The 130,750-nt window shown below is 42.2% G+C and overlaps 6 protein-coding genes across 7 annotated transcripts; 2 read left to right on the top strand and 4 right to left on the bottom strand.

The window, feature by feature from the left end:
* Window positions 1–11,109: 11,109 nt before the first annotated feature.
* ARPC3 (actin related protein 2/3 complex subunit 3) lies at window positions 11,110–24,585 on the bottom strand. Its single transcript, XM_066370941.1, has 7 exons — window positions 24,394–24,585; window positions 21,194–21,293; window positions 16,910–16,986; window positions 13,371–13,439; window positions 12,246–12,372; window positions 11,870–11,964; window positions 11,110–11,416 (listed from the first exon to the last, which is right to left on the bottom strand). Exons 1-7 carry the CDS (start codon window positions 24,397–24,399, stop codon window positions 11,354–11,356), a joined length of 537 nt encoding a protein of 178 aa, XP_066227038.1. The 5' UTR covers window positions 24,400–24,585; the 3' UTR covers window positions 11,110–11,353.
* A 487-nt stretch (window positions 24,586–25,072) lies between these two features.
* Window positions 25,073–35,066, bottom strand: GPN3 (GPN-loop GTPase 3). 2 transcript variants are annotated; one of them, XM_066370938.1, is made up of 8 exons: window positions 34,927–35,066; window positions 32,820–32,928; window positions 30,954–31,121; window positions 29,479–29,603; window positions 28,811–28,926; window positions 28,557–28,653; window positions 27,570–27,698; window positions 25,073–25,199 (listed from the first exon to the last, which is right to left on the bottom strand). In XM_066370938.1, exons 1-8 carry the CDS (start codon window positions 34,972–34,974, stop codon window positions 25,173–25,175), a joined length of 819 nt encoding a protein of 272 aa, XP_066227035.1. In that variant the 5' UTR covers window positions 34,975–35,066; the 3' UTR covers window positions 25,073–25,172. The 2 variants fall into 2 exon arrangements, with proteins under 2 accessions (XP_066227035.1, XP_066227034.1); XM_066370937.1 differs by lacking the exon at window positions 25,073–25,199 and adding an exon at window positions 25,273–26,969.
* A 169-nt stretch (window positions 35,067–35,235) lies between these two features.
* Window positions 35,236–47,762, top strand: FAM216A (family with sequence similarity 216 member A). The gene is given in 7 exon segments (XM_066370939.1): window positions 35,236–35,801; window positions 40,318–40,336; window positions 40,555–40,676; window positions 43,585–43,714; window positions 43,788–43,971; window positions 44,517–44,599; window positions 46,522–47,762. Coding segments are annotated over 7 exon segments (768 nt in total). The 5' UTR covers window positions 35,236–35,687; the 3' UTR covers window positions 46,638–47,762.
* Window positions 47,763–47,895: 133 nt separating this feature from the next.
* Window positions 47,896–57,661, bottom strand: VPS29 (VPS29 retromer complex component). The gene is made up of 4 exons (XM_066370940.1): window positions 57,588–57,661; window positions 51,086–51,277; window positions 48,648–48,883; window positions 47,896–48,396 (listed from the first exon to the last, which is right to left on the bottom strand). The coding sequence occupies exons 1-4, from the start codon at window positions 57,588–57,590 to the stop codon at window positions 48,279–48,281; spliced, it is 549 nt and encodes a 182-aa protein (XP_066227037.1). The 5' UTR covers window positions 57,591–57,661; the 3' UTR covers window positions 47,896–48,278.
* Window positions 57,662–57,788: 127 nt separating this feature from the next.
* RAD9B (RAD9 checkpoint clamp component B) lies at window positions 57,789–77,639 on the top strand. The gene is made up of 10 exons (XM_066365987.1): window positions 57,789–57,921; window positions 59,654–59,724; window positions 61,362–61,511; window positions 62,102–62,216; window positions 64,637–64,736; window positions 70,839–70,945; window positions 74,660–74,766; window positions 74,853–74,917; window positions 75,813–75,935; window positions 77,261–77,639. The coding sequence occupies exons 1-10, from the start codon at window positions 57,885–57,887 to the stop codon at window positions 77,514–77,516; spliced, it is 1,131 nt and encodes a 376-aa protein (XP_066222084.1). The 5' UTR covers window positions 57,789–57,884; the 3' UTR covers window positions 77,517–77,639.
* A 7,247-nt stretch (window positions 77,640–84,886) lies between these two features.
* Window positions 84,887–129,293, bottom strand: PPTC7 (protein phosphatase targeting COQ7). Its single transcript, XM_066370945.1, has 6 exons — window positions 128,722–129,293; window positions 103,158–103,337; window positions 95,900–96,098; window positions 91,988–92,111; window positions 89,818–89,947; window positions 84,887–88,646 (listed from the first exon to the last, which is right to left on the bottom strand). Exons 1-6 carry the CDS (start codon window positions 128,942–128,944, stop codon window positions 88,588–88,590), a joined length of 915 nt encoding a protein of 304 aa, XP_066227042.1. The 5' UTR covers window positions 128,945–129,293; the 3' UTR covers window positions 84,887–88,587.
* Window positions 129,294–130,750: the final 1,457 nt, after the last annotated feature.

The following is a 130,750-nucleotide window of genomic DNA, read 5'->3' as shown; positions in this document are numbered from 1 at the left end:
CTGCGCCACTGTTGATCAGGCAACATTTTTAATTGAAATTGTCATACCTTCTTGTAAAGTGATTCCTTTCTCCTTTAATCCCTCAAATCTCTTGACTGGGAATTACAGTTTGGTCAATTCGTTTGATAACTAACAACCTTACTGCCTTGTACATCTCCCCATCATATTTAAATCTGTGATTAACTTTTCTCATCTCTGTAAAGCTTGTCTCACAAGAGTGAATATAGAGTAAGTGGGATGCTTCTTCACATTCCTAACAGTTTTACACCCACCTGGTTGATGGGAAACTCGTGAAAGCAGGTGTCCTATCAGTCTTGCTAACTACTCTGTGTTCTATGCCCAGTAAATATTTTTGATAGTGGATGAATGAGAAGCATGAGTTAATGACTTCACACATAGCTCATTTAATTAAAAAGTTTAAGATATTATATGTAAAAATGCTTTAATAAATCATGAAATATCATACAAACATAAAAAAAAATCATTATGAACCTGACCAGGTGGTTGCGCAGTGGATAGAGCATCGGACTGGGACGCAGAGGACCCAGGTTGGAAACTCCAAGGTCGCCAGCTTGAACATGGACTCATCTGGTTTGGACAAGGCTCAACAGCTTGAGCCCAGGGTCATTGGCTTGAGCAAGGGATCACTCCATCTACTGTAGCCCTCTGGTCAAGGCACATATTAGAAAGCAATCAATGAGAAACTACGGACCTGTGGTGGCACAGTGGATAAAGCGTCAACCTGGAAACACTGAGGTTGCCGGTTCGAAACCCTGGGCTTGCCTGGTCAAGGCGCATATGGGAGTTGATGCTTCCTGCTCCTCCCCCCTTCTCTCTCTCTCTCTCTCTCTCCTCTCTCTCCTCTCTCTCCTCTCTATAATGAATAAATAAAATCTAAAAAAAAAAAAAAGAGAGAGAGAGAGAAACTACGGTGCTGGCCCTGGCCGGTTGGCTCAGTGGTAGAGCGTCGGCCTGGTGTACGGGAGTCCCAGGTTCGATTCCCGGCCAGGGCACAAAGGAGAAGCGCCCATCTGCTTCTCCACCCCTCCCCCTCTCCTTCCTCTCTGTCTCTCTCTTGCCCTCCCGCAGCCAAGGCTCCATTGGAGCAAAGTTTGCCTGGGCACTGAGGATGGCTCTATGGCCTCTGCCTCAGGCGCTAGAATGGCTCTGATTGCGGCAGAGCGATGCCCCAAGATGGGCAGAGCATCGCCCCCTGGTGGGCATGTCGGGTGGATCCCGGTCGGGCACATGCGGAAGTCTGTCTGACTGCCTCCCCGTTTCCAACTTCAGAAAAAGAAAAAGAAAAAAAAAAGAGAGAGAGAGAGAAAAGAAACTAAGGTGCTGCAACAAAGAATTGATGCTTCTCATTTCTGGTCTGTCTGTCCCTATCTGTCTCTGTCACACAAAAAAAATCATTATGAAACATTCATCACTAGCTGGTTTCTTCTCCTCTCCTTCCAGCTTATTCACAGGACATTTATTCAACATATATTTAATATGCACCTGCTGTGTGCCTCAAACTGTTCTAGACCACAGGGATATAGCAGAGAACAGAACAAAAATCCATGCTGCAGAGGACAGCCCCCCCCCCAAAAAAAAACAATAAAGTGGAAATTTCAGTTTATAAAGTTAAATATCAAGTTCAAAACATCAAAGGTTGTGAAGCCCTGTCTCACGGGGAAGGAGGAAATGAGTGGTATCAGGTAGTGGAAGTAGAGCGAGGATTTTTTTTTTCTAAGATGGGAGAAATAACATGCTGGTGGGAATAAAGAACACATCACTGGCTACCTGGCAGGAGAAAAGTTGATACTCTTTATAAAGAAATGATGCTAAAACACACCTGCGTGGGGTTGATAAACACCCACAAAGAATGCACAAAGCAAAATACTTATAGAGAAAGAATAAAGGGGCAAAGGAAAATTCACCTTCTCCAGAGGTTTTTTTTTTTTTACAATCACTTTAAAATCAATGACTCCAAAGGAGAATGGGTCCCAAGGTTAAGTTCCATTAACCTAATGTGAGTGAGATCATACTGGTTTTAATGTTATTCAAAGGACTTGGGACACACAGAGATATATCCAGGGGGACAAGGCCTCCTCTTTCTCATGGAATCATCTTCTAAAATGATCATTTTGGAACTGGAGGGGACTTTAGAAGTTATCTCAGTTTCATTTTTCCTTTTATGGATGAGGAAACAGAGGCCCATAACTGACATGAGTAGACACTGAGCTGGCTGTGAACCTTATGTCAGCAAGCCACTTACCAGATGCAGAATGACATGGATACTGCGGGGTTGTTGAATAAAATACATTAGAGGAGCAATTTATTCATGTAAATGTTCCGCTCCACTTAAGTTCATTTCTAAACGTCCAGCAGCCTCCTAAGAATGAAAATCTTTCCCAGCTGCATTAGACATTTTTCTTAGATCTGTCTTTTGTACCAGGGGGAAAACACAACACTTGTAAATTGCTCTAAGGGAAACATTACTTAACATCCCTTAAGTGTCTCCTGGCAGTGAGAGCCTTCCTTTCGTTGGAAAGGAACTTCAGGACAGAGAATTTGACAGAACAACCGGAGGAAATACATACGGCCATCTTTCTAAATGATTTTCCCTCTTTTCAGCAAAAGTGGCTGCCAAGGGCCTGACCTGTGGTGGCGCAGTGGATAAAGCGTCAACCTGGAAATGCTGAGGTTGCCGGTTCGAAACCCTGGGCTTGCCTGGTCAAGGCACATATGGGAGTTGATGCTTCCAGCTCCTCCCCCCTCCTCTCTCTGTCTCTCTCTCCTCTGTCTCTCTCTCTCTCCTTCTCTCTCTCCTCTCTAAAAATGAATAAATAAAAAGAAATTAAAAAGTGGCTGCCAAGGCAACATATTTTGGAGTTCTAAGATGTCTGGCTTGGCAATTTGTATATGAGATGGTCAGAGAAGTAAGGCTAGGGCAGCTAACTCACTCACACACAAATGCAAAACCAAGAGGGCTTGCCCAGTCAGAGTTCAGCTGTCATCAAATAAAGTTTTCTGGAGGTTTTAATACTATTAACATCTCCAAGAAATTCCTTTCTCTAAGCCTCGTGTTTTACCAATCAACCTCTTATTCTGATTAGCCTCTTAGATAATTCCTTGCAGATTCCTTCCTTTTTTGTGATTCCTTCCCTTTTTTGTGATTTTTTTTTTTTTTTTTCTGAAGTGAGAAGCGGGGAGGCAGTCAGACAAGACTCCCATATGTGCCCGACCGGGATCCACCCAGCATGCCCACCAGGGGGCGATGCTCGATCTGGAGCTCTGCTCACTGCAGTCAGAGCCATTCTAGCACCTGAGGCAGAGGCCATGGAGCCATCCTCAGCACCCAGGCCAACTTTGCTCCCATGGAGTCTTGGCTGCGGGAGGGGAAGAGAGAGAGAAAGGAGAGGGAGAAAGGTGGAGAATCAGACGGGCATCTCTCCTGTATGCCCTGGCCGGGAATCGAACCCAGGGCTTCCACACGCCAGGCCGACGCTCTATCACTGAGCAAACCAGCCAGGGCCCCTTTTTTGTAATTCTTAACTGTCTCAGGGGTCACAGTCTATCTCCTAATTCCACTAGAACCTTCTGTCTCAAGTGTCTTTTATTCTTTATAGTTCATGTATATTTCAATTTGCCTGATGGGTATCATGTCAGCAATCAGCTGCCCCCTCAAACTTAGTGCACTTCAGAATTAAACTCCCTTCCCACTCACCTCCCAAAGGACCCCAAGCCTGACCAATTATCTCCAGCAGTTTGCCCAGGACAATCCTGTTTATGTATGCTGTCCCAGAATTAATCATAGCATATTCTTTTATGCTCAAGAACTTGGATGGCAAATTAAATTGTCACCAAAGCTATTACCATCAAAGGCATTGAAATTTCCATTCCAAGTCGGCTAGACTCAAAACCTCTAAACCTGACTCAGCTGCTAAATTCAATGCAGTGGAATCTTCTTTTAGAATGTCTCTCAAATCTCCCCTTATTTTTACATTCCCAATAACACTTACTAAGCCCTTACATTGAGACCACTAATAAAGCTTCTTAATCCCTGTGATCTCTCCCTCCGATCTCTCCACCCTCCAAAACATCTAGTGCACTGTAACTAATGCAACCTTATTAAAATCCTGATTTTATCCTCTTGCCCCTTGGCTTCAAAATTTAAATGTAGTAAGTCAATGAACATTTATTAGGTATTTACTGTTTTGAGAGGCAGTCTGTGTTGGCTTTCAAAATCTTCATTCATTCAATATATACTTGTATGTATCTCACTGTCCCAAGGATTGGGGCTACAATGATGCATGGCCCATGACCAGGCAGAAAAACAAATGGCAATATAAGACAGCCAGACGGTCAGTCAGGGAGCAGTCTTAAGATAAAATGGCAAATGACTTTTGTAAAACACCACGAGAAGCAGGAACTGGAACAGATACTTGTACACCAAAGTTCATTAGTGTATTATGCACTATGGCCAAAAGGCAGAACCAACCCATCAACAGATGGATAAACCAAATTAGTATATCCATATAATGGAGTATTATTCAACCATAAAAAGGAATGAAGGCCCTGGCCGGTTGGCTCAGTGGTAGAGCATTGGCCTGGCATGCAGAAGTCCCGGGTTCGATTCCCGGCCAGGGCACACAGGAGAAGCGCCCATCTGCTTCTCCACCCCTCCCCCTCTCCTTCCTCTCTGTCTCTCTCTTCCCCTCCCGCAGCCGAGGCTCCATTGGAACAAAGATGGCCCGGGCACTGGGGATGGCTCCTTTGCCTCTACCCCAGGCGCTGGAGTGGCTCTGGTCGCAACAGAGTGACGCCCCGGAGGGGCAGAGCATCGCCCCCTGGTGGGCAGAGCGTCGCCCCCTGGTGGGCATGCCGGGTGGATCCCGGTCGGGCGCATGCAGGAGTCTGACTGTCTCTCCCCGTTTCTAGGATACATAGTACAACATGGACGAACCCTTAAAACATTTAGCTAAGCGAAAGAAGTCAGACATAAGAGGACAAGTAACTGTATAATTCTTATATGGCGAGATACTGTTTTTTGGGGGGTTTTTTTGTTTTTGTTTTTGTTTTTTGTATTTTTCTGAAGTTAGAAACGGGGAGGCAGTCAGACAGACTCCCGCATGTGCCTGACCGGGATCCACCCGGCATGCCCACCGGGGGGCGATGCTCTGCCCATCTGGGGCGTTGCTCTGCTGTGACCAGAGCCATTCTAGCACCTGAGGCAGAGGCCATGGAGCAAAAAGCTCGCCAGCTTGGACCCAAGGTTGCTGGCTTGAGCAAGGGGTTACTTGGTCTGCTGAAGGCCCGTGGTCAAGGCACATATGAGAAAGCAATCAATGAACAACTAAGGTGTCGCAATGAAAAACTGATGATTGATGCTTCTCATCTCTCTCTGTTCCGTCTGTCCCTGTCTCTCTGTCTCTCTCTGTCCCTGTAAAAAAAAAAAAGTTCTATGCCTGACCCTGGCTCACGAATGTCCAGGGCATTACCCCCTGTTAGGGCAGCTTCTTTGCTCTCAGAGCCTTGGCCATAAGGTTTCCTTCGTGCCAGGCTTGGTCATGGCATGCATCTGGCCCAATCTACTCCTTTCCCATGCAGCCTGCCTAATTTGGCTCACTTGTTCTGATGAGCTTAGTTCTTCACTAAATCTTCTCTAATCGACCTCAGCAGTAACAGCCTGCCCCTTCCACGGGCCTCTGCAGCGCTGGGCAGTCATGTCATTGTTTCTGTGTTCCTTGGTTTCTATCTTGATGTGCACATTTATCAGACGGTAAAGTCCTGGACAGCAGAGTTCATATTTACATTTCTTTTTTTTTTTTAGTTTGTTTTTGTTTTGAGAGAAGCAGAAAGCACCAACTCCCATATGTGCCTTGATCAGGCAAGCCCAGGGTTTCGAACCGGTGACCTCAGCATCCCAAGGTCAATGCTTTACTTACTGTGCCACCACAGGTCAGGCAATATTTACATTTTTTGAACTTCCTTTCAACAGCTGACGGAGCACAAGGAACAGAACAAGCTCCTGATCTTGTTGCCTGAATGTTACTAAAAATAGTAACATAGCAAAGTGACCATCTTATAATGGCTAAGAGGGCCAGCCCTGGATTCAGAAAAGACTTGGCTTAAATTGCCATTTCTGCCAGTTTCCAGGTGTGTGATAGTTTTATTTATATTAAATACATTATATTACAGCAAGTTATTTCTGTAGGCCTCAGCTTCTTCACCTGGAAAAGATAGTACTTGTATCTGCCACAAAGGTTCTTGCAAGGGTTAAACAGGATTAAAAATGTGAAGTGCTTCATCCACTGCCAGATCACCTATAAATCAGAGCTGCAGTGTTAAAGCAAAGTGGAAAATCATGATTGATGTTTTATCTGAGTATCAACACAAAACAGATGTGGCCCTAACGTTACACTCTCCTAATGGAATGGTCTCCCAAACTTCTATAAACAAAATGAAGGGGAAACAAACCAAATGGCTTCTGGTGTCATAGCAGTGCATCCCTTCCTGGACACAGCGCCAAAGTTTCTTATTCAATCCTCGGTCCCCGTAACTGTGGAATAAAGGAAAATGCAGAATAAAACCATTCTCATAAATCTTGTCTGAGTATTTCCATGTACTGCCTGTCATCTTTCAACACGTGACAGTAATTCGTGGCTTATTAAAATGGTAAGTATAAACAGGAAGCTTAAGAAAAAAGAACAAGGTGACTTGTCCTCAGCCTGTTTCTGGATAATAAAATTTGATTTTCTATCTCTTTTGTATATTAAAAAAAAGTTTTTCCCCCTGATTATGAAGGTAACACATCTTTTTTATTTTTATTTATTCATTTTAGAGAGGAGAGGGAGAGACAGAGAGAGAGAGAGAGAGAGAGAGAGAGAGAGAGAGAGAGAGAGAGAGGCGAGACAGAGAGAAGGGGGGGAGGAGCCGGAAGCATCAACTCCCATATGTGCCTTGACCAGGCAAACCCAGGGTTTCGAACCGTTGACCTCAGCATTTCCAGGTCGATGCTTTATCCACTGTGCCACCACAGGACAGGCGGTAACACATATCTTATTGAATTATAGTATGACTTAGAACATACAAGTCTTTGTAATGTTCCTGCCCCGAGAAAATCACTGTTAACAGTTTGTTGTATATGTTCCCATAGTTTTTCCTGGAGTACATACAATACACAAGGATAAAATTATATTAAATACTGTCCTCAACTTTTTTTTTTTGTATTTTTCTGAAGCTGGAAATGGGGAGAGACAGTCAGACAGACTCCCGCATGCGCCCGACCGGGATCCACCCGGCACGCCCACCAGGGGGCGATGCTCTGCCCCTCCGGGGCGTTGCTCTGCTGCAACCAGAGCCACTCTAGCACCTGGGGCAGAGGCCAAGGAGCCATCCCCAGCGCCCGAGCCATCTTTGCTCCAATGGAGCCTTGGCTGCGGGAGGGGAAGGGAGAGACAGAGAGGAAGGAGGGGGGGGGTGGAGAAGCAAATGGGCGCTTCTCCTATGTGCCCTGGCCGGGAATCGAACCCGGGTCCCCCGCACGCCAAGCCGACGCTCTACCGCTGAGCCAACCGGCCAGGGCCCTCAACTTTTTTTTATGGCATCTTTTTACATCAGGACATATAGTGCCCCTTATTTCTTTTAATGGCTGCATATTTCATTCTATGCATGTGCCATAACTTATTATCCAATTCTTTATTTAAAAATGACTAAAGTGCTCTGGCCTGCTAGTTCAGTTGCTTAGAGCATTGTCCCAATAAGCCAAATTGCTGGTTCAATCCACAGTCAGGGCACATACAGAAACAGATCAATGTTTCTCTTTTTTCTCTCTCCCTTCCTCTCTATAAAAATGTGGAAAAAATCGATGTCTCTCTCTCTCTAAAAAATAAAAAACCAATCAATAAAAACTTAAAAATGATTAAACAAACAAGATACAAGAAAAAATAAACAAACAAAAAAACACTAAATTATTTCCAGGTGTGTGTTTCAGCATTCAACAATACTTGAACTGTAACTGCTGGATCAAAAGAAATAAGCATTTTAAAATGTGACACAACTTTAATTTATTCATTTTTATAGAGAGAGGAAAGAGAGAATGAGAGAAAGAAAAAGAGAGAGAAAAGGGGAGGAGCAGGAAGCATCAACTCCCATATGCACCTTGACTAGGCAAGCCTAGGGTTTTGAACTGGTGACCTCCGAGTTCCAGGTCGAGGCTCTATCCACTGCACCACCACAGGTCAGGCAGAACAATCTTCTTTCAATGTCAGCATTACATGTTGATTAAAGCTGTACTTTTAAGTCCATTACATTATACTTCCTGTATAATTTAATCCTTTGGAAACTGTTCTCAGGTACATTAAAAAGCAAACAAAACACCTTCATTATACAGCACCAATGGGAAATGTTCTAGGAGCCAGCCTTTTGGCTCTTATTGTCTGTGATCCCCTTGCTGGCACTAACGGAACAGGAACACATAGAGTCGGTTTGTATCACAAAGGTTCCACAATTAAAAAAAAAAATGTTAGAAACAAACCTTTAATCTTTATGGGTCACTGTGGCTCTCATTCCTCCTTTCTGACAAGTCTCAGAGTCTGTAACAGAAGTTCCAACCCAGGATCCCAGAATCTGATCTTAGATAAGAATTTAAATTTAAAACAAAGACAACCCAACAAACACTCTTTTGGTTTCAAGTCTGTTTTTTTGTACGTACGTCCCAGTATGTTTTGACATACACATACTATTCACTATGTGAATGTGGTACTTGGCTCGTAATTCAGATCTTCAGAGTATTTAACTCACATCAAAATTATACTCTAGTTGACCAATTATCAGGGTCAAGCTCCAGTTTTAATATAATTTTAAGAAAATCAGAGTCATAACATGTTCAGTTAAAAGTTTCCTTTTCCTAGCCTGACCAGGCAGTGGTGCAGTGGAGAGAGCATCGGACTGGAATGTGGAGGACCCAGGTTCAAAACCCTGAAGTCACCAACTTGAGCATGGGATCATAAACATGACCCCATAGTCACCAGCTTGAGCCCAAGGTCGCTGGCTCGAGCAAGGGGGTTACTTACTCTGCTGTAGCCCCCCCCCCCCCCACCATCAAGGTGCATATGAGAAAGCAATCAATGAACAACTTAGGTGCTGCAATGAATTGATGCTTCTCATCTCTCTCCCTTCCTGCCTGTCTGTCACAAAAACAAGTTTCCTTTTTCCAGACTCCCTTGTAACTAGAGGCCAAGGAGACACAAGGGCAAATCTCTAGACAAGGTTTCTGGGAAGGGTGTGAAAGGTGGTGCACAGCTGGTGTGCTCCTTCCTGCCAAGCACAAAGATGCAGCAGCATCTAGTCAGGGGTCTCAAACTCGCGGCCCATGGGCCGCATGCGGTCCGCCAAACAATTTTGTGCGGCCCGCAGACTAATCCACGAAGTTCAAAATATTTTGGATAAAATTAAGTAAGCCTAGGGGATTAGTCTGCGGGCCGCACAAAATTGTTCGGTGGGCCGCGAGTTTGAGACCCCTGATAGATACTATGAGGATGAGAACCACATGCAAAAGGTGAGGCAGGAAAACAGAAGGAGCCTATTAGGGGTCCTCGATGATACCCTTATATTCAGAGACTACTTCCAGATTCAAAAGAAAACTTTCAAGGCACTTTGTGCTGTGGCCAAATACAAGCTCAACATTGATCCTGAAACAACTGCCTGTTACAATAAAAGCCAAACACAAGAAGGTGTAGTAAAGACAGCAGTTGGTAACTTTATGTCCAAAGGACTCAAGGTACTTCCTGAGATATCTTAAAACATATAAGAAAATAAATGGTTTCATGTTTTTTAAAGAACCCACATAATAGCTGCTAATGTCAGCCAAATAACAAAAACCTCTTAAATGCTAACACTTGACAAATATAAAAATGTCACATAAGGATAGACAATGTATAGTCTAGAAATCTCATACATTTATAGCCAACTTTTTTTTTAAGAGAGAAAAGAGAGATGGGGATGTGGGGAGGTGAGAGATGAGAAGCATCAACTCATAGTTGAGGCTCCTTAGTTGTTCATTGATTGCTTCTCATATGTGCCTTGACCAGGGGGCTCCATCTGAGCCAGTGACTCCTTGCTCAAGCCAGCGACCTTGGGCTTCAAGACAACAAACTTTGGGCTCAAGCCAGTGACCATGGGATCATGTCTATGGTCCCACACTCAAGCCTGTGACTCCACACTCAATTTGGTAAGTCTGTGCTCAAGCTGGTGACCTCGGGGTTTCAAAACTGGGACCTCAGCATTCCAGGCCAACGCTCTAGCCACTGCACCACCACCTAACAGATTATAGTCAACAGATTTTTGACAAGGAGGCCAAGCTAATTCAAAAGGGAAAGAGTCTTCTCAAAAATGGTCCTGGGACAAATGGTTAGCCACATGCAAAATAAAGCTGGACTCCTATTTTACTTCACATATAAAAATTAACTCAAAATGCCTGACCAGGCGGTATAGCAGTGGATAGAGTCAACCTGGAATACTGAGGTTGCCAGTTTGAAACCCTGGGCTTGCCCAGTCAAGGCACATACAAGCAAGCAATGAACAACTAAAGTGAAGGCAACTATGAGTTGCTACTTCTTGCTCTGCCACCTTCTCTCTCTCTAAAATCAATAGAAAAAAATTTATTTTATTTTTTTTGTATTTTTCTGAAGCTGGAAACAGGGAGGCAGTCAGACAGACTCCTGCAGGCGTCCGACCTGGATCCACCCGGCACACCCACCAGGGGGCGGTGCTCTGCCCATCTGGGGCATTGTTCTGTTGCAACCAGAGCCATTCCAGCGCCTGAGGCAGAGGCCATGGAGCCATCCCCAGCGCCCAGGCCATCTTTGCTCCAATGGAGCCTCAGCTGCAGGAGGGGAAGAGAGAGACAGAGAGGAAGGAGAGGGGGAGGGGTGGAGAAGCAGATGGGCGCCTCTCCTGTGTGCCCTGGCCAGGAATCGAACCCGGGACTTCTGCACGCCAGGCCGACACTCCAGCACTGAGCCAATCGGCCAGGGCCGAAAAAAAATTTTTTTAAACGGTGAATATTAGCTCACAAAAAATTTAAGTGAATGCCAAAGGAATAACGTTTTCCACATAAAATGTTAGAAATTTTATTATTACTTATTAAGCACCAGCTTAATAGTGCAGAAAATTTCAAACCACCCTTTAACAATTCATTCTTCCTTCCCCCCCCAAATTCTTGATAATGAATTTTTCAAGTAAAGAAATGGTCTCTTCTTTCTTCTTTATAAAACTTTATCAAATAAAGGCAAAGAACTGTGTACATCTTGCAGTAAAATGCTGCCCACGGCTGGGGAAACAGTGTCTGCTCAAGCTCCCCCTACTGTCCAGGTCCGGAAAGACTCTTGTTCATGAACTGTCTCTTCACAAAGCAAGTCCACCACTAACAAAAGGGGACAAAACAGAATGAATAACGGCAATCAAATCACAATACAAATTCAAGGTAAGGCCAGAATATGACTTTATTTAATAACAAAATTTAATATTAGCCTGGCAGCCCTTATGTTAATACTCCTTAAAAGCACCTATAAAATTTTCTTTTTTTTAAAGTGACTTACAGGTTATTCAGAATTAGGTGTAATATAATCAAGATATCTCATGCTTGGGGGTTTATAATGCCCTGACAAGAACAACCAACCAAAATGTTTTATTATTTGCAATTATTATTCATTGGGATTCAGTGAACTCCTACTGTGTACAAGGCACACACTCCATGTTTAGCAACACTGTACTGTGGAAACTGAAAGCAGTCTCGCAATGAAATGTGTTTCATTTAATGAAGGCTATAGGATAAAAGGTGATTTATCAATTTAAAAAGCAAAGAAGAGGGTCTTACCTTGCTAGGTTTATCATTCTGCGGGTCAAAAACTTTCTCACAAAGTCTCAGTCCAGTCTCTTGCCTTAACTGCTGTAAATAGGCCCTCATCACTTCTAAAAAAGAAGCAGACAGAACAATACAAAATACTGCATTGGAGAATGCACTGCAAATGTGCTTGGTACTGATCTGAACACTGACCCCTGCAATATATTTCTATACATTCAAACAGGATAGGAAACATAAATGACAGTCCAAAATGTTTTATAACTACATTCATTTTAATCCAAAAGATTCTCTACATGTCATACTTGTTACCAATCAAGGCAAGAAGAGGGGTAAAAAATCAAATGGAAAAAACCTCGTGCCATACAGAGAATAGAGACCCTGTTCTTACCGTCTTCCTGTTTGTTTGCAGGTTTGGCATAAATTGCATTAAGTGGAAAACCAGGCTCTCCAGGAATGGGAAAATTGGTGATTCCCAGTGTATACATTTCTTTCTCACCTTGGCTTTTAGAATTGCACTAAAAAAAAAAAAGTATATACATATATACACACACATATTTTATGGAGAAATGGGTAATAATATCCACTTTGCAATTTTTTAAAAATTCTATTTATTGATTTTAGCCAGAGAGAAAGGGAGAGAAAAAGAAAGATACAGGAACATCAATCTGTTCCTGTATGTGCCCTGACTGGGGATCAAACTGGCAACCTCTGTGCTTCAGCCAGATGCTCTAATCAACTGAGCTATCCAACCAGGGCCACTTGCAATATTTTAGTTTAAGTAATTATGGCTGAGGTTAATGTCTTTGGTGACTTTTTGCAATCTAGTAAAAAGCCTGTGGGCTCCTTCTCAGAATAATGCTTTAAGTGAAGAAAATAAAATACACAGAATTACAAAAGAAACCAATTATGTATAGTAAAATAAAATAATTATAATATTAAAAAACCCAATATATGATATAGTCATACACATGCTTCTTTATTCATGCACTAAATACCAGATCTTGCTGTGGCTCTAACAACTAAATTCTGAAGTAGTAAGGAGTGTAAACAAAATTGCAAAAAATCTTCCATTCTAAATGCAATATGAAATGCTGTGATTTCCATTGGAGAAAAAGGTCACAGATATTGCTAATATAACTGTAGGTTGTTGTCCACGTTAATAATAGAAGTGCTAAATTTCAGGTACAGGCCAGTGAAAAGAAAGAGGGAATCTTTCCCACTCAAGTTCACGGACTCCTAATTCTATCATTGGACTCCCAGTTAAAGATCTCTGGGCCAAAGGCTTATGAGGAATTTTTTTGCTCAAGATTTCTGTCTTGAAATAGTACAGGCAAAGCCTCATCCTCTGATTAGTCAACGACACTGTAAGTTTAGAGCTCTACATTGAGGTTTTTCTCTTAAGTCCATGCCCTAAGTCAGAGGAAATACTTTCTACTTCCCTTAAAGTCTCACCAAATCCAAATACATATTAGTAATTTGTTTTCCTGACAGATGATCATCCAAGTTTAATTACCTTTTGGAGTTTCTTTAAACACTCAGAAATGTAGAGAGTTATGTATATTAAAGTTCTATCAGCTTCATTCTACAGGAAAGAAAAACAAAACTTAAAAAATAGCCCTGAACAAAACATAACAATTATGTGCAATAAATGAATTCACTCTTTGTCTCTTATTATCAACTGAAAACTGCAAAAGCATAGTTAACATAGCATCAAAAGTCCCCTGGCCTCAAGCCCCCTTGCTGTCCGTTCCGAACTCCTGCTGTCAATGCTCCTCCTGCCCCAGGGTCCATGCCCACGCGCCTCACTCTGTGTCAGCAGCACAGTTCACAAAGCTGCTGGGGAAACCCAAGGTGCACCAGCTGGCTGGCTAAGTTTTTAAAACCCTTCCACTTCAGGATCTCTTCTGAGAACAGAAACATTCATGACTCTAAAAAGAGGAAGCAATTCTTTCACATGTGACTTGTTCTTGAAGAGCTCCGTAAGTCCAACTCAAAATCTAACAAAAAAGGAAAATATTTGAGTAGGTGATCAATTAATGTTGAATAAAAAAAAAAGAAACAGATAATAAATACTTCAGGCTTTGCCCACTGCAGAGTTTTTATCACAACTACTAAACTTGGCCATTGTGGTGTGAAAACAGCCACAGATAACACTAAGGAACAAATTTTTTTTCATTTTCTGTTGCATGAGGTTTTAGAACTGTTTCTATATATTTCTGCATCACTGATTCCAAATCTGAAATCCGTTTTTGGTGCATGCTCTAGTTTTTATGCAATTTTAATTTCTTTTTGTTACAGTTAATGGCATGCATTGGTTTTTAAATTGGAGTTAAAGGGCAGCAACTCTTGGATTGAACATAACCACAAAGCAATTAATGTTTTACAAACATCACTTTTACATAATTGTAGTTGTCTTTTTTTTTTTTTTTTTTTTTTTTCCTGAAGCTGGAAATGGGGAGAGACAGTCAGACAGACTCCCGCATGCGCCCGACCGGGATCCACCCGGCACGCCCACCATGGGGTGACGCTCTGCCCACCAGGGGGCGATGCTTTGCCCATCCTGGGAGTCCCTATATTGCAACCAGAGCCGCGCTAGCGCCTGAGGCAGAGGCCACAGAGCCATCCCCAGCGCCCGGGCCATCTTTGCTCCAATGGAGCCTTGGCTGCGGGAGGGGAAGAGAGAGACAGAGAGGAAAGCGCGGCGGAGGGATGGAGAAGCAAATGGGCGCTTCTCCTGTGTGCCCTGGCCGGGAATCGAACTCGGGTCCTCCGCACACTAGGCCGACGCTCTACCGCTGAGCCAACCGGCCAGGGCCAGTAGTTGTCTTTAAATGTAAAAAATTATTATCTGATAAAAACACCCTCTTATTTTAAGATTGAATCATGGCTTCAAGTAGGCGTAAATGTAAGAATAGTCCTGACACCTTCTGTTATATATGTTGCTGTTACACACTTCAATGTCAAAGGCACAATATTTCATCATTTGTGACACATGCATATATTGCCTATTTTCAAGTTCCCCTTGGCGATCAAAACAAGAATTGGGCTCCTCATATTGTGTGTCATAATTGTAAGGAAATGCTTCGTAACTGGACAAAAGAAAAATGCAAAGGAATGCCTTTTGGTATTCCGACAGTTTGGCGTGAACCTAAGGACCACAGCAGTGACTGTTATTTCTGTCTGATCCATACAAAGGGCATCGGCAAGAAAAATCGGCATATGATCGCATATCCTAATATTCCTTCAGCAATATGACCTATCCCACACTCTGAGACACTCCGGTTCCAGTTTTCAATGGTTTTATTTCTTCTAAGGACGAAGAAAGTGAACATGATGATCAAGTGTATTTTTACAAGATGCATGAGGAAATAGTTGTAGAATCTGAAGGGTCTTCTTCTGATGCCAAGCAGTCATTAACCCCTCAGCAGTTTAGCCAACCCGAATTGAATGACTTAGTAAGAATGACATAAAAATTGTCCTCAACTTTCTGAAGCAAAACTGGATCATTTGTGTGGATCTTAAAATGGTAAATTTCCTGCTAGGACAACAGAGAGGTTTCACGAAGTATCCTTGCTTTCTGTGTTTGTGGGACAGCCGAGCTCGAGAAAAACACTGGACACAGAAGGAGTGGCTGAAATATGAAGCTCTGGAAGTAGGAATGCAAAATATTGTGAATGAGCCTGTAGTTAATTGAGACAGGATCATTTTTCCCCCACTTCACATCAAACTTGGCTTAATGAAGCAGTTTGTTCAGGCTTTGAATAGAGAAAGTGAATGCTTTCAACATATTATTTCTGCTTTTCCTGGCTTCTTTTTTTTTTTTTTAAAGGGTTTTATTTATTTTTTAAGGTTTTATTTATTCATTTGAGAGAGGAGAGAGAGAGAGAGAGAGAGAGAGAGAGACAAGGGGGGAGGAGCAGGAAGTATCAACTCCCATATGCGCCTTGACCAGGTAAGCCCAAGGTTTTGAACCGGTGATCTCAGCTTTCCAAGTCGATGCTTTATCCACTGCGCCACCACAGGTCAGGCTCCTGGCTTGTCTTTTGAGAAGATAAAAGCAGTTGTATTTGATGGACCTCTAATTTGAACCCTCATATGTGATGAAGAATTTGCCAGAAAGATGAATGAGGAGGAGAAAGCAGCATGGCAGTCTTTTGTGGCAGTTACAAAGAACTTCCTTGGCAACAAAAAAGCAGAAAACTATGAACTTCTGGTTCAAAGGATGCTGTTGGCTTTCCACGACATTGGATGTAACATAAGCGTTAAGATTCACTTCCTAAACAGTCACCTTGATAAATTTCCCGAAAATCTTGGAGCTGTTAGTGATGAGCAGACTACTGCTGGAGTATCAAACGAGATTGTCCTCAACAAGTACACAAACGCAAGAGCTACAAACGCAAGTTTTTGCCTGAATAGAATTCAAATAAGTTTTGCACAAATTTTGTGGTTAAAATAAGTGTTTTAATATGTTCTATTTTGAAATAGTAGACAAATTCTGATGCAATCATATCTTTTAGTGTATTAGTGTATTTACTGCATTATATAAATTATATTTTCACAAAGATGATGCCCAAGAAGATATTCTACTTCATTATGTTAAACTAAATGTTGAAAATTTTACAATAAGATGAAAACCTAAAACCTTTAATTGCAAAAAAAAACTGTAGCTTACAGAGAAAAACTAATGTCAGATTTGAGATCAGCATACTCAAATTAGGTAAGAACAAGTGTTTTTGTGGATGCAACAAAAATTTTGTTCCCCAGTGTAATATATAAACAAAAGTGCAGGGCTGGGTTCCAATAAAACTTTATTTACAAAAAATGGTGGTGGGCCAGATCTGGTCCTCTGGATGTCATCTGCTAACCCCGGATGCCCCACGTGCAGACTTTGGAAGAAAAATGAGAATCAAATATTCATATAGAGTCTAAAACTAAATACTGTTCTGGATTTATAAAAGCATACAATCTCATTTTATTTACTCCTCAGAGAAACATTGACTGCCAGCTAGTCTTCCCATTAGAAAATTAAATATTAAAAACTCTGTACTTTACCTTAATTTCATAGTTTTTGAAGAAGACATTGGCCTTGAAGTAATAGATGGCTTCATCTACAATATCTGTATCTTTTGCTAAACAAGATACAAGAGAGAACATTAGCTTAATGCGAAATATATCTAAAAAAGCTATAAAGAAAAAATACCCAAGCTCAATGGTCAAGTTTTGAAATTGAATAAAATAAAATGAGGCTACTGAAATACAAAGTCTAGAAACAATTTCTAGAAAAATACATACATGACTTATTCTTTTTCTTTTTTTAATTTTTTATTTTAGTGAGAGGAGAGGAAGCAGAGACAGACTCCCACATATGCCCCAGCAGGGATTCACCGGCAAGCCCACTAGGGGCCAATGCTCTGCCCCCCTGGGGCCCTTGCTCAATTGCAACTGGAACCATTTTTTAGTGCTTGAGGTGGAGGTTATAGAGCCATTCTCAGCACTCGATGCCAACTCAGTCCAACTGAACCATGGCCGCAGGAGGAGAGAAGGAGAGGAGGAGAGAGGGGGGAGGGAGGTATGGAGAAGCAGATGGGCATTTCTCCTGTGTGCCCTAACCAGTAATCGAACCCAAGACATGCACACACCAGGCTGATGCTCTACCACTGAGCCAACTGGCCATGGCCTGCATGATTTATTTTTATAGCTTTGTTTTTATAAAATTTATACATGCTCATTAGAAGAATTAATTGATATAAACAAATTCTAATTGTCACTCTAATTTCACATCCCAGAAATAACTACTATTAAATAGTGAACACCATTACAGACAGCTCTCAAATGCATTTATAAAAACAGACTGAGACACAGACAAATAAAATGATTTTAAAAAATATTCAATATAATTTCATTTGAATTTACATACTATGGTGTAAGAGAAAAAAAATTGTCATTTATGAACCCAATGGAGTTCTTATACATATTTTTCTGTTTATAAAAACTATGACTTCAGGCCCTGGCCGGTTGGCTCAGCGGTGGAGCATCGGCCTGGTGTGCGGGGGACCCGGGTTCGATTCCCGGCCAGGGCACATGGGAGAGGCGCCCATTTGCTTCTCCACAGCCCCCCTCCTTCCTCTCTGTCTCTCTCTTCCCCTCCCGCAGCCAGGGCTCCACTGGAACGGAGATGGCCTGGGCGCTGGGGATGGCTCCTTGGCCACTGCCCCAGGCGTTAGGGTGGCTCTGGTCGTGGCAGAGCGACGCTCTAGAGGGGCAGAGCATCGCCCCCTGGTGGGCAGAGAGTCGCCCCTGGTGGGCGTGCCGGGTGGATCCCGGTCGGGCGCATGCGGGAGTCTGTCTGACTGTCTCTCCCCGTTTCCAGCTTCGGAAAAATACAGAAAAAAACACAAAAAAACAAAAAAAACCCCTATGATTTCAAATATATTTGTACAGTCTGACCAAGCGGTGGCGCAGTGGATAGAGCGTCGGACTGGGATGTGGAGGACCCAGGTTTGAGACCCCGAGGTTGCCAGCTTGAATGCGGGCTCATCTGGTTTGAGCAAAGCTCATCAGCGTGGACCCAAGGTCGCTGGCTCAAGCAAGGGGTTACTCGGCCTGCCGAAGGCCTACGGTCAAGGCGCATATGAGAAAACAATCAATGAACTAAGGTGTTGCAACGAAAAACTGATGATTGATGCTTCTCATCTCTCTCCGTTCCTATGTGTCTGTCCTATCTATCCCTCTCTCTGACTCTGTCTCTGTAAAAAAACAAAACAAACAAAAAAAAAAAAACCCAAAAATGTATTTGTACAAGCTGTTCTGGGGGCTAGACTGAAGAAAGCCAGAAATACTGTTGTGACAAAGACAGATCTCATTACACAATTTCTTTGGCAATTTTTTGTTTTCCTTTCTTTATTTTAGAAAGGTCACATCCCAGGGTCTTGGTATCCGGCAGCTGGTTTCAGCTACACAGGGACAGTTATTTATACTTCTTGTCCATGACTGCTATGCCTTTCATACAGCAGAAAAGCAGAGTAATCCTGATGTTCTACTACTCTGTAATTCAGTTTTCTTTATCCCCATTCATTCCTCTGCTAAAGATTTTTAACAGAATTTGAACTCAAGATGTGTTCCTTATAATCTGCTTGCTTTCTTCTCTTTTTTTGTTTTGACATTTAAAAAAAAAAATTTTTTTTTTAATTTAATCATTTTGGGGTGGGGGGGGGAGCAGGAAGCATCAACTCCCATATGTGCCTTGACCAGACAAGTGCAGGGTTTTGAACCGGCGACCTCAGTGTTCCAGGTCGACACTTTATCCACTGCGCCACCCTGGGTCAGGCTTGACATGTTTTCTTATCTGCAAAAAGGAAACCTCCTCAAAAGATTCAACAGTGTTTACCAAATCCAGCTCATTCTTTTAAATGTCACTATAGGTGTGTATGTGGTGAAGAGGCTACAGGATTCAGAACCTAGAAGGATGTTTGGCACATAAAAGATGTTCAAAAAATATTTGAGGGGCCCTGGCCGGTTGGCTCAGCGGTAGAGCGTCGGCCTGGCGTGCGGGGGACCCGGGTTTGATTTCCGGCCAGGGCACATAGGAGAAGCGCCCATTTGCTTCTCCAACCCCCCCCCCCTTCCTCTCTGTCTCTCTCTTCCCCTCCCGCAGCCAAGACTCCATTGGAACAAAGATGGCCCGGGCGCTGGGGATGGCTCCTTGGCCTCTGCCCCAGGCGCTAGAGTGGCTCTGGTTGCGGCAGAGCAACGTCCCGGAGGAGCAGAGCATCGCCCCCTGGTGGGCAGAGCTTCGCCCCTGGTGGGCGTGCCGGGTGGATCCCGGTCGGGCGCATGCGGGAGTCTGTCTGACTGTCTCTTCCTGTTTCCAGCTTCAGAAAAATACAAAAAAAAAAAAAAAAAAAAAAAAAAAGAATTATGTTCAAATATTGAATTATTATTCAATAATTGGAATAATGCTAAAAGTTATTAAGAGCCCAGCATAGGCTTACACTCCTCCATAATTCCAATTTGGTTCTAACTCAATCCCCTGGGGAAGAGTAACAGGCCATTCCTTGTTTGTAAAAACCTTCAAAGAATTGTAAAGGTGGTAATTAGATTTACTCCTTCCTTGGTCAAACGCATCTTCTGATACACCATATGGTTTTTTGCAATGATCTGAAAAGGGTTCATCTCAAGGAATCTGAGTCAACATTGACTCATTTTTTCTTTGCACTATAATTTCTTTATATAATTTTTCTTCCCTTTGATCTGTTTTTTCCCCCATCTGTTCCTTTTTCTTCATTTCAGACTCAAGTAAAGACTGTAGTGACTCACCAGATTTATTAAGTTTATTGAGCTTTCCACTGTGTTGAAACAAAATCAAATTAAAATAGGTCAAGTCAAATAGTTTGGCAGAGGGATGGAGATGGCCTCAGTACAAAACTGGTTAATTAAAACTGTGGCCTTGGAAACCATGAATGGAACTCAGTGCAGGCCCTTTCTGAGTGCAGGAAAATCACATCTATTATAATACAAAGTACACTATTGGCAGAGTATCTAAAATGTGTCAGAAGAGTCTCAGATAGTGTATGAAAATGGGTCTTTCTGAACAATAAAAAATGGTTTCATCCCTCACCCCCAAAAAAGTGAGTACCAAGAAAGAAAGCAAAGATATAAAATTCAGATTTAGTAACATTATATAGGATGGTTAAGATTTAAGAGTGAGGCCCTAACCGGGTAGTTCAGTGGGTTAGAGCATCATTCTGATACACCACGATTTCAGGTTCGATCCCTGGTCAGGTCACATACAAGAATCAACCAATGAATGCATAAATAAGTAGAATAACAAATTGATGTTTCTTTTCTTTCTCTCCTCCCTTTAAAAAAATTAAAAAAAAAAAAGATTTAAGATTGAGGTATTGCTAAAAATGAAGCCTAAAGAATGGATAAAGGAAGGAGATTTAGATGGGGAAGAGGTTGAAATGTTTTTGTTTTTCCTAGCTGGATAAGAGAAAGGGATGAGGATATGGCATTCTATAGAAGTAGCAGCATTAGATTAGTTTGTAAGAACTGACAGTGATGATAGAAACAGTGTCAAGATTTAAGAAAGTTTTCTCTTTTTCCTCAACAAAATATCCTGGAGAAACTAATAGCAATGATACAGTTTCCTATCCAATGCAACATACATCCTTGATCTTGAAAAGTCTAAAAAGCATTATCAACCCAAGCAAATAGAAGATACAACAGCCAGAAACAGAAAACCGAGATAAGAATTTCCCTGACTTGATAATGTCAGGGTGATGCCAGCTATTTCATACTATAATCTGAAAGTAATGGAAAGGGGTTTTGACTTACTCTCTCTAGGGGCGGGTCCTTTGAACTGACTTCTGATGGGCAACAGTGCCATGTTTCCAATGAGTTTGGTGTCAGGGTCCATGAGAGAAGAGTGGTAAGCCTGTTATGGCAAGCCAGGTAAGGATACAGAAGCAGAAAGAGAACAAATGTCAGTGAGGAAGACAAGTACATTTCTCCAAAGGAAAAAAAGAGTAACCCACCCAAGATAAACTAGGGCATGTGGCAGAAGGGATGGTGGCAGCAATATGCAGAGCTAGCTCTTAATAGATCATGAAAACCAACTGTTAAATTTCTACAAATTTTGAAAAAATTGGAATCAAGCCGGTTGTTGAACACAGCCATTACTAAAAATTAAATTATATAAATTTGCAATCAATTATATTAAAAACAAAGGTAATAAAGATTCAAAATTCATTACTTTCTATTTTTTAAAATTATTTTACTATGGTCTATAATCATAAGGTCATTTATGTTTTTTTATCTTTTTTTTTTTAATTTTTTTTTTCCTAAGAATTTTTTTAAAAGTTTTTTTAAATTTATTCATTTTAGATAGGAGAGAGAATAAGAGAGAGAGAGAGAGAGAGAGAGAGAGAGAGAAGGGGGGAGGAGCAGGAAGCATCAACTCCCATATGTGCCTTGACCAGACAAGTACAGGGTTTCAAACCGGCGACCTCAGCGTTCCAGGTCAATGCTTTATCCACTGCACCACCACAAATCAGGCGTTTTTTTTGTTACCTTTATGGTGGAAATACTATATAATGGGGTGCTACTGTGCATCTTCCAATTCAATGTTCAGTGACATAAAACTGGTTAACTGGTAGGAGTATTTACACTACAGAAATAGGCAAGCACTATATAAACCAGGGGTACCCACCCCTCAGCTGTTTTTTTAGTTCTGCTACTTCCTGGCTTTATGTCTTTGACCAAGACATCACTTATCTTAGCCTGTTTTCAAATTTGTAAAATGAGAGGACATATACTGCCTTCAGTAGTTAGGTGTGAGTTAAAGAATGGGGGGGGATCATATTTATGAAAGCAATGTGTATATGATTCATAGTTCTGCCTTTTACAAAATGTCTGGCTTTTTCTAAGACAACATGGGCCCCATTCATATATTCATTCATTCACCAAATGATCACTAAGCACCTTTTAAGTACAAGACATGATGATCTACATGTATGCAAGACTAGTATGGTTCCATTCTTGAAGAACTTTTGGGCAAATGGAGAAGAAAGATTTTAAATAAACAATCACAGGGAAGCCCAGGGTGCTTTATGTCCAGCTAGAATGAGCACAGGGCTATAGAGTAGGCTTAAAACCTGGTTTTACCAAAGATTTTGCACTCGTGTGCAACCTTGAGTGTTTACTTAACTCCTCTCAGCCTGTTTCCTCTTGTAAAAATAACATTCCTACTTCATAGGGTCACTGTGAGAATTAAATGGGATAATTTATGTAAAGTGTGTAGCTCAGGGTCTGCTTAGTACACATCAGGAGTCAAATGGCAGCTATGGGATTCATAATATATGTATTGATAACCATGGCTTGTGCCTTTTTATCAACGGAATGCTTCATCTAAAGCATTCTCCGCCCTCCCCTTTACCAGCTACTGTCTTGTTCCCCAGCTATTTCCTTCATAGCATTTGTCACTATCAGAAAGCTCCCCTTTATTTACATTTACATGTTTATTGCCTGCCTCATTAGAATGTAAACTCCTTAAGAGTGGGGATTTGCTGGCCTTACTCACTGCTTAGCATACAGTAGGTGCTCAGCAATGCTTGTTGTTTTAATAATCACAAGTTGTTGAGCCTCCTTTTCCCTATTCTGCAAAATGGAGACCAATCATAATGGCAATAAATCTACCCCAAAGATGTCATAAATGAAGAGAAACCAAACCATCACCTATTTTACTCATACTCTGATGCACAATAATACAGAAACATTTGGAAACCAGGCGAGGCCCTTGAGTCTGCCCTGGGCACTCTAAAACTAGCGACTCAGGGGTGGCAGCCACTGCAAGAGTGACAGGGGAGGAAGTGGGGTTTCATAAAAGAGAAGCAGCCTGACCAGGTGGTGGCGCAGTGGATAGAGCGTCAGACTGGGATGCAGAGGACCCAAGTTCGAGACCCTAAGGTCGCCAGCTTGAACGCGGGCTCATCTGGTTTGAGCAAAAGCCCACCAGCTTGAACCCAAGATCACTGGCTCCAGCAAGGGGTTACTCGGTCTGCTGAAGGCCCGCGGTCAAGGCACATATGAGAAAGCAATCAATGAACTAAGGTGTTGCAACGTGCAATGAAAAACTAATGATTGATGCTTCTCATCTCTCTCCGTTCCTGACTGTCCCTGTCTATCCCTCCCTCTGACTCACCCCCTGTCTCTGTAAAATAAATAAATAAATAAATTTAAAAATCTGTATTTAAAATTAAAAAAAGAGAGAGAAAAGCGGAAGAGACCCACTTCCTGGGACAGAGAAGGAAGTGGAACTTAAGAAAAATGGAGAAGCTTGCCTGACCAGGCGGTGGAGCAGTGGACAGAGCGTCGGACTGGGATGTGGAGGACCCAGGTTCCAGACCCCAAGGTCGCCAGTTTGAGCGCGGGTTCATCTGTTTTGAGCAGAGCTCACCAGCTTGGGCCCAAGGTCACTGGCTCGAGCAACGGGTTACTCGGTCTGCTGTAGCCCCCCAGTCAAGGCACATATGAGAAAGCAATCAATGAACTACTAAGGTGTCGCAACGAAAAGCTAATGATTGATGCTTCTCATCTCTCTCCCTTCCTGTCTGGCTGTCCCTATCTGTCCCTCTCTCTGACTCTGACTCTGCCAAAAAAAAAAAGAAAAAGAAAAATGGAGAAGCCAGACCCTAGACTTGAAAAATGAAAAAAAGCTCAACCCTTTGGCTGCACGGCTCCATAGAGGCTTTGGTCACCCTGCGGGAATCGGGGGGGGGGGGGTGCAGAAAGCACAAAGACGGGCTCGGCACTGGAGAGAAGCGGCCAGAAGGGCTCAGGCAATTTCTTCTGCACGCCTACTCGGCCGCCGCCCCGCCCCCCATGGCCGACATCCCCAGGCCGCTCCAATTCTGCAAGAACCGGCCCATTCCCCTAACCCTTTTTCTGGACCCCGCCTCCTCTGGCCCGCTTCTCGCAGCGTACGAACGACTTTTCGCCGCTTTTCCCAATTCTCGCCGTCACCCTACACCCCTTACCGGCATCTTGGTCCCCGGAGCCCGAGCTTCAACCAGATGACGAGGACCAGCTATGACTTTGGCGCTTCCGGTCTGGAGGCTCGGGCGGGGTAGGCGGAAGTAAACCGGAAGAGGAGGGCGAGAGGACGCGAGCTTCCGGTTATTTGGCTGCTGGGGCTGCTGCTGTGCGGATCCGAAGGGGCGCCAGGTGGCGCGCCAGCACTAGGTAGGAGCTAATTGTCGCGCATGCGTGAGGAGTGGAGCAGAAATAGATTTTGAGATTACAAATCCCCGTGAAGCATTCCCTGGGTCACATAATTTTTTTTCTATTTCCATTTCTTTGCTCCACTTAGTTATTTCATTTAGTTGTGTGCACTTCATTGGTTGCTTCTGGCATGCGCCCTGACCTGGGATCTTTGCACTGAGCAACCCGGCCTGGGTCACTATTTTAACTTCAACCCCACTCTACCCCCAAGCCTCATTCCTTCCCTCTTATGACTTTTTAAATTATTTTCCATGTAGTTTATTTCCCCATCCATATGAACGTCAAACGGCAGGGAATTTAGTCCGTTTTACTCACTGCTGTGTCCTCACCCCTCTCTAAAGCAGTGCTGGTACATAATGACCGTCGGTATTTGATAACTGAATGAAAGAAACCAATCCACTGGTCTTAAAGTTGGGGAAAGGAGAGCAAAGTGAGAAGGGATTTGTGCATTACTCTGTATTGCAATTTTTTAAGAAAATGGACTCTGGATTTGAATTCCAGCTCCAACACTTATGGCTTCGTAATTTTGGGCGAATTAACCTCCCTGTGTCAGTTTCCTCACCTGAAAATGGAGATAACAGTATTTCAGTTTTCTGAGGATGAATTGCATGTTAAATGCTTAGAACTTACATATGAAAGGCTCAGAAATTTTATTTTTTATTTTTTTTACAAGACAGAGTCAGAGAGGATAGACAGGGACAGACAGACAGGAATGGAGAGATGAGAAGCATCAATCATTAGTTTTTCATTGCGTATTGCAACACCTTAGTTGTTCGTTGATTGCTTTCTCATATGTGCCTTGACCGCGGGCCTTCAGCAGACCGAGTAACCCTTTGCTGGAGCCAGCGACTTTGGGTTCAAGCTGGTGAGCTTTTGTTCAAACCAGATGAGCCCGCGTTCAAGCTAGCGACCTTGGGGTCTCGAACCTGGGTCCTCTGTATCCCAGTCCGACGCTCTATCCACTGCGCCACCGCCTGGTCAGGCGGCTCAGGAATTTTTAAACTATTACTAGAAAAGCACCCCAATGTTAAAAGCTAAGCTCATTGCTGCTTTGGGCCATTTCTTCTGCCAGTCCCTCAGAAATGGGAATACTTTGTCCCATGTTCCCACAACTGATTTCTAATTTATCGTAGGTCTCTAGCCAAATAGCACCTTTAAAAAGGGGCCTTCTTTGACTATAAACCCAAAGTAGCCTGTTTCTTCTTCCCATTCCTTATCAGAGGTTTCCTTGTTTAAGGTTAGTCTCAAGGGCCCAGCATGTCAGCTCCATGAGAACAAGGTTTTGTCTGTCCTGGGTGCTCCAATTTTATCCCCAGTGCCTGGCACCCACGAGTAAATTGTCAGGCTCTCCTACTTGGGAAAATTTACCTATTCAAAACTTAGTCCTGGCTGAGTATTTAAATTCTGAAAGGAGAACAAGAGTGTAATGAAAGGTTAGTGCTGTTTCTTTTATTTGTATATACATATATATCTTAAAAGTCACTTTTCATTTTTTAATTATAGAAATGATACATTTTCAATGTAGGAAAATTGGAAGACAGATAAACCGTGGTTTTATCCATATCCTTATGGATTTTTACCTTTGAATACACACTTATATATTTTGTTACAATAATTCCTGCCTCTCCAAAAACCCTGCAGAAATAACAAAACTAGACAGAAAAAGTAAAGGTAGACTGGTCCTAACTGTACCACAGGTGCTAATTTATAGTATATACAGATCTATGTGCGTTCATTTCAACTTCAACTTTTAAAATCTAAACTGATGCTGTAAAAATATCACACTGAAAGATTCTACTTTGAACAGCAACAGTTTCGAAATAACCGAAAGCTTGATTCAGATATGCTGCTGATAAAAAGCCAAGTATTTTTTCATTAAAATAAGCAACTTTCACCTGACCGGTGGTGGTGCAGTAAATAGAGCATCAACCCGAAACACTAAGGTCACCAGGTTCGAAGCCCAAGGTCGCCAGCTTGAGTGTGGAGTCAACAGCTTGGCTGGAGCCCAGGGTTGCCAATCCAATCTCCGGTCAGAATACATACAAGAAGCAATCAATGCACAACTGAGTGGAGCAATGAGTTGATGCTTCTCTTTCTCTCTCCCCCTCCACCTCTTTCCCTCCCCCCCCCCCACTCTCTCTCTTACACACGTGCGTGCACACGCACATACACAAAAGCAACTTTCTAGTATTGCATCCTTTGAGAAAAATGTTTAGCTGGTTCAGCCACAAGCTCTTCACATATATACAGTTACTTTTTAATAAACTCTTTATTAATTCTGATGGTCTTGAAAATATTCATCAAACATAGAGGTGGACTCATCTTCATGTTCCTGACAGAGGAAACACAAAATAGAAAACATATTGATTTCCCCTCAATATGATTGAACTAGTGTGTGTTTACATATTTTTCAGGTAATGCTCTACAAGGAGCCACGCCCAGCAAGAGCTCCGGATATTGCTCATGAGTAATAGCTAATAGTACCAGAAGAATGACTGATAGAATACTTCCAGATACAGTATGTGATAAAGTGCTTATATCTCATTAGAGACATTTCTTACCTGACTTTACACTCACACCGATTCTCAACTAATTTGCTGTGATAGTGCCCTTTTGATAACTATTGCCAGTCTTTCCACTGACACATGAGGACAGGCCAAGTTCAATTGGATTTCACCTCCTCTTTGCATCTACCCCAAGCTCTGAGTACAAAGAAACATACCTCAATAACACTGCCTCAATAAAAAGCAGACTAAAACTGATATTGCTCTTTGAGCTCAGGTGTCAATTTCAGAGATCACCCAGAAAATCCCAGGCTACTGCCACCACTAAGTCAAATATTAATTTGAGTTTCTGGGATTATGCAGGAGACCAAGGAGTGCTGGCAAACATTTTTACTGAAAGTCAATAAACACCCTAAACCAGAAATTACCTTTGGTTCTTTAAATTCCAAGTCTTCTCCATACTGAATGGCAAAATCAATATGCTGTAATACAATGTTCATGCTTTCTTCATCTGACTGATCGTAAGGCAAAAATCGAACCATGCTGTAGTCATCAATCTGTAAGTTGGGGATTTCAGAAAAGGTCATTCCGAAATTGTGCAAAATACTTAATTTTCAGCTTATATTTGAATTTTATAACCATTTATACTGATTAAACCATTTGTGTGTGGGGGGGGTAAGGATAGACAGAACAGAACATCAATAATAATTTTTCTGATCTACCTTACTAGAACACTCAACTTACTACTTAACAAATCCTGTTTCATAGGCATTTGTCTCAATTCAAAAACCACTGGAAATTTCAACAGGGCACAGACAGTTCTGAACTACCAAAATGGCTTGGAATACAGTTAATCTACTATCACCAATAAATGCTTCTAAATTTAACTGCTGACTGGCCAGCCCACAACCTCTCACCACCACCTCCCCTTTGCAAGGAAATAGTGTTGCACTGTGCTTTCCACAACAGTGGCCACTGACCGGATGTCGGTGAACACCTGACAACATTAAAACAAACAAACAGCGTGCGGAGGACCCAGGTTCGATTCCCGGCCAGGGCACACAGGAGAAGCGCCCATTTGCTTCTCCACCCCTCCGCCGCGCCTTCCTCTCTGTCTCTCTCTTCCCCTCCCGCAGCCAAGGCTCCATTGGAGCAAAGATGGCCCGGGCGCTGGGGATGGCTCTGTGGCCTCTGCCCCAGGCGCTAGAGTGGCTCTGGTCGCAACATGGCGACGCCCAGGATGGGCAGAGCATCGCCCCCTGGTGGGCAGAGCATTGCCCCATGGTGGGCGTGCCGGGTAGATCCCGGTCGGGCGCATGCGGGAGCCTGTCTGACTATCTCTCCCTGTTTCCAGCTTCAGAAAAAAATAAAAACAAACAAACAAACAAACAAACAAAACACAAACACAAGCTTACCAGCCCACATATAGCTTTAGTCAATTTCTTGAATTTTTTGCTTCTTAAGTCACTTGTAGAATCATCTAATAAAGAATACATGTCAGGATCTAGAAACCTTTAAAAATAAGCAAGAGACTAATGAGTAAAAGGAAGAATAAACCAAGAAATTAGATTTATAGACGGACAGAACCTTAGAACCTCACATGTAAATAAAGCTTAGAAGGTTCATCTCTGTGATTAAGACCTGATGATAATGTAAGATGTGAACTCACTTTTCAATTTCCTTTTTAGCTTTCTTACTCAGCAGGTCCATTTTCGTCATGATGTTAACTTGTGGGATTTCTAGAGAGATCATAGCGCTCAGGGCTGCCAAGATGCCAGAAATAAACTGGAGGAGGAAACAGGAAAGGGGAGATGAATCAACGGGTGCCAATCAAGTTCCCTGGTCTCTGCATGAAAGAGGCGTCTGCTCCTCCCTGGAGCAAAACTGGCCTTAGTCAAAAAAACACTAATCCTAAAGAAAAAACAGTCCACTAATCAGATAGTTGACCCTTGATTTCCAAAGGTTAGAAGAAAAATAACATGTAGATTTAATCTATGGTGATCACAAATTAATCTTTCCCACTGAGATTCCTTAAAAGCTATCAATGGGAAATAAAGTTTTAAATAGTTAATACACTAGACAAATGGACCTTAGAAAATGAAAAACATACATATTTAATATGCATCTGCCTCATTTTTCTTGGTAAGGATTTCTCTAAAATCTATATAATATCATAATTTATCATCTGAATTAAAAATACATTATAATAATTTAACAATAAGGGATACTAAATAACTCTACAGTTTGTGAAATGTCCAGAATTGCACAATGATTAACAAAGACTATCATCTGTTTGTACCCATGACTGAAATATCGACAATAGATTTATCCTCAAACCTTGAATGACTCCACCATAAACTGGGAATCAACCAGAAACACTCCACAGACTCGGAACTCCCACTGTTCCAGCTGCTGGACTAGTTGTTTCATCACGGGCAGGTGCGTATACAACTCAATCTGACCTACATGAAGAATATTACAAGACTATTACAATCAGGAAATGTGTTAAATCATCAAAATACAGGCCCTGGCTAGTTGGCTCAGTGGTACAGCATTGGCCTGGTGTGTGTAAGTCCCGGGTTCAATTCCCAGCCAGGGCCCACAGGAGAAGCACCCATCTGCTTCTCCACCCTTCCCCCTCTCCTTCCTCTCTGTTTCTCTCTTCCCCTCTAGCAGTAAGGCTCCATTGGAGCAAAGTTGACCTGGGCGCTGAGTATGGATGGCTCCATGGCCTCTGCCTCAGATGCTGGAATGGCTCCAATTGCAGCGGCACAACACCCCAGATGGGCAGAGCATCGCCCCCTGGCAGGCATGCCAGGTAGATCCTGGTCGGGTACATGCGGGAGTCTGTCTGTCTGCCTCCACCCTCCACCCCTCTACCCCCGCTTCTCATTTCAGAAAAATAACAAAAAAATCTTTTCTAAATTATATATAAAAAAAAAAATCATCAATATACAGGAAAAAATTTCCCCCTATAATAGTAAAAAAAAAAAAAAAAATCAACCCCTGATAATAATATACTCAATTTTAAGGAGTCTTAGAGACTCTTGAAGCAATCACAAAATCATGAAGTTCATCACATTTTAGTTTTTGCCCATCAAAAGCGAGTGCTATAAAGGTGTGTGCAGTTTGAGAATATTCATCAAGTATACTTATGATGTCTAAATTTTTCTGTGTGTGTGTGTGTGTGCTTAATTAAAAGCAAGGGGGAAAAGTTAGAGCCACAAATGATCAAAGCTAGGTTAAGCTCAAGTCTGAAATTCACAATTTGGCTTAAGAAGTCAAGTGCAACTACCTGTCCCCTACCAGCCTCACTTCATGACATTTCCTTTTCTGCACTGTGTGCTTCAGCCACACTGGCCTTTTTGGTGCCTCAAACCCAGCTCGTTCCTTCCTGTCCCGAGGCCTGCAGCACGCTGTGACTTCTGCCTAGACCACGGTCTCCCTCACCTTCTCCTGAAGGCCCAGCTTACAAGCCACTGCGTGATGGCCTGTGCTACTCCAGTGGGGCACCTGTCACAAATGAATATTAAATAATCATTTGTGTGATTTTTTGTTTATGCTGTCTAGCACTGCCACTGGACTGAGCCCCACAGGGGCAGAGAACATGACTGCCTGGCTCTTTACGGTATTCCCAGTGTACAAAGTTAAGCATTGAGTAAACTCAATTAATGAATTAGAGCCAACAAATAAGAGTTTTGTACCTCAATGCAGTCTGTATAGTTTAGAACTACAAACGCTCACTCCACTTTCTCCCACCGAGGACAGAACCAGTGTGAATTCAAGGAAAATGACTCAAATTTGTGACCAACCTGGACAGTCAAAAAGGATATAGTCGTCCTCTACATGGCCAAGGCAGCTCTCTAGCCAGTCAAAATTATTGGCAAAGTACTCCATGCAAAACACCAATCCTCCATTGGGACCGAACCTCAAAGAATCGTCCTCCATCACATCATCCACCTCAATCAGTTCCCGGATGTCTGAAAAGGATAGGCAGGGCCCAGAACAGAATAGAGTCTGTTTGCAATTTGTTATCCTCACTAGTGATAATTAACAATTATATAAAAACTCACGCATATGAGATTATTTCAGTATAGTAAACCAGATTCACCACAGCAACACTAAACATGAAAGGGACAGAAGGGACTGACCAGGCAGTGGTGCAGTGGATAGAGCATCAGACTGGGACGCAGAGGACCCAGGTTCGAAACCCCAAGGTTGCCAGCTTGAGCGTGGGCTTATCCAACTTGAGCACAGGGTTGCTGGCTTGAGTATGAGATCATAGACATGACCCCATAGTCGCTGGCTTGAGTAAGGGGTCACTTGCTCTGCTGTAGCCCTCCTACCCCGAAGTCAAGGCACATATGAGAAAGCAATCAATGAACAACTGAGGTGCTGCCAACGAAGAATTGATGCTTCTCATCTCTCTCCGTTCCTATCTGTCTGTCCCTATCTGTCCCTCTCTCTCTGTCATCCAAAAAAAAAAAAAAAAAAGGAAAAGAGAAGGGTGGAGAGGAAGGCATCTACTCACTTTTATTTTGTACATAAGAGGCTGAGAAAGGATACTGTCACACATACCAATGAAAGTGAATGTTGCCTGACCAGGCGATGGCGCAGTGGATAGAGCGACGGACTGGGATATGGAGACCCAGGTTCGAGACCCTGAGGTCTCCAGCTTGAGTGCGGGCTCATCTGGTTTGAGCAAAGCTCACCAGCTTGGACCCAAGGTCGCTGGCTCGAGCAAGGGGTTACTCAATCTGCTGAAGGCCCCGGTCAAGGCACATATGAGAAAGCAATCAATGAACACTAAGGTGTCACAAGAAAAACTAATGATTGATGCTTCTCGTCTCTCTCCATTCCTGTCTGTCCCAGCTATTTCTCTCTCTGACTCTCTGTCTCTGTAAAAATAAAAATAAATAAATAAATAAATAAATAAAAAATTTTAAAAAATCATTTAAAAGAAAAGAAAGTGAATGTCATCAAATGACATTCAGCCTCATGCTGTTCACCACGAACCAGGGGACCAAACTGTATTACAAATATTGATTGACTTACGACCTATGCAACTTACGACCATTCGACTTTAAGACCACAGTCGCTAGCCACGACTGCTCCGCGTCTGGCAAGTGCTGCCAGCTGGGCATACGACAGTGCAGACCAGCTTCTGGTAGCACTACCATCTCCGCATGCACCATTTCAACTGTTATCCCAGACTCGGTACAGCAATTTGTGTTTTGTGTCTTGGATATTTTTCATCAAACCCCTCCCAAGATGTCTACCAAGAGGAAATTGTCTTTGCAAATATTAAACCAGTTGTACTGGTAATGCAGTGTTTTACTTAAACCTGATAAATGTAAAAATAAGAAACAAAATGGTGTAGAGATGATACAAATGGCATAAAATGAACAAAGAAAATTATGATATATAATAATGAAAGAAAATTATGATAAAATATGACTTAAAGATTTTTATAACATCATTTCACAGTACTGTACATATAGCCTACTCAACTTATGACCAAATTGTGTTACGACCAGTCTGTTGAAACCAATCGTGGTCATAAGTTGAGCACTAGCTGTACTTAATTTTTCAGCTTCTGTGCTGAGCAGCCAGCTTTCCCTGCCTCCTCCCCCCCTTACTTTTCCTGCAGGAGGGGGAAGGCTCTGCTTGAGACTCACCAGCCATTACAGAGTAGTTGAAGTGTTCTGCTGCAGGATCAAGGTTCACAACTTGGACAGACCGATTGAGGGCTTCACAGTGCTGGACCATAGTGGCGCAGTAGGTGCTCTGTAATATCAGAAGGCACAAGGGGTTGGAGTAACAGTAATATTGCACACCCTGAAGAACTCTCTACACCCTTCAGCAGTGTTTACTAAGGACAAAACTAGTCCTTCACTGACCAAGAAGCTAACTGAAAATGGAAAAGGCATTGGGCTGACCAGGATGCAGATCCAGACCTGGCTGTGCCTTATGGGTAACTGTAGGGAAGCTGCTTCTCTGCTCTGCCCCCCAATTTTCTCATCTCTTACTAGGCTGACCTCTAACACCAATAAGGCTCCTTACTGCTCTACTGGGCAACAAGCAGAATTTAGTGCAGAACCTAACACATGGAGTCTCCACAAGAACATGCACTGTGCAACGAAACTGTAGGCAGGTTGGTCAGAGATAGATGATGTCTCTGAGGAGGGGGTACTTGAGCAGAGGGATGGGAATGTGCTTGCCAAGCCAGGAGAGGAGCATTCCAAGAGGAGAGAACACTGAGGTCAATAAACAGCATGGAAGTAGGCTGTGAGTTTGCAACTTCTGGTTTAGAGAATTCTTTATCCTTCATGTAGTTGTGACCACATTATGTTAAAATCTCTAGGCTACCTGTCTTCTCTCCCACCCTCTATTTAAAGGCAGGGATGTGTTGTATTCAGTTTTACAAGCCTAGGAACTAGGATGGTACCTGGTTATGAAATAAAAACTTGGTCATTATTTCTGACCATTATTAATGTTTGAATATAAACTTAATGTTTGTTCAATAGCACACCCCTCAGGGACCAGAATAGTGCCTGGCACAAAGGTCAGGCTCAATGAGATTTTCTTATAGTAGGCATCAAAATTTATAGAAAAATACTTTCTATTACAGTCTGAAAAGCAATCTGGAATATACAAATAACTTCTACTGTACTTTCTCATCAGTTATGTTTATCCTAACATGAAGGTAACTATTTTATAAAATTGAAAACTTTATAACTTTTCCCCTTCTAGTTAAATATAATTGCCTGTCAAAAGCTCTGAGTTTAAGATCTGCAAAGACTTGGGGATGTAAATGTGCTGAAGATACACTAGCATCAAACTGACAATTTCACTTCAATGCAAACTGAAAAAGAATTAAAAAGGGAGCAACTTTCCCAATATGTGATTCAATGTACACTAATGTCAGGCCCGTACCTCCTAATATGGCCTCAAATACCAGAAATATATGCTTCAAGCTCTGAGAAACAGTGATTAACGAGACCCCTGGGAGCTAGCCAGGGCCGGGTTCCGTAATTACAAGAAACTGCATTCCAGCCGCCACTTACTAGCTGTGATCCTTGGGCAAAGAACCTGTGTTTGCCTCCTTTTCCTTATTTGTAAAATGGGAGTAATAGGGCTTATTTTAGAGGGTGGTGGAAACAAAAAAGGCGTTCAGCGCAGTATCTGGGGTACAAGCATTCGACAAATGTAAACGATTAGCATCACTCTCCTTTCTTTCTTTTTTTTTTTTTTTTTTTGGTATTTTTCTGAAGCTGGAAACCAGGAGAGACAGACAGACTCCCACATGCGCCCGACCGGGATCCACCCGGCACGCCCACCAGAGGGCGACGCTCTGCCCCTCCAGGGCGTCTCTCTGTTGCGACCAGAGCCACTCTAGCGCCTGGGGCAGTGGCCAAGGAGCCATCCCCAGCGCCCGGGCCATCTTTGCTCCAATGGAGCCTCGGCTGCGGGAGGGGAAGAGAGAGACAGAGAGGAAGGAGAAGGGAAGGGGTGGAGAAGCAGATGGGTGCTTCTCCTGTATGCCCTGGCCGGGAATCGAACCCGGGACCTCTGCACGCCAGGCCGACGCTCTACCACTGAGCCAACCGGCCAGGGCCACTCTCCTTTCAAAACAACAACAAACAGGACACTGAAGCCCGGACTGCAGAAGCGAGCTGCCCAAGGTCTCCGGATCCCCAATACAAACACCCGCCGGTCCCCTCCTCAGAGTCCGAAGCTCCGAGCTGCTTCTGACTTTTCCCTCCTTTCTCTGCCAATTCTCACCTTCCCGCTGCCTGCTGGGCCCATGACCAGCTGCGCATACCGAGGCATGCCGGCTTCCCGGGTTCCTAGGGCCGCCCTCCGATCTGCCTCTACTCAGTCTGACAGCCTCGCTCCCTTCAGCCTTTGCGCGACGCCCAGGGTTCCCGGAACACGAGGTGAGAACCAATCACAATCCAAATTCCGTTTACACGTTCTCTTCTGCCACACCTCTAACTACGGAGAATCCCGCAGGTCAAATCCCATGTGAAACGCGTCTTGAGAAAACCTCGCGAATTGTTTGCGCATGCGCAAAAGTGGTTGGTGGAAGTCCGCGGTTGCGAGACGGTCGAAGCCTGGTTGCCTTGGTGATAATGTTAACGGATCAACGGATGAACGGCTTATCGTTCAGCGTTCCTGCGCGGGATGCTTGGTCCTTGGTTTGCGTACTGATGTTTGACCTCTCCGGTGACACTCAAGATTTCCAAATTTGCCGAGGGTCTGGAAACCTGAGGTGAAAGTCACCTCCTGTTTTAGAGAGCGTGTGTATATTACCTTTCCGTGACGCATCCGTCCACCAAAAAATGCAAACGTGCAAACGCGCTGTCAGCTAGAGAACCCCTGCCCCTCTCCCGAAGCCATTCGGGCAGTGACCGGAGCGCACCAGCGGGGGCTACAAGCCGGCGTTCCGCCCCTTCGCCCCCAATATCGCCCGGCTGTCCCGAAAGGGAAAGAGGGGCGAGCTTTACCCGCCCGCAGCTCGCGGTCCGGGTCCCCGGGACGAGATGCCCGGCCAGGGTCCGGTGTCCGCCTGGCCGGACGGCAGCTCTTCCGCAGAGCCGCCTGCGGGGGCCATGAGCGAGGGCGGCGGCGGCGGCTGAGGCGGCGGAGCCCTGAGGGCCGAGGGAGGACGGCGACCGGCCCCCGGGTCGGGATCCCCCTGGAGAGGAAGGGTTGGAGGCTGGCCGCTCTGGTGGACTGGTCCCTGTGCACTGAAGTGGGAGGCGGGGGGGGGGGGGGGACCTTGGTGGTGGACAGGATGAGAGATGTGGAAGCCCACCGCCTCACTGTTTAGAAGGGCCTTCTAAACAGGGTTGGGGGCAAAGACACCGCGGCGACTGCGACAGCCGCTGAACTGCATCTTTCTGCCCTGAGAGGGCGCTGCGAAACCTGCTGGAAAAATTGCGGTCTGGCCATCCAGACCCCTACCTACACCGGGTGAGGGACAGGGGACGCTGCGGGAGCAGAGCCCTCGGCCCTGCAGAGGGCTTTCAAGTCAATAAATCACTTCCCTGAGCCTGGCCGGTTGCTCAGTGGATAGAGCCTCCGCCTAGTCTATGGATGTGCCGGGTTCCATCCCGGGTTAGGGCACACAGAAGCGACCATCTGCTTCTTCCCTTCTCCCGCGTCCCTCTCCCCACTTTCTCCCTCTTCCTTTCCAGCTGAGGGATAGCTCCTAGCTCCGTTGGAGCCCATCAGCCTCAGGCGCTAAAAATAGCTGGGTACTCAGCATCGGCCCTAGATGAGGTTGCCGGGTGAATCCAGTCCCACCAGTCCCATGAAGGAGTCTGCCTCACTATCTTCCCTCCTCTCACCTAAAAAAAAAAAAACGTAAATAAATAAATCACTTCCCTGTGGGTGACATTAGTCACCTTTATGTCAAATGGGTATTCATACTCGTCAATGAAACATAACTCTGAATATTAGAGGCACTTGATCTTGACATTTTCTTCAGACAGAAGTTCCTTTCTTCATAAATCTATTTCATTTTCAGCAGTCTTTTACTATTATTTTCTGGACAATTAGTTGCTGCAGTCACTGCTGAAGGCAGTACGTCTTTATCCCTTTCATCAATTATTCCCTGAAAAAGGAGAGCTGTTGGCAGGTCCTCCCTAATTTGGCTCACAGCCATGGCTCCTGCACCACCCATAGCCTTTTAAGATGAATGAATTCTTGCTCATTGAATAAATTAAAGGAGGAAGGAAGGAAGAGTGTTTTAATTTGAGAAAAGAAAAATAAGAACTTGTACAAAATTAGAAACATTCCAAACGACTTAGTTCTAGTACACCTTAATTACAGAGCCCTGGCAGAAAGGTCAGTTGGTTGGAGTTTAGTCCCAATGCTCAGGGGTCGCGGGTTTGGTCCAGTAGGGGCACACGCGGGAATGTATGGATGTTTCTGTTTCTTCCTTCCTCTCTCTCTCTAAAATCAGTAAAATTTTTAAATGTATATTTTATTGACTTTAGAGAGAGGATGAGGAGGAGGAGGAGAGAGAGGAGCATCTGTTCCCATATGTCAATGCTGCTATTTTCCTTGCAGTTGAAGGAAAGGATAGAGCTGCTGCAGTTAGGAGAGTAAAACAAGCCCCCAAAGGTGTCTCACTAATTTTTGGGAGGGAGCAATTTCAATTCAACATTATCTAAAACTGGATTCACTTTGCTTTTTCTTGGAAATGTTATAGTCCTGACAGTTACTTAGGGAAAGCACACATATCTATATATACACAGATATAAAAATGTACACACACACATATAAATATATAAATAATGTGGTTTTCAAGTGGAATTGCTGAATCATATGGCCATGTATGTTTGATATTTTGAGAAACTGCCACACTGTTTCTGTAGCATCTACACCATTTTACATTCCCATTAGGAATATGTAGGTTCCATTTCTCCACATCATAGCTAATACTTGTTTCTTGTGTGTGTTTTTTGTTTTGTTTTTTTTGTTTGTTTTGTTTTAGCAAGCAAAAGAGAGAGAGACACACACACACACACAGACAGGAAGGAAGCGAGATGAGAAGCATCAACTGTTGTGGCGCTTTAGTTGTTCATTGATTGCTTTCTCATATGTGCCTTGACTGGGGGATAGGGGGCGCCAACCATGCCAGTGACCCCTTACTCAAGCCAGCGACCTTGGGCTCAAGCTGGCGACCTCAGGGTTTCAAAGCTCCATCTTCAGCCTCCCAGGTCAATGCTCTAGCCATTGCACCACTGCCCCTGTTTTCTGTTTTTAGATGACAGGTATTCTTATGGATGTCTCATTGTGATTTTGATTTGCATTTCCCTAATGATTAGTGATAGTGAGCATCTTTTCGTGCACTTATTGATAATTTGAGTATCTTCTTTGGAGACATCCAAAGTCTATCCAAGTCCTTTGCCCATATTTTGGTTGGGTTGTTTGTTGTTGAGTTTAACTGTTATTTTTACTATTTTTAAAAAAATATTCCATTTTTCATAAAGAAATGCTGTCAGGCTTTAGAGAAATTAAATTTTATGCCAGGTTATTATATGCGTCTCAGAAATATTTATTAGCAGGGCCACAAACGATATATTCTTAGATAATTTACTCACATTTTTCCATTTATATCAAACTCAAGAGAATGGAAACATGGTTGCCTAGGGTGTGTGGAGAGAAAGAAAGTGTTACAAAGAGTTATTTCCTGCCTGACCTTTGGTGGCGCAGTGGATAAAGCGTCGACCTGGAATGCTGACGTTGCCGGTTCAAAACCTGCACTTGTCGGGTCAAGGCACATATGGGAGTTGATGCTTCCTGCTCCTCCCGTCTTTCTCTCTCTCTCTCTCTCTCTCTCTCTCTCTCTCTCTCTCTCTCTCCTCTCTAAAATGAATAAATAAAAAATAAAAATAGTTATTTCCTGATTAAATTTTGCCAGATACGGCTTTTCCCCTAATTGCTAGAAGTTTATATGCTAAATTAAGTTACTGGTCTTGCCTGACCAGGCGGTGGCGCAGTGGATAGAGCATCGGACTGGGATGCAGAGGACTCAGGTTCGAGATCTCGAGGTCGCCAGCTTGAGCAAGGGCTCATCTGGTTTGAGCAAAAGCTCACCAGCTTGGACCCAAGGTTGCTGGCTTGAGCAAGGGGTTACTTGGTCTGCTGAAGGCCCATGGTCAAGGCACATATGAGAAAGCAATCAATGAACAACTAAGGTGTTGCAACGTGCAATGAAAACTAATGATTGATGCTTCTCATCTCTGTCCCTACCTGTCCCTCTCTCTGACTCTCTCTGTCTCTGTAAAAAAAAAAGAAAAAAAAAAGTTACTGGTCTTAATATGTCTAAAACAGAACTAGTTTCCATTCTTCTGGGAATATGTCTCCAACTTTTATTTTTATTAAAAGATTATTTTTTTTTAAAGAATTTATTTTTATTTTATTTTAGAGAGGTGGGAGGGAGAGGAAGAGAGAGAGAGAGAGAGACAGAGAGAGAGAGAGAGAAAGGGGGGAGGAGCAGGAAGCATAAACTCCCATATATGCCTTGACCAGACAAGTGGAGGGTTTTGAACCGGCAACCTCAATGTTCCCAGGTCAACGCTTTATCCACTGCACCACCAGAGGTCAGGCTAAAGATTATTTTTTTAATCTACCTATATCAGTATTTAAGACAATGAGATAGCCCTGGCCGGTTGGCTCAGTGGTAGAGTGTCGGCCTGGCGTGCAGGAGTCCCGGGCTCGATTCCCGGCCAGGGCACACAGGAGATGCGTCCATCTGCTTCTCCACCCCTCCCCCTCTCCTTCCTCTCTGTCTCTCTCTTCCCCTCCTGCAGCCAAGGCTCCATTGGAGCAAAGATGGCCCGGGTGCTGAGGATGACTCCATGGCCTCTGCCTCAAGTGCTAGACTGGCTCTAGATGCAACAGAGCGACACCCCAGAGGGACAGAGCATCGCCCCCTGGTGGGCATGCCGGGTGGATCCCGGTCGGGCGCATGCAGGAGTCTGTCTGACTGCCTCCCCATTTCCAGCTTCAGAAAAATGAAAAAAAAAAAAAGGCAATGAGATAACTGAAATTATATAATAGAGTTTTGATAAATTTCTGCTAAGCTCTTTATTTTGACATTGCCTTATTGAAGGGATTAAATTTGTGTTATTCTATCTTGAGTCTAATATGGAACAGAATTTTGAAACTATAGACTAAAGTCAAATGAATGATAAAATTTTGTTGTAACTCTTTAAAGTACAGATCCTGCATCTATATTCCTGGTTAGTATGATCTGACATACAATTAATGAAAAAAGTATGAGTTTGCATCTCAGCCTGAGTTCAAAATAATGTAGTCCATATATAGTGATATATATAGTAAATATATTTAGAAACATCTTACATTTTTGTGCTCTAAAACCAAATGGCATATCAGAAAGTCTCTTCAAATTTAACTGTTTGCTCATGCTACTAACTCCAGAATAATCATTGACACACACAGCTCTTAATAATTTGTTGAACTTGTCTGACCAGGTGGTGGCGCAGTGGATAGAGCGTCAGACTGGGATGCCGAGGACCCAGGTTCAAAACCCCGAGGTCGCCAGCTTGAGCGCAGGCTCATCTGGTTTGAGCAAAGGCTCACCAGCTTGGACCCAAGGTTGTTGGCTCGAGCAAGGGGTTATTCCGTCTGCTGAAGGCCCGCAGTCAAGGCACATGTGAGAAAGCAATCAATGAACAACTAAGGTGTCACAATGCGCAACGAAAAACTAATGATTGATGCTTCTCATCTCTCTGTTCCTGTCTGTCTGTCCCTGTCTATCCCTCTCTCTGATTCTCTCTCTCTGTCTCTGTAAAATAAATAAGTAAATAAATAAAATAATTTGTTGAACTGATCTTTCTCCTGAAATTCACATAATTGTGTCTTTGCCTTCAGATGGAATTAAAGATGGACACAAAATGAACTCCAACATTGCCAAGCTACAAGAGTTATGGAAGACTCCTCAAAATCAAACAGTCCATATCCCTAAACCAATGACAGATGTGTCCTTTCTAAAGGCATGCTAACTACCTACCAAAGCTTTATTTAAATACCAGTACTCTTTGCATTCAGAGCTGAACTGCTTATTGAAAGTAAGCTACTATTTTTAAAAAATATTTTATTTATTCATTTTAGAGGGGGGAAAGAAGGGAGGGCGGAGCAGGAAGCATCAACTCCCACATGCGCCTTGACCTGGCAAGCCCAGGGTTTCGAACCAGTGACCTCAGCGTTCCAGGTCGACGCTAATTATCCACTCTGCCACCACAGGTTAGGAGAAGGTAAGCTACATAGAGCAGCGATTTTGAACCTTTTCCATCTCACAGCCCACATGAACTAATTACTAAAATTCTGTGGCACACCAAAAAATATATATAGCCCTGGCCGGTTTGCTCAGTGGTAGAGCGTCGGTCTGGCGTGCAGAAGTCCCAGGTTCAATTCCCGGCCAGGGCACACAGGAAAAGCACCCATCTGCTTCTTCACCCCTCCCCCTCTCCTTCCTCTCTGTCTCTCTCTTCCCCTCCCGCAGCCAAGGCTCCATTGGAGCAAAGATGGCCCGGGCGCTGGAGATGGCTCCTTGGCCTCTGCCCCAGGCGCTAGAGTGGCTCTGGTCTCAACAGAGCGATGCCCCAGAGGGACAGAGCATCGCCCCCTGGTGGGCAAATCGTCGCATCCTGGTGGGCGTGCCGGGTGGATCCTGGTCGAGCGCATGCGGGAGTCTGTCTGTCTCTTCCCGTTTCCAGCTTCAGAGAAATACCAAAAAATATATATATATATAAAATTTTTTTTTTTGCTGATCTGACAAACAATAGGTATAATTTTGATTCATTCACACTGGATGGCTATTGTGTTAGCTGTTGCCATTTTTTTTTTAATTTGACAATCTAAGGGAAAAGAGATCAGTGCCTCTGACTGAACAATCAAGTATTGTCATGTTTTAAAATTCTTGTGGCACACCATATGAAAATAGCTGACTTCGAGGGGAAGGCCCTGCAGAAAATAAAGTACACCCAGCATCTTGTGCAGGAGTCTATATATGTCTATCGGGTAAATTTACGAATAAATGCAAGAATTTTATCAGTACAGATTTCTTATCATAAGAGTTCTTTCAGCCTGGCCAGGCGGTGGTGCAGTGGATAGAGCGTCTGACTGGGATGCAGAGGACCCAGGTTCGAGACCTCGAGGTCGCCAGCTTGAGCGCAGTCTCATCTGGTTTGAGCAAAAGCTCACCAGCTTGGACCCAAGGTCGCTGGCTCCAGCAAGGGGTTACTCAGTCTGCTGAAGGCGCGTGGTCAAGGCACATATGAAAAAGTAATCAGTGAACAATTAAGATGTTGCAACGCGCAATGAAAAACTAATGATTGATGCTTCTTATCTCTGTCTGTCCCTGTCTATCCCTCTCTCTAACTCACTCTCTGTCTCTGAAAAAAAAAAAAAAAAATTAGAAAAAAAAGACCCTGGCCGGTTGGCTCAGCAGTAGAGCGTCGGCCTGGCGTGCGGGGGACCAGGGTTTGATTCCCGGCCAGGGCACATAGGAGAAGCGCCCATCTGCTTCTCCACCCCTACCCCCTCCTTCCTCTCTGTCTCTCTCTTCCCCTCCCGCAGCCGAGGCTCCATTGGAACAAGGATGGCCCGGGCGCTGGGGATGGCTCCTTGGCCTCTGCCCCAGGCGCTAGAGTGGCTCTGGTAGCGGCAGAGCGACGCCCCGGAGGGGCAGAGCATCGCCCCCTGGTGGGCAGAGCGTCGCCCCTGGTGGGCGTGCCGGGTGGATCCCGGTCGGGCGCATGCGGGAATCTGTCTGACTGTCTCTCCCCATTTCCAGCTTCAGAAAAATACAAAAAGAAAAAAAAAAAAAGAGTTCTTTCAGGGCTTTATGATACTTTGTCCTGTATTACCCATTAAAGATCACAGCTGCCAGAGTATCCTCTCCAGAGCAGCACATATTAGTCTTATTAAAGATTTGTGCCAACTGGTTAAGTTTTCCTGACTAACAGTTAAATTTTTTTTCTGATTACCTGTACAGTTCAGTAAATCCTGTATGTGTGTGTGTGTGTGTGTGTGTGCGCACACACACAGAGATATATATACATGCATCAGTGGAGTCCTGCATAAAATTACTTATATCTGAGATCTTCAGACTATCAGCCTGTCCAACACTGTTACTCTTCTGCTGCTGAAAAAGACTGTTTCTTTGGTTAAACTTAGAATAATTAGGTTGCTTTTAGATACTACGTTATATAGAAGGTGAGATGCCCACATTCACTGAGAGGCACGTGAGAATTGAGACTCACTGACATTAACAGCAGATTCTGTTTTCCTTAGTCTTCTAGGGCAGCGGTTCTCAAACCTCACTAGGCATCTGAATCTCTTGAATGGAAATGGCAAGCAGATTGTTACTTGTACTGTTTAACTGGCCATTTCTTTTTCTCCCTTCTTGGCCAAATTAACGTAGTTGAATTTGCTTAAGCAAAATGTACAGGTGGGGCCCTGGCCGGTTGGCTCAGCCGTAGAGCGTTGGCCTCGCTTGTGGAATTCCTGGGTTCAATTCCTGGCACAGGGCACACAGGAGAAGCGCCCATTTACTTTTCCACTCTTCCACCTCTCCTCCTTTTCTATCTCTCTCTTCCCCTCCTGCAGCCAAGGCTCCATTGGAGCAAAGTTGGCCTGGGCGCTGAGGACGGCTCCATGGCCTCTGCCTCAGGCGCTAGAATGGCTCCAATTGCAGCTGAGCAAGGCCCAGATGGGCAGAGCATCGCCCCCTGGTGGGCATGCCGGGTGGATCCCAGTTGGGCACATGTGGGAGTCTGTCTGTCGTCCCCCCCCCCACACACACACACTCCTCACTTTGGAAAAAAAATGTACAGATGGTACAACTCTGATGAACATTTATCCTTTTGGATAAAATCCTATACACCTTCTGTCTGTTAGCATCCAGACCACAGCACAGGCTGGGAGTGTTACCTGTGCCGCATTGCTAAGATCTGTGATGCGAACTATCTGAGGGTGATGCTGAAGAGGCAGTACATGCATATGATCCAGCGCAGCTCTCAAACACCAGGCAGGTGCATCTATAGTTACTTACGAATTGTCACAAGAAACGAGAGGGTCTTCTAACTGAGGTGGTATGACAGGTGTCCTCATTCATCACAGGGGCCGCCTCAGTCCTCGTCACTCTCAGAAGCAGCATTACCCCTGCACTGTGTGGCGACACCAACTGGAGAGAGAGAACTCTGGGCCTTTCAGCACGGCAGCTGCGTCTGCACCTGAAATTATCATCCAGTGTTCCCTTTGGAGACCAGTGAGAACCAAAGGAGGGTCTGTCTCTTCTTGTCTAAAAGGAGGAAAGTGTGCCCCAACTTTATCTGAAGGGTAGTTAACTGGTATGAAAGCTTGTGTTTCCTAATCTATTTACTTTGCTAAGTTCAGACTAGGCTCGACAAAAAGCACAAATGGATGTTATCTTACAGTATCTTTACTGAGCTGACTGGGATATGCCACATCTTTTAGAACTTATATTGTGGAATTGTAAACATTTCTTGATCAGCTAGAGATATAGAAGACTTCCCTTTTCAGCAATTCCCACTCGAATTCAAAATAATACAAACACTTCCAAAAGTAGAAGTATATGGTTGCTTCTGCACAGGGGAATACTATAAACAAAAAAGGAGGAAAAAAGAGGTAAGAAGCCTAATTATTCAACCTGAACAATAGTTAGCTTTGCAGTTTAGGGTTAATTAAGTCACAGAATTCAGGTTCTTTGGCGATGCTGGTAGCTTACTGAGAATTTGTGTAGTCTTCCACATGCATTAAGCAGCTGTTCACTTTGCTGGTTCCAATTAATATGCTTCTCTTTCTTATAGTCTAAAAACTGGCTATGTGTCTAAAACAAGATATAAGTGGCTGAAGATTTTTAGAAAACCAGACAGACTGTTCATGCAATCAGGTAAATGTGGAATTTTAAAAATATTCATTTTTAAAGATCTTATGCTTAAAAAAGAATTAAAGCCAATATAGATTCATTTCTATTACAGAAGACATTGAAAACTTAGAATGTGATTTGCTTTTATAGCTTCAAATAAAACTAAACATGAAATATATTTTTGGTTTTATTTAAAACAACACACTGCTCAGAGGAGTAAGAGTCAAGGTATTTCTAATTCTAAATAAAGATATATCAAGGTCAGAGATTTAACAGAGAATGAATTTATCAGAACCCAGATTCACAAAGACATGACTTTTTCAAGCCACAGCACTACTTTTATGGGGCAGTGCCATTTTTGGGTGGACTAAAAATTTTGAATAGCATCAATTTGTTTACAAAGGGTTATTATAACTGGTACCATTTTAACATTTAACAAACCAGTGGAAGCAAGCCAAGCAGTTGACAGAGCAACTCTGACCAATCCAGACTTGGGAAGGATCAGCATAAAGGATCCCTCTATAACAATTACAGAATACTACAAAATGAAAAAGGCAAAAGAGGAAGAAAGACCAAATGTTCAAAAGTTGTCCTCAGAATTGATAGCGTGGAAAGGATTAAGTGAAAGTTAATTTCGTAGTGACTACCACAGTGAGTAGGTAAGTGGATAGGAAGTAGGGAAATAGGCCTTCTGAACTCATATCCTGTTACTGTGTGACAGCACCATTCCGCTCTGCTTTAAATGCCATGCCATATCCAAGAAGTGAAGGTAATTCTGGTTCCAAAAAGAACTGCAGGAAACCTGTGGTAGCAGAAAGGTCCTGGTAGTTCCCAAGAGAAGAGAGATGAAAAGGAACTTAAAGAAAACAGAGAATGATTAAACTATAACTTCCTTTTGACCAAAAGATTTTAAAAGCAAAGGGAAAATAGGACTTAGTCAAATAAATTTGCTATAAAATAACTTGGGTAGAATACAGTACTGTGCTGGGTATCTTCTTTTTTTTTTTTTTCTTTCATTTTTCTGAAGCTGGAAACAGGGAGAGACAGTCAGACAGAATCCCGCATACGCCCGACCGGGATCCACCCGGCACGCCCACCAGGGGCGACGCTCTGCCCACCAGGGGGCGATGCTCTGCCCATCCTGGGCGTCGCCATGTTGCGACCAGAGCCACTCTAGCGCCTGAGGCAGAGGCCACAGAGCCATCCCCAGCGCCCGGGCCATCTTTGCTCCAATGAAGCCTTGGCTGCGGGAGGGGAAGAGAGAGACAGAGAGGAAGGCGCGGCGGAGGGGTGGAGAAGCAAATGGGCGCTTCTCCTGTGTGCCCTGGCCGGGAATCGTACCCGGGTCCTCCGCACGCTAGGCCGACGCTCTACCGCTGAGCCAACTGGCCAGGGCCTGGGTATCTTCTTTTAAAAAGAGATTTGGCTTGACCAGGTGGTGCAGTGGATAGAGCATCGGACTGGGATGCTTAGGACCAAGGTTCGAAACCCTGAGGTCGCTGGGTTGAGTGCAGGCTCACCAGCTTGAGTGTGGGGTTGCTGGCTTGAGTGTGAGATCAGAGACATGACCCCAAGGTTACTGGCTTGAGCCCAAGGTTTCTGGCTTGAGCAAAGGGTCACTTGCTCTGCTGTAGCCCCCCCATCAAGGCACATATGAGAAAGCAATCAATGAACAACTAAAGTGCTGCAATGAAAAGTTGATGCTTCTCATCTCTCTCCCTTCCTGTCTGTCCCTCTCTCTCACAGAAAAGAAAAAAAGAAGAGATTTGGAGGAAGAGGGAATTGTTATTAAGTTTTGAAAACTACAGGCAATCTGTTTTTGCTAAAGGTTTATTAATAAGGTAGATCATTTTGAAGATTCTTCTTATATACAAATCTCAATTTTCAGGATGAAATACAATTTTGTTTCCAAAACAGACTTTATAAACTTTTTTTTTTGTCTTCAGTTTCTACAAATAATTTTGAATCACACATGGATGAAGAAAAAAAGGAAGATGTACTAAGTAAGTGTATGCAATCAATGTCAATTGAGGAACAGGGAGAACATCTGATGTTTACCTGACAGTCTTGGTTTGTGTACAGATGTGCCCAAGGTAGGAGCAGGGGTTGAGAACTCTCTTATCTACATTTAGAACACTATTACTATTCATCATGTAGTCATTAAGTAATTTTGTTTTGTTCACAAACTTCTACAACAATGTAATTGGTTTGATGTAATTCCATGTTCCAATGATATTTGTGTAATAAAGTCTACGTGTAAATATGCTTTTGTTTCTAGATACAATTAAAATTTTGTCACATAGAATTGAATTTTCTTTAAATCTGAAAAATACATCGTACAATTCTTCTGTTTACAATACGTCCTAAAACAAGAACATTCAGATATGGGATGAGTCTTTTCTTGATTGGGCTGAGGAAACTCTAAAATACACTAATATGGCGTAGCATTTGATAGAGAACACCCTGGCCTGTGAAGAAGGTGCTTAATAGCCTGACCTGTGGTGGTGCAGTAGATAAAAACTTCAACTGGGAATGCTGAGGTCGCCAGTTCAAAACCCTGGGTTTGCCCTGTTGAGGCATATACGGGAAGCAACTACTACAAGTTGATGCTTTCTGCTTCTCTCCCTCTCTCTCCCCTCTATCTAAAAAAATTTTTTTAAAGAAAAAAAAGGTGCTTATTAAATATTTGCTGCTTGAATACAACTTAAAAATGGAAATATCAGTTTGCCCCATTTATGAAAATTGTCACACATATACTTGGCTTCTAAAACCAGATTAAGTTGGAAGGAGTTGCACTAATGAGAGGGTTCCTTAAATTATATATTCACTTTAGTGTGCTTCCCATCAAAACATTACTGTTTAAAAAATTTTTTTTTCTTTGTTAAAACTTGAAAAATAGGAACAGGAAATTTAAAGCAGCAGTTTGAAGAATTTCCACTGATTTAATATGTTCAGATGACATGCTATTTAGAAAATGAAATCTGAGTCCAACATTATGACCCAGAAGTTGTAAGAAATGAAAGAGCTCTGGCCTGACCTGTGGTGGCGCAGTGGGTAAAGCCTCGACCTGAAACGCTGAGGTAATCTGTTTGAAACCCTGGGCTTGCGGGTCAAGGCACATACTACAAGCAACTACTATGAGTTGATGCTTCTGTTTCTACCCCCACCCCCATCCCTTTCTCTCACTCTCTCCTCTCAAAAAAAAAGAGAGAGCTCTGGAAGGTCATCTCATCCACCTGATCACTTCAATACTTTTCCACAGTTTCATTTGTCTCTCATTTTTATGATTTTTAAAAATTAAAACAGTTTATCAAAAAGTATAAATTGAAAGGTAACTTTATTACTGGAGAAGAGAAAAATGTATACAAGAGATTCCAGATTCTTTTTCCTTGTGCACTACCTTTTGTAATAAAGCTCCAAATACCAACTTTGAAAATATTTACAAGGATAAATTTTTCTTAACATGTGAGCATTTACTGTGTGGTGGACATTTTTTTCATAGAAATCATATACTTAAGCTAAATAAATTCTTATAGTTTACAAGAAACTTAGAACATTGTATTAACAGAAGACGATATATTTTACTGCAAAGTAGAAAAGTGATACAATTTTGTGGCTCTTAAATGTTTAATTACTTGATTTGAACAGAGGAATTAAAAAAAAACAACAACACAAAAACAGAACAATCAAGATAGGCCTGGTTTTAAGATTTTTTGTATTCAATTCGTTCTACTTTCACATCATCTCCAATTAGCTGATACACATAAGTGACAACTGTAGAAGCCTGGATATCCATCAACACAAATGAAGGAATAATGTTTCTGGAAAAAAACACAAATAATGTCAGTGTTTTGTACTAAAAAGCTGCGTTACGATAAATTTCAATTTAAGATGACAATTTGGATTCAAGGAGAAATCTGGTTGTTACATATTAAAAAGAATAATCACCAAAAGAAGATAGCCAAAAAGGCTGTAATTATCTAAAAGGGTTGCATTTCTCTTTTATGAAAAATCACACATGCAATTATTAAATTTATAAAACTCCCAAGTTTCCAAATTACATACTACTCACGTTTCCAAGGCATTATATGCTCCAGTGGCAGAACCTGGGTTAATGTAGAATTTATTCTCATGTTCAAATGCTTCAAATTTATGTGTGTGTCCTGATATAAGAATGTCCACATCAAACTGCCTCTGCAACAGGGCCAAGCTGGCCATATCTCCCCATGGAATAACTTGATGTCCATGGATCAAACCAATTTTGAACTGCCCAACAGTCACAACTTTCTGTTCTGGATAATTCAGATTCTAAAATAAGAAATAGACATAAGAAAAAAATGTTTTAGAGATACTAATGTTTAAAAACCTGCTTTTATTCTATCTCATATGGATGTTTTCCTCCACAGCCAACACATTTATTAAATATTTGATTTCTTCTCAGCTCTAAGTCTGCAACTATGCTCAAAACATAACAGGAATTTTTCATGCAATCCCTTTCTGTGCTTATTTTTATAGAATATGGATTCTTTTGGGCATGATGTAGGAAGTAATTATCCTCCCAAATTTGTTAGTTTCCTCTACCTAAAAATCTTAGGCATTTGACCTGTAAGCTGTGTTAAATTATACCACAGGCTTTAATAATTATATAGATGTGCCTGACCTGTGGTGGTACAGCGGATAAAGCATTGACCTGGAATGCTGAGGTCGCTAGTTCAAAACCCTGGGCTTGCCTGGTCAAGGCACATATGACAAGCAACTATTATGAGTTGATGCTTCCTGCTCTTCCCCCCTTTCTGTCTCTCTCTCCTCTCTCCAAATTCAAGAAATAAAATCTTAAAAAAATGTTATATAGATGCATTAAAATAATGCATGTTAAAACATATGGTACCTGTATGAACCAGGCACGATTTTAAGGGCCTTATAAATATCAACCTACCTAATATATTTAAAAACAATCCCAAGAGGTAAATTCTATTCTGACCTCCATTTTAGGGATTAAAGAAAATCCAAAAAACAACAACAAAAACTGAGGCATAGAGAGGTTAAAAAACCTGTCCAAGGTCACATGTTATAAGTGGTTGAACCAAGATCTAAACCCTGGTAGTATGGCTCCAAGGTCTGTGAATTTAGCAAATTTGTAGCAAAAATTTGAATTCTTGCTACTGAAACTGTCTTTAGCATAATATAAATAGACCTCTAATTTTTTTTTAAACAAACCAGATCTATATTCTAATTATTGACAAGAAGTTTGCCCTTCTGTTCTCATCCCTGTGTCCTTCACCTCTATGTCACCTCTAGTTTCCCCAAATTCTTTTTTAAATCCACACACACACAAAAAGAGATACTATGGTCATTCAGTTTGGTATAAAGGCGCCCCATTAAAAAACATCAATGAAGTTAAATAACTTGAAAAAGCTTATATTCCCAGAAATACAAAATAAATTTTTCATACTAGATTCAGATTTATTTCAAATCATGCTATGTTAGTTCTGGCAGGGGTCTTAAAAATCACTTATTCCAATCATATTTACATAGAAACACCCAAACAGCCACCACCCAGGGCACACACACTTAATGTCATGAAACAGGACTGAGGTTATGATTGTAGGGTTGGATCTTAGGCAACTCTGGGACATCAGCAAGGGTGGGGTCAGGGTGATTTCTGACACTTAAGATAGTGCTGAGATGGTAAACAGTTCATGAAATAGGAGAGAAAGTATTGGTTATTTATATGATGGTAAATAAAGCTAATAAAACTGATCAGGTTCACTTAAAAAAAAAAGGAAACTGTGACCAGAAAGAGAATGTAATTTGCCTGAAATCTCATTATTAATTAATTTTGCAAAATTGGAAATCCAGTTTAAAAATAATCTAACTTATTTTTTCCTTTTTTAAAGTCAGGTTTAATGAGATGTAATTTACATACTTTCCTTTTTAGTGCACAATTCAAGGGGTTTTGACAAATGTGTAGCCATGTTTCCACCACAATCAAGATACAAAACAATTCTATGACCTCCTCAAAACTTCTGATGCCCCTTTATAGTTAATTAATCCTGTAACAGAGAGTCATGGCAGAGTTTTCAACAGATTAGTGATGTGATCTTACTTCACCTAAAAAGAATCATTCTGATATCTACTTGGAGAACAAACTGTGGAGGGAGGAAAGGTAGAATCAGGAATACAAGAAAGTGATATGGTGTTTGGAACATAGTAGTAGAGGTGGTGGTGGTGAGAGGTTCATGACAAAAAGTCAATAAACTAAATGACAGATCTACAAAAAATAGTGACAAAACCACTTTCACTCCATATCAATTTAGTTATTAGAACAAGTGTTTAATATGTTTATTGAGTAGTCTAAAATCAGTGATTTTCAGACAGGAAGGGGTTGTGTAGTAATTTTATATTTGGTGGAGGAAACCTTAACAGTTGAGAAACTGGTCTAAAGTATAAAATTTTATATGTGAGAACGAAGAAAAGGAAAATATTGAGTAGGAAAGTGAAATACATTACCTCATCGAAGTCTCCTCTTACAATATGAACATCACCAGCCAGAGTCTTGAGATAATCATAACTCTCTTTGGTGCAAAGATTTCCAGTGCAGAGAATGTGCTGAATCTTTCCTGGTACCAGCAGTTTTTTGAACTTAGCCGGCAAACTGTTGCACCGGTGGGGGATGTGCAGGTCTCCTAATACCAACACCAACTTTAAAGTGTCAAGGTGAGACAAGATGTAATGTTAAACATGATGTCAAAACAAAATACTCTCCTCTAAAAGTTCCCCTTTTAAATTAAAATAATCAGAGATTCCAGAACACAAAAAAGCAGAAATTATTCATACAGTTCCTTATCATGACCATTTAAACAAACACATATCACACATGTTAACGTACCCTGTTCCAAATCAATTTTTAAAAATTCGATCACAAACAGGTATACTACTATATAGATCAGTCTATTTACCAAGAATAAAATCAAGCTTTCTAGGCCCTGGCCAGTTGGCTCAGTGGTAGAGCGTCAGCCTGGCGTGCAGGAGTCCCAGGTTCGATTCCCGGCCAAGGCACACAGGAGAGGCGCCCATCTGCTTCTCTACCCCTCCCCCTCTCCTTCCTCTCTGTCTCTCTCTTCCCCTCCCGCAGCCGAGGCTCCACTGTAGCAAAGTTGGCCCGGGCGCTGAGGATGGCTCTATGGCAGCGGTTCTCAACCTGTGGGTCGTGAACCTGGCCATCGGAAATACATATTTTATTTAAAAATGTATTGTATAATAAATATGTATTTTCCGATGGCTTTATGTGACCCCTGTGTTTTGGTCGTTCGACCCCCATCGGGGTGGCAACCCACAGGTTGAGAACCACTGCTCTATGGCCTTTGCCTCAGGCACCAGAATGGCTCTGGATGCAACAGAGCAGCGCCCCAGATGGGCAGAGCATCGTCCCCTGGTGGGCATGCCGGGTGGATCCCAGTCAGGCGCATGTGGGAGTCTGTCTGACTGCCTCCCCGTTTCCAACTTCAGAAAAATACCAAAAAAAAAAAAAAAAAAAAAGTCAAGCTTTCTAAAGTAATTCATTTAGGGATCCAGAAATTACAATGAATAACAAAATTGCAAAATTAAAATATACTATGGGGCCCTATGGGATTTCTGAAGACTGATACGGTCACTCACATTTCTGCAATTATAATGTAAAATCTCATTACTGATTCCAGGAACATTAAATAAAAATTGCTAAAAACATAATGATAGAGAAAAAAGCTAATTCTATAATTATGTTTACTAGACTGACCACTATTTGGAGGAACAGTATCCAAAATTTACAAACTTGCTACTTAAAACTATTTGCTACACCTCACAGAGGAATAAAAACAGTGTAGGTTTTAAACAGTTTCAATAAGACAACATGTGCTTTTGAATTATAATCTTTATCTTCTCTTTCATTAGAAATCCTGTCATATTTTCATTGTATAGATTAAATTGCTGATGTACCCTGTTTAGTTTCCAAATGTAAAATAACATTTTCACAATCTTTCATGTGCATTAGAGCATTAAAAAAGAAGAGATCAGCTAAATAAGAGATTAATTTAGCAAGTGGTTTAGAGTTGCAACATAGTGTCAATAACAAAAAAAATCTGTTCTTACATATAAAAGAATATAAAGATCTTAATCCTGTATAATTTTAATATAAAAAATTTTACATATAAATATTAATTCAGAATGTCATCAAAAAGTCCACATAGGCCTGACCAGGCGGTGGCGCAGTGGATAGAGCGTTGGACTGGGATGCCAAGGACCCAGGTTTGAGACCCCAAGGTCGCCAGCTTGAGCATGGCTCATCTGGTTTGAGCAAAGCTCACCAGCTTGGGCCCAAGGTCGCTGGCTTGAGCAAGGGGTTACTGGGTCTGCTGAAGGCCCACGGTCAAGGCACATATGAGAAAGTAATCAATGAACTAAGGTGTTGCAACGAAAAACTGATGACTGATGCTTCTCATCTCTCTCCATTCCTGTCTGTCTGTCCCTATCTATCCCTCTCTCTGTTTTTGTAAAAAAAAAAAAAAAGGCCACGTAGGCCCTGGCTGGTTGACTCAGCAGTGGAGTGTCGGCCTGGCCTGTGGAAGTCCTGGGTTCGATTCCTGGCCAGGGCACACAGGAGATGCGCCCATCTGCTCTTCAACCTTCCCCCTCTCCTTCCTCTCTGTCTCTCTCGTCCCCTCCCGCAACCAAGGTTCCACTGGAGCAAAGGTGGCCAGGGTGCTGAGGATGGCTCTGTGACCTCTGTTTCAGGCACTAGATTGGCTACGGTTGCAGCAGAGCAATGCCCCAGATGGGTAGAGCATTGCCCCTGGTGGGCATGCCAGGTGGATCCCAGTCAAGGGCATGGGGGAGTCTGTCTGTCTGCCCCTTGCCCCCCCTTCTCACTGGAAAAAATTTAAAAAGTTCCCCTAAAAATATCTGCCCTCCAAAAGACAATAAATTTCTTCATGTTGATTAGCATAAGCATCTTCATTCATGACAGCATGTTTTCCCACACAGACGTCCCATCCATAAATGTACATGCCCTTAGCTGCTTTTTAAAAAGGCGTAACTATTCTTTATTATCAAAGAAAACAATAGCTAAAATATTATAAAACAGAAAATAGTTTTGTCACCACTGACTTCATAAATTAAAATTAATCAAAAACAAAATGTGTGAAATTAAAATTATTAAAACAAGCTTGATTTATCTTGCAACAAAGATCAGAATGATTACATAGGAGAGGAACTGTTATCAGGATATAGAGTAACTGCAGTAAAATTAGTGCAATTTAGAAGAAATTGTGAATAAGTTTCTTCTTTATAAAGAGTAGATTCAGCTGGTATTTGTTCAATGACATATTGTTTCAATCCAGATGGATAAAACATCTGTAAAACTAAAAACCACCATGAAGTTTCCACCTTCATTGGTAATCAAAACAAAATACCAGGAGATAGAGCAATCTTCATCTTTGCAGAGGGATCCCTTCAGGTATCAACTGGAATATGTAGCTAAGCCTGACCAGGCGGTGGCACAGTGGATAGAGTGTCGGACTGGGATGCGGAGAACCCAGGTTCCAGACCCCGAGGTCACCAGCTGAGCGGAGGCTCATCTGGTTTGAGCAAAAGCTCACCAGCTTGGACCCAAGGTTGCTGGCTCGAGCAAGGGGTTACTCGGTCTGCTGAAGGTCTGCGGTCAAGGCACATATGAGAAATCAATCAATGAACAACTAAGGCAGGGGTCGGGAACCTTTTTGGCTGAGAGAGCCATGAACGCCACATATTTTAAAATGTAATTTCTTGAGAGCCATACAACGACCCGTGTACGTTAGGCATTATCCAATAAAAATTGGTGTTGTCTTGGAGGACAGCTGTGATTAGCTCCAGCCACCTGCAACCATGAACATGAGCGGTTTTAGGAAATGGATTGTAATACATGAGAATATTTTATATTTTTAATGTTATTATTTTTTTATTAAAGATTTGTCTGCGAGCCAGATGCAGCCATCAAAAGAGCCACATCTGGCTTGCGAGCCATAGGTTCCCGACCCTTGAACTAAAGTGTCATAACGAAAAACTGATGATTGATTCTTCTTGTCTCTCTCCCTTCCTGTCTGTTTGTCCCTATCTATCCCTCTCTATGACTCTCTGTCTCTGTGGAAAAAAAAATGTTGCTAATATAGGAAGCTGGCATTTGAGAAAAAGGTACAAAGTAGACTTCTATATTAAAAACAAACAAACATCTCAAACCCATAAAAGGGTGTATGTCTATAATGATTTGAAAATGTCTGGGGAGCCCTGGCCAGATAGCTCAGTTGGTTAGAGCTTTGTCCTAATATGCAAAGGTTGCTCTGATCCATGGTAAGGGCACATACAGAAACAAATTGATGTTACTGTCTCTTCCTTTCTTTCTCTCTAAAAGCAACAAACAAAAATTAAAATTGAAAATGTTTGGAGCTAATAATGAATGAGCTGTTCAATCTGAATGAACTAGAAAGAACATTAGTAAGACATAATATACATGTCTTACTAATTATTTTATAATGATTGATAACCTAAATTCTACAATGTACTATGGATTATGCCCAAGTGTGCCTAGATTGTCATCATTTTAAAGATAAAATTGTATGAATGACCACACAGAAATTATTTCTAATTAGTAAGGATCCTAACTAGGACTCTGATTTCCTGCAGGTGACAAAATTATAGAGGAAATAGCATCACATACCAAATGTCATATTTTGAGAAATGTCCTTGCCCAAATTCCACACTTTGACAGTTCAGGTTAGATATAGATTACAGAGTCTTTTAAGAAAGCAAAAGATCCTAGAAATGGCAGTCTTGTTAAATTCAAATAAAGAATCAACCCAATCAAAGAATAGGAATTTGGCTACTTCCTATTTGATAGATTATAAAAGGGTGAAAATCCCAGTACTCAGATACCCAACCACCATTATTAGGAGGAGCTAGAGAAGAAACTTACTCTGTGCCCAGCCTTAGTGGAATGAAGAAGTTGATTGCAGACAGGGGGATGAAAAAAAAGGGTGAAACATGACCAATGTTAAAAGAAAGCAACAAAAAGAAACAAACTAAAAAAAAGAACAAAAAAAACCCTCATATCAAATGAAATGCAACCAAAACAATTGTTAATGATTTCTGAGTATTATGAAAGAAAATGTTAAAAATCAGCTTTGCTCAAAATACCAAAGGAACCAATTACTATATTTTAAATGTGACACATACACGCATGCACACACACTTTTTAAAAAAAATTTGCCTTAACTTTTTCTTTTCCTAATCTTATTTTCCACATTGACTCTCATCCCTTCCCTTCCTGTTTTGTTTAGAATTTTATAAGACAATCTGGAAAGTTCATCAGTCATAACTTAAATGAAAGCTAACATATTTTGGATTCTTATGGCCTAATTACTCCTCAAATATATTAATTTTAATTCTCTTATGTTAAAAATTTTAATTGTAAAATTATGCTGTCATTAGGTCATTACTAATGAAGTCACCAACTAAAAATGAGAAAAACATATTCCTCCAGATAAAAATGGACCTTCCCCACACCTGAATTTGCTGTGTACAGCCTCCTGGATACCACTGAGTGTTGAATGTTCACGATCTTTGCCAAATAGAATGCTTTCAATCATAAAATAATTGGCTAATGCTAAATTTTGCCCAGTTCTTTCTATTTGACATGAAAAGTGCTGTATCAGTACAATTACCCTAAAAAAGTATTCATCTCTCAAAAACGTTTCAGAAACGTGCTAAGAAATTTCATCTTCTCCCAAGGATCACTTATCTCAAAATTACTGTAAAATGAATTGCTCGAAACTGCTGTCTGTTTAGAAACAAAAATCAAAAATGAGATCAAAGCCGTTTACATTATGTAGAGAAGCACATACCATAAACCTTTGTCACGTCTATAAGTTACCTCAAAGGCTATGTCTTGTCATTGAATCGTGATCATCTTAAAAATGCAATAGGGACCCATCAGAAACAAAAGTCCCTTCATAGTTACACCTTATTAACACAAACACCAAGATAATCAGAGCTCCTTTTGAAACGGTTCTTCACATTTTAGGGGGTCAAGGGCACCTCTGAAAACTGGTTGTAGCTCTGAGCCCTCGCAAGGAGCAGCTGAGTTTTTCTGTCGGGAGGACTCGGGCGTAGCAAGCTACTGGGGGCGAGCGGGGGACGCGCAGGCCTGGAGGCAATCTGGGGCAATCTGATGATTTCAAGCAAAGCTCCCCAAACTGCTCCACTAGCACCAACACTGGCCCTTTACCCAGAAAAACGTCCATATTCTCAAAATCTTCCAATTTCAAGGAGTCCACAGACCGTTCAGGAATCATTCCTCCTCTAAAGGGTCGCAGCATCCTAAGTGCACAGGTAGTTCCAGCCATGCGAAGAGTCAGAAACGCAGTCCTTTGGGACCACAGCGCAATGGCAGCTGCACGTTTCAGGGACGAAAGAGATCGTTTTGTCTCCTCTCCCTTGCTGGCACACGACAACGGGTCAGGGATCCCGCCCGCTACTTCCCGTTCTGCATCCGAGGAGCCAGCTTTCGCCCATCGGGGAGCGGGGAGTAGCCCGCACACCCCAACCAGCGGGAGCGGCTTTCCGGGCGGAAGACGCAGGCGGGGAAACGTCTGGAAACCATGCCCCTTTCTCGGGGACGGTGGAAGGACAGGCCGAGGCTTTTCCCGGCTCGGGCGTGCGGGTCTCGGGACAGGACCGGCAGCTGAGAGTGGCCCCCTTTCCCCTCACACGTCCTCGGGCCCCTGGGGCGGAGGTGCCAGGCCAGAGCCGACTGTACCCCGAAGTGGCCGCTCCCTCACGTCCCTTTCCTCCCCCTGGGCCGTCCTCAGGCCCGGGCCGAGGCTGAGCCCGCCCAGACCTCCGGGATCACCCAAACCCTCGCCCGGGAGACGCCCAGAGGCTCCCTTTAACGCAGCACTCCGGCCGAAAGCCAGGGCTCGGTCGCCGCAGCTGCCATCCTCACCATCCTGTCACTGGGCTCCGCTCAGTCACCACCGCCGCCGCCGCCCTCTTCCTTAGTGTCCTCGGCGAACCGCCCACCTTGCCCACGACCAATGAAAAGCGATCTCGACAGGGGATCGCTGTACGGTGGCCCGCATAGGCTCTTCCCCGCCGTAAAGCGAAGCTGCTTTCGGGGATAGAGTGGAAGTGGCGGGGAGGGGTGAGATCTCGAACATTCTAAAGGCGCGGGCAACATCCGGGAACCCGGGGCGTCGAGTTGAGGCGCACTTTGCGACCTTTCTTGTTAGGGCACGCAACCATGCTGAAGTGCGGGATGAGCGGCACTCAGGTTAAAGGTGGAGTGGCCTTTCTTCCTTTCCTACGAGGAAAAAGGGAAAGCCTGAGGTTGATGGGGGCAGGCCACCATTGTCTTATTTCTTCCCCTTTGCCTTTTTGCGGAAGGGCCGAGGACAACAAAGTCTGGCCCCGCCATCCAATTCCTCAGCCCCCCACCCCCACCGCCATAGTCCTGTTGGCTCATGAGGGCAGGATGAAGGCCCATGTGCTTTGATTGATGCGCAATATTTATTTTCATAGGTGTCTGTGAAATGAAGTTGGACCATTGGGGACAGAGATGGGGAGTGTAGGCCTCAATTGAGCTGATGCTGCGTGGGTGGGGTGGAGTTGGGGGGAATAATAATACTTGGACAGTTGAAAGTATTTTTGTGTCGTAGGAAAAGCATAAACCAGGTTTTTTAAATTTTAGATCCCACCATTTTTAAATTGATCACTTGGGACAAGCCAGATCACTTTGGGGCTCTTCATAAGTAGATGACAAATAGAGCATCTTGGTTGTAGGGATGAAATGGAAATGTATGTAAAGAGCTCAGTAAATGGGGATGTACAGGAATGGTTGTTATAAATGGTACTTTAAACATCTAAATTATTCTAGAAAGTCTGCATTCAGTAAAGGTTTCTTCCTACAGACTGTAACCAGAAAATGATCATTGAAAGGCATCTTGTATTGCCCAGGACATGAAAGGCATGTCCTGTATTGTGGACATCTATGGAAGAATAGTAATGGAACAGGAAGTTCTCCTTTGCGGTGTATACCTCAATTCATAATAAGCAATTATTTGTATGATTAATTTTGTTGGACTGTAAGCACTATGAGGGCAGGAACTATACCTGTCTTGTTCATTTCTATACCCTCATTGCCTGGGGTTGTATTTCATTCATTGGAGGAATGAAGTTCTGCATTAGGCAGCTCCAGAATAAAGTGGTGAATGCGTAATGGTAAAAAATGGATAAGTGCCTCTATCTTTTTTTTCCCTCCAATCATCCAGTCTTTCTCAGTTTGAGGCCCACACCCCCCGTACACACATTTAGTATTCTTAAACCTTACATTTCAATTTTATGTTCTGGAATTATTTTACCTTTTCCCCACTTTCCCATAGATTGAGATGGCCATCCATTTTTATTGCAGCGTTAATATTCCATCTCTGTTTGCCCCATTTTTTTACTTACTCATAATTCATAAGAACATTAAACGTGTTACACCAGACCAGACCAATATATCATCCAGCCCTAGCCTCTTTTTCTGAAAGGACATCTAAGAGTGTTTGGTGGGGAGAGTTGGCATCTTTCACGCAACTCTCAAACATCAGAGATGCATTGGATGCCTCTACTTTCTCTCATGACTTGTTTTGACTTTGCCACTGGTCAAGTTATTAAAACTTCAAACCGTCCTCCCATTCTTTGTTTTTACATTTTTTTTCTGAGGGGAGGATACAAGTTTTAAAACACATTAGCATGGAAATTGACTTGCCACAATAGCTCCATGCAACACTGCGAACATACAGAAAGGAAGAATTGTGTTGTATGTTATCATTTCACACACTCATTCTTGCAATTTATTGAGTTCTTACTGTGAGCTGGGAATTTTGCCAAGGCTATTACTATACTGTATTTCTTAAAGCAGTTTGTAGTATTAGTCTGTAAACACTGTCTTTATGAATTTAATCCCTGTGATTTGTTTTTATTGTTTGAAAGAAAGAATGTAAGCAGCACCTTTCTTTTTCTCCATAGTATTTGGGAAAGCAATCCACGCTCTATCGCGAATTAGTGATGAGCTATGGCTAGATCCATCTGAAAAAAGTGTAAGTAAGAACATTAACTCACAGACCATCTATTAACACAAAAGAAATGTAAGATGCCTGTTCAGATGGTCTGTTAACTAGGAAATCCAGAAATTGTAATTATTCTTTTCACTATTCATTTTTATTATACATATCTGAATACATTTAAAGCAGCAATTTTCAACCCTTTTCATTTCATGGCACAAATAAACTAATTACTAAAATTCTGTGGCATACCAAAAAATACATTTTTTGACAATCTGACAAAAAAAGTAGATATAATTTTGATTCATTCACACTGGATGGGTATTGTTGTGTTGGCTGTTGCCATTTTTTGAAATTTGACAATCTAAGGAAAACAGTACCCCTGACTAAATAGTCAGGTATTGCATGTTTTAAAAATTCTTGTGGCCTATTAGTTGAAAATAGCTGATCTAGAGCATAATAAACTTTAAAATCATGCAGATAAACACACTTGATTTAAATCAGAAGTCACAAACTGATGGTCAAGAGGCTAGATATGGCTTGAAGAAAGGTTTTGTGGGGATTCCACTTGTATTTTTAAAAAAATTGAAATAATTTCTAACAGTTAAAAACTGGGACACCTGACCAGGCAGTGGCGCAGTAGATAGAGCATCGGACTGGGATGTAGAGGACCCAGGTTCGAGACCCCGAGGTTGCCAGCTTAAGCGTGGGCTAATCTGGCTTGAGCAAAAAAGTTCACCAGCTTGGACACAAGGTCGCTGGCTCGAGCAAGGGGTTACTCACTCTGCTGAAGGCCCACGGTCAAGGCACATATGAGAAAGCAATCAATGAACAACTAAGGTGTCGCAACAGCAACGAAAAAAAAAACTGATGATACTTCTCTCTCCGTTCCTGTCTGTCTGTCCCTATCTATCCCTCTCTCTGATTCTCTCTCTGTCCCTGTAAAAAAAACCCAAATAATAATAATAATAAAAACTGGGAGAGTCCACATAAAAATCTGAATTTCCTACTTCTCTTGAAAACTCAGAAGATCTCTTAGGGCCTGTATTCCCAAGTGGAAGTAGTTGGCTGACACTAACTAATGGTTTCTCCTTAGGAAAGGCAAGAAATCACCGTTTTGCTGCGATTGTTTTTTGCTCCCCTTTATGTTGCTTTCTGCCACTTTGTGCATTAAAGTTAAGGCCTCTATAAGCATTTGCAATATTACAATTTCAACACGCAAGATTTTAGCTTGGCCTGTGGTTGCGCAGTGGGTAAAGTGTTGACCTGGAACACTGAGATTGCCGGTTCGAAACCCTGGGCTTGCCTGGTCGAGGTGCATATGGGTGATGCTTCCTGCACCCCGCCCCCTGTCTAAAAACTGAATAAATAAAATCTTCCAAAAGAAAAATTCTTGTATATTAAACAAAAAACTCCAAGATTTTAGATTTAATACCTGTATGCAATATAAGTATGTACACATATGTGTATGCATATGCAAATTGAGTACACACTATATAAATGTAGTTTATATAATATATAATTCATATGTGTAATGTAGTGATATAATGCGGTTAACATCGGATAGCCTTATTTCAACACATTTAATTGCTATGTTAAACAAAACAGAATTTTTAAAATTAATCATTTAAAGAAACTTGATTTTTTTCCCTAAATAACTATTATTTTTCCAGCTTGCTTTGAGGTCTGTGAATTCTTGTCGGTCAGCATATGGATGTGTCCTTTTCTCTTCTGTGTTTTTCCAACATTATCAATGGTCAGCCTCAGTGAAAATGAATGATAATGACACAAGATCAAATCTAAATTGCAAGTTGGGAATGAAGGTAAATATAAGTGTTCCTGGTTTTCTCTTATGTTGTGGAAATATTTGGTATATAGGCCATAATATCTATTCTGTACTTAATACTTGGTTTAAATGGCACACATAACAAATCTATTCATTTATGAATATATATACTCTTCTTTTGTTAGGGGTTTTTTTTTTTTTTCTGAAGTTGGAAACGGGAAGGCAGTCAGACAGACTCCTGCATGTGCCCGACTGGGATCCACCCAGCATGCCCACCAGGGGGCGATGCTTTGCCCATCTGGAGTGTTGCTCTGTTGCAACCAGAGCCATTCTAGCACCTGAGGCAGAGGCCATAGAGCCATCCTCAGCACCCGGGCCAACTTTGCTCCAATGGAACCTTGGCTGCGGGAGGGGAAGAGAGAGACAGAGAGAAAGGACAGGGGGAGGGGTGGAGAAGCAGATGGGCGCTTCTCCTGTGTGCCCTGGCTGGGAATCGAACCCGGGACTCCTGCACGCCAGGCCGATGCTCTACCACTAAGCCAACTGGCCAGGGCCCTTCTGTTAGTTTTTAAAACTAATTTACAACCATATTGAATATATGTGTTGTATAACCTATTTGTATTACAGTCAATTCTGCCCATCTTTAGATGTCTGAATTCTCTCGAAAGGAACGTAGAGATGTGCAAAATATTCACCAGATCTGATAAGTGCAAAATAGTTATTCAGTTCTTCTGCAGACATGGTAGGTATAATTAAAACTAGTTTAATGTATTGTGTGTTTTTTTGTTAATATCTTCCTTGTTCAGAATATTCAAACCACATGTCAACAGTTCCCATTGCATTATTGCTTAGAATCTGTGTAGTTTTGTGGTAGGGCAGCTGTAGGTTCATGAAAAGTATTACCTTACTTGTCTCTCTGGGAATATTGTGAGATGATTGGTATTATTTGCCATTTTTACTTGTCAGTTAACACAAGCTTTGCTCACATATAAACCAATTTTTAATTTTAACAACTGTTTGTTCTCAAATTAACTGGCTGCTTGATATTCTGCAAGTGTGCCTTGGTAACAGTCTTCCTTGGTAAGAACAGAAAAGAATAATTCCCTCTAGGAGGCAGATAGTATTGTATCTGGGGCTGAAAGAAGTGTGGTAACTGGCCCAAGGTCACAGAACATGTAAGTTTCGGAGCCTGAATTTGAGTTCTGACCCACAATAGTAGAAGACAAAATCTTAATTCCTGCTCTCTGCCACACCTGCTGTAAAACAGATTTCCTGCCTCCCGACCTTGCATGGTCAGTATTCAGTATTCAAATGTTGTACTTGTAGGACTTTTACATGCTTAAATATGGTGATTAGCAGCATGTGTCTAGAGGCCATGAGGTCTAGGGTGGAATCCTGCACTGCCTCTTCTTTGCTGAGACCATGGGCAAATTACTTTCCATCTCTGTGTCTCCGTTTCCCATTATGCAAATTGGGGATATGTTAGTACCATCCTCCTAGGGTTTTTGTGAAGATTCAATGAGTTCTAGGAGGTTTTAGTTCTAAACTGTTTAAAAGAATGCCTCGCGCATTCTCTGTTAGCTCTAGTTATATTAATTATGATTGCTGGTATTTTATTTGAAGTTAGCAGGTAATAGAATTGTATGCTTTAAACAAATCTTGTATTTGTGATATTTGTCCAAATCTTTTTGTAGTAAATGCTCAGTAAATATCTATGAAAGTAATACGTGTTGCTGTTATTATATAAGTAAAAAAAAATAAGTTGAGAAATGTTGTCTCTAGGGAGACCTCTTGATTCACACTGCAACATTATTATGCTGTAGAAAGTTATAGCCCTCCTGAATTTTATTGCATAAGCTCTAGCTCTATATTTTCAAGCTTCGATTCAAATTCTAGCTATGCAGTAAGTCCCCACTTGACGTCATTGACAGGCAAAATGACTTATAATGAAACCAGTTTTTACCAGAGGCTAACTGATAGAAACCAGATTCAAGTTTCTACAGTATCTTATCAACATTATGTTAAAATGACTTTGAAACATTATTCAAGGACCTGCTGCTCCTGTTTAAAAAGCATGGCCTTGAAAAATCATTTAACCTCACTAAACTCTTTTTTTTTCTTTTTTTGGGGGGGGTTTAATTAATTCATTTTAGAGAGGAGAGGGAGAGACGGGGGGGGGAGAGAGAGAGAGAGAGAGAGAGAGAGAGAGAGGAAGGAGAGACAGAGAGAGAAGGGGGGGAGGAGCTGGAAGCATCAACTCCCATATGTGCCTTGACCAGGCAAGCCCAGGGTTTCGAACCGGCGACCTCAGCATTTCCAGGTCGACGCTTTATCCACTGCGCCACCACAGGTCAGAACCTCACTAAACTCTTGTTTCCTCTTCTGAGATTAAAAATCTACCCCTTAGGGATATTGTGTGGATCAGAGGTAATATATGTAAAATGTAGAGCACAGTTCCTGGCACATAAAACCATAGCCATTATTGCTACACATTTCTTCCCTACTCCTCTCAGAGAAAAAGAATTCACAGGCCAGATGTTCAGCTTTATTTGTATATTTCAAAAGTCCCAACCAGAAATATCAGTCCTGGATGAATCATATAATATTTTTATCAGATACTGAAAGAGAATCATAGGTGTCTGAGCTGTAGTGGGCAATCACTATTTTCCACATAATTTAAGAAATTACCTGTATTTCTAAAGAACGTAGGAACTCTTATTGCCTGCTTGGTCAGAGGGTCTGACATGCTACCTGGTGTCCACTAGGGCGCGATAAACACATTCATTAAGAAATAGTGCTTCTCACTTTGTGTCCCTGCCAGATACTATTGTAAATAAAACTTTACTTATTTTAATTTGGCTGTGAAACCTAAAGACTTTTTATTTATTTTATTTTATATATGCTTTTAAAGATTTTACTAATTGATTTTATGGGGCAGAGTGTGCAGAGCAAGAAGTATCAACTCATAGTTGTTTCACTTTAGTTGTTCATTGCTTGTTTGTCATATGTGCCTTGACTGGGCAAGGCCAGGGTTTTGAACCAGTGACCTCACTATTCCAGATCGACACTCTATCCACTGTGCCACCACAGGCCAGGCCCTAAAGCCTTTTTAATATGTTAATTTTGCACTTAAAATTAACAGGTTGCTTTATTCTCTTTAAGGTATTAAAAGGACTCATAATGTGTGTTTTCAAGAAAGTCAGCCTTTGCAAGTTATTTTTGAAAAGAATATGTGTACTAATACACTAATGATTCAACCAAGGTAATGAGTTTTCTGTCGTTTTTCTTTTTCTGAATATAGTATGGTTACAGAGTAAAGAATTAATGTTCTAGAGAGCTTCTTTTTTTTTTTTTTTTTTTTTTTATTATTGATTTTGGTGAGAAAAGAAGGGGAGAGGGAGAAACATCGATTCATTGTTCCACTTATTTATGCATTCATTGGTTGCTTCCCCTATATGCCCTGACCCGGGATTGAACCTACAACCTTGGCATATTGGGACAATGCTCTAACCAACTGATACTTGGCCAGAGCTGTCCTAGGGCTTTTATGTAAGTTACTTTTTTTTTTTTAAGCTAACACTAGACTTGGAGAAATAAATCATCTTACAGGATGAAGAAGAAACCTTGATAAAGATAATAGTAGATCAGCGGTTTTTAACCTTTTTTATCTCATGGCACACATAAACTAATTACTAAAATTCTGTGGCACACCAAAAAATATAGTTTTTGCTGACTCAGCCTAAAGAAATTAAGTATAATTTTGATTCATTCACACTAAATGGCTATTATTGAGTTGGCTGTTGTCACTTTTTTAGGAAAAGGAGGTCAGTGTCCCTAACTAAATAGTCAGGTATTACGTGTTTTAAAAATTCTTGCAACACACTGGTTGAAAATCACTGTAGTAGATAATAACTGCCTAATTGTAACAATAATAATTTAGTGGCAAGAAAGTTCTAAAAATATTCCATCAGTCACTTTCTTCATCAAATGAGATCAATAAAAATATATATTATCTAATAATACTTTGCATTTATATTGTGCCTCCTATCTGAATCTTAAGATTCACAGCATACAGAAATTTCAACATTTTTTATGTTAACTGATTTTATCCTGTTTCCATTTTTTCTCTAGAGAATGAGTCAGTGAAAGTGTACTCAATTTTTCAGTTATGCTGTAACATTAAATATTAATTACTCTGTGAGCCGAAAGACATTTTATCCTTGTTGGTTTTTTTTTAATTAATTATTTTTATTTATTTTATTTTATTTTTTTACAGAGACAGAGAGAGAGTCAGAGTGAGGGATAGACAGGGACAGACAGGAACGGAGAGATGAGAAGCATCAATCATTAGTTTTTTCGTTGTGCATTGCAACACCTTAGTTGTTCATTGATTGCTTTCTCATATGTGCCTTGACCGCAGGCCTTCAGCAGACCGAGTAACCCCTTGCTGGAGCCAGCGACCTTGGGTCCAAGCTGGTGAATTTTTGCTCAAACCAGATGAGCCCGCGCTCAAGCTGGTGACCTCGGGGTCTCGAACCTGGGTCTTCCGCATCCCAGTCTGACGCTCTATCCACTGCGCCACCGCCTGGTCAGGCTTGTTTTTTAAATTACAAAAAAACAACAACATGTTCTTGAAATATGTCTGCAATTTATAGAAGATTGCAAAAAATGAAAGTCTTTCTCCTGTACCTGCCCCCTAGACCCCACGGGCAGGAGTAACATCTATTACTAATTTAGTGTATATCATTCTAGCTCTTCTGTATCTTCTGTTTATAGCTAGTTTGTTAAATTTATAGCCAATTCTCTGAAGTCTCTCTCTCCCTATAATTATGGTTCTTTCTCTCTCTTTCTCCAGCCCCTCAAATTTATATCACATACTAGACAAATATTATAGTTTTTATAATATATATTATGCATAGTTTTTTTCAAAGAAAATGTCCCACTATTATGATCATTAAGCAACTTGCTTTTTTTAGTTTCTATGTCCACTCAAGACAACTTTATTCTTTTCAATGATTGTATCATTTTTCTCTGTATGACTGAATAGATAATTTATTCACCCATTACCCTCCAATAATCTGTTCCCCCAGTTGATTCCTCAAACTGCAGATAGTACCAAACCCTATATATATTATGTTTTTTTCTATACATACGGGCCAGTGTATGGTAAAGTTTAATTTATAAATTAGGCACAGTAAGAGATGAACAATAATAACAAATAAAAGAATAGTTGTCACAATATACAGGAATAGAAGTTATGTGAATGTGGTCCCTCGTTTCAGGGCCCCTTGCTCGGGGCTGGTGTATAGCTGGCACATGATGTTGCCAGAACCTGTGTTCAGGTCGTGTCATCCACCCACAGATTTAATGCCTTTTCCATCCGAGCTAAGCACTTATCATGCACTGTAGGGGTAGCTTTTGCAGTTTGGGGTGCAACAGCATGACTAGCAGGAATTTTTAAAAATTGATTTTAGAGCCTGACCTGTGGTGGCACAGTGGATAAAGCGTCAACCTGGAAACGCTGAGGTTGCCGGTTCAAAACCCTGGGCTTGCCTGGTCGAGGCACATATGGGAGTTGATGCTTCCTGCTCCTTCCCCCCTCTCCCCTCTCTATAATGAATAAAGAAAATCTAAAAAAAAAATTGATTTTGGCCCTGGCCGGTTGGCTCAGTGGTAGAGCGTCAGCCTGGTGTGCGGAAGTCCCGGGTTCGATTCCCGGCCAGGGCACACAGGAGAAGCGCCCATCTGCTTCTCCACCCCTCCCCTTCTCCTTCCTCTCTGTCTCTCTCTTCCCCTTCTCTTCCCCTCCCGCAGCGAGGCTCCATTGGAGCAAAGATGGCCCACTGGGGATGCCTCCTTGGCCTCTGCCCCAGGCACTAGAGTGGCTCTGGTCGCGACGCCCCGGAGGGGCAGAGCATCGCCCCCTGGTGGGCAGAGCGTCGCCTGCCTTCCTGGTGGGTGTGCCGGGTGGATCCCGGTCGGGCGCATGCGGGAGTCTGTCTGACTGTCTATCCCCATTTCCACCTTCAGAAAAATACAAAAAAAACACCCAAAACCAACAACAACAAAAAATTGATTTTAGAGAGGAGGGGAGAGAGAGAGAGAGAGAGAAGAAACATCAGTTTGTTCCTGTATGTGCCCTGACTGGGGATCGAACCCACAACATGTATCAGGACGACACTCTAACCAACCTAGCTATCTGGCCAGGGCGAAACTAGAAGAATTTCTTTTCCTTCTTTACAACTTCACAGATAGATTTGTTCTTACTATACATTTTAGCAACTTCAGCATATGACTTTTTTTCTTTCCTTATTAAGTCAAGGAGAACTTTCACCTTTTACTCAAAGGAAACACTTTATGGCTTCTCTATGGCATGTCTGAATTGTCAACATCACTACTCTGGCGATTTGGGGATATCAATAAGTAAAGTAAGGGTGACTTGAACGCAGGCACTGTGATACCTTGACAGTCAAGCTGATGGTAACATAGATAGCTGCTAAGGGACTAACGGGCAGGCAGAGAATACAGCATGGAGACACTGGACAAAGGGATGAGTCGCATCCTGGGCAGGGTGGCACCAAATGGAGTGAGATTTCATCACACTACTCAGAATGGTACGCAATTTAAAACTTACAAATTATTTCTGGAATTTTCCATTTAATATTTTTGGATCACAGTTGATGGGAAGTAACTGAAACCGAGGAAAGTGAAATCTCAGATAAGGGGGAACTACTGTATTGGTGAAAAAGTAGGTTGTTTTCTACATTTTACTATCACAAACAATGCTGCTAGTAGTACATAGGGTAGTGTGTTAGTTGCTGTCATGCAAATTTCCCCAAATCTTGGAGTCTTAAAAAATCAGATATTTATTACTTTATATAACAAGTGCAGCTTGGCTTGGGTGCATCTGGCTCAAGGTCTCTGAGACTGAAGAGAGGTTGAAATTAAGTCCTCAGCCAGGAATGCGGTCTTATCTGAAGGCTGTGGGGGGAATCACATCCAAGCTCACTGACATGGTTGTTGGGAGGCCGCAGAAGATGTGCTTCCAAGCTCGCTCATGTGGTTGCTGGTAGGCCCCAAGTCCTTGCCAGGCAAGCCACTCTTTAGACAGCCTGACTGTCCTCACAACATGGTAACGAGGAAGAGAGACAGAGACTCCCAAGATGGAAGCCATAGTCTTTTTATAACCTAGTATCAGAATTGCTTCTGCCATTTTCTGTTTGTTAGAAGTGAATCTTACCAGTCCAGCCCACACGCAAGGGGAGGGAATTATATTATATAAGGGCATGAATGCGAGGAGGGTGGGGATCATTGAGGGCCATCTTCTAGGCTGCCTAACACAGAGTCCTAGAAATGAAATTGCTGGTGCATATGCTTACACAAATTTTAAATTTGCTTACATACTATCAAATTGCTATATGGAAAGTTTGTGCCAATTTACATTTCCACTAAAAGTGTAGGAAAACCCTGCCAAGTAAAGGATATGATCAATCTTTAAAATGTAATAGGTAGAAAATGGTATTATTAGAGTTCTTTGTTGTGTTTATTTCATTACCAGGTTATTGAGCATCTCTTCATGTACACTGCTCACAAAAATTAAAGATATTTCAAACTTAATATGAAGTGATAAAGCCTTTGATTTTTTTTTTTTTCCCTGAAGCTGGAAATGGGGAGAGACAGTCAGACAGACTCCCGCATGCGCCCGACCGGGATCCACCCGGCACGCCCACCAGGGGCAATGCTCTGCCCACCAGGGGGCGATGCTCTGCCCATCCTGGGCGTCGCTATGTAGCGGCCATAGCCACTCTAGCGCCTGAGACAGAGGCCACAAAGCCATCCCCAGCTCCCGGGCCATCTTTGCTCCAATGGAGCCTTAGCTGCGGGAGGGGAAGAGAGAGACAGAGAGGAAGGAGAGGGAGAGGGGTGGAGAAGCAGATGGGCGCTTTTCCTGTGTGCCCTGGCCGGGAATCGAACCCGGGACTTCTGCACGCCAGGCCGACGCTCTACCACTGAGCCAACCGGCCAGGGCCTGATTTTTTTATTAAACAAGAACATCAGAAAAGCAAACAAGTCAAAGAAAGTTATTCGATTATGCAAATGATGTGAAATTAACTTTTATTTCATTGGTGAAAATGCACTATACAAAAGGCTGAAAGTACTTGGAGTATCTGCACGTTCCCTAATCACCTAATTTTTGTGAGTAGTATATTTATTAGCAATGGGTATGTTTCTTCCTTTTTGAATTGCACATTTATGTTGTCATTTTTTGTATCAGGTTATTTGGTTTTTTTATCTAACAACTCGATTTCAAAAGTAGCTCTGAACTTATAAGGCAATAATAAAAAGACAACCTAACTAAAAAACAGGCAAAGGATTTGAATAGACATTCTTCCAAAGAAGATGTAATAGATGGCCAAGAAGCACATGAAAAGAGACTCAGCATCATTAGTCCTTGGGGACATACAAATCAAGCAACTTGAAATCAGTGGATTGTGACGTATGTGAATTATATCTTAATAACATTGTTTTTAAAAAAGGTATTTGGGATGTGAAGACAACCTTGAAACTAATAATCAGTAATCTAGGACAAGTAACTAAAGCAAAGAAATAGAGGCAGCAGGCTGCTTGTAAACCTTCACCTTTCAGCTGGGTCTCCAGCAGGCTCACCCCAGTTGTATCAGGACATCCCTGTTTTCTACTGTCTCCCTTAGGAGTATGATCCCAGGCCAATTTAAAAAATATATTTGCTCACTTATATGTGGAACCTAATGAACATGGTGAACTGAGCAATGGAATAGAGGCAGAGGCCGGGTCACAGGGCGCCGAGGGACAGCTGTCAGAGGGAAGGAGGGTGAGGGGACAGGATCAGAGACAGTGAAGGAATTAGTGAAATTACAGATCTATAACACAGGATACAGGTAACAGGACAGCAAATCCCAGAGGGAAGGGGGGAGGAAGTTATAGGGAGGGGAACCAAAGGGGTGTAATACATGGTGAGGGGGGAGGGTGTTATATTGAATGGTACACTTGAATCAAAGTTAACACAATAAATTTAAAAACTTAAAAATATATATACTTGCTACATAGAAAAGGAATTAAAGACACTTTATTCTAGTGTTTGGTTTATCCTGAAACTTTCACATATTTTACTAAGAGTATATTTTATTATTCTCTTGGTCTTTAAATGAAGTTACCATTTTAAAATATACTAAAAATACAGCAGCTTACATAGAAGAAAGAAGATAAAGTCTTTTGGGTAAAATTTTTCTAAATCTAGGCCAACTAACCTATTTATTTCTACATTAAAGAAAGCTGTTTCTGTTTGTTTTTCAAATGATGTAATATTTTTTATTACATTTCATAGAGTGCTTGCTGAGGCAATTGTTCTTTTTACATCGAGTCAAGAGGAAGTTACTCTTGCTGTTACTCCCCTGGAAGTTTGCATTAAGAGTTCAAATGAGGAATCAATGGGTAAGCATTATATTTATCATGGTGCTTTTGAGGTAATATTACTTCCTGGCTTTTTTGATTACTAACCATTCAGTAAATATTAGTGGTAAAATATATATATATATTTTTGCTTATTTCATTACTAGGGAATTGGAGCATCTTTTTATATATTTATTAGCAATGGGTATGTTTCTTCCTTTTTGAATTGCACATCATGTTATCACTTCTTTGTCTCAGGTTATTTGCTAGCTTGTATAACACCTCCCCCTTAACACTGGAAAAGTTTCCTGGTGAAGCAGTAAGATGTAGAAAGATCATTACCATTTTTAAGAGATCCAGGAAATTTACACAATCAGTAATTAAAGTACGTGGATTTGAAATTCCAGTTGTTTTAAAATTAGGAGAATGTTTTAAAATTACCGAGAATACTTTTTAAAATTTTCCCACTGATTTGAGAGAGAGAGAGAAGCATCAACTCGTTGTTATACTTAGCTGTTCCATTTAGTGTGTACTCCTTAATTGCTTTTTATAAGTGCCCTGACCAGGGGTCAAAACCACGGCCTCTGGCACACTGGGTTGACACTTGATCCATTGGGCCGAGAAAAATATTTTTAAAGTTAAGATTTTAAGGTTTATTTCTCATCCTTTATCATACACAGAGAAAAATCCAATTGAGATGATCTTTGACTACATAAGAAAAAAGTAAATTTGGGCCCTGCCTAGGTAGCTCAGTTGGTTAGAGCATCAGCCCGATACACCAGAGTTGTGGGTTTGATCCCCAGTCAGGGCACATATAAGAATCAAGCAATGCATGTATAAATAAGTGGAATAAATCGACATTTTTCTCTCTTTCTCTCCCTCCCTCTCTGTCTCAAATCAATAAATAAAAATTTTTAAAAAGAAAAAATGTAAATTTGAATTGGAAATGTAAGGTAGTCTAAATAGCAAATACATAGGGCAGATAATATGATACTTCTTAAGCCAGCTATTCCAAGAGTTATCTAGATGAAATGGAGAAATTAAAGCATAATTAAATCAGGAGTTTTAGTATTAAGAAAATTTACTTGTATCTTTTTAAAAGATACAAATTGTTTGAAACCCTTTGACCTTGGGTAATTTTTTTGGTGATAGCAATAAAGAAAGAATACAAAGGGAAGAACTGTACTATTTTGAAGTGAAAACCCAGTAGAACCAGGAATTAAGTTGGGTCAGATGACTTCTATGGCATTCAGTTTGTGCCAGGTTCTGTTCTAAATGGTTTACATTTCTGAATTCATTTGCTCTTGATAGCAACCCTGTGATGTAGGTACGATTATGGTTCACATTTTCCATCTGAAGAATATGAAGCTCAAAGGAACTAAGTGACTTGCTTGGTGTCACATAGTTAGTGAGCAGAGGATTAGGATCTAAATACAGGGCTCAAGCTCATTACCATTGTGCTATTATTGCATCTCTCAGATTTTGGCACTCAGAAGTCACACTTGGGAGTGACATGAGCCTTCTTGTTTGAGATGAATGTATTTGGAAGGTATTGTTTGGTCCTTTAAAAATATATGTATATTGGCCCTGGCCGGTTGGCTCAGCGGTAGAGCGTCGGCCTGGTGTGCAGAAGTCTCGGGTTCGATTCCCGGCCAGGGCACACAGGAGAGGCGCCCATTTGCTTCTCTACCCCTCCACTCCTCCACCTCTCCTTTCTCTCTCTCTCTTCCCCTCCCGCAGCGAGGCTCCATTGGAGCAAAGATGGCCCAGGCGCTGGGGATGGCTCTGTGGCCTCTACCTCAGGCACTAGAATGGCTCTGGACGCAACAGAGTGACACCCCAGAGGGGCAGAACATCGCCCCCTGGTGGGCATGCCCGGTGGATCCCAGTCGGGCGCATGCGGGAGTCTGTCTGACTGCCTCCCCGTTTCCAGCTTCGGAAAAATGAAAAAAAAAAAAAATATATATATATATATATATATGTATATTGGCTCTGGCTGGTTGGCTCAGTGGTAGAGCATCAGCCTGGCATGTGGATGTCCCGTTCTATTCCCAGTCAGGGCACACAGGAGAAGCGAACATTTGCTTCTCCACCCCTCCCCCTCTCAGTTCTCTCTCTCTCTCTCTCTTCCCCTCCTGCAGCTATGACTCAATTGGAGTAAGTTGACTGCAGGTGCTAAGGATGGCTTTATGGCCTCTGCCTTAGGCGCTCAGAAGAGCTCAATTGCTGAGCAATGGAGCAATGCCCCAGATGGGCAGAGCATTACCCCCTAGTGGGCTTGCTGGGTGGATCCTAGTCAGGGTGCATGCGGGAGTCTGTCTCTGCCTTCCCTCCTCTCACTGAATTAAAAAAAAAAGTTTAAAAAAATCTATATATACCATTTATCCTTTATTCTTATACTTAAACATAATTCATGTTCATATGGAAAATAGATGGTCGACTAGTGAAAGAGTCTGTTTTATATTCCATAATGCCATCTCTGAATAAAGATGGCCATTTAATAGCCAGGAGACACTGTCCCTCATGAACAACTTTCTTTTTTTTTTTTGTATTTTTCTGAAGCTGGAAACGGGGAGGCAGTCAGACTCCCACATGCGCCCGACCGGGATCCACCTGGCACGTCCACCAGGGGGCGATGCTCTGCTCATCCGGGGGGGGGGGGCGCTCTGTCGCGACCAGAGCCACTCTAGTGCCTGGGGCAGAGGCCAAGGAGCCATCCCCAGCACCCGGGCCATCTTTTGCTCCAATGGAGCCTCGGCTGCGGGAGGGGAAGAGAAAGACAGAGAGGAAGGAGAGGGGAGGGGTGGAGAAGCAGATGGGCGCCTCTCCTGTGTGCCCTGGCCGGGAATCGAACCCGGGACTTCCGCACGCCAGGCCGACGCTCTACCACCAAACCAACCTGCCAGGGCCCATGAACAACTTTCTAATGAGTAGTTATAGTTAAGTTTGGGGACCTGATTGTTTAATTTGATTATTGAACTTACTCTGTACTAGCATGCTGGGAGTGACATGAGTCTTCCTGTTTGACATGAAGTCAGCATGGTGGCTCAGTTCCAAGAGAAGGTGCTGAAGGATAGAGGATAGAAGTGGAGGCTGCTAGTCTCTAAAGGCCTGGGTCCAGACACCAGCATCTGGTCACTTCACCATATCCTATTGGTCAAAGGAGTCAGCAAGCCTGCCCAGATTCTAGGAGGGGTGGGGGATGTAGACACAGACCTCACCTCTCATCAAAGGAATATCAAAGAATTTATGGCTATTTTTATCCTACCACTTAGGACACACACACACACACACACACACACACACATTTTTTTTTGTATTTTTCCAAAGCTGGAAACAGGGATGCAGTCAGACAGACTCCCACATGTGCCCGACCGGGATCCACCCGGCATGCCCACCAGGGGGTGATGCTCTGCCCATCTCGGGGCGTTGCTCTGCAGCAATCAGAGCCATTCCAGCACCAGAGGCAGGGGCCACAGAGCCATCTTCAGCGCCTGGGCAAACTTTGTTCCAGTGGAGCCTTGGCTGCGGGAGGGGAAGAGAGAGACAGAGAGGAAGGAGAGGGGGAGGAGTGGAGAAGCAGATGGGCGCTTCTCTTGTGTGCCCTGGCCGGGAATCGAACCCGGGACTCCTGCACGCCAGGCCGACGCTCTACCACTGAGCCAACCGGCCAGGGCAAGTTATATTTTTATATTCAAATTTAACAAATATCTCTAGAACTAATTTTATTCTTTATTTTCCTGCAATATGGAACAGAGCTGAACAATTCTGTATACAGTGAGATGCTTGTGGGTCCAGATGAGTTTGAGTTCTTTCAAATTGGTGTTGACACTGAAATAACATTTTGCTTCAAAGAATTGAAGGTAAAGAAAAATTTGGACCAACTTCTAATTTTTTCACTGTACTTTTAAAGAAAGATTTCACATTTCTTTTCTTCTTTTCCTTTCAGGGACTGCTGATATTTTCAGAAGCTATACATGCTCCTATAGCCATTCATTTTGATTTTCCTGGGAGGTAGGTCCTTGGGAACTTTTCTGAATTTCTTTTTCTTTTGTTTTATATTAATAATAAAACCATTGGAATCACTTTGAAATTAATTCACGCCTGAGGAATTCCTTAACCTTACTAGCAACACTTGTGAAACTAAAATTTTGAAAGATGCCATAACATGGTGTTTTTTGATTGGTAACTTGACTGAGAAAGATACATGCTTCTGCAGAGTGAAAACATAAGTTTGACATGAATAACCTAATTAGAAAATAATTCATGGCTTAAACAGGTTTAATCTCTGTGAAAACTATAGTACTTTGTATGATATTTCAGAACTGAAATTTCAAATGATATTGGGTTCAGATAGATGTGTTTTATGAAATTAGATCTGATGAGGCCCTGGCTGGTTGGCTCAGTGGTAGAGCGTCGGCCTGGTGTGCAGGAGTCCTGGGTTCGATTCCCAGCCAGGGCACACAGGAGAAGTGCCCATCTGCTTCTCCACCCCTCCCCCTCTCCTTTCTCTCTGTCTCTCTCTTCCCCTCCCGCAGCCAAGGCTCCATTGGAGCAAAGTTGGCCCAGGCGCTGAGGATGGCTCCAAGGCCGCTGCTTCAAGCGCTAGAATGGCCCTGGTTGCAACAGAGCAATGCCCTAGATGGGCAGAGCATCGCCCCCTGGTGGGCATGCCGGGTGGATCCCGGTCCAGCGCATGCAGGAGTCTGTCTGACTGCCTCCTGTTTCCAACTTCAGAAAAATGATCTGATCTATAGGCTTTTCAGCTCTTGGGTCTGTGCTGATTTGTGAAAAGACAAAAAGGATTTCTTTCACTGTTTCTTTTTAATTCTGAATTAGGTATCATTTTCTAATGTTTTCCCAATGTCCATCAGAAAATGTGATGTTTGCTCTGACTTTGCCTTTTTAGACCTATCGCTTTAAGTATTGATGATATGTTATTGGAAGCTAACTTTGTCTTGGCTACATTAGCTGATGAGCCAAGCAGAGCATCTTCTTCACAATCACTGTGTCTTTCACAAACACCAAAAAGGTAAGGTCATGTTTTAACACCTCTATTGGCTGGGGAAAAGCCACTGCAGTTTATTCTGAAATAATTCAGTGGCATTCATTCAGAAAACAATTGAAGAGTAAAACATTAGATTAAAATTTTTGTTGGGATCAGGAAGAGCTATAGTAAGACCTAACTCTAACATAGAAATATCACCAATCTTGCTCTAGATATTTGCTTTTCCACTTCTGATCAAATTTAACAAGACTCTCTGATTTATCTTTGTTATTACCCAAAACTCATTTCCATTTGTAATAGTTGCTTTTAAGGAGTGATAACAGTGTTAAGGTTCACAGAAAAGTCTATTCATAACCTAGAATGCTCTCAGACATAGGGAAGGCCATTTTTCTTTCTTTGCTTTGGTCTCTTTATAACTTCCTTTTGCTGGTGGTGGTGGTGCTTTAACTGTAACAAAGTTACTATGGGAAATTTGGAAAATTCAGAAGAGTACAAAGAAAAAAATTAACATCATTCACAATTGTACTACCTAGAAATAGCCAGTGAACATTTGACTCACTGTGTTTTCTTTCAGACTTTTTATTTTGCATATACTTGTATTTTTAAGCAAGGTCGAAATCATATAACATATGCAGTTTTGTATCCTGTTCCTCTCCCCAAATATTAATATCATATTATACGGTGACCATGTTTCAATATCACTAATTATGACTTGCAAATGTGATTTCTAATGACTGTATAAAATATTTGTCATACAGACATGTATAGTAATTTATCTGACTTTTTTTTTCTAACTTGGCCTTGTTACCATATCACAAGAGTATCGCATGCACACTAACTTGTTTACTGAAAAATTCAAATCTGTAGAATTTCTAGATAATTGTATATGTAAATCTTAACTTTCAAAATAATTAGTTCCATATTATTTCAGTATATTCCCTAAACCAGTGGTCCCCAAGCCCCGGGCTGCGGACCAGTCTAGTCCATGGGCCATTTGGTGCCGGTCCGCAGAGAAAGAATAAATAACTTACATTATTTCTGTTTTATTTATATTTAAGTCTGAACTATGTTTTATTTTTAAAAAATGAACAGATTCCCTCTGTTACATCTGTTTAAGACTTACTCTTGATGCTTTGTCTTGGTCACATGATACATTTATCCGTCCTACCCTAAAGGCCAGTCTGTGAAAATATTTTCTGACAGTAAACCGGTCCGTGGCTCAAAAAAGGTTGGGGACCACTGCCCTAAACCAATGTTATCATTGTTATCCCATATTGCTCCTTTAGTTATATAAAACTATATATTCAAAGTTAACAGTTCATTCATTTAATTCCTTTTTACTATCTTAGGTCAGATCTGGGATGTTCAAATTCAAAGGCTGGTAAAAAAGGCAGCAAGGCCATAGAGCAAATCCCGAGAAAAGCAGCACCCAAAAGGCTTCATCCTGCTGAGACGCTCACAAACATTTCTGCATTGGAAAACTGCAGCAACCCTATAACAAAGAAAGCAAATGGAGATGTTAGTGAAGTTGCAGAAAGCAGTGTCAGCGACTTGGAGGAAGAGCCAGGGTCTCCAGGTCTCAGGAAAGTAAAAGAAAACCATTGAGACACAACCATGTTTCAGTCAAGAATTCTCATCATCTGTCACCCTTTGCAGTCACCCTCCTCCGGCCCACACTCAATCTCCTGAAAATTATTTTTCTTCTTGATAGTGGAGAAGTGAAGCCAGTCTGAGACGGAGAAAAGACTGATTATAGAATGTTAATACAAAACAGTAAAATTGAAAAAAAACAAAAAAAACAGAAACAGTAATATTGCTCAGTGAGTAATTTTTTTTTATGAGTTCTTTTTTCCCCCCAATTCCTTTACCTGAGTAATTTCTAACAAAGTAAATTCAAGGAGATTTGGATCACTTGTTTTCTTTTTTTTGTTTGTTTTTGGATCACTTGTTTTTAAGAATTAATTATGATTGCTTATAGCATGCATATCTTAGGACATAAATAATATACTAGTCATATAATTTGTTTTTTTTTGTTTTTTTTTAAGATTTCTTTTAAATTTTTTTTAAATTTTATTTATTCATTTTAGAGAGGAGAGAGAAGGGGGAGAGAGAGAGAGAGAGAGAGAGAGGGAGAGAGAGAGGACAGAGAGACAGAGAGAGAAGGTAGGGAGGAGCTGGAAGCATCAACTCCCATATGTGCCTTGACCAGGCAAGCCCAGGGTTTCGAACCGGCGACCTCAGCATTTCCAGGTTGACGCTTTATCCACTGCGCCACCACAGGTCAGGCATATAATTTGTTTTCTAAAATTAATGTTCTTCTCATTTTATTTTTCAAATCTGTTTGGAAAATCCTGTATTCATAGCAGTACAATATAAATTTTATCCCCAAAACATCACAGATTCCATAATAGTGGAGTCACAGTTAATAACATATCAAAATATCAACATTTTACTAGATTGATGATAAGAATGGTAACATTAAAACTTAGGAAATTTGTTGAAGATAAACATAATTTATTAAAATGGAAGTATCTCAGATAATGGTAGTCTCAACTTTAGGTTTACATTAATCTTTTTTTATTCAAGCCTGTTTTGCTATTGTTATTGTTATTGATTTGGAAATATTGATGTTTCTTTTTTTTTTATCTGTTTCCTATTTTGATTTGTGTTTTTTATTTATTTTATTTATTTATTTTTTTGTGATAGAGACAGAGAGAGGGACAGATAGGGACAGACAGACAGGAAGAGAGAGAGATGAGAGGCATCAATTCTTCCTTGTGACACCTTAGTTGTTCATTGATTGCTTTCTCATATGTGCCTTGACCAGAGGCTACAGGAGACTGAGTGACCCCTTGCTCGAGCCAGCAACCTTGGGCTCAAGCTGGTAAGCCTTGCTCAAGCCAGATGAGCCTGAGCTCAAGCCTGAGACTTTGGGATCTCGAACCTGGGTCCTCCGCATCCCAGTCCGACGCTCTATTCACTGTGCCACCACTTGGTCAGGCAGAAGTAGGGGTTTCTTAGTTAGAATTAGAAAATTTTGAAGGAGAAATACTATTTCTAAAAGTCACTATCTTAAACTGTATAAAAGACTTTTTAGGGCAGTGAAATTGGATACTGAGAGGTGGGGGCGTTGGGTAGATGTGTGGCATGTGCAAAAGCCCTGTGATGGAGGGAGTATGGTGGTCTTAAGGAACTGAAGGCTGGCCAGTGTGGTTAGAGAGCAGGGAGCCAGGGGAAACAATGGCATAGGGTGAGCAATTGATGAATTCCAAATCATTCTAGAAGAGTCCTGAGGCAAGAATGGAAGCTCAGATGTAAAATGCAAGAGATGGTGATTCCTTCAAGATGGAGAGAAGTGGCCAAGACAGCTAATTGAAGAGGTATAAGTAGCAGAAGTTAGTGATGGATTGGTTATGGGGGTTAAAGGAAAGGAGGTCAAGGATGACTTAGATTTGGAGAAATAGGTTCAATGAATTCTGCTTTGGATATGTTAAGTTATAGAAATCAAGTAGCCCTGGCCGGTTGGCTCAGCGGTAGAGCGTCGGCCTAGTGTGCGGAGGACCCAGGTTCGATTCCCGGCCAGGGCACACAGGAGAAGCGCCCATTTGCTTCTCCACTCCTCCGCTGCGCCTTCCTCTCTGTCTCTCTCTTCCCCTCCCGCAGCCAAGGCTCCATTGGAGCAAAGATGGCCCGGGCGCTGGGGATGGCTCCTTGGCCTCTGCCCCAGGCGCTAGAGTGGCTCTGGTCGCAACATGGCGACACCCAGGATGGGCAGAGCATCGCCCCCTGGTGGGCAGAGTATCACCCTTGGTGGGCGTGCCGGGTGGATCCCGGTCGGGTGCATGCAGGAGTCTGTCTGACTGTCTCTCCCTGTTTCCAGCTTCAGAAAATAGCAAAAAAAAAAAAAAAAAAAAAAAAAATCAAGTAGTAGGATGTATGGGTTGAGTTCAAATTCTAACCTCAAGACTCCTCCTTTGCATATAGATGGTAATTTCAGCCAGAGCATGAATGAAATCGAGGGAGGGGGAACTGAGGAGAGGACTGCCATTACTTAAAGCAGTGGTTCTTAACCGGGGTGACTATGCCCCCAGGGGACATTGGGCAATGTCTGAGATACTTTTGGATGTCAACGTTTGGGAAAGTGGGGATGCTACTGGCAAATAGTGGACAGAGGCTGGGGGTGCTGCTCAGCATCCTCCTGTGCACAGGACAGCCCCCACCACAAAGAATCATCAGGCCCCTGTCTGACCAGGTGGTTGCACAGTGGGTAGAGCGTCAGACTGGGATGCGGAAGGACCCAGGTTCGAGACTGCGAGGTCACCAGCTTGAGCGCGGGCTCATCTGGCTTGAGCAAAAAGCTTGCCAGCTTGGACCCAAGGTCGCTGGCTCGAGCAAGGGGTTACTCAGTCTGCTGAAGGCCCACGGTCAAGGCACATATGAGAAAGCAATCAATGAACAACTAAGGTGTCGCAACGAGAAACTGATGATTGATGCTTCTCATCTCTCTCTGTTCCTGTCTGCCCCTATTTATCCCTCTCTCTGACTCTCTCTCTGTCTCTGTAAAAAAAAAAAAAAAAATTTGTAAAAAAAAAAAAAGATTCATCAGGCCCCAAAGTCAGTAGTACTAAGGCTGAGAAACCTTGGCTCAAAGGCTGCATAGAAGAGGGCAGGCCAGCTGAGGAGTCTAAGAGCAACCAGCAGAATGTGGCATGCGGAAGGTACAAGAAGAAAGTGTCTCAAGTATCAAGTGGAATGAAAACTGAAAATGGTCAGTGACTTAAGGATGTGGTGATTTTTGGTGACCATAATAAGAGTTTCTGTGAGGTGGTAGGGTCAGGAGCTTTTATAGCTAGAAGTGAATAGGAGAATAGGAAAATGGAGACAGCAAGTATAGACGACTCTATAGTAGAGGTAAGGCAGGGAGGGAAGAATGAGATGGGGCTCTTAATATACATATTTTAAAGCTGAGACATTATTTTAAAATTATGAATATTTCAGCCTGACCTGTGGTGGCGCCATGGATGGGGCTTTGGCCTGGAATGCTAAGGTCGCTGGTTTGAAACCCTGGGCTTGCCCAGTCTAGGCACATGAGAAGCAACTACTACAAGTTGATGCCTCCCGCTCCCCTCCTCCTCTCTAAAACTCAATAAATGAAACCTTCAAAATATGCTGATATTCCTCTCTAGTTGAGGGGAGGTGTGGGAAGGCTGTCAGGCACAGTTAGGAAAGGACGGGCTTTAGCTGGGAGGGGCAGCTTCTGTTGCAGAGGGAGGGGAGGCAGAGGAGATGGGAGTTAGCAGAATTGTGACTGCTTTTTTCTGTCTCTCACAGCCCTGGTGTTAGTTTAAATGACTCAGGCAGGAAAATCAGAAGCAGATTACTGATCCCAGACTGTGTACCTTTGGGGAAGGGTTTTGTTTCAGAGAATGTGTTGGTCCAGTCATGAAGGTTTTGGGTGTTCCATGAACCATCACCCATCCAAGTTAGGGAGACCACATTGGCCAAATTTCTGAAAAGGGGCTTTTCCCTGGAGTATTTAATGAGAATTCTTACTTTGAATAAACAGTATAATTACCTTTTTCCCTCCAGTTTTCTTGTCTGTTCTTTGGAGCAGTTTCTTCTGACCAGTGAGAACACTGCGACAACCCTTTGAACAGTCTGGCAACAGCAAGTGACAGTGAAGAAGAGGACATGAATAATAGCAGTTTTTTCATATCCTAACACTTAATGATGGCTGAGTTGCACCCCCCCCCCAGTCCATTTACTGACTCACACACACTTCAAACATGTTTTTACACTTAATCTCTATTGTTTTAGACTTCCTTAAAATGCAGCATGGGCTTTGCCTTCTAAACATCATCTCACACAACAACCATTATCTAGAAATAGCTGCTTGTCAAGTGTATGTTATTTGCTTTAAATCCGTTATACCACTTGGCAGGCAGACGTTTTCTGTGCAGGGGAAAGGCACATTAGAATCCTTCAATTCAATGCGTGTTCACCCTAGAGCTTTTAGCATTCTCCTTGCCAGTTCTATGAAGGTGCTAAACTTTCCCAGCAGCCTTTTGGAGTGCGTGTATACTGTGTATAGTTTTGTGACTACTAGTCAGGTATCTTTGTATTTGATTAGAAACACTTGAGTGCTGGTGCTTTCAGACATAGTAGAGTTATGCAATCTTTTCTTATGTTATGCCATGACCTTTTTGTCCATTGCTTGCTTATTTATTTATTTATTTTCTTTTTTTGTATTTCTCTAAAGTTGGAAACTGGGAGGCAGTCAGACAGACTCCCACATGCGCCCGACCGGGATCCACCCGGCACGCCCACCAGGGGGCGATGCTCTGCCCATCTGGGGCGTCGCTCTGTTGCAACCAGAGCCATTCTAGCGCCTGAGGCAGAGGCCACAGAGCCATCCTCAGGACCCGGGCAAACTTTGCTCCAATGGAGCCTTGGCTGCGGGAGGGGAAGAGAGAGAGAGGAAGGAGAGGGAGAGGGGTGGAGAAGCAGATGGGCACCTCTTCTGTGTGCCCTGCCCAGGAATTGAACCCGGGACTCCTGCATGCCAGGCCGACGCTCTACCACTGAGCCAACCGCCAGGGCCTGTCCTTTGCTTTTTTTTTTTTTTGTATTTTTCTGAAGCTGGAAACGGGGAGAGTCAGACAGACTCCCGCATGCGCCCGACCGGGATCCACCCGGCATGCCCACCAGGGGGTGATGCTCTGCCCCTCCGGGGCGTCGCTCTGTCGTGACCAGAGCCACTCTAGCGCCTGGGGCAGAGGCCAAGGAGCCATCCCCAGCGCCCGGGCCATCCTTGCTCCAATGGAGCCTCGGCTGCAGGAGGGGAAGAGAGAGACAGAGAGGAAGGAGAGGGGGAGGGGTGGAGAAGCAAATGGGTGCTTATCCTGTGTGCCCTGGCTGGGAATCGAACCTGGGACTTCTGCACGCCAGGCCGACGCTCTACCACTGAGCCAACCGGCCAGGGCTGCTTTTTTTTTTAATGTATTATTTTATTTTATTTTTTTGGTGGCAGACAGAGAGAGTCAGAGAGAGGGACAGATAGGGACAGACAGGAAGGGAGAAAGATGAGAAGCATCAATTCTTCATTGTGGCACCTTAGTTCCTCATTGATTGCTTTCTCGTACGTGCCTTGACCAGAGGGCTACAGCAGACCAAGTGACCCCTTGCTCAAGCAGCGACCTTGGGCTCAAACTGGTGAACCTTGCTCAAACCAGATGAGTCCACATTCAAGCTGGCAACCTCGGGGTTTCGAACCTGGGTCCTCCAGGTCCATCCTACACTATCCATTGCGCCATCGCCTGGTCAGGCCTGTCCATTGCTTTTTTTAAAAAAATAATTTTATTAATTTTATTAACATGGACTCAAGTGTCCCACTGAATATAACACCCTCCCCCATGTCCCTGTTTACACACCTTTGCCCCTTCCCCCTAACTCCCTCCCTCCTTCCCTCTGGGATTTGCTGTCGTTATCTGTATCTCTGTGTTATGTATATATAATTTCACTAATCCCTTCACCTTCTCTGATCCCATCCCCCCAACCTCCTTCCTTCTGACAGCTGTCCCTCTGCTCCCTGCGACCCCGCCTCTGCCTCTATTTGTCCATTGCTTTTTATATTTTGTTAAGATTTTAAATAAAATTAACCCCTGTGGAAAAAAGGTCAAGAATAAAATTAGCTTCTTTCCTCCCTTTGGAGTCCTTTTATATATTAATTTTTTGATAGCTTGAAATGGTCCTGATTTTCAGATGTGATTTTCTGCGGTGTGATGCAAAGAATAATTTAGTGAAAGTGATGCCAAAACATTATTTCTGTATCACCTGACACAGAGCACTAACCCCCACTGTCAAGACAGCCTGAGCTTGGGGTAGAATAAGGTAGAAGATGAGTCTGTTCTTTGTTCCCTTAGGAATTAGCTTGCTACCTGCACAGACTAAAAACTCTGGCACAAAATACATTGTTATGTAATATTTTATGATGCATGCCTCTCCCTCCCCCAAACCTGTTTATAGCCAATTATAACCTGACAAACTAGACTTTTGTGACATCTTATTGTTGTCTTTGTGAAACCATCAAATCCCAAGGAAATGCTAACTGGCAAGCAATTGTACTCTAGATTTCTGTGAGGAATTCATAAACAAAGGTGGCTGAGTGGATCAGTAAACTTTAGAACTGTGAACAGACTTCTAACTAAAACCAGAATGAATTTGGCTCTTGTAGCTCAGTAATGACTCAGAGCTACCCACAATAACCTAATAAAAACTCAAGTTCATCCCAAAACGTTCCTCAGTGAATGAAAATGGGCTTTCACCAAGCTTTTTGTGGGAACTGGCAATGCCCACGTAATTTCAAGAGGTCCTTTCACGCTAAAGATTTATCTTATGCTTACACTGAACACTGGATTTCACATATTCCAAACAAATGCAGATGACTACACAGAGAACATTTATATAGGAGAGTAACTCAACATAGGTCTCCTTGCTGAGGATGAAAGTTTCTGGTTCTCTCATGGAAGTTGGCAGCAGGCTTAGGTCATCATCATCAGAAATTGCCTGGATGCAACACTAGTCTATAAAAGACAGTTATACTGTTACAGTGTATTTAATTTAGATTTTAGAATGAATACAGAATGCTATATTTAAATGGCACCAGATTTTTCTGTGCTTCACTCCATAGCATTTGGAAGAGGCAAAAACTTTCTCAGCTAGGAAACCATGTATATTTTATATTCAATTATCAGTCCATTTTGATGAATTTCTGAGGAAGCTAAACTGATGCAGTAAACCAGCTGGTGAAAAAGAGCTATGGTGGATAAACTAGTAAAGACAAAGTAACAGCTATGAAGTAGAGTCATTGCTAGACTGAGAGGCTTGGAAATGAGGACTTGGTAGAGAACAACAAATTCAATGTCAACAGTTGGTGTCTTATTTAGTTACTATTTAAATTAAAAGGAGTACACAGATTAGTATAAATACTATATTTATTAAATATCTTTACAGTTTATTTAAATGTATTTACAGAACTATTCCTGCATAAGTTATATTTCAGACATCCAAATCAGGCCATTGCCTCTTGGGTAAGACAAATAATGATAGTCTCAACAGAAAAAAGCAGCTCATTAGTATACACAAATTAAAATTTGCTTCATTATTTAGCCATCTTTGTCACAAACTACCTGCTAACAGTTAAAATTTTGACATGGACATTCAATTTTTAGTTGAGAAGTTCAATTTTACAAAGAATTTAATTTATTCTGAATAAAATCCAAATTGTTTTCTGCTTTATATTTTCAATTCTATAAGATTTTTTTTTTGAAATTGTAAAATTTGTTAAATGCAAACATAGGATCATTTCCAGGGAAATTGGATGCTGTAGCTTCTACCAAAGATAGCTAGTATAAGGTGACAAGGAACCAAGAACTTACTCAAAGTACAAACATTTACAGTTCTAGCCAATCTTGTTTACAAAACACTCAAAACTGACTCAGTAAATTCCCACAATTCCTGCCTTGTTACTTGATGTGGTAGGCTGGTGTTCTGAAGGTGGTACTGAAGACTACTGTTCTATCCAGAACAAATGCAGCTGATAAGAGAGGACACTCTCACCACACGAAGCTTGAAATCTAGTTGCTAATCTAGACACAGCCCAACCCCCAGACATGCACACCTGGAATGGATTCTTTTGTGATTTAGTACCCATCAACCATGTCACGCCAGTACAGTAATTCAGAACAGGTAACTCCCCCCCTACACTTCTTCTTTCAGTTTTTAAGAGCCTATGGACTCCACTGCATATCCGGTAAATTTTTTTTTGTGCGCAGGCAGCTTAAATTCACAGGAAGAAATAAAGTTCTGATATGTTTAGAGTGCACATTTTGAAACAGAAGAAAATAAAAATTTCAAGCATGTGATAAAAATATTGATTTTTTATAATACAGTATTGCTTTATAAATATAGATGGAAAAGCTATAAACTTTACTGGTCTTTGGTGCATCCAGAGAGGGATAAATAATTTGCCATTTGTAAATTAGAAATCCAAATTCTCTTTTGTTATAAAAGTCCATGACATGAGGCAAATGTGTGTGTTGTTTTATACTGCTTGATTTAAAATACAATTAACACACACATCAAGTTCAGAATCAGACCCAGCAAGTGGTGTATCTCAGTCATACTTCACAGAGACTTGGGTCCTGCAACCTGGAAAATTCCAGCACGGGTCCTACACAGCCTCTGAGCGCTGAGAGTGGAAGGAGTTACTGATAAGCAGCACTCCAACTGACCACTGGCACTCATAAAACTAAGTGCATACACCAAAAGGACAAGGAAAAGACAACATTTTGTGTCACTAAATCTACAGGCCGGGTCCAAAGTCAGTTCTACTGTGAAACTCAATTCTTTCCCCACTAATTTCAACGTCACTGGAACAAACATATTGTTGATTTCTAACCATCATTTCTCAAAAAAGGTAAGTTGATTAAATGAGTTGTGTTAAAACACCACTGATTAGCTTTACAAAGATTGTGTTTTGATGGGTTAGGTGAGAGCAGAGAAAAGCCAGTGACTTAACCAGCACTGCTCTACCAGGAATCAAATGTAGGCATTGGAAAATTAATGCAGAATATATCCAGATCATAGGTTACATACCTCTGACCAGGAATAATGAAAAACCCAATAAAAGAACTAACCTTATCAGCCCAAGTATAAATGTACTCCTTCCAGCAAAACCCTTCTGGATGCAACTTTCTTTGCTTTTTAAATACACAGAGACTGCAAACAGTTTGTGCAAAACAAACACCCCACCACTTGCCATTCTGGCTTCCATGACTCACAGCACGATGGGTTCTTGTTAACAGTCTCCCTCCACCCCACCCATCTCCTCTACCAAAGAATTGTTCTGTCAAGTTAGGGTAGTTAAGGCATTTTGACATGTAATTAAAGGTGATTCAAAATAGACATCTAACATTATGCCAATTTAGGAATAGTAGATAAATTACTGAACGGCTTACAAATGAATAACTCATTAAAAATGAAATGCCTGTTACAAGCATGATGCATTGAAATATAGTAATGACATGTACATGGTACATGTTAAAAATTTTTAAATAAACAAAAGCTTGACAGTTACTCAAATATACAGTACAAATTCACAAAACAAAATCTTTTAAAACAAGTTGAGATAACCTCAAACATACGTTTTAATGCAATAAACCACGGAGTAAGTATCTCCTTTAGAGAATGAGACTTTCTATATTCTCTGCAAGTAGATTCTCATTCAGGTTTAATTGCATTCTCATCTATACACCAATGTTACCTGACATATATATAAAACATGGCTTTAATTTAAGGATTGCTAAGTATATATATTTTTCTACCACCAAGTTAATGAAGGAAAAAAAATGACCCAAAAATATATATCTTTACAGCAGTTGACTTGTACACAAACCTTAAAAATAAGTTTAAGCTTGCAGATAATGGGAAAACTGAATGCGGGATAGTTTTATAAGGAAACTACACACTGCAAGATGGCTATTCGGAAACTGTAAACATTAAGCTTGATTCAGAAACCCCTAAATTTCTGTGTAGGACAAATGCAAATGCCAGATTATCACTGGTTTTCCTCATGGACTCTTGTCCTGCTGCCGCTGCCCACTGTGCTCTTCCCACAGGGACTCCCTGAATTTGCTGCATGCTCTATAGAAAGCAAGTCTACTAATAAAAGGGATGAGTGAGACCAAGGGTAGCATGCCTATCAAAAGCTCCAAAATTCAAAGTAACAGCTGTCCATTCTCAACCCATCAGGCCCTACAGGCCTAGAGCTCCCCACAGGGACATCATATCAGACAGCTGGGAGGAATTTTAGCCATAGCATTAAATTTCTTGGCTTTGAGGAGTTTTATAATCTTGAGTAATAATTCCATTAAAAATTTTTGGTAAAGAGTCTCTCCCACTCCACCCCTCCTATAAATCAGGACTAATCAATAAACTGCCAAGACTTTGATCACAGGATCACAGTTAAGCATCTTTAAAAAACCATGAAGCATTTGCATCCACAGAATTAAACTGAATTTTCTTCCAATTTGTAATAAAAAAGCTCCTGGGATCAAGATTTCATAATCCAGAGCAATATTTTAGAGCAGAATTATAAGCCCCTGAAAAACAGGAGTTTATAATGAAAACACAAAGCCACATCCAATCATCATAACAAAGACTGTATAGTACACATGTGATATTTCTTTTGATGAATAATGTACGTTTCTAGCAGATATACCATAACATAGAATTTGTGTTAGACTTTTAAAATCTCTTTTACAATTTTGAGTGCACTTTACCAACACTACTCATTCAATACTTCAAGAATTTCTGAAAAGTGATAGCCATTTGGCTTTGAAAAACTCCATCCCAACATGGAAAGGGCCATGGGAAGTGAAAATCAATCTTCAAATCTTGATTCTCTTCAAAGTTGCTGGCAGATATGAGCTAGTGAATGACAGTAGTGGTTCTCAATAAAGATCTTAACGGGGTCTCAAAAAGGCAGGCAAAAGGTTTCCATCACTGGCCATTGAGATCAGTGGCAAAGAAACGTGGTCCTGCCAGCAGGATCAGCAGACACGGCTGAGAGAACCTGGGTGACAGACCGAAAGGCAGAAGCTGACACCTAGGTGAGTCAGTCTGTATACTCAGCCACTATGGAAAGAAGGACGGTGATGTCATCTGGCTTTCCACCTAAAATGAAAATGAAAATGTACTCACATATCTTAAAAGGAAAAATATCAAAAACTGTAAGCCTAAACTACTAGGAGACAAATGCTTGCAATTCAAGAAGGTTTGGTTTATCAATATATTCTAGTAGACAAAAAAATAGATATTTGATAAAGATAAATAAAACTACCAAGAAATTATATGTAATTTGATTGAAGCTTTTTAAAAAAACCTTCCCTCCTTTTAAAACAGGAGCTCTGTTCCCTGGGGGGGCACGATGCAGTATGTAGAGTGTTATATTGAGACTCGAAACCATGTTAACACAATAAATTAAAAACAACAGCAATGAAAACAGGAGCTCTGTTAAAATGGCCATTCCATCTTCTGCTTATAGCAATCACAGTACAGATAAAATCTTAAGATAAATTCTGCCTGATGAGAAGGTTATACATGCTTTTACACATAATCCTAATTTGGACAAACATACCCACTGTTTTGAAACTAGGAACAGTCTTGTATTCTAATCTGCCAAATAGCTATGGCATGTGCTTTTTTCTATTTTAACATTTCCTGGAGGGCGAAGAAATGCTTTACATGTCATAATATCGTGTCAGCTAGAAATTGACCAACTCGACTAGTTCTGGTATGCTCCCACCAACATGTCATCCCAGCTCCAACACTGAACTTGAGTTACATAGCCCTCAGTAGACAGAAGGACTCTTTAAGCAAGGACAGTTTAACATTGCTTCCCTCTTCAAAACCTGCTATGGCAATTTGGCAGGCAAATATTGTCAACGAGCCCCACAAAGCCAGAGGAAGGGAGAAGTGAAATGTCAGACCCGTGAAGGGCAGAATGTTAAACTGCTGGGAATGTCCAGTCCCTCCAGGCAGAGCTGGGAGGCCTTTTGGGCTCAGGTCCAAGCAGTGCAATGGTGGCAATAAAGGGCTCCAGGTTCCGTCTGCCTCTGCATCCTATGAAGTTCGGTTCTGAGGGGCAATCTCTCTGGGGAGACATGATGACATGCACTTGCTCTTGTCTTCCAGCATGAAGGCCTGATGACCTAGCTCAGAGCCACTGGCTCACAGTGGGGAGAGGACACCTTGACAGTCCCACCCCATATTTGACTACCTTACCCCACAGCCCAGAATGTTCCCATCTTACTACGTCCCCATGACCTTCCTAAAGAATGCTTACCTCTCACATTCAGTCCGTTGTCACAGGCAAACTGTGCAAAAGGTGACATATAATTTGGGTCATAGGCCAGCTCGTGAGCTTGCTCAGCAATGCTTCTTGCTGTCTGCTGTATACTCTCATAATTTGAATTCTAAGACAAAGGATGAGGGAGTTATTTTGACCATAATTCCTCACATGATTTCTGTATTCAAGTAAACTTACAAATATCACTTTTAAGACAGTAACATTTTATCTAGTCACAGTTTCCACCATTTATGTCTTACTTCAGTTAGAGTGCTGCCTGCACACGGTGTGAATCAGAAAGTTTCTGCTAGGGCCCTGAAGTTTGGATTTTGATTTTTGCTTTTTTTCCCATTTGAAATTGTTAAGCATTTTAGCTAAAATGGAATGAGACTGCAAGGTTGAACTTTTTTTTTTTTTTTTTTTAATTTTTCTGAAGCTGGAAATGGGGAGAGACAGTCAGACAGACTCCCGCATGCACCCGACCGGGATCCACCCGGCACGCCCACCAGGGGCGAAACTCTGCCCATCAGGGGGCGATGCTCTGCCCCTCCGGGGCATCGCTCTGCTGTGACCAGAGCCACTCTAGCGCCTGGGGCAGAGGCCAAGGAGCCATCCCCAGCGCCCGGGCCATCTTTGCTCGAATGGAGCCTCGGCTGCGGGAGGGGAAGAGAGAGACAGAGAGGAAGGAGAAGGGGAGGGGTGGAGAAGCAGATGGGCGCTTCTCCTGTGTGCCCTGGCCGGGAATCGAACCCGGGACCTCCTCTGCACGCCAGGCTGACGCTCTACCACTGAGCCAACCGGCCAGGGCCTGCAAGGTTGAACTTTGATAGCACTTTTTGAATGACCTCAAACATTTCCTTGCACCCCTGACCATCCCCAGCTTTCTCTCTAAGAGCTGCCAGTTATCCAACTGAAAATATCTTTAGAATTTACATCATGATGAAAGATGCTTGCCTCACTGTATAACCTTGAGCCACACCCTTACCCTTGCGGCCTCAACTTCCGCATCAGTCAAGTGGGATGGCGAGGTCCATTTAGCTCTGCCATCCTAAGTTTCAGTATAAACAACAGGCCTCTCTTCACTGTTACCTTGTTGAAAGGCCTTCCATGACCAATCTTTGTGAAATAGCAGCCCTCTCTATTCTCTATCCCTTCACCCTGCTTTTTCTTATTATTTACCTCCATTACAGGACAGGACAAAAGTAGGTTTACAATTTTTCATATGGAAAATAATACAATAATATAAGAATAAACTCTATTTTGCATACTCACAACTATAAACCTATTTTTGCCCCATCCAGTATATCATCTATTTTTTCTTCTGTATTATCTGCCTTTCTCCACTAGAATATAAGCTCCTGAGGGCAGGAAATATGTCATTTTTGCCTACTACCCTGTCACCCCACAGAGTACAGTGCCACTCACTACATGTAAGCACCTAGCCTTTACTGAACTCCCCAGATGAGGCCTGGTACTAAGGATTTCATAGGCATGGTCTCAGTTACTCCTCACCCTAACCCAATAAAACAGGACCTTCTGTACCCCCATCTTACAGGTGAGAAAAATATTGCTTAAAACATTTTTTAAAAAAAGTTATACTGGTTAGTGATAAAAGCATGAGGAAAGACTTTTTCCAGAGTTAGTATTTTTACAAAGCCAGGGGAAGATGGAAAGACCAACTTCCACAGCCTTCTACTCTCTGCATGGGGCAGGTCTGAACTGTTGTTACTGGTGTGAGCTCAGATGACATCAAGCCCCCAGCTTGCCTGCTGCCTTGGCTGGCTCTACTATGACAACTTCCTATTTTTCCCAGCCTCAATACCTACTGGGTTTGTTATAAGAATAAAACAAGAAAAGGACCAGGAGCCAACACTGTTAAATACCATTAAAGTATGATAAAAAATACAAACAGTAAATTTCTTATCTGGACTTTTCCTACCTTTATCACCCTGCTAAAAAGCATTGGGTGAAAAGCCTTTTTCCCTCTCATTCTCCATTTGTGAATATTTCCATTTGACTGCTTGAAAGATTACAAAAACTGCTATTTTCCTATATTCACAAAATAGTCCTTTCCAAAACTATAGAAAGAGATAATGCAATGAATCAAGAAAACTCAATTGCCCGGAGAAGGCCACTGTTTCCAAGGGCCAACTTTTGAGTTAATTACCTTTAACTTTTTTAGCTCCTGCAGGATCATATAATCAGGCATGTTGTCAAAGAGTCCATCTGTCGCTGTCAAGATAATGTCTCCTAACTGGACATCAAAAGATGTGCTATCGGCAGCATCCGGGCTGTGACAAGGACAGGGTAGGGGCAAAGTGAAGAGAGCTCTTTAGAGATACCATTCAAAGTTTCTAATAGCCACTATGCTACAATGTAATGAGGCTTTAAGAAAAACGAATTTATAAAAGGAATCAATAACAAAAGCCAGTCATTCTAAAATTCCTCACCTTGAAAAAAATTGAAAAGCTGATATAAAAATTTTAAAAGCTCAACTGAAACTACCAAGTAAACCACAGTTTGGTGATTAGTCACTGTGGTTTAAAAGGAGGGAGGGCTCTTTTCTGAGTCAGTTCCTCACATGCCTAAAACCCTAGTGCAAACGAGTACTTCCTAATTCTTTAGAGCCACATTCCACCCTCTCTGATTTTCTACTCATCGGTTTCCTTGCAGACTTGAATCTGGCTCTCAGGAGGCCGTGGTAATAGCAGGATAACTGAGCACTGTGGAAGACAGCATGCAAAATTTTTAAAAAATTATTCATAGGAAATACCTGCAGTGCTAGATAGTACTAGTACTGACTAGCATATCACTGGTAATACTGTGTTAGTATTGCTAAGTGATACTATCTTCTGACAGCATAAGGACTCGGCCTCTTTCTCCCAGGGCTTGCAAAGTGCTCCTTATCCATAAGTATCTATTTAATAGTGTGCCTGACACATAACAGGTCAGTATGTGTCTACTGAATGACTACCTGAATGGAGAAACAAAGTAACTGACCCTCCAGACTGGGGGGAAACCTTTGTGATATAGTATTGCTGATGAAGAGAGGAAGGTACAGACAGTGAAGCAGATTAGTGGTGGCTTGAGGAGAAAGCATGTGGCTAGGGGCAGGGAGAGTTGATAGATGGTGCACTATGATTGTGCACTACATCTTTTTGTATAAAACTTTTAAAAAGACAGGTGGGAGATTTTTTCCTCCAACAAAACCTGTTAAAAGCAGACATAAGAATGGTAAAACAAAACAAAACAAAAAAACCAAAAAAACCCAGGTGGGAAAAACGGAAAAGATTATATATTCAAAGAGTTAATGGCTCCCTGAGAAGCTGGTTCTCAGCCATCTCCGAAGGCTAGATTCACTACTTACAGGCCACCAAGGTGAGGGAAAAGGTGAGAGAGCTACCTGGTAACCTGCTTTAACTTGCCAGAAAAAATTCATACATTGACCCAGAAGGAAACCAGAAGCAAAGCCCCCTAAGCTTGACAGAAAAACCCCCAAACCTGTATAAGTGACATGGTATAAAAGTTGTGAAGAAGAAACATAAAAACTAACCCACTCACGCCTGCTAGGGATTTACACAAACTCACGCCTGCTAGGGATTTACACAAAGTGTGCTGAGAAAATTTCTGGTTCATCTTCTCTTGCACGAGGAAAGAAGCCGCACATCTAAAAGTGCTGTGATGGGCTTTGTCAAGGAACAAATACATTTATACAATAACTATTTTGTAAAAAACAGGTACTAAAGGAAAACTTGCAAGTTAATGTTAAAATAATAGTTTATAGATAAGATGGACCAACAGCTATAAGGTAAGATATAGAAGGGAGAAAAAAGACTATGACTAGTAGAAACCAGGTTGATTTATCCTGCAGAATAAAGAGAAGCAATACAAGACACTTCACATTTGCTCAGTCTTTGGAAGCTAATCAGATTCTAGAAGTTTAGATTAACGAGCAGGGTGGCACTGAAGCTCTGTTTCGTACTGAGGTTTTGCTTTCTCTAGGAGTATTCTTTGCTATTCTGCCTGTGAGACTCACTACCATTGGACAGTTTGTCCTTTTCTCCCAACACTCCCACCCATGAGCTTGGTGTTCTGCCAGCTGCAGCTCTGCCCATTTTGATTGAACATACTGTGCTGATGGAAACTTTTGACTGCACTGAAACACGAGCTGAAATCACATGCTAGCAAGCTGTCTCTGGGCTCTAGGGGAAGCAACCTCCACCTCTCTGGCAGGACAGGCCGAGTGCTGCCCTAACCAGACTGTCCCAAAGATAGCATATGAGATACAACTAGGCTGCTCTAGCAGTCAGAAGCCAAAACAAGAATCAAATAAAGAAAAATTAAAACACTGTTTGAACTTGGTATCCACCAAGGCCTTGGGGTTCTGAGTTCTACCCACTCCAATGTGGTTAATATTAATGTATATTACAGCCAACTGAAGAAGGGCCCCTAATCAAATTTTCTTGCAATTATGGTAATCTGCCTTAATCTGAAAGTAAAAAATGCTTCTCTCTCTCTAGGAGTCAACAATAGACTTTAGATAGCAATACTGAATACCTAATCATATAATATGTTCCTTCCAGTTTAAAAGATGGTAATAATTTTATCTTAGGGCTTGCTAGAATGCTTCTATTTTTACAAAAGGTTAATTACCCACTTAACAACATTTATGAATCATCAACAATGTTTGCACTAGGTCCTATTAGGTTGTTATAGGCAGTGAAATCTTAAGATTGTCATAGCCTTATTCTGTACTCCGATCTTAGAAAGGATAAACTGCACAGCTTGATTCAAAAAAATACTGACTGTCCGGTCAAGTTCTCTTGACAATTTAAAAATGAACTAAAAGTAGGTGTCAGAAAAAAAAGAGAATACTCAATAGCATCATCACAGAACATATTGAAGACCACTTTGAATCCATTTCTTTTTTCTTTTTTTTTTACAGGGACAGAGAGAGTTAGATAGGGACAGACAGACAGGAACAGACAGAGATGAGAAGCATCAATCATCAGTTTTTCATTGTGACACCTTAGTTGTTCATTGATTGCTTCTCATATGTGCCTTGACCGTGGGCCTTCAGCAGACCGAGTAACCCCTTGCTCAAGCCAGCGACCTTGGGTCCAAGCTGGTGAGCTTTTGCTCAAACCAGATGAGCCTGCGCTCAAGCTGGCAACTTTGGGCTCTCGAACCTGGGTCCTCCGCATCCCAGTCCAACACTCTATCCACTGCGCCACCGCCTGGTCAGGCTGAATCCATTTCTTGCATGTTAACTTGGCCCTGACAGGTTCTGCATGGACTATAAGTTCTCTTTTATACATGTAATCGGAGGCCCAGAGAATCAGGAAGCTATTCTGCTAAATAAAGCAGATGCTTATTATTCGCACTCTTCCCTAGTAGTGTAAGCAAAAGCTTGTACAGGCAATGGCACGAACAATGACTCATTTCTCCAGCACAATTTAACAAAACGATATATTCCACGTGGTCTTGGTATAAAAAACTGATATTCTGTAAGCCTGAAATAGTATTTTTTGTCTGGTCAAATTATTGAGTGTTTATCAGAATTCAAGTTGGCTGCAATATTAAGTTTAAACAAATATCTTCCAAAGTCAAACTAAAAGGTCCTCCTGGTGAGATCATTCTCTCTCTCTCTCTCTCTTTTTTTTTTTTTACAGAGACAGAGAGAGAGTCAGAGGGAGGGATAGATAGGGACAGACAAACAGGAACGATGAGAGATGAGAAGCATCAATCATCAGTTTTTTGTTGCGACACCTCAGTTGTTCATTGATTACTTTCCCATATGTGCCTTGACTGTGGGCCTTCACCAGACCGAGTAACCCTTTGCTCGAGCCAGCGACCTTGGGTCCAAGCTGGTGAGCTTTTGCTCAAACCTGGGCCCTCCGCATCCCAGTCCAACGCTCTATCCATGCGCCACCACCTGGTCAGGCAAGATCATTCTCAATGTGCCTCTTTTTTCACATGTGAATGGAAACTGCCTACCTCCACTGTGATTAAGGGGAATAGGAGGGACCTGTGGGTGAACCACATCCTGTTCACACTTAATGGCGAAAGGTGAGATTACCTGTCACTCAAGACGACTCCCTCGGCTTCTGGTGGTGCAATTGAAAGCTGGAATGGAGTGTTGAAGTAATGCTGCTGCTCATCTGATCGGTGCACGACTTCGCCACCCCTGACAACCAGGAAGCCTGAATCGCCCAGGTTTGCTGTGTGTAAGCGGTGACTAGTTCTGTCCAGCACCACGATGCAGGCAGTACTGCTACCTAGAAACAAAAATGGTCGCCATTTATTTTCTCTTCCGAGGCTGTCTCTGTATACACATTTTAATCAAATTACCCCAAAGAGCAACATGACATAATTTGAACCTCCTTTGCTTAAAAAAGGACCTTCTTTAGTTATGCTCCATGTTGCTAACACATGTTATTAATAACCTCACAAGAGTCCAAATGGTGGGAAAGGAAAACGGATTTGCACGATACATAGTAAGTGGGTCACTGATGAACTGAATTGTTCCATTTGCAGCAATATAAAATAATAAAAATGGCTGGTATTTAACCACATTATTTCATTTCAATAGTGCAATTAATCTATGCCAAATGCTCAAAAGTATGTTACATTACATTTCCCTGACAGTTCTCATTAGTCATTGGAAAAAAGCTTTCTCCACAAAATTCACTAACATTTAAGACAGTGCACATAACTACAATTTTCAACCAGATTTCTATCTGTTGAGATCACGAAGAACTTTTATTGGGAACTGACTCACTATGCAGTAACAAGATTAATGTTCCCAGGTAGCTTGTGGGATCAACCTGTTCACTTAGAGACAACTAATGTTCAGATGGAAGAGACCATAGTCTAAGCAGAGAGCAAAAAGCTTCTGTGTACCTTTGTAGCACACAGCTCACATGACCTGCCCCAGGAAAGCTGTTAGTACAACTAGTAAGATCACTTTCAAGTACTACAATTTAAACCTATACCTAAAGAAAAAAGGGAAAATCAGAAAATAGCAGTTCACCAAGAAATATATAAAAAATCATCATACTACTAATCATTTTGTCATTAGTTTAACAAGAATCAAAAGAAAATAACACCTGGTGGTGTTGGCAAGAGTGTAACAAACATGGCCACTCTCGTTCCACAGAGGTGACAGTAAAAATAAACAACCTTTCTAAAGAGCAATATCGCCCTGAAAAACGTACATGTCCTCTAGTAAGAATTTATTCTCAGAAAATAATTGGAGATGTAAATAAGACTTAAATACAGCCTGACCAGGCAGTAACACAGTGGATAGCGCATCGGACTGGGATGCGGAGGACCCAGGTTCAAAACCCTGAGGTTGCCGGCTTAAGGGCAGGCTCACCAGCTTGAGCACAGGGCAGCTGGCTTGAGTGTGGGATCATAGATATGACCCCATGGTCGCTGGCTTGAGCCCAAAAGTCACTGGCTTGAAGCCCAACGTCACTGGCTTGAGTCCAAGGGGTCAATCGCTCTGCTGTAGCCACCCAGTCAAGGCACATATGAGAAAGCAATCACTGAACAAGCAATCAACAAACAACTAAGATGCCACAACGAAGAATTGATGCTTCTCATCTCTTTCCCTCCAGTCTGTCCCTATCTGTCGCTCTCTCTGACTCTGTCTCTTGTCAAAATAAGATCAGGAAGAAATGGAAGCAACCTCAACATCTAAAATTAAGGGCTGGTTAAATAAATTACAGTACATCCATACAACGGCAGACTCTACTTGTCATGGAATACTTAGAATATTCTCTTAAGTCAGACTGCCTGCAATTGAATGCTGGCTCTGCAACTTACTGGTTGTGTGACCTGGGGCAAATGGCAAATTACTTAACCTCTTGGTGCCTCTGTGTCCACATCTATAAAAATAAGAATAATAGTAACTACCTCATAGCATTGTTTGTAAACATAAAATTAGTTAAATCATGTCAAATACAACACACAAGAGTTAGCTTTTTGATAGCTATTAAAATTGTGTTAGAGAGGCCCTGGCCAGTTGGCTCAGTGGTAGAGTGTCAGTTGGTACGTGGATGTCCTCGGTTTGATTCTTGGTCAGGGCACACAGGAGAAGCACTCATGAGCTTCTCCACCTCTCCTCCTCTCGCTTCTCCCTGTCTTTTTCTCTCTCCCCCTCCTGCAGCCATGGCCTGATTGGAGCAAAGTTGGCCCTGGGCATTAAGGATGGCTCCATGGCCTCCACCTCAGGTGCTAAGAGCTTGGAACAGAGCAACATCCCAGAATGGCAGAACATTGCCCCCTAGTGGGCTTGCTGGGCAGATCCTGGTCGGGGTGCATGCAGGAGTCTGTCTCTGCCTCGCCTCCACTCACTAAATAATAAAAAAAAGTAAAGATAATAAAAAATAAAATTGTGTTAGAAAATGTATTTGTAAAAGAAAAAATGATAGGTCAAACAAGTAGATTAAAAGCTAGTACTAAGTTTCCTTTAAAAAAAAGTGATACCAAACTTAAAAGAACTGTATATCAAAAAGAGTGAAATTCATTAAAACATTAAAAAACCTAGCGTGCGGAGGACCCGGGTTCGATTCCCGGCCAGGGCACACAGGAGAAGCGCCCATTTGCTTCTCCACCCCTCCGCTGCGCTTTCCTCTCTGTCTCTTTCTTCCCCTCCCGCAGCCAAGGCTCCATTGGAGCAAAGATGGCCCGGGCGCTGGGGATGGCTGTGGCCTCTGCCTCAGGCGCTAGAGTGGCTCTGGTCGCAACATGGCGACACCCAGGATGGGCAGAGCATCGCCCCCTGGTCGGCAGACCGTCGCCCCTGGTGGGCGTGCCGGGTGGATCCCGGTCGGGCGCATGCGGGAGTCTGTCTGACTGTCTCTCCCTGTTTCCAGCTTCAAAAAAAATGAAAAAAAAAACACAAAACATTAAAAAAAATAAAAAAGCAATAATAGTACTGTATGTAAAGGCCAAACTTTTAGGATGACAGTTAAAAAGCAGAATGAAACAAAATGAACAGGGAGTGGAACTGGCTGTGTTAAATTCCACGCTTCACCATCTTCTAGCTGAGTGACTGCTGGCAGACTAGTCACTTACTCTGTCTCAGCGTCAGTTTCTTCCTAACAAAACGGTGAATAAAAGTACCTATGAACCTAGCTCTTGGTGCTGTTGTGAGCACACAGTAGATTCAATTCCTGTTACTATTATTCTATGCACAAATATATACAGAAAAATACCAGGAAGCATAATCACTAATTAATTTTTGCTATTAATTTTCTCTAAATGAAAATTTGTAACTTACACACACCTAAATATAAGCACTAGTCTCAATGTAATACTCAGAAATTCCACTTCCTTGTTTCTATAGCATACTCATGGGTACTAACCTGACACTCTACTGCTAATAAGCTTTCTAGTTCGTATCATTAAATGTCAAAGAAAAACACAGGTACTGTATGTAACTAAGGAATTTCTATCTGACAACATACTTCATAGCTTTACATTAGCGCTAAGATTGCCAATAACCCTTCCTCCCTAACTCAAAGCACAGAAACTCCATCATTTAGCATTAATAGAATCATCATATAAAAAAACTTCTGAAAGCTGATGATCTGAGAACAACAACAACAAAATGACAGATGAATAGCACAGCCTTGAAATTTTTGCCACAGAAAGGACTCATGTTGATTCATTTTTATTCACTGACAAACCCTGGCTATCATTTTGCTACTCTTGTGCTAGTAACCTGCCAAGTAAGAATCAAAATGATCCTCCTGACTAGCGTGCGGAGGACCCGGGTTCGATTCCCGGCCAGGGCACACAGGAGAAGCGCCCATTTGCTTCTCCACCCCTCCGCCGCGCCTTCCTCTCTGTCTCTCTCTTCCCCTCCCGCAGCCAAGGCTCCATTGGAGCAAAGATGGCCCGGGCGCTGGGGATGGCTCTGTGGCCTCTGCCTCAGGCGCTAGAGTGGCTCTGGTCGCAACATGGCGACACCCAGGATGGGCAGAGCATCGCCCCCTGGTGGGCAGAGCGTCGCCCCTGGTGGGCGTGCCGGGTGGATCCCGGTCGGGCGCATGCGGGAGTCTGTCTGACTGTCTCTCCCTGTTTCCAGCTTCAGAAAAATGAAAAAAAAAAAAAAAAAAAAAAATGATCCTCCTGAGTAAAGTAGCTTTAATATGCAAAGCAGTACCAACAAAGACAAGCCCAGCCTTTACAAAATCTTGTGGGCTTGGAATATATTCCTCCTCTGCCTCTTCAAATTACTGATGTGTGCATGTGGCTCAGGCCCTATCAGACTAATACTGGGAGAAAAGCTTATCATTCTTAGGTGTTTGGAGAGGAGTAAGCAGGCAAAGAAGAAAAGAGATGCTGAGAACAGTGATGAGTGTTCAGATGACTGACCAATCCAAGAAGGCACCCAAGCATATCCTTCATACTAAAATGGGAATTTTTTTTAAAATTAGCCAGGCCCTTGCTTTATAAACTACAATTAAGCCTTTTGTGTAGCAAACAGAGAAAGGAATAAGCTTATTATGCTCAAATTCTCAAGATATGTTGGCTTCATTAAGACCTAAATCTACTTAAGGGTTTCTGAGGAAATATATGTCAAATTAGCCTGTGATACCAACACCCAGACCTAAAAGCAGCTAGATATTCTCAAGAAATAAGTGGCTACTTCCATCAGTTCACCCTTTATACTGGTAGTCTTATAGGCTTTTTAACAACTGCTGGATTGAACAAAAAAGATTACCTAATTTTGTAAGTTATCATTATTTATTTGCAATTATATCTGAGGTTCAGTAAAATCTGGCTGTCTGTTTTTGCCAAATTATGCTTAGTTTGTAAGACAGCTTGAAGTGTAGATTAGGTAAGAAAGAGGTACATGTATCAAACACAGTAATAAAGGATTATTTCAATGTGTATTTTAGAAGAAAAAATTATAATATTCAATGTAAGAAAACCTTTAATATGTCCTTAAATTTATCTTATTAAGATGATCCAGCCCTGGCCGGTTGGCTCAGCAGCAGAGCATCAGCCCAGTGTGTGGAAGTCCTGGGTTCGGTTCCCGGCCAGGGCACACAGGAGAAGTGCCCATCTGCTTCTCTACCCTTCCCCCTCTCCTTCCTCTCTATCTTTCTCTTCCCCTCCCGCAGCCAAGGCTCCACTGGAGCAAAGTTGGCCTGGGCGCTGAGGATGGCTCTATGGCCTCTGCTTCAGGCGCTAGAATGGCTCCGGTTGCAGCAGAGCAATGCCCAAGATGGGCAAAGCATCACCCCCTGGTGAGCATGCCTGGTGAATCCAGGTCTGGTGCATGCGGGAGTCTGTCTGACTGCCTCCCCCTCTCCAACTTTGGAAAAATACAAAAGAAAAAAAAATGATCCAATTACTAGAGGGTAAACAGAAAGAAAAATAGGGATAAGGAAGAAACTTAGTAAAAAGAAAGCTTTCAAATTTCAAGAACTGTTTCAAAATTTCAAGAACTATTTCAAAATTCAATTGCTGTTCTGTAATTGGCTATTACAAGTCACAATAAATGCATGGGGTGAGGGGTGTTGGCAGAGGATTCACTGGAACACACAGGCTGCTGGATCCTGTGTCTATGGGCTCTCTGTTAGATGACAGACTATTGGAGGGTATTCTGCAGTGCCCTCTTTTCCCTCAAAAGTATGTTTTTGAGTGCTAGAGTGCTATAGGAAGCTTTAAGTCCATTCTCTTTCATAAGAAAAAAACAAAAACCCACACCATGTGTCTCCCCATGTATATGAAGCAAGGGGGTCAGAAGTCAAGCAGTTTGCCCAAAGTCATATGGTAAGTTGACAGACAGAAGCTGGAAATAGAATCTAGGATGTTTCACAGTACCAGGCAAGCTCCAAATTACATGTGCAAAATAGCAGATTAAGACAAAGCAGTATACTGAAACCTCAAGGCAAGATTCCTCAGTTAGAAAGAAAACAAGCTGGTTAATCACAACATGGAAAAGACAGAATATGGCAGCATGATGAAAAGAACTCCTTAAGAAGGATTTAAATTGAAGTAAAAAATCTACAACGAGGCGCTCTCCATTAACACTGAACAGAAGCTGATTTTAAATGTGGACCATGATTGGGCGGGAGAACCTTCTAGTAACCAGAAAGATGCTGGCAAATACCAGAAACTTAATGATACTCTTTCTGAAAGTCTGTTTAGAAGGCTTAGTTGTTGCTAAGTTTCCAGAAAACCATTAACAAACAAATGTAGAAGCTTGGCCAAAGGATGCTCTATTAGCATACCAAATAAACACTAGGTATTTGTCCATTTTCTAATACAAGATTAACAGGGAACTATTTTGCACCATGCTATTTCACCTACTAATTAGCTAACTGCTATTAGTCTGGGTATTTACCTGCAACCAGAACTCCGCATAGACCTGACCAGGCAGTGGTGCAGTGGATACAGCGTCAGACTGGGATGCGGAAGACCCTGGTTTGAGACCCCGAGGCTGCCAGCTTGAGTGCGGGCTCATCTGGTTTGAGCAAAGCTTACCAGCTTGGACCCAAGGTCGCTGGCTTGAGCAAGGGGTTACTCGGTCTGCTAAAGGCCCACGGTCAAGGCACATATGAGAAAGCAATCAATGAACAACTAGGGTGTCGCAATGAAAAACTGATGATTGATGCTTATTTGTCTCCGTTCCTGTCTGTCTGTCCCTATCTATTCTTCTCTCTGACTCTCTCTCTGTCTCTGTAAAAAAAACAAAAAAGAACTCTGCACAGAAAATCAACTGAATTTTACATGTCAGATCTCATCCCTTTCTCCCTCCCTTGGAAGGAAATTATACAGCCACTACCTTTCTTCTTTTATATTTTAGAATCCCTAAACAATAGTTGTACTGTTTTACTTTTCTGAATATGAAATATATGAAATCAGACTATTAGGAGGCATTCTGCAATGTCTTCCTTTCCCTCAATATGTTCCTGAGTATTGCATGCAGCTTTAAATCGTTCCCTTTCTAAACGTTCAGTTTCTAATCGTTTTTCTACTATAAGTGGACTTGTAGGTTGTTTCCAATTTTCTGCTATTACAAACAATGCTACTATGAGCATTCTTGTATCTAGTCTTTGATACACAGATGTGCAAGAGTTTCTTTAGGGTAGAGTACAGACCTAGAAGTGAAACTACCGGGGCATACTATTTGGTAATGTTTAACTTCATTCTGTAATTCCAAATTGCTTTCCAAAGTGGTTCTATGTATTTACATTTTCTCTAAACAGTAGTATTTTGTAAGTAAGTAGTAAGTATTTGATAGCTTTTTTTTGTTGTTAACCATCTCCTGGGCATCTTTAGAGAGAAAAGCACATAGGGTATCTACTTACCAAGCAAAGGTACTTTATTTTGCAGCAACTCACAGTAGCTTGTGGTGAGGATTCCAATGGGATTACTTGGGACAAAACGTCCTTCTTTTACTAACCGTTCACATGTTCGCATTAAGGTCCCTGAGAACTGAGACGGATCAACTCCATAGTCTCTCCATCCTCCTACACCATCTGCAACCCCTAAAAAAGAAAAGTTACATTTAAAAGATGTTCTTACCAACGTCTCAGGGATTCCTACCCATCTCCTACTGACAATTCATTTTACTACATACTAATATACATACGTATTTACCCTGAAATTCAGAATAAAAAGTGCTCAAGTTTAATGTATTATATACTAATACTACTTAGTCATATTTTCTACCTGGAATTTGATCTCTCATATATGGATGGATAAACATGTGAGCTACCACAGGGTGGCATTGTCTACCAGCCAAGAGTTTAATTTCAGTAGGATTGTCATCTTTGTATAGAAATATTTGTGTTATTAATCTTCGTTGTACTTTATAAGAATGGAAAACGATTTTTTTTAAAAGAAAAATGTACTGATGCTAGTGAAATGCAAATGATCCAGAGCTGGCGATCCTTAAGAATATTAAAAGCAGCAAACTTTTAACTTCAAGTATTGGACAATAACTGTAAAATAAAGAACAAATTTAAGGCCCTGGCTCAGTAGAAAGAGTGTCACCTTGGTGTGTAGATATCCCGAGTTTGATCCCCAGTCAGGGAACACAGGAGAAGTGACCATCTGCTTCTCTCCCCCTCCCTCTTCCTCTTCTCTCTCTCTTCCCCTCTTGCAGCCAGTGGCACAACTGGTGCAAGTGTCAACCCCGGCGCTGAGGATATTTCGGCTGGTCTGAGCATCGGCCCCGAGGGTGGATCCTAGTTGGGGCACATGCAGGAATCTGCCTCATCATCTCCATTTCTCTCAATTAAAAAAAAAAGAAATTAAGAATATTTCCCATTCACTATCCTCCTCCCTCAGAGGCAACCACTATCCTGTACAGGGCTGAGCTTTACAACATAATGGCCACTAGCACGTGGCCACTGACTTCTTGAAATGGGGCTGATCCAAAGTAAGGTGCGCTCAAAGTATAAAATGCATGCTACATTTTGGAAACTTGGCATAAAAAAGGGTTAACTATCTCATTAATTTTTATATTGATTACATGTTGAAATAATATTTGGGATATAATATGCTAAAAGGAATACATATTGCACCCTGGCCAGTTGGCTCAGTGGTAGAGCGTCGACCCAGCGTGTGGAAGTCCCAGGTTCAATTCCCGGTCAGGGCACACACGAGAAGTGCCCATCCGTTTCTCCACCCTTCCTCCTCTCCCTTCTATCTCTCTCTTCCTTTCTCGCAGCCAAGGCTCCATTGGAGCAAGTTGCCCTGCGGGCCATGGCCTTGCCTCATGCCGTAGAATGGCTCTGGTTGCAATGCCCCAGATGGGCCGAGCATCACCCCTTGGTGGGCATGCCAGGTGGATCCCGGTTGGGCGCATGAAAGAGTCTGTCTCTCTGCCTTTCTGCTTCTCACTTCAGAAAAATACAAAAAATAAAATCATATTGCAATTAATTTTACCTGTTTCTTTGCAATTTTTAAAAATTGATTTGAGAGAAAGAGAGGAGAAGTGGGAGAGGGCAGAGGAGAAGGATAGAGTGACAGAAACATCGATATGTTGTCCTACTTACTTATGCACCCACTGGTTGATTCTTGTATGTGCCCTGACTGGGAACTAAACTCGCAACCTTGGTGTATCAGGATGACACTTTAACCAACTCAGCTACCCGGCCAGATATCTTTCTTTTTAATTAAGGTGTATATTAGGAAGCTTCATATGACATATGTAACTCATATTATGTTTCTATTGGACAGCACTGTCCAATAGAAACATAATATAGATTTTCATGGGTCCATAGAGTTGTTGATAGGTTTAGTCTGTGTGAGACTTCTTTATCAAGAGGAAATTAGTGGCCCTGCCGGCTGGCTCAGTGGTAGAGCGTTGGCCGGCATGTGGAAGTCCTGGGTTCGATTCCTGGTCAGGGCACACAGGAGACACACCCATTTGCTTCTCCACCCTTTGCCCTCTCCCTTCTATCTCTCTCTTCCCCTCCCGCAGCCAAGCTCCATTGGAGCAATGTTGGCCCAGGCGCTGAGGATGGCTCCAAGGCCTCTGCTTCAGGCTCTAGAACAGCTCTAGTTACAATGGAGCTACGCCCCAGATGGGCAGAGCATTGCCCCCTGGTGGGCATGCCGGGTGGATCCCGGTCAGGCTCATGTGGGAGTCTGTCTGCCTCCCAGCTTCTCACTTAGGAAAAAATACAAAAACAAGAACAAAAACAAAAAAAGAGGAAATTAGTGTTCAAGAAAGTCAATAAGACATCAGAGTCAATATCATACCATCTCCTATTCACTCCTTTAAAAAACACCAAGCTAAAAAAAACAAAAACTAACTAACTGTTCAACATTAAAATCAATCTACTATATTCAAACAAACTTGAGAGGGGGGGGAAAATGTCAAATATATATAATATTAAGGTTTTAAAAGACCATATATGAACCTTTCTAGAAGGATCTATAAAAAATATTAATACTTGTTTTGGAAATAACAGACTGAAAGCAATTCCTTAATGAATGGGAGATTTCAGTTTTTACTTCATATTTGTTCTATATTGCTTCAATTTTATTTTTATAATGAACATCTATTGGTTTTTATAATTAAAATATTAAACATTTTATAATCTCTAAGGTTTTCTGCACAAAAAATACTCCCCAAATACATATTTATATCTTTTGTACATTCAACTCTCATACACATTTTAAAGAATATATTTGGTACAAAAGTAGAAGAGTGCCTATAAAACATCCCTGAAAAACTAGCTTAATATGAAACAGATATGTAAAACTATTTTTCTAACTATGACATTTATCATACAGAAATGGAACACATACTGAGAAAAAAATGAGAGGAAAGAGAACTGGAAGACAGTAAAGAGGGTAGAAAATATCATTAATGGCGCAGCAACTTTCCCCACTTTTTGTGACCAACCAGTAAGCCAAATTTCACTCTGTGGCAATTACACATTAGTTGATTAGACTGGATGTCTGGATTTGTTTCAAAATAATGGGGGGAGGGAGAAGTGATGGAGGAGTAGATGAAACAAGATGGCTATGAATGAATAATTGAAGTTGAAAGAGAGGCGTACTTATCTCTCTACTTGGATATACATTTGAGAGTTTCCATTATACAAAGTTTAAAGAGTAACAATGATAATAAGAAAAACGATCCTTCTGCCTGCTGTGTGGAGAGCAAGAATGGAAAGCAGGGATGGGTCAGGAGTCTCAGTAGCTCAACTGTGAAATGGAGGCAGTGCAGGTAGAGTGCAGGGATTTGGGATCCAATGAAACAAAAGGGTGCACTGGATGGGTTGGGTGGGGTGGGGTGGGTGTTGGGGGCAGCAGGGGGAGGGAGTAACAAGGAGGATGACAGTTCTACCCTAAATAAAGAAGTATCACTTTTTTTCTGTGCACTTGGAAGGATACCTGGAAATTCTTAAGTGAATTTAAATAGTAAATAAACTATTACTATAAATATTAAATAAAGTAAGACACTACCTTTAAGGAATTTTTATATCACGGAGGTTAAGATTTTACTATGGATTTAAATGCAACAATTTATGTTAAAGCACAGAATGCAATTATAATCCCTGAAACTTCATCTAATGAATCATCACTCTTTCAAACTACTGCCTGTTCGAGGAAAGAATTTCCTTTTAACCAGTCTTTGATCTAAGAACCACAATTAACTTTAAATACAAACTGGTTTGATCTACAAATGCCCTTCACAAAAATATCATTAAAATCTGAGATAATGTTGAGAGTTGATCCTGGCACTCATTAAATAATGTGTCAGCAGGTTATAAAGTCTGACCTGACACAGCCCTTCAACATTAATCAGATTTCTCCCAGAATAGAGCGCAACCTTTCATGCACCTGTTTGCTTTCATATGGGAAAAAGAACTCAGGCAAAACCACTGGCTAAATCTCTAAGGGAAAAAGAAATTTAAAAAAATATATAAACTTTTCAATAAAGCAGTGGGGGGGAGAAGCCTTCACATACATATATAATTTACTTACAAAGAACAAGTTATATCATATTTGGGATTAGAACCAGGCTAAAACCAGAATAACCTTCCAAATGTACATCTGAAACCTAGTTTAATTCACATTAGGCACTTAGTTCTACAAGGAAATGAATATTTCTTCTTTTGCACAAGCAAAAGCTTTAATCCACAAAAAGAGAGAATACCTTTTAAACAATGGAATCCATATATAAAAGAAAATTTCATTTAGAGGTAAAATAACAACTGTTAAAGGAAGGATTGCTTAAGATACCAAATATATCAAACAGCAAAGGTAAAAAAATATCCCTAAGAGCAAAAGGAGGGCACAGTGAACACTAGAAATAGAGGACTGAAGGAGACATATCCTACCGCTGAGAAGCTCTAGTTGACAGCTAGACTACTCACACAGGAACTAGACAAACGGCTCCAATTAACGCTGCTACAGAAGGGTCAAGAGCAAGCAGTTAATGCTTATGGCACTGAAAAAATGGAGCAAGACATAATTCACTTAGAAGTGGCATTCAGTTAGGTTCAGGAAGGTAATTTCCATAGACAGGGAAGAGTAATGAAAAAAAAACAATGGCAGACAATTAGCTATAGCCAGGGCTTGGGTGAGTGGGGAGAAGTTGAAATATTGAGAGCAGTAGCTGAAATTGTGGAAGGCCCAAAATTGCAGATCAAGAACTTTAAGCTTTATGCGATTGACCTGTGCCGTCCAATATGGAAGCACTAGCCACATGTGGCTACTGAGTTTGAAATGTGGTTTGGACTGAGTGAGATGTGCTGTTAAATGTAAAACACATTCTGTATTCCAATAATACAGCACCAAAACAAACACAAAAAGTAAATGTCTTTTTCTTTTCTTTTTTTTTTTACAGAGGCAGAGTCAGAGAGAGGGATAGACAGGGACAGACAGACAGGAACGAAGAGAGATGAGAAGCATCAATCATCAGTTTTTCGTTGTAACACCTTAGTTGTTCATTGATTGCTTTCTCATATGTGCCTTGACCATGGGCCTTAAGCAGACCGAGTAACCCCTTGCTCAAACCAGATGAGCCCGCGCTCAAGCTGGTGACCTCGCAGTCTCAAACCTGGGTCCTTCACATCCCAGTCCGACGCTCTATCCACTGCACCACCGCCTGGTCAGGCAAAAGTAAATGTCTTAGTAATAGTTCTGTACTAAACATGCTGACATTTTTTAAAATTTATTTTTAAATATTTTATTTATTCATTTTAGAGAAGAGAAAGAGAGGGAGGGGGGAAAGAAAGAGAAAGGGGGGAGAGAGAGAGAGAGAGAGAGAGAGAGAGAGAGAGAGAAGGGGGGGAGGAGCAGAAGCATCAACTCCCATATATGCCTTGACCAGCGACCTAAGCATTCCAGGTCTATGCTTTATCCATTGCACGACCACAGGTCAGGGGAAATTTTTTTAGATATAGCAGAATAAATAAATTGAAATTAACTGTATCTGTTTAATTTTACTTTTTTAATGTGGCGACTAGAAAATTTAATGTTACATATGTAGTTTACAGTGTATTTCTGCAGGACAGTACTGCTATAGATAGTAAAAAGTCAGTAAGAGCCCTGGCCGGTTGGCTCAGCGGTAGAGCGTTGTCCTGGCGTGCGGGGACCTGGGTTCGATTCCCGGCCAGGGCACATAGGAGAAGCACCCATTTGCTTCTCCACCGCCCCCTCCTTCCTCTCTGTCTCTCTCTTCCCCTCCCGCAGCCAAGGCTCCATTGGAGCAAAGATGGCCCAGGTGCTGGGGATGGCTCCTTGGCCTCTGCCCCAGGCGCTAGAGTGGCTCTGGTCGCGGCAGAGGGACGCCCTGAAGGGACAGAGCATCGCCCCCTGGTGGGCAGAGCATCGCCCCTGGTGGGCGTGCCGGGTGGATCCCGGTTGGACGCATGCGGGAGTCTGTCTGACTGTCTCTCCCCGTTTCCGGCTTCAGAGAAAAAAAAAAGTCAGTAAGGTTTCTCAATACATGTGATCTAACCCAATCTACATTTTAGAACAGGGGTCCCCAAACCTTTTACATAGGGGGCCAGTTCACTCTCAGACCATTGGAGGGCCGGACTATAAAAAAAAACTATGAACAAATCCCTATGCACACTGTACATATCTTAAAGTAAAAAAACAAAACAGGAACAAATACAATATTTAAAATAAAGAACAAGTAATTTTTTTTTGTATTTTTCTGAAGCTGGAAACAAGGGGGGGGGGAGAGAGTCAGACAGACTCCCGCATGCGCCCGACCAGGATCCACCCGGCACGCCCACCAGGGGCGAGGCTCTGTCCACCAGGGGGCAATGCTCTGTTGCAACCAGAGCCACTCTAGCACCTGGGGCAGAGGCCAAGGAGCCATCCTCAGCGCCCGGGCCATCTTTGCTCCAATGGAGCCTTGGCTGCGGGAGGGAAAGAGAGAGACAGAGAGGAAGGAGAGGGGGAGGGGTGGAGAAGCAAATGGGCGCTTCTCCTGTGTGCCCTGGCCGGGAATCGAACCCGGGACTTCTGCACGCCAGGCCGACGCTCTACCACTGAGCCAACCGGCCAGGGCAAGAACAAGTAAATTTAAATCAACAAATTGACCAGTATTTCAATGGGAACTACACTCCTCTCACTGACCACCAATGAAAGAGCTGCCCCTTCCTGAAGTGCAGCGGGGCCGGATAAATGGCCTTAGGGGGCCGCAAGGACCGTAGTTTGAGGACCCCTGTTTTAGAACAATAACCCTGAGCAGTAGAGAGAATGAGCTGGGAGAGGTAAGAGATCAGGAGTCAGCTGCAAGATTTTAGGTTAGAGGTATTGAGAAGAGTAGACTAGACAATCACTGAAAATACAAAGGAATAAATAGAAAAGACAACTGGGCTCTATAAAAAAAATATATTACTAGATTTTTGAATTTCAGGAATGAGTATTGAATAGATGATTCTCCAGATGGGAAAGGGGTGGAAATGCCTTCAGAACATTTTGAATTCTGTCTTTGTGTGCCAAGTTTCAGGTCCAAGCAGGGCACTTAAAATTTTATTTATTTATTATTTTAGAGAAGAAGGGAGAGAGAGAGATAGAAACATCGATCTGTTCCTGTATGTGCCCTGGTGTTAAACAGGTAACAGCTGTGCTTCAAAACAATGCTCTACCAACCAACCGATCCGGCCAGGACACCAGAGGGGCATTTTTTGAGGAAATGTTTTGTATGAAGTCAGGAACTATGTGCCTGCAGCTGGAAAGGCAATCAGTGCCAGATCTCTGACAAAGATCAGGAATTGACACCAGAGGGGCAAGATGAGATGTTCAGGGAGAGTAATAGAGTAATAAAATCAAGGCATTAATTCAAGGAGATCTTATTTTAGGAATGAGAATTCCTGGCCCAATAGCTCATTTGTGAACTGCATTCTTACTCTAAGCATCAAATACAATTACAGATATGATAACTGATTAAATAAGTTTAAGACCAAGTAATCCAGTTTATCCGAATGATACAATTTCTTTAGAGGTGAAGAGAGGTGCAGATGAAAAGGTGTGCTGAGCTACCTGGAAACACTTGAATGCCAAGATAAAGGTTTACACTGAATAGAGAAGCCACTCCCTTTAATTCACTGTAATCATGTCTCCATTAATAACATTCTGTCAGCTCTCAGTCTAGCTTAAGTGTTTCCTTTGACCCAAAATCCAATTAAAACCATTATTAGATTAAGTAATGGTTATATACCTGAAATAGCTGAGCAAAAGGCTGAGAGGAGACTACCAGACACAGAAGATTCCTTTAGTTGTGTAATTTATGGGTAAATGTTAGTTTATGAAGTGGAAAATAATCAATTAAAAAATATAAGTTTTATATAATATTTTATGTTTTTCATGGACTGTTTTTTTATTTTATTTTTTTGCAACAGAGACAGAGAGAGTCAAGTCAGATAGGGACAGACAGACAGGAAGGGAGAGAGAGGAGAGGTATCAATTCTTCATTGTGGCTCCTTAGTCTCCTTAGTTGTTCATTGATTGCTTTCTCATCCGTGCCTTGACTGTGGGGCTACAGCAGGGGGGCTAAGTGACCCCTTGCTCGAGCCAGCGACCTTGGGCTCAAGCTGGCAACCTCGGGGTCTCGAACCTGGGACCTCCACATCACAGTCCGACACCCTATCCACTGCGCTACAATATTGTAACCTGGTCAGGCTACAATAAAATTCTTAAAAGTGATAGCCAATTTTCTAATTAACACATTTTTGTTTTGCTTTAGTTATAAGCATATAAAAACAAAATTTTGCTGTACTAAAATCCTATCTTTCCGATTGCATACAGCCACCACACTGTAGTTGCAAAAGACTCTCCTTTAAAAGACTCTGAAGAGTCAACATCAGCCTGAGTCTTTTCAGCACTGTCCCCCATTATCAGCCACCATGAGGTTGGCATTCTTTCTAAACCCTCCCAACTACACTGATCCCCAGATTGACATGCAACTAGTTACAATGCCAACATTTTCCAGAAAAAAGTTATACTCGATTTCAATTTTAATATAAGCATCAGTGAAGAAAAATTTAGTTTTTGCATAATTTCAAATATTAAGTAGTATCCTAAAGGAACAGCTTTATTCTTTGCATCGTTGATGATCTTGGAGCATTTTACAGTCAGCCTTACCCTCTAATGAAGCAAGACAGTTCTGCAGGGATTGTTTTTCCATCGGTGAAACATCTATACTAAGATGGGTACCTGATAGTGAACTGAAACTCCAGAGGAGAAATTGAGTAAGAATCTGGTTGGATCACAAGAGCTGACTAATAAAAGTAGCATGAGACCCTCTGTACTCAGAGGGATAAGAATCTGCTTTCACACTTTCTGCAGCGAGTGTTCATCTAATAAGGCAGCTGTTTAGGCAGTTATTTATTGCAGTGCTACAGAGAGCTTCCTTTCCAATGCCAAGGCTCTTCTTCAAATCTATAATCTAGTGTTCTCAAAGTCAGCTTTATTTGTCTAGAGGCATCACAACATGGTGCTTTATAGCTAGAGAAAAACGAGATCAGAGTATAAATTCAATTTCTAGCCAATGGAACAGATCACATTTGTATCAACATTTCTGAAGCCTCAACTATTTGAGCATTAAGAACACTCCCCTGTGATTCAGACTGTAAAATATATCTGCAAATAATTATCCCAAAGAGAACAAAAAGCAGGATTACTGAAAAAATATTTTCAACAGTTGAATTATTTTAAAAAAAGTACAATTTGCTTTGACTTATAGTCCCTTCATTTCTCTAGAGATGAAATTATATAAATTATGATGTTTTTCCTGCTGTAACAAGCAAGTGATATTCCCTTTGCAAGAAGTTTCCCCAAAGCAACTCTGCATTATTCACAATGCAACCTGCATCTTCTCCTTCTCCAGGGACAAAGTATATGTCAAGAACGTGAGATCTCTAAGCAGATCAGCTAACGCAAAAACTAAGGCTCAACCAATGAATGCATAAATAAGTAGAAAAACAAATCGATGTTTCTCTTGCTGTCCCTTCCTCTCTCTCTAAAAGTAAATAAGTAAATAAATTTTAAAAATAACTAAGGCAATGAAGCTGAAAGGATAGAAAGGAAGAAAGGTTCAACTATGTGATAAAATGTGCGAAAATGGAACCTATAAGCACAAAACTAAAATTCTACCAAAAAAAAAAAAAAAAAGGGAACTGTTCAGGACAGCTAACAAAACTCAAATATAAGCTCAGATCAGGAACAAAGTGTCTATTTTATGTCTTAGAATTTCAAACAAAATTGCTATTCCTTTCTAGCTTAGTAATCATAAAATTACTTATTAATTAAGTTAAAATGCACATGCATACATACACACAGTCATACCTATTGTCCAGAATACCTCATTAACTACAGATGGTAATTTCCAGACTACTCTGGGCAGTTGCTTTGTCTTAAAAAGCAGCCAAAATGCTGTAAAGAGGATTAAGAAACAATAGTGTAAAGCAAAAAAAACTCAGTCAACCTTTTAAAAATAAAAATGTTATTCCTCTAACTTTAATTCTCCTGTCTAAATACCAAATATTTAACGTGGAATAATGTGTTTAGGATCAACTGTGGCTTGGGGACCTTGGATATCCTACAGACTTGGGTATGAATCACTGCCTCCCTGCCACACAAACTGCAGAGTTGAAGGTGAAGTCATAGAAAAGGTCACTTCATTCTTTTGAACTGCAACAGTATCTTCTTGAAATGCTAAACGCTGTTAGCATTTAGGAGGAAACAACAGACAAATCATCTGGGGGTCACACTTATGGTAAATTATGAAGAGAAGAAGGAGGGCCCTTAGTGTGTTACAGAATTAAGGGCTTCTATTAATAATGAGGCTTGTTAAGTTTCCTGATATTAGGAAATGTTATATAACACTTAGTAATTTAACATTTAAATAAGAAAGTAATAGCAACTAAAGTTCAGCTATCTGATGGGTGCCTATTTGTATTGGCCCTTTAGACTAAGAGATAAATTTTCCTGTTTATAAGATTAGATCTAGATTTCTGGTCTTAAAGGTTAACCTAATATTTATAACAATTAAGCTATATCTCCTTGACCTAACCCTGAAGAGGATACCATTTAACCCCTGCTTCCTTCACTCTTCTATAAAAATAAGAGCTGGCATTCACTAAAATATCACCCTCTGGAAGAGTCACATGTAGCCCTGGCTCAAACACTAACCACCACCACCCCCTTTTAAATGAGAACATAATTCCTTTGAATAAGCCACCCAAGTGTAGAACACTTACTTTCTTAACACCAATTATATTTTCAATTAAGTAATGATCTTTGAATGGTAGGACAAGTAATTTTTTCCCTTCTTTTTATTTTCCTCACTTTCCTATTTTTTGGTAATGAATGCATGTTACCTTCATGGAAGGTATGACAAAAACTATAAATCCAGTTACAACTATATTTTATACTTACATTCAATATTAAAGTTATTCAATACATTTTATTGAACATCTTCTATGTCTAAGGCATTGTGGTGAAAGGCAGCTAAGGGATTTACGTATAATAAAAGACTTCCTGCCCACAGGAACTTAAAATCAAGTTGTAGTGATTGTGGTAGGGAAAGGAGGTTTGGAGAGGTTATCTGGCTATCTGGCTGGTTGGCTCTGTGGTAGAGCATCAGCCTGGCATGTGATGTCCCGGGTTCGATTCCTAGTTGGGACACAGGAGAGGTGACCATCTGCTTCTCCAACCCTCTCCTCCTCCTCCTCTCTCTCTCTCCCTCTCTATTCCCCTCCCGCAGCCATGGCTTGACTGGTTCAAGCGCATAGGCCCTGGGCACTGAGGATGGCTCTATGGAGCTTAGGCTTCGGGTGCTAAAGATGGCTAGGTTGAGCCTACCAGGCGGTGGTGCAGTGGATAGAGCATTGGACTGGGATCCGGAGGACCCAGGTTCGAGACCCCGAGGTCGCCAGCTTGAGTGCGGGCTCAACTGATTTGAGCAAAGCTTACCAGCTTGGACCCAAGGTCGCTGGCTCAAGCAAGGGGTTACTCAGTCTGCTGAAGGCCCACGGTCAAGGCACATATGAGAAAGCAATCAATGAACAACTAAGGTGTCGCAACGAGAAACTGATGATTGATGCTTCTCATCTCTCTCCATTCCTGTCTGTCTGTCCCTCTCTCTGACTCTCTCTCTGTCTCTGTATAAAAAAAAAAAAGAAAAAAAAAAGACGGCTAGGTTGAGAGTGGCCACAGATGAAGAGGGGGTGCCAGGTGGATCCCAGTCGGGGCGCATGCAGGAGTCTGTCTTTCTCCCCTCCTCTCACTTAGAAAAGAATTAAGAAAAGATAAACGGCTATAATAAAACAAAGGAAATATGCACAAATAAAAATAAAAACAAGAAAGATCAAATTACATCTAGTTGAAAGAATGATAAAAGTATTGAAGGAACTTGAGTTGTGGAGGAGGAGGTTAAAGAGACAGGCATTTCTCTGTTTTTGCCTAATATGGATATAGTACAAATGCAAGTAATACAGATAGTTAGAACTCTAAGAGGAGAGAAACTTGACCCCCAGGTAAATGCTTATTATACCACTGCCAGAATTGACTCTGAAGTAACCTTATTTAACAAATACCTCTTAAATGCATGCTGCTTACTATATGCCATAGTTCAGACTTACAAATTTCTCATTTTAAATGGGAAATTGTTAACAACTAGTAATAAAACGAGCCTACACATTTCCTTAGTAAAGGCCAGCTGGACGCAAGCATACTACAAGCCAGGTGACTCTGTCTCTGAATGCCTTTTTGCACCAAGCAATTCCCGTCTTCCATTCCCAAACTTGATCCTTCTCTTGAATTTCCTAATCTGATTAACGGCAGTCCAACCCATTAAAGCCCTTTCTAGCAATCACTCTTGCAGGAGATTCCTAACTGGTCTTTCCCTCCTGTTCTCCCATTACACCCGCTATCATTTTTTTTTTTTTGTAACAAGATTGCGATGTTCATGTTACTCTTCTAGTCAAATACCTTCCATGTATATATATACTTACTTGTATATTTAAAAACATTCTTTAGAAGGTTATACAAGAAACTGGTATCACTGGTTCTTTTGGGGGAATTTTGCAGCTAGATCAGGGTAATAGCAAAACTTCACTGTGTACGGTTCTGAATTTTGAACATCTTCTGAATTCTGTACCATTTGAATGTGCTGCCTCTTCAAAACAACCAAACCAAACATAAAACAACAAAAGCAAAAACATCTAGAGCTTCCTACCAAAGAAACAAAACAATACCCAAATCCTTAACATGGCAATTGTGCCCCTCGAAGATTTGGTCTCAATCTATTATCTAACATCAATTCTCAACTGCCTTCCTATCCCTACCCAACCAGTCCAAACTCCTGTCTAGCCATAAACAGCTACTGTTTGGGAAGTTTTCTGTGCTCTTGCTGATCTCTCAATCTGGGGAGCCTTACCGTTCTTCACCTCATTTGCTTCCATTTACCCATCTCTTGAGGCCTGACTCCATGCTTCAACAACACCTACTGTGTATGTATTCTTTTATACTATTCTTTTATACCTTCACTGGCATATGAAACTTCAGCGCTGAAATCTTTGTTCTTGGTCTTATCCACAGCACCTGTCAGGGTCTAAACAGGAAACAACCAACCAACAATGAATTCAGTTGACTGTACTAAAAAGAATACCAACAACACCCTAGTATACCAACTATAATTGAGAACTACAAAAAGAGAATGAACTCATTATGTTATCCTAGAGTTGCACAATGTATTGTTCCCTGGGTTGAAAGTGGCTACAAGGTGCTTCCCTCATAGTCAAAAGTGATTGATTCCCGGCCAGGGCACACAGGAGAAGCGCCCATTTGCTTCTCCACCCCTCCGCCGCGCTTTCCTCTCTGTCTCTCTCTTCCCCTCCCACAGCCAAGGCTCCATTGGAGCAAAGATGGCCAGGGCGCTGGGGATGGCTCTGTGGCCTCTGCCTCAGGTGCTAGAGTGGCTCTGGTCGCAACATGGCGACGCCCAGGATGGGCAGAGCATCGCCCCATGGTGGGCGTGCCGGGTGGATCCTGGTCGGGCGCATGCGGGAGTCTGTCTGACTGTCTCTCCCTGTTTCCAGCTTCAGAAAAATGAAAAAAAGAAAAAAAGGAAAAAAAAAAAAAGTGATTGAAAGAGCCTTGAAAAGTGGTTTGGAGATGACACCACTCCCAGCTTAACTGCCACTAACTGGCTGTAGAATACTGGTCAAAACACTTCTCTAAGCTTTAGTTTTCTCATCTGTAAAATAAGGAGCAGGAGGACAAATTCTCTTGAGTTCCTTTTTCTGCCTGACCAAGCGGTGGCGCAGTGGATAGTGCGACGGACTGGGATGTGGAAGACCCAGGTTCGAGACCCCGAGGTCGCCAGCTTGGGCATGGGCTCATTTGGTTTGAACAAAAGCTCACCAGCTTGGACCCAAGGTCGCTGGCTCGAGCAAGGGGTTACTTGGTCTGCTGTAGCCCCAAGGTCAAGGCACATATGAGAAGCAATCAATGAACTAAGGTGTCGCAACGAAAACCTGATGATTGATGCTTCTCATCTCTCTCCACTCCTGTCTGTCTGTCCTTATCTATCCCTCTCTCTGACTCTCTCCCCGTCTCTTAAAAAAAAAAAAAAAAAAGAGTTCCTTTTTCTTAAGTAAGATTTGAGGATTCTAAGTCACACTGCAAGAAAAGGGAGACTGCCTGACCAGGCGGTGGCACAGTGGATAGAGTGTTGGACTGGGATGCCGAGGAACCAGGTTCGAGACCCTGAGGTCGCCAGCTTGAGTGCAGGCTCATCTGGTTTGAGCAAAAGCTCACCAGCTTGGACCCAAGGTCGCTGGCTTGAGCAAGGGGTTACTCAGTCTGCTGAAGGCCTGCGGTCAAGGCACATATGAGAAAGCAATCAATGAACAACTAAGGTGTCGCAATGCACAACGAAAAACTAATGATGATGCTTCTCATCTCTCTGTTCCTGTCTGTCTGTCCCTATCTATCCCTCTCTCTGACTCTGTCTCTGTAAAAAAAAAAAAAAAAAGACTATTTTAACCACCTAAGATGTAAAAGTTTTTCTCCTTTAAGCGTCTAACAAAAAGTCAGGTCAACCACTTTTCAATTTGATATTCTGATAAAAATTATAAGCCTGACCTGTGGTAGCACAGTGGATAAAGCCTTGACCTGGAATGCTGAGGTCACTGGTTTGAAGCCCTGGGCTTGCCCGGTCAAGGCACATATGACAAGCAATCAATGAACAACTAAAGTGAAGCAACTATGAGTTGATACTTCTCGAGCCATGCACCCCTTTCTCTTTGTAAAATCAATAAAAATCTTAAAAAAAAAATTCTGATAAAGTTATAGATTAATATTAAATTACCAGTAAATTCAAATGATCTGTAAATTACTTTGTATATGCAGAATGTACTCACAAAACACACTAACCTTGTTATCCAAACACCACTAATTGACTGTTCAGTGAATTTGGAGTACATGAACAAGAAAAACAATGATAAGATCAAAGTTGCCGCTACAGAACCAAGAGAAGTGGATTTTTCAAACAACGCAAACATAAGACATTTCTCATTTCATAGAAACACTGATGACCATATTACTAATCAACCTAGAGGCAGGCCATGCACAGTTTTCTAGTTCTTATGCAAATAGCTCAAATCTATTTTCTTATAAACAATGATGTGAAAACAGAAGCACTTTTTGTTTGCTTCATTCAACACTGCTAACCTTTTGCATCTACTTCAAATGAAAGCACAAACTAATCCTGGTAAGCCAAAAAACTTACTGGATGATGGCATCAAAAAACTTACTGAATGATGGCATCCTTGAAAGATCAAAATGTACAGTCATAGTAGTACAAAAAGAAATTCCCTTTCTTTTCAAAATAGTCTGTTAATGAGTAAAAGAAAACTCAGTGCAAAAATGTATGAAATTAGCCTAAGTCAAAATAGTCCTAGGTCTTTCAACAGAAAGCACTCTGTAGTAAATCACTTTTGTAGTCTCTGGCAAAGTTTTTGCAGTCATTTTGTAGTTCTTGGGATTCATACTAACAATTCAATCAATTCTAGAACTATTCACCTGCAACAAACTTATTTACCTCAAAAACAAATGTTTAAGAACCTAGTAAATTTATAAATTGTCAAGTGTGACAGACTCAGGATCAACAATAAGCTTACTGCTAAGCAATTTCATAGCAATTAGAAAAGTATATAAATTAGCATAACTTTTCTGGAGGGATCTAATGCTATTATTTATATCAGAGGCCTTGCAAATGTTCCTAACCTTTGACTCCCAGGAATTCCTCTCTAAGAAATTTATCCTAAGGAAATATTCAGATGCAGACACACTTATTCTAGTGTTACTTATAAGAGAAAATTGACTATAATCTAAATAACTAAAAATAGAAGTCTGGTTAGAGAAATTATGGACAATATACTCAATGAAGTATGATGCTTATCAGTACGGAAATACACTCAAAATTTACATTACATAAAATAATGCCACAGAGCAGGATTCATTGTCGCGGTCCAGCCACAACAAGTATATACTGGGGTCCCGAACGGGAAAAGGAGTGGAATTGAAATAAATGATAATAGACAGGGACTTAAAGATATATATATTTATACAGATAGGTTCAGGTGGACACCACGGCAAACAGTCTCTACTGTTCCTTAGCTGTAACGTGCCTGCTCCGAGAAACACATCCACTTTTTTTTTTTTTTTTCATTTTTTCGAAGCTGGAAACGGGGAGGCAGTCTGTCTGTCAGACAGACTCCCACATGCGCCTGACCGGGATCCACCCGGCATGCCCACACCAGGGGGCGATGCTCTGCCCCTCTGGGGCGCTGCTCTGTTGCATTCAGAGCCACTCCAGGGCCCAAGGCAGAGGCCACAGAGCCATCCCCAGCGCCCGGGCCATTCCTGCTCCAATGGAGCCCTGGCTGCAGGAGGGGAAGAGAGAGACAGAGAGGAAGGAGAGGGGGAGGAGTGGAGAAGCAGATGGGCGCTTCTCCTGTATGCCCCGGGACTCCTGCACCCCAGGCCAACGCTCTACCACTGAGCCAACCGGCCAGGGCCACATCCACTTTTATTCATAGAAAAAATGTGGCCATCAACAATTCAATTAAGTTTCCAAGGCAACTCAAAGACAACCCCCCCACCATACCATCCAAATCTACTTTACACTAATAAGAAACTAACTTCCAGCCTCCTCCGGAGAACATGGGTGAGACAAATGAGAATCAGGTGTAGCTCTTTGTTAACGAGGCAAATGAGGTGGGGTTTGGGCCCAGCACCTCTGTCCAAATTGCAAAAATACCCTGTTTATTTATTCGGTCCCCAACAATACATATTAACCCAATTTCATTCAATAATGCATATACATAGATTGTATATACACAAAGGCTGATTGAAACCACACTGACTATAGCCAAGTTGTAAGTTACAGGTGTTTTAGACTGTGCTTTTCGGAACATGTGTTACTTTTTTATACTTTTATATGCATAAAACAAAACCATATATTTAAAAGCACTAGACATGCAAGCAGAAATCTTAAGTTCAAGTCCCAGCTATGCTGTACTGACCTTATTGATGAGTTAACTTTATAGATGAGAAAACAAACACAGATTAAGTGGAGATAAAAAGCAGTTATTTCATAGTTAAAAGATTAAATAAAGTAAAACAACAATGTATCATAAAATCTAAAGCACTGATAAGATGAACCATATTTTGTGTCAGATATTGAATAAATGCTGAAAAGAAATACAGTTAAATATTTCACTCTTTAAAGAAAACTTCTGTTGCCCTCTCTCCCCACACACCCCAATCCACCAAAAAATCCTGTTTGAGATTTTATCCCAAAGCATTTAGCATCTTTTCTTTTTTTAAATTTTAAACTAAATTGGAAGAGCTGTAACACTTGCCAACTCAAGTTTAAATGAGTGTGTGTTAATAGCCCCATGCTCTCTGCAGTGGGTCATCTTTTTGCAAAAGGTCCTGATGTATAGGTGCAATTCTGTGAATTCTGTGAATTGTTTAATAGGAAACAAATTATTTTGGATCTCAGGGAGATAGAAAACTATCAGATTTTTAAAATATTCAACAACTCCCAAAAAAGATAGATCACTAAATTTTTTTTTTTTTTTTTGTATTTTTCTGAAGCTGGAAACGGGGAGAGACAGACAGACTCCCGCATGCGCCCGACCGGGATGCACCCGGCATGCCCACCAGGGGGCGATGCTCTGCCCCTCCCGGGGGTCACTCTGTTGCGACCAGAGCCACTCTAGCGCCTGGGGCAGAGGCCAAGGAGCCATCTCCAGCGCCCAGGCCATCTTTGCTCCAATGGAGCCTCGGCTGCGGGAGGGGGAAGAGAGAGACAGAGAGGAAGGAGAGGGGGAGGGGTGGAGAAGCAGATAGGCGCTTCTCCTGTGTGCCCTGCTGGCTGGGAATCGAACCCGGGACTTCCGCACGCCAGGCCGACGCTCTACCACTGAGCCAACCGGCCAGGGCCAGATCACTAAATTTTATTATTAACGACATAAAAAAGAATCCAAGGCACCAATTTATAAAATGAAACCAAAAGTTAACACTACGTTTGAAAGGGAAAAAAATCACAAGGTGCACCATTTTAAAACTGGCTAGGATTTCTGGTTTGAATGTCAAATTTATTTGGAAAGAAAATATTCTTAAATTACTTTTCCAAAGCATTTTCCTGAAAATTCTGAACCTAAAGCCCCAGGTGAGGTCCTTACCCCCCAAATAAGCACAGGGACCCAAGCAAAATGAATTTGACATTTGGCTTGAAGTTGACATAAGCATTTATTCAAAGGACACAGTTGTAGGTCAAATACTCTGACCGGGTGTAGTGACTCCTCTTGAGTCACACAGGAGTATAAACTCCATTTGGATACTGTTGCAACCATTCAGGTTATATTGCCCAGTTTCAAAAAGCAGTGCTAAAGTTCATGCCACAGCCTCCTCCCGTCCAGGTCTCCTCCCCTCCACTAAAAACTCCTACCAGGACCAGCTAACATCTGCTTCCCACCTTCTGCTACAATGTATAACTCTTTTACAAAAAGGTATTTTCTGAAAAGTATAAAAAGCTATACTTTTAAAATTTTACTTGCTCTACAAAAAAGATTCACCTAGAATCCTTTAAGGATATTAACAAATTGAGAGAAAAGCTGGAATTTAGAAAACAAAACTAAATTCGAGACTCTCTAGATTAAAGATTGTGAACAAAGTAAATATTGAATGTAAACTGTAATTGAAAAAAAAATTAAATTTAAAGAATACTTGCAAAGAAAATAAATCTCATTCACAGCATGGTTTCTTAAAAAGATGGTGACCAAAGGAAAAAATAGCTCTGGCAGTACAACAAATGATGACATGACTTTAAAAATAATGTACCTTATAAGAACCTAAGAATCAGAAAAGTCAGACAGCAACTAGTCAGTAATGTTTTTTTCGTCAGCAGCTTCTTAAACCCTACTGTCTCTATAAATCCTAAAAAGTTCTTTTACTAAACCCATTAATTCTCATACTTCTTACCATTCTACAATTTTCTCTTGAAAGCTCATAGATTTTCACGAAATCAGGTATATTTAAAGTACTGCAATCTTAGAATTTACATACCTGATTTTTACCATTTTAAAATATTTCCCTTGAATAATTACATTATAACTATATAGAACTGTATTAAAACTATATTCTTCATAGTTACACAGTTACAATATAACCAAACAATTCCACTTGTAGATACATACTCAAGAGAATGGAAAATATATATATGTTCATAAAAAGCCTGTACATGAATGTGTCATAGCAGCATTATTCACAACAGCCAAAAAGTGAAAATTACGCAATGTCCATTAATAGATGAATGAACAAAATGTGGTATGTCCATACAATGGAATATTATTCAGCCATAAAAAGGAATGAAGTACTGATAAATACTACAATGGGTGGGTGAATGTTGACAATATACTAAGTGAAAAAGCCAGACATAAAAGAGCACATATTGGCCCTGGCCAGTGGCTCAGTGGACAGAGCGTCAGCCTAGTGTATGGATGTCCTGGGTTGGATTCCTGGTCAGGGCACACAGAAGCAACAATCTGCTTCTCCCCCACTTTCCTTCACCCTCTTCCCTCCCACAGCCAGTGGCTGGGCTGGTTCAAGCATGGCACCAGGTGCTAAGGATAGTTCCATTGGAGCACATCAGCCTCAGGTGCTAAAAATATCTTGGTACTCAAGCATTGGCCCCAGATGGGTTTCCTGGGTGGATCCCGATCAGTTCACATGCCTCACTATCTCCCCTCTTTTCACCAAAAAATAAAAATAAAAATAAAAGCACTTATTATGATTCCATTTATATGAAATGTCCAAAATAGGCAAATCTATAGTCAGAATTTACTCTTGTCAGGGGTTCAGGAAGGACAGAGTAGGAAGTGATTTCTAATGGGTAGAGTTTCTTTTGGAGTTTTGAAACTAGTTAATGGTGGTGGTTGCACAACTTTGTGAATATACCAAATGCCATTAAATTTTTTACTTTGAAAGGTGAGTGATATAGCAAGTGAATTACATATCTCAAGTTTAAAAATTCAATCAGGATTATGACTGCTGTCAACAGGAAGATAAGTATGAAAGTTCTGACTTTCAAAAAATCATGGGCCCTGGCTGGTTGGCTCAGTGGTAGAGCATTGGCCTAGCCTGTGGATGTCCTGGATTCGATTCCCAGTCAGGGCACACAGGAGAGGCACTCATCTGCTTCTCCACCCCTCTCCCTCTCACTTCTCTCTCTCTTTCTCTTTCTCTCTCCCCCTCTCTTCTCCTACCTTCCTGCAGCCATGGTTCTATTGGAGCAAGTTGGCTGGGAGTGAGGGGGGCAGCTGAGAATGGCTCCATGGCCTCTGCCTCAGACTCTAAGAAGAGCTCAGTTGCTGGGCAACAGAGCAACACCCCAGATGGGCAGAACATAGCCCCCTAGTGGGCTTGCAGGGTGGATCCCGGTGGGGGGAGTGCATGCAGGAGTCTGTCTCTCTGCCTCCCCTCCTCTCACTGAATAAAAAAAGAAAAAGAATTATGACTATATATTAACAAGACTGGTTTCCTGATACAGCTTGAAATCTCGCTGAGGGAAATTCCAAAGAGGACTTCTTTAAAGGCTAATAAGGGGGTGATGCTCTGCCCACCAGGGGGCGATGCTCTGCCCCTCCGGGGGTCGCTCTGCAGCGACCAGAGCCACTCTAGCGCCTGGGGCAGAGGCCAAGGAGCCATCTCCAGCGCCCGGGCCATCTTTGCTCCAATGGAGCCTTGGCTGCGGGAGGGGAAGAGAGAGACAGAGAGGAAGGAGGGGGGGGGGGAAGCAAATGGGCGCTTCTCCTATGTGCCCTGGCCGGGAATTGAACCCGGGTCCCCTGCACGCCAGGCCGACGCTCTACCGCTGAGCCAACTGGCCAGGGCCTCAACAACTACTTTTAAGACTGGTGTTACTCACAAAAATACTTGGCCACAATCCTGGCCACAATCAAAATCAGATCCAAAGGCTAGAATATAAAATTGTTTTCATTTTTTTTTAAGTTTCAAGTTAAATCAAGCTTAAATAAACATCTCACAGTTTTATAAGAATTACTTTACAACACCATGATATTCAGAGGTCATAATTTACAAGGCATGGACTATGCTGCCATTCTTTAAACAAGTGGTTTCAGTAAACTGTGGTTTAGTGTGCAGGAAAGGCTTTTGTTGCATTTTAATTATGAGTCATATAGTGAATAAAGAAGTTGTACAGACACACACAAACCCACACCCTTAAGCAGGAAAAGCATTAGGACAAACAGTACCAGAAGACAGACTGGTTTTGAATTCACCTATCTTGTCAAGAAAGCACTTAACCAGTGCTATAACGGAGATGACTGGAATGGGGAGTCTTGGTGCTAGTCCTAGATCTGCCACTAACTAGCGGAGTAACCTTAGCAAAGTCATTTGACCCTCTGTAGGCCTGTTTTCTCAACAGTAAAATGAAAGAACTGGACTCCAAGGTTACTAGGCCTTACAACTCTCAACAGGCTTTGACTCTATTGTTAAGTAGCTTAGGGCTGTGGGAGGCCCAGCAATTACACACTAGGCAGCTCTGATATTTTTGTATACCTAGGCATACATACCACAGAGTAAGAGAACTACTAACCACAGGGAAGAAGGAAAAAGAGAAGTGCACACAGTTTCTGCTGGTTCTGGTTTACTCCTGTTGGACCTAATAAAGAGAAAGCACCTTGGCCAATTTTCCAGGGGAGAGGAGTGGTTCCTGTGTCTCACCACACCCATCATAGTTGGTTTGTCCTAAAAGAAATCCAGTGGGAACTCTACAAAAATGCTGTAAAGTACCAAGTACTTTTGGTCACTGCATGACTAATAGGATAGATCAATTCTAAATTAAAGAAATAAAACAGCTTTCTCTTTCCAATACAGAAAGAACTAAACAGCTTTCATTCCACAGTCAAGCAGTCCTAGATGACCATGAATGAGTTCCACAGATACTGAGCAATAAACAATGCCAATCCAAAGAATATGAGTTATCTATAGAACTAGAAGGTTAAAACACTGAGGGTCAACATGACACTATTATTCAACATAACCTTTTTTTTTTTTTCTTTTTTTGTATTTTTCTGAAGTTGGAAACGGGAAGGCAGTCAGACAGACTCCCGCATGCGCCCGACCGGGATCCACCCGGCACGCCCACCAGGGGGCGATGCTCTACCCATCTGGGGCGTTGCTCTGTTGCAACCAGAGCCATTCTAGTGCCTGAGGCAGAGGCCATGGAGCCATCCTCAGCGCCCGGGCCAACTTTGCTCCAATGGAGCCTTGGCTGCGGGAGGGGAAGAGAAACAGAGAGGAAGGAGAGGGGAAGGGGTGGAGAAGCAGATGGGTGTTTCTCCTGTGTGTCCTGGCCAGGAATCGAACCTGGACTCCTACACGCCAGGCCGACACTCTACCACTGAGCCAACCAGCCAGGGCCTAACATAACCTTTTGACACAATTAAATTTACAACCCTAACTTCCACAGTAAATAGCAGAATTAAAGGCCCCCGCTAAGACTCATCACCTCTTTTACAGCAAGGGATAATCAAACCTGCATGGTAGAGTTGCCATCATACCTACTGGTTTGTGAAAGCCATAGATAAATGAGGCCAACTCAGAAGTTGTTTCAGGTGGCTTCCAAGATGGCTTTCCAGAAGAGCTCCTCCAAAACAGGACAGTCCTAGAGAACCTGTTCCCCTTGATTTGCACACAAAATACACACACACCTATTATGGCTCTTTGTCGCCCTGGTCGTGTTAGAGTGTCATCCCCTTATGCCAAGGTTGCAGGTTCAATGCTCAGTCAGGGCACATATACATCTTTCTGTCTCACTCTTTTACTCCCTTCATCTCTCTCTAAAATCAATTAATACTTTTTTTTTAAATTAAGAATCAACCAATGAATGCATAAAATGGCTCTCTGTCAAATATGGCTGAAGATGCTATGGCAGCATTCCTTTCAGGAGGGCTATAGAGCTGTGGTTCTTAATCTGGTACTCATGCATGGACCTCTAGATAGTATACAGTTGGACTTCATGAGGTCAATGAAGTCCCTGAATGAGATCTTGGGCACTCAAAATTTCTCAGAACCTGGGAAAGTTACGACCCACTGGTTTAGAGCCAAATATAAAACAGAAGAAATCTACTGTAAGTGCCCATGTGAATAATACAGGAAGTAATGGCTGTTATTTGAGGTGCAGAATAACAAAGGGTGCCATCATTACAAAACAAAAAAATATGATCTGATAGCCAGAAGTTCTTGAGGGTCAGAGAGTCCACTCCCTTCATCCTCTACTGTAGATGAGAAACATGAGTTGAGAGACTCTTGCCCAAAACCACAGATCACAGGGTTAGTAAATTGCAAAGCTGTGCACCAAACTAGGCCAGGTTTCTGCCAGAATGTTATGGTTAGACTTTTTTCAGAATGGGTTTGACCAAAACTTCATAAATCTTTCATAAAAGCCAGCACATAGCAGATTTATAAGGGGGAACCTTAGTGGCCCATTCCTTGTTGCACTGTGACTGCAATTTGAAAAAGCAGCACAGGTCACAAGCTCATTGAGTGAATGAAGTGCTTCCAAATGTAATGGAAAAAAGATAGCCACTGACTGCTTTTATTTTTTTTTATTATTTTTTTTAAAAAAGATTTTATTTATTCAATTTTCAGAGAGGAGAGAGAGAGAGAGAGAAGGGGGAGGAGCAGGAAGCATCAACTCCCATATGTGCCTTGACCAGGCAAGCCCAGGGTATTGAACAGGCAACCTCAGCGTTCCAGGTCGACACTTGATCCCACTGCGCCACCACAGGTCATGACTGCTCTTTTAAAAAGATACCGAGTCAGGGTCAAACTGACTTCAGATTCGTAGGATTTCAATCTGCAAGCTCCTCAACCTTCTAGCAGGCGTCCCCAAACTGCGGCCCCCTGAGGCCATTTATCCGGCCCTGCCGCACTTCCGGAAGGGGCACCTCTTTCACTGGTGGTCAGTGAGAGGAGCACTGTATGTAGCGACCCTTCAACGGTCTGAGGGGCAATGAACTGGCCCCCGGTGTAAAAAGTTTGGAGACCCCTGTAAGGAGTCCCTTCTCTTTTAAAGTTTTAACATCAAGAGTCTTGCCAAAACATTAAGTGACTTTTTCAACTCAGGTAATGGGGTCACTCATAAATTAAACTGCGAACAACCTTTCCTGTTCTGTGTTCACAAACATTACATGTAGTAGAAGCAAAGATAATAGGCAGTTATTCTAAGATCAAATTAAAAAGTAATTATTGTCATAAAAAGTTACAGGACCATTTGTTCCGATGCCAAGCACTGCTTCAGCATATGAAATTGAAAGGAATCAAAAACTCAATCTCACCTGAGAAGTGAAACCAAAGTGACATTTGAACCCAAGTTCAATGACAGCATGCCCTTCAATTTCAAAATGCTTTCGTAAAAGAGAGAATGGTCCACGATTCTACAGCAAATGTGTTGTCTCTACAGACTACCTTACGGTCAAGTTTGTGAATTATATCAGGCCCTTTCTGCAAGCTCTTGTCCCAATCTCCCACCCACAAAGGCGTAATTGGAATAGGCTTTGGGAAGCACCTGTGGCCTGAAAGGCTTGAACCAATTCTCCAGGCTTCCTTGGCTGCAGTCTAGAAGAGGGTTTGACCAACCTATTTTTGGGTCAAGGAGACTCTCTTTCACCCCAGGTGACCTCAAGAGAACAAGATCAGTTTGGGATAATGCACTGCGAGTGGGTGGGTGTTTTTCACCAGGCCTGGGGCTCCCACTGCGAGACTGGGGAAAGGAAGGAATGGAGATGTGGTTACGACTGAGGCGGTGGAAAAATGCGGCCGGGTTGTCTGGGCTCACGGCCGTCCGTCGACTCGGGATCCCTGGGGCCCCGGCCGGGCCACGGCGTCAGGAGCAGGCGGAGAAGCAGGGATCCCCGGGACACGCGGAGGGAGGCGGGAGGGAGGAGAACAAGAGCGAGGTTCGGAGCCTGCAGGTGTCGCCGGCGGTGGGGGTGGGGTGGGGACGAGGTCGCCCGGGGCTGGCACAGCCAAGTGACTAAGAGTGCGGCTCCGAGCTCGAACACACGGGTCACATTCCCAGGCTGTGTGACCTTGAGCACGTGGCTCGCTGCTCTGCACCTCAGTTTCCCTGTCTGTAAAGTGGGGGTTGGTCAGGCGGAAAGCGCAGCTCTGGGAGCTGGGCACGGCGGCCCCTTACGTGTCTGAGCGCTACTCCGAGCGCTCGGGCTGCCCTCGCCGCCCCAAGCATGGGGAAGTCCCGGGCAGGGGAGTCCCCAGAAGGCGGATCCGGGTCGGGGTGGGGAGAGGTGGGGTAGGGTAGGGGTCGCGGGCCGGGGCACTCACCCAGGACGTCCGCCGACCGGTGCCGAGCCACGAAGCACGCATCGTCCCCGTAGCACGCACCCTTCTTCAGGAGGCCCTTACGGAAGTCTTTGCCGAAGCCGCAGCCAGCCGTCACCAAGCCGTAGTCGCCGCCGCCGCCGCCGCCGGCCCTGGGGTCGGTCTGCGAGAGGCCGCCGAGCACGGCGCGGGCCACCAGCCGCCCGTACGACAGGACCGAGAACATTGCCGCCGCCGCCCCCCCGAGGAGGCGCGGGGCCGGGGGAGCAGGAGGACGCGGAGGCCCGGAGCCGGCTCGCTCCTCAGCCGCAGCCGCGGCGCCGCCGCCGGGGCGCTCTTCGGGGCGGCGCGCGGTCGCTGCCGCCGCCCGTGCCCGCCGCGCGGAGCCTCGCACACGCTCCGCCGCGCGCACCGGAGCCAGAGCGAGGTCAAAGCCGGCGGCACCTCCGCCTCAGCCCCACTGGGGTCCAAGCTGCAGCCACCGCCGCCGCCGCCATCTTCCGCTCCACTAGCGTGTTCCGGGCCTCACCGGGAGCACCGCCCCCTCCGTAGCCACGCCCTAACCCCGCCCACTATTCGCAGTTTATGACCAAGCCCCGCCCCCTAGGACTAGGGGCCTTATGTAGTCACGGAGGTCGAGTGTGCGCGGAGGGTGAGGATGCAATGACTCTTGGTAGTTGTAGTCGCTTTTTACTTCATTACCTAGCATCCAGGACTTCGGAGGATTTCCCAGACTCGGTATCTAAATTATTGAGAATTAAGGTGGGCTGTTTGAAAGTCTTCTCCTTTCTTTTAACCGTATATTTTAAAGGCTATTGTTTTAAATAACCTCATCATTTCGTTAAAGAAAACCTGAAAGAAGCTAGGATCAGGTCATGTAATATTATTCCGTGGTATATATATTAAGAAACTGAAGTACACAGATCCATGACATCTCCAGAATTTACGTACTGGAAGGATTTAAGGGCAGCAATCTGGAAAGAAGAGCCGTTTTTCACAGTATTTAGGAAAATTCAAGAAAATGTTATATGTCCCGATTAGAATGGGGGAGGAGGGGGTGAGTGGGGACTAGTAGTGATGAAGAAACAGACACGGCCACTGCAGATGTTTCATACAGGACTGTTTCGGACTTTGTACATGATTCTGCCAGATTGAGAATAAAAAATTCAAAACCTCAAATTTCTTCGTCCCACATTTTAATTTTCTCAAGGATCCACCTGCAGGTCTCCCAATCTCTGGCTTGAGTGCCCAGAGAGGTCACACAGTACCAAAGACTTGCAAAGATGGCACCTTTTCCTCTCTCCTTTCATGGCTTCTTGTCAAAAGGACAGCCCTTGGCAAGAAAGACAGCTTTCCTACGTTTTTTTAAAAAGCTCTCAGCCCTTGGCCCTGGCCGGTTGGCTCAGCGGTAGAGCGTCGGCCTGGCGTGCAGGAGTCCCAGGTTCGATTACCGGCCAAGGCACACAGGAGAAGCGCCCATCTGCTTCTCCACCCCTCCCCCTCTCCTTCCTCTCTGTCTCTCTCTTCCCCTCCCGCAGCCAAGGCTCCATTGGAGCAAAGATGGCCCGGGCACTGAGGACGGCTCTGTGGCCTCTGCCTCAGGCGCTAGAATGGCTCTGGTTGCAACAGAGCGACGCCCCAGAGGGGCAGAGCATCGCCCCCTGGTGGGCATGCCGGGTGGATCCCGGTAGGGCGCATGCGGGAGTCTGTCTGACTGCCTCCCCGTTTCCAGCTTCGGAAAAATGGAAAAATAAAAAATAAAATAAAATAAAGCTCTCAGCCCACCCCTAACAAAGACATGACAGAGGATTCTTCCAGATATTGACTATTATTTTAAGCAACCTCCTTCTGAAATTATTTAGATTGAATAATAATTAAGTTTAGCGGGGAGTTTGTAAATCTAATGGGATGATTAGCTCACCAAATGCATGTAGCATGTTTGTATATGTGTATGAATGTACAGTCAGATTACATACCATACCTGGTGGTGTTGGACATAATCTAGTGTTTGCATTCCTTTTGACCCCATTTG

This window comes from Saccopteryx leptura, chromosome 2 (assembly GCF_036850995.1).
Source record: "Saccopteryx leptura isolate mSacLep1 chromosome 2, mSacLep1_pri_phased_curated, whole genome shotgun sequence".
NCBI classification, from domain to species: domain Eukaryota; kingdom Metazoa; phylum Chordata; class Mammalia; order Chiroptera; family Emballonuridae; genus Saccopteryx; species Saccopteryx leptura.
The sequence above is the reverse complement of the archived record's forward strand: the minus strand, read 5'-3'. Positions and strand labels throughout refer to the sequence as shown.

Coding starts and splice junctions, on each gene's coding strand:
- PPTC7 (XM_066370945.1), bottom strand. CDS start 128,944: ATGTTCTCGGTCCTGTCGTACGGGCGGCTGGTGGCCCGCGCCGTGCTC. Junction 96,099..103,157: donor AAATAAAGTACCTTTGCTTG/GTAAGTAGATAC, acceptor TTTTGTTTCTAG/GTAGCAGTACTGCCTGCATC. Junction 92,112..95,899: donor GGAGTCGTCTTGAGTGACAG/GTAATCTCACCT, acceptor TCCTTGTCACAG/CCCGGATGCTGCCGATAGCA.
- RAD9B (XM_066365987.1), top strand. CDS start 57,885: ATGCTGAAGTGCGGGATGAGCGGCACTCAGGTTAAAG. Junction 70,946..74,659: donor TTCAAATGAGGAATCAATGG/GTAAGCATTATA, acceptor AATATGGAACAG/AGCTGAACAATTCTGTATAC. Junction 74,767..74,852: donor TTTGCTTCAAAGAATTGAAG/GTAAAGAAAAAT, acceptor TTTTCCTTTCAG/GGACTGCTGATATTTTCAGA.
- ARPC3 (XM_066370941.1), bottom strand. Junction 16,987..21,193: donor AGGACCCGCCCCTAGAGAGA/GTAAGTCAAAAC, acceptor TATCTTGTTTAG/CAAAAGATACAGATATTGTA. Junction 12,373..13,370: donor GTTTAAAGAAACTCCAAAAG/GTAATTAAACTT, acceptor TTTTTTTTTTAG/TGCAATTCTAAAAGCCAAGG.
- VPS29 (XM_066370940.1), bottom strand. Junction 48,884..51,085: donor TAAGAGGAGACTTCGATGAG/GTAATGTATTTC, acceptor TTCTTATTTTAG/AATCTGAATTATCCAGAACA. Junction 48,397..48,647: donor GCATATAATGCCTTGGAAAC/GTGAGTAGTATG, acceptor GTTTTTTTCCAG/AAACATTATTCCTTCATTTG.
- GPN3 (XM_066370937.1), bottom strand. CDS start 34,974: ATGCCTCGGTATGCGCAGCTGGTCATGGGCCCAGCAGGCAGCGGGAAG. Junction 32,929..34,926: donor GCCCAGCAGGCAGCGGGAAG/GTGAGAATTGGC, acceptor CTGATATTACAG/AGCACCTACTGCGCCACTAT. Junction 28,927..29,478: donor TTATGGTGGAGTCATTCAAG/GTTTGAGGATAA, acceptor TTCCTCCTCCAG/TTTATTTCTGGCATCTTGGC.